The 121,896-nt window shown below is 34.4% G+C and overlaps 8 protein-coding genes and 1 pseudogene across 9 annotated transcripts; 3 read left to right on the top strand and 6 right to left on the bottom strand.

Annotated features, from left to right (window-relative positions):
• Window positions 1–8,690: 8,690 nt before the first annotated feature.
• Window positions 8,691–20,430, bottom strand: LOC144435607 (dual specificity protein phosphatase MPK-4-like). Its single transcript, XM_078124198.1, has 5 exons — window positions 20,303–20,430; window positions 19,521–19,773; window positions 14,970–15,083; window positions 13,709–13,824; window positions 8,691–10,928 (listed from the first exon to the last, which is right to left on the bottom strand). Exons 2-5 carry the CDS (start codon window positions 19,766–19,768, stop codon window positions 10,570–10,572), a joined length of 837 nt encoding a protein of 278 aa, XP_077980324.1. The 5' UTR covers window positions 19,769–19,773; window positions 20,303–20,430; the 3' UTR covers window positions 8,691–10,569.
• Window positions 20,431–21,096: 666 nt separating this feature from the next.
• Window positions 21,097–21,408, bottom strand: LOC144435942 (histone H4). Its single transcript, XM_078124583.1, has one exon. It carries the CDS (start codon window positions 21,406–21,408, stop codon window positions 21,097–21,099), a length of 312 nt encoding a protein of 103 aa, XP_077980709.1.
• Window positions 21,409–24,302: 2,894 nt separating this feature from the next.
• On the bottom strand, window positions 24,303–24,671 carry LOC144435241 (histone H2B, gonadal pseudogene; annotated as a pseudogene).
• A 2,135-nt stretch (window positions 24,672–26,806) lies between these two features.
• LOC144434783 (uncharacterized) lies at window positions 26,807–63,804 on the bottom strand. 2 transcript variants are annotated; one of them, XM_078123280.1, is made up of 10 exons: window positions 63,762–63,804; window positions 42,532–44,712; window positions 41,816–41,992; window positions 41,017–41,165; window positions 36,855–36,989; window positions 35,920–36,106; window positions 35,693–35,787; window positions 32,504–32,654; window positions 31,011–31,088; window positions 26,807–29,452 (listed from the first exon to the last, which is right to left on the bottom strand). In XM_078123280.1, the coding sequence occupies exons 2-10, from the start codon at window positions 44,572–44,574 to the stop codon at window positions 29,240–29,242; spliced, it is 3,228 nt and encodes a 1,075-aa protein (XP_077979406.1). In that variant the 5' UTR covers window positions 44,575–44,712; window positions 63,762–63,804; the 3' UTR covers window positions 26,807–29,239. The 2 variants fall into 2 exon arrangements, with proteins under 2 accessions (XP_077979406.1, XP_077979407.1); XM_078123281.1 differs by lacking the exon at window positions 63,762–63,804 and adding an exon at window positions 47,309–47,393.
• Window positions 63,805–63,949: 145 nt separating this feature from the next.
• Window positions 63,950–74,603, top strand: LOC144435587 (coiled-coil domain-containing protein 40-like). The gene is made up of 17 exons (XM_078124175.1): window positions 63,950–63,975; window positions 64,498–64,862; window positions 65,368–65,673; window positions 66,012–66,187; window positions 66,587–66,670; window positions 67,196–67,415; window positions 67,913–68,211; window positions 68,736–68,839; window positions 69,178–69,421; window positions 69,703–69,885; window positions 70,154–70,399; window positions 70,808–71,021; window positions 71,464–71,633; window positions 72,129–72,220; window positions 72,661–72,970; window positions 73,458–73,616; window positions 74,020–74,603. Exons 1-17 carry the CDS (start codon window positions 63,956–63,958, stop codon window positions 74,266–74,268), a joined length of 3,441 nt encoding a protein of 1,146 aa, XP_077980301.1. The 5' UTR covers window positions 63,950–63,955; the 3' UTR covers window positions 74,269–74,603.
• A 738-nt stretch (window positions 74,604–75,341) lies between these two features.
• LOC144434864 (tyrosine--tRNA ligase, mitochondrial-like) lies at window positions 75,342–81,659 on the bottom strand. Its single transcript, XM_078123379.1, has 13 exons — window positions 81,616–81,659; window positions 81,050–81,196; window positions 80,401–80,548; window positions 80,030–80,205; window positions 79,408–79,509; window positions 78,691–78,805; window positions 78,389–78,467; window positions 77,954–78,063; window positions 77,599–77,697; window positions 77,236–77,302; window positions 76,668–76,856; window positions 76,085–76,210; window positions 75,342–75,399 (listed from the first exon to the last, which is right to left on the bottom strand). Exons 1-13 carry the CDS (start codon window positions 81,657–81,659, stop codon window positions 75,362–75,364), a joined length of 1,440 nt encoding a protein of 479 aa, XP_077979505.1. The 3' UTR covers window positions 75,342–75,361.
• A 568-nt stretch (window positions 81,660–82,227) lies between these two features.
• On the top strand, window positions 82,228–85,385 carry LOC144435867 (uncharacterized). The gene is made up of 2 exons (XM_078124506.1): window positions 82,228–82,528; window positions 84,330–85,385. The coding sequence occupies exons 1-2, from the start codon at window positions 82,267–82,269 to the stop codon at window positions 84,590–84,592; spliced, it is 525 nt and encodes a 174-aa protein (XP_077980632.1). The 5' UTR covers window positions 82,228–82,266; the 3' UTR covers window positions 84,593–85,385.
• A 4,979-nt stretch (window positions 85,386–90,364) lies between these two features.
• LOC144434863 (cyclin-F-like) lies at window positions 90,365–101,372 on the bottom strand. Its single transcript, XM_078123378.1, has 17 exons — window positions 101,366–101,372; window positions 100,316–100,443; window positions 99,628–99,734; window positions 97,748–97,815; window positions 97,142–97,320; window positions 96,599–96,655; window positions 96,199–96,303; window positions 95,921–95,998; window positions 95,293–95,444; window positions 94,629–94,793; window positions 93,969–94,092; window positions 93,505–93,685; window positions 93,255–93,342; window positions 92,798–92,897; window positions 92,187–92,302; window positions 91,138–91,325; window positions 90,365–90,744 (listed from the first exon to the last, which is right to left on the bottom strand). The coding sequence occupies exons 1-17, from the start codon at window positions 101,370–101,372 to the stop codon at window positions 90,365–90,367; spliced, it is 2,223 nt and encodes a 740-aa protein (XP_077979504.1).
• A 4,735-nt stretch (window positions 101,373–106,107) lies between these two features.
• Window positions 106,108–118,777, top strand: LOC144435259 (tripartite motif-containing protein 2-like). Its single transcript, XM_078123847.1, has 2 exons — window positions 106,108–106,870; window positions 112,855–118,777. The coding sequence occupies exons 1-2, from the start codon at window positions 106,130–106,132 to the stop codon at window positions 114,334–114,336; spliced, it is 2,223 nt and encodes a 740-aa protein (XP_077979973.1). The 5' UTR covers window positions 106,108–106,129; the 3' UTR covers window positions 114,337–118,777.
• Window positions 118,778–121,896: the final 3,119 nt, after the last annotated feature.

Here is a 121,896-nt window from a genome sequence, read left to right as displayed (position 1 = left end):
ACAAACGACTTCTTAAATATATTTTTCTTTGCCCTAGGCACCAGCAACCGGCGACCTGAAGGCAGATACTGAAATCTGTCATATAATGGGTGGGATGGGTCTTTTAGAATTGACAGACCTTTCCTACGGAGAGCCTGTTTGTACAGATCTCCAAGCTCAGTGAACCTTACCCCGACAAGTCTGCTACACATATTCACAATTCTCGAAAGTCTTGTCTTATCTCTAACGGAAAGGTGACCAAACCAAGAGACAATATTAAATGTCAAAACACTCTCAATACAGCAGCGATAAACAGAAACTAGAATATGTGTGCTAACATCGAAGCTCTTGAGTTTCCTCAAAAGAAAAAGGCGTTGATGAGCCTTTTTGTATATACTATCGGTGTTTATCCTGAAATTGAGGTCCTGATCTAAATGAGAACCCAAATACTTGAACGATGACACTATTTCCACATTTTGACCGTCAATATTAATGGGTACGATTGTATCTGACTTTCTACGATTATCAAGAACTAATTCTTTTGTCTTTGCAATATTCAACGTAAGAAAATTATCTTTGAACCAAGAGCAAAGATGACTTATTTCAAGGAAGTAGTTTGACAAGGAATCTTCATCTTTCAGTCTCGCAACTAACGCCATGTCATCGGCAAATTTGATTAAAGTTAACAATGTATTCGAAATACTGACTTCGTTTGTGTAAATTGAAAACAGCATGGGTGACAGGACACATCCCTGTGGAGCACCCGTATTTAACGTTAGTTCACTAGACATATGCCCGTTTACAAGGACACGCTGTGGTCGATCGCTTAGAAACTGCCTAATCCAAAGCACGATTGTATGATTGACCTGTAAGTGTATTAGCCTTTTAATCAACAGATGGGGTTGGATTGTGTTAAAGGCAGAAGAAAAATCCATGAATAGAATTCGAGTGTAGTTTGAGGCGTCATCGAGATGACTGGCAATTAGATTTATAAGAGTCACACTAGCATCCTCTACCCCTCTTTTGGGCTTGTAAGCAAATTGTAAAGGGTCCAAGCGATCGGCCACAGACGTTTTTAGCTGATTACTAACTAGCCTTTCCATACATTTGGCAAGGATTGATGTCAGTGAAACTGAATAGACTAGTAGACCTGAAGTTCAAACAATATGTGTAAGGCTGGTAGCCAACACACTGATATCTGGACTGCCTCACTGCAGTACTCACAACAGACATGTGGGAACCAGGGCTGTGTCTGTGGATTGTCTCACTGCAGTACTAACAGCAGACATGTGGGACTGTGTCTATGGATAGCCTCACTGCAGTACTCACAACAGACATGTGGGAACCAGGGCTGTGTCTGTGGATTGCCTCACTGCAGTACTAACAGCAGACATGTGGAACTGTGTCTATGGACTGCCTCACTGCAGTACTCACAACAGACATGTAGGAACCAGGACTGTGTCTACAATTCCCTGCACACAATACATACCTCCATATACAGGACCCCTTGTCCCTCCATACATGTCTGTCAAATGTGTGAACTGTTCAAATGTGAACCATCATTGTGTAGAATATTTACCCAATTCACACCTCCATGCAGAACTTCAATCAATGTCTGTCACCTTAGTTAGGTGTTGCTGTGTGTAAAGTGTTATTTTCTGTTTCTATGGAACAAGTCCTCTTGGGAGAACATTCTAGTCTGACATGTGTTAACCACAAAGAGGCCATGTGTTTATATGACAACTCAAAGTCCTAATGTTGGATATAATGTATTTTACCCTCACAAAATATAACTTCAACCTGGGTAAAAAGATGGCTGTTTTGTCTCCATTTTATTTTCTCAAATTTACTGTATCAGAGATACTGTAAACCTGGAAATATTCGCGTGCGATTTATTTTTGCTAATTTCGCTACAAAACAAAAACGCGAAAATAAGTAGTAGCAAAAATATATATTTCTGCATAATGCAATGTACCAGTTTGGTTATTAGTGAAAATTAATCTTTGTGAACTACATGAAGACCGTAAAATCGTAAAATTTTCTAGTCGTGAAAATATGCAGGTTTACAGTACATAAAGATATGGTTATTGTGTATTTTGGAAATGTATGCTAATAAAAAGTCACCAACTTAATTTAAAAATATTCAACATGAACCTCTGGTGAAAAGATTATTAACAAGGCAATAATGTTTTTGGTTGTTAACAATTTCTTTAAATTTAAATTATGGGATGGTTTTGAATATTTTACAAATCTTAAACTTTATATCTAAATATTCACCTTGTAAAAATGGCTGCGATTCTGGTAAAAATCATCCTATTTCAATGTTTCATGTTAAATTTTTCTAGTCTTTTTTTTACAAAATGCTTTTCTTAAAATAAGGGAATGTGATAAACACATCATTGGAAGAGTTCAGGAGGTCTCTTAAAGGTCTCTTAATGATTGAGCAAAAATTCAAATTCATCAACATTTTCACAACAGTTATGGGGTATAAAATGCTGAATCATTCTCACAAGTATATTAAATGATTTTTCATTTTCACGATAACAACTCAGGTTTGTTATACTTTAAATGCCCAACAGTTTTACTATTGTGACATCAACTAGATAATGTTCACATCTCCTCAACTACAGTCCATCACAGATGTGTTAATTCACTGACACTGTGACAGCAGCACACTATTGAGTGAGAAACCGGACAATTCATATACAAAAGTACAGTGAATATAACTGGCACTTTTACTATCCCCCTGCTGGGCCTTACACCTAATACAATACACTAATAGAATTCTGCCTTTACAATCATTTCAATGACACAGAGAATTCACCTACAACATGCATGTTGATCAACGGTACATGTACATGTACATGTTCAATGTGGTTTTTTTCCAATTGTGTTTTCATCAGACATAGATTACTTGTGAAATAACCTTGGGGGTGATGTGGCCACATAACTGGCTTCATTGAGCATATTGTATTGCTAAACACAACAGGCCATCCCACTTTTACAAGAGAACACAGAACATTTCTATATGGGGTGGACTCAGTTGTCACATCATGGACCTGGTCTTTTCAGAAATAGCTGAAAGGTACATGTATATTAAATTGAATGCAGAATGTGGGTTGGTTTGTGTAACTAATGCAGTGGTCATTTCACTGCCCGAATAGTGACATGTTGATTAATAAAACTTCATACCAGACATATTGGTTATTTTGGACCCAAATTTAATGTATGTTTTTGATTCTACACTGTACTAAAAGTGCTCCACAATTGAAACAATGCTTTACATCTTGCCACGTCCACAATTACACAGCTACGTCAACTGAGGTACAAGCATGGTTAATATCTCCCCAAAGGACTTTAAACATTCAGATTCAACCTGACAGTTTCTAGATTCCAAGCCAGACACTCCTAACCAGTCAACCATCTTGACTCCAACTCTATTGATACTGAAAGGTTCACTGACACGACCACTTGATCACAAAATATGGATCACATACGATGGTTGATAGTGCATGAAATCAAAGCTTAGAGAAGGGAACTAGTATTATGCTATCCTTCTTCGAATCTTAAGATCTTTCTTTAATACCATGTTGGCATCGAGACTAAAGAGAATAGAATCAACCCCCTTTAAACAGTACCTCCAACAGTAGCATTACAAATTTTCACTCTAAGAAAAGTTATATAACGTGATTGGTTGGGGAATACATTTTAATCCCTTTTACTTTATGTACAGTGTGAGTGCATCCTAATCAACAAGGTCATAAACTTCTAGAAGACTGAGCTAACAAACCCAATAACTATAGCAGAACTTTCATGCATTGATAGGAACTCATTGCAGTACATGTTTGCTTTCTGTTTTGTATGGTGAGGAGGTATAGATTGAGAGTATTTTGTGAAATCTATGGTTTTGCTGTGGATTAGATCAGTACCGCAAACAAACAGTGGATAATTGGAGCCAAATAAAGACAGTTCAGCTGCACAATGACAGGTGCAATAAAGTACTGCACAAATAAATAGCCATTGTAATGATTCATGATGCAGATCGTTGCAATTGAAAGCCCAACAGAGGGATTGGGGACCAATTCAAAATGGAAATTGGAATGCCACTTTCAGAGATTGTCAAGAGTTCCACACCACTTTGTTGGATGGTGATGCTGACAGGTTATTGTTCACTGAAATGTAAGATGGTTGCCAACAATAGAAACACTCAAGAGAGAACGTGATATCAGACACGATTGAAGCCTACAACATTCATGAAGTCTTCCTATAGTTTCCTTGGAAGACCCACAAAAATGTAGCAAATTACCATTGAACTTTCACTCTGCTCCTTAGATGTCAGATTTGAAGGTTGCATTCCCATAGCAACCCTTTGATGCTGTCTCTCGGAAGCAAATGGTCAGCCCACACTGTTGCTATGACTGGGTCATATCACCATGCCAACTTTCTAGACCCTACAAAGGTTGTTACACTTTGACCATATGGTGGAAAAACATGTAAGTACAGCAAGCAGTGCAGACAACGCAAATGACACAGTAGCCATTGGTAAGAGTTAACTTCACACCTATTGTTTTCAAAGCAATATGAAATTTTTATTTAATCATTAAGTTTTCCAGAATCAAATTCTGACTAAAGGATATTTCTAACTATTTTATAGTTTGCCAATCAAAGGCATAATAATCTTCTAAAAAATCATAAATATTCAAAGAAATGTCATTTTATGTAAAAATGTAAAACATCATTGGAATAAACTTTTGTATCTAGATAGATCCGTTCAAGTTCTTTAGCTTAGGAGTAACTGTACTCCTGTTTATACACTCTTTCAGTTTGACATTAGTGACAGTAATAATGATAATTTTGAAGGGGTATTTTACATCTATGCAAATAAAAACATTAATATAACATCCTGACGGTAAACATAGATGAGTAACAAGAAGTGTGAATCACTTCAAAATTTCAATTTTCAGTTTTGGTAGTTGGTCAAATGGGAACACTGAACCAGTTCCAAGTAATATCACATCAACAATGGAAGCTGTTTCACACTATTTGAACTTCACTTCAAACTTTTGGGTTGCTACAGTTTTCAACTTGATTCATGGCTACAGACTTGATTCTGTGACACTTGAAACATGCAGGTCAAGGTCCCACATATTTAGGTGACTAGGAGTGTTAGACATGTGTCAGATATCTTGACACTTTGCTTTTCTATTCTGACATCTATTTGTTAAATACAACTTAGCAGTATACAGCTGTACATCTGCTACTTGCCACATCAACAATGATGTGTTAAATTTTACAAAATAATTATCAGAATTACTGTGAAATCAATAAACTTACTATCAATAACATATTTCATAATTACATGAATATTGTTATATTTGATTCACACAAGTTATTTGGTTATAAATATTATATTATGATAACATTGGATAGTGTCCTTTTGTATTTGTCCATGTTTTCATTCATTTACACAACTCCATTCAGAATGATTAATTGTTTATTTATTTATTTTACGGATTAACCTACAAACTACATGCTTATACTTTTTGTACAACCATTTGTTTAAACTCACCTTTCTTTCACTTTGAAAATCGTGATCAAGGGCATGTTACAGACTATCAATATTCAAAGTCAAACATCATCCCAGCTACGTTGCCAGGGTTACTTGACCCAGGTCTAGAACTTTACCCCACTATTAGTTCTTTGAGTGACACTGTTGAGTGTTTAACAGGAGTTCAACATCAAAGAGAGCACACACGACGTTTTAATATGTCATGTCCGAACTTCTATAATAGAATCAACTCATTTCCCTAACCAAACATTCTCATGGACATTGACAAGTATTCTTATACATTTCTTGTTGACTTTGGGATGCTAAAAGTTTACAAAAAGGACAGGGAAAATAGACTTTGGGTACATATAACTGTTTTGAACACTATAGCATTATAATCGATTCTCTGGATTTGATTTACAGCGCTATGACCACCGCGGGGAGCATTCCTATAACGGAAATCGTTTGTACGAGACATGCACGGTTTATTAACCTATCTGTCAAAAACATACGATTTTTTTCATCATGAAAATAATTACAACTCAAGCGAGGCGTTGAGACCTCATTTCAAAGGATCATGTTAACTAAAAATAAGCAAGCAGTTCTCCTTCTACAAAAGCAAAACCAACAGTCTAACGTAATACAACAGTTGCCTCCAACTTGTCTAACACCACGTATTGTTGCGACTATTTGCCTTTCGCATGGACGTTTGCGAACTGCACACAGATATTCGATTCTGTTGTTGTTGGAAATTTTGTAATGTATCGGGCCAAAACAATTATCAAAGAACGCGAAATTCATACTTACACATGTGTATCCAAGTCCATGAAATATTCCTTCCAACGGGATGTAAACACGCGTTTGTCTTTAGCAAATACACTAATTAAAATTTCATAACATACAAACGAAGACCGACACAAGAAGGGGAAACTCGAGGTCGAAATATGATCCAATAGTCAGTTACTCCACTTCTTCGCAACAACTTGTTGCTAAACTCGTGAACTTTGTACGGGTGGCTTTGACGCAATACGCACATTAAAGGTGGTATTCCCTGACACGGACCAGTGCTTCGCGATCACAAAAGTCGTTTACTCCTGTCTCGGTATCTTGTAGGCGGAGATGACGAGCATTTCACTCTATTACTGAAGCACAATGACAACTACCATTCACAAAGATATTCAAATCACCGCCAGAGTAAAAAGTACCCGGATGCAATTACGAGTAATTGAACTGTGGCTGCGCTCTTCTTAGTTGCCAAGAGCCGACGAAGAGAAGACAAATTTTAATCTGACAGTAGTGTCATGTTGGAGAGTTACGCAGTCACTCTAGTTTGAAATGTTTTCGTCATTCTGAGACAAAATATGAAAACAACAACATTTTACTTTTCAGCCTTACTTACTCTCTCAAATGTGTAAGAAAACTTCCACATTCAAACAATATAAGACTTTACATTTTTCCAAGAACATACTTTGGTTTGAAATGATAGATTTTTAACAAATAAATGTCACCGGAACATGGTTCTGATTTAAGGAGGAGATGCAAAAAAAGCAAGCGTTGACATATTTTAATAAAAATCACCATGCTTTGTGCATGTAGATGGTTTTCTCAATTATTCAATCGTAACTGCATATTTCTAGTGCGATATTAAACGTTGTTAGCTTCAGGCATGTTCTGAGTCATATCTCTCCCAAAAAAATGAAGAAAAAAAACGAAAAAAATAAAAAGCTCTGCCATGTGAAAGTTTGTAGAAATAATAAAGAAATTGTGGGGTTACAAGGTACATACTATGTCCAATAGTGTATTGAAGGAAGTTAATGTAGCTAGATAAATCTGAATGCTGATATTCAGTAGTCATGCTGATGGTCAGCAACTTGAATATTAGTCTATCTGCTAGACCTCGGATGTTCTTCCGATACAATACGACACACGACCGAACATCGCTATCGAGGATGGAACATCGGGCAAGCCCTCATTCATGTCATTGCGAACTTCGTTCGCTTATCGTATCAGAAGAAAGCCCGAAAGACTACTTGAATATCAGCCTGCTTAAAGTTGCTGCATAAAACTTGTATAGACTATATTTATTTCTCTTTATGATTTCCATTGGGAAAAAGGTTCAAGTCGACAGATTTATCCAGTTGTCATTTGTGGCACACTTTAGTCGGATTCTCTGCTCAATTCTTACTGTTGGCTGTGTTCTATTGTGAAAATAAAAAGCAAAGCCTGCATCAAGGGACTGTGATCAAACCCCGTTACAGTGAAGTTGAAGTGCACACGTACTTGTCTTGTCTCAATTTCAAAGAATGAAATGTGAGGGCGCTAAATAACTAATACGTTTAACATACCTCATGAACATACTAGTAGACTAGTACCTTGGCTCGTGTAGTTTACGTTTTGTGATCGTCTGCTTTGGCGTGTTCAAGATACTGTATACTGTATATATGTAGGACAAACTCAGCAACAAACAGCTGAACATACATAATTCTGAATGGGCAATTTGACAAAACAGAAATGCCTGTTGAACTTCGTATTAAATGACAAGGTTGTGATCATGAGACTCTCTTATGTCTATTCTATAATTTGTAAAAAATAGTAATATTTTTATGTACAAAAATGAAACAGAAAATAATCATTTACTGTTGTATTTGTTCAGATCAGACAGTAACTTAACTAACCCTTTTGTGAATATTTTTTAATTTTTGGAGAAAAATAATATTGCATCATGATGTCTGCGAAAAAAATAATTATCTGATGTACACACAAAGGGAAAGTAAAGTAGATGTCAAATACAGTTGATAAACATCAGGCGTTCTCGTTGATTAGATTTTGATCAGATTGTTTCTAGTACCCACGTTCACAAACATGCATATATTCTAGCCGTTGGTGGCGCTCTTTACCACATCCTTGAACGATGTGACCGTTGGTGGTGCTCTTACCACATGCTTGCATGATCTAGTTGAGTGTCAAATATTTGTGTGAAACATTCACTGATCACTTCAATGTTGCAGTGGAGATATCATTGGTAAAAGTCGACACATCAACCACTAAATGTTTCAAAAACGATTACCATTTAAAAAAATAAAGAGTCACTGAATAACGGGTGCAAACAGGGGTATTCTTTTATTCTATAAAAGTTCAGTCTTTGGTAGAGCATAGCTTACTAATACATTGATACAAATAAAAACATAGGTATCTGTGCTAATAACATCTATGATGAAAATTATAACGCCTAAAAAAATATATATATGTATGTATTTCATAAACTTATAAACAGAAAGACTAGCATGGGTTAAGATGGACGGACTAATTCTCTAGCTAAACTTACAATGTATTACTTATTTTGCTTTATGAAAGTACATTTCTATTACAATTTTTTTCCTCCAACAAATATTGGGACAGGGGTAACATTTAATTGGTTCAGATGAACAAAATTCATGCTTTTATTTCAGTGTAAGATAGAATTGTGGAAATAATATTTTAGAAATCTGGAGGAGAATTTAATGAAACGTAAAACAGAAAATAACCAAACTTTGAAAATAAGAAAACATTAATAAAATGTAAAATTACTTCAAAACAAGAACGCCTGTAATACTCTTTTGGTGCTTTCTTTCAAGTTGGACTTTAAGAAAATCACAAGTCAAAATTTACTGACACCAACTGTGTCGATTCCACTTGATCGTCACATCTGGTCTACAATTGGATGTCACAAATGGTGATCAAGCAGAAGTATGAAAAGTCAAATGGAAACATTGAGAATAATCAGAACACCGGATTTAGGGCATATGTCTGTGGGGGGCAAATGTTAGCAAGAGTTCTTGGACAACGATAATCTTTTTAATCCTAAAACTATACCCTATTGGGTAATCACAGGAATGGTTTCTGGCATCCAATGTATGACTTTTGTTGTTAACCCTTGCCAAAAAAAACAATGCACAATCAATGCTGAGGGAATTGTTTCAAGAGTTGTGAAGCTCCTTACTTCGATTATTTCCCATAATTCCTCACCAATTGTACAGCCTTTTCCTAAACCACATCTGTACTTTTTCATAACTGTATTTTTAGAGATGTCATGACATACTTTTCAGGGTCCCCTAAGAATAAAAAAAATACAGCGAAGATAATTGCGATCAGCCTCACTCTTGTTAATCTTTGAGAATGATAAGGCTGAAAAAATGACATTTAAGTTGAAATTCTACCATACTGTGCATCTGACAATGGCAATGACAAATGAAAACTGGATGGTCTCAACAAAACTCAACTTAAAGGGTTCCAAAGGTTCTGACTAGCTTTTAATATGCCATGTTAACAGGGCATCATTAGGTCAGTATGTGTATGTCACAATACATTCATGGAACACTCCCTTAGTAGGGTAGTGGAGAAGCATCCCGGAAACTCAAAACAACATCAAGTCCAGTTGGATAGATTATAATTACTACATCATTAACTTCATACCTAGATGATTGAGAACATTCATAGACATGGTGGTTGACGTGACATTACTCTAGTGAAATGCAAGATAAAGAGCATCCTCTAATGGCCAACTCATTTAGGTGAGCAAATCAAGTTTTGTTCATACATATAAACTTGAATCCCGTGTTGACACTCTTTACAGCAAAATAATGTGACTCATTATTGAGTTATGTAAATCATATTAAGGTTGCATCACCAGCATAGCATAGCAGGTATGGTTTACCTATAAACAGGGTAAGTATAATAGTACTGCAGTTCAAGTCCAGTTCAAGTAAGGATTCCATCACTTCTACATGTTATGTTTGGGTTTCTCATGGATATCTCATACTGTATATATGCTTGTCAATTTCAAAATGTCGTTATCAAAGGTTTACATGTTGACACTGTTTTGTGGGTGTATCATCTCAACACTTCAAAGTTTTCTAGTGGTGAAAAATTTCACGTACACAGCATTAAGACCAGATAGTGAGTAGTTGCAACGTTTATACTTTGGTTAAACTGGGTGGTGTCTATAGAGTAACAATCCATGCACTTCAGCTATGGCTAAATCATTCCATTTTTATCTCATCTGACTACCTTTTCCCCCACTGTCCCTCTATAAGAATCCATTCCTCTGTTCCTGTATTCAATTCCCTGTTTTCTCCGTCTTCCCACCGTAAGACTTTGCCACAACCATACGTAGATTTAGGACCATACTGTCGACTTGATGCCTTCTGGTATTCCACAGTTACAAATTTCCAAATGATTTTGCTATTCTGAGAGAATGCCAGTGTGATCTCCCAACATCCTGGCCCCCACTTGTTCTTCAACAGACGATGTTTCTTCCATCGTCCAATAAGACGATGATCGCCTGTCACAGCCATGGCTTCTTTGATTCCGTCAGTTGCGTGTATGTCGTAGTTCACTTTGAACGTTACATAGACCACTGGTTCTGTATGATAAGAAATATCCATCATAAATATTGTATTTCCTAATCTCCAAAACGCGGAAAAGTTTATTCAGGATTTTTTTCAAATTTATAAAAATTATCACCTTATCTCCATTTCTGTAAATCGATCATTAAAACTTTTAAATTGGAGTGGTTTTTTTCATTTCTAACTGACCCCTGCCACTCTCATATTTAAAACTTACAAAGTTGGGAATTATTTTCTTTTTCTAATCTAGATAACTTTTGTTCCCTGCCACCTTCATAATATTATATTTTTACATAGAATTTTTTTTTTCTTATTTCTCTCTTCTTAATATCTTTTGGGATGAGGTGTAACTTTGAAATTATTTTCATTTTTATATTTAATTTTTTATAATGGCAGTATGATAGAAGAGAAATCATGTTAATAAATGAATATTAATAAATGAATATAATATTGTTCCATTTCAAGTTGACAAAATGTCTTTCTCAGGATATTCACATTGAGTACAAAAATAAGGAGTGCTGATACCAATTATCAGCAAGAACACTCTGTCTAAAATAAACAAATGACTTGTATGTTGAAACAGTTCCCTATTAAAGAATGCATAATGGTTCTTAAACATTCCTATCAAATGATTCACAAGAAGTCGGTACTTGAGTCGGGTATAGAAATGTACAGACAGACAGACAGACAGACAGACAGACAGACAGACAGACAGACAGACAGACAGACAGACAGACAGACAGACAGACAGACAGACAGAAAGACAAACAGACAGACAGACAGACAGGCAGAAAGACAGACAGACAGACAGACAGACAGACAGACAGACAGACAGACATGCTGATTAAAGAGACACAGTCTCCAGTCACTTGTGAGCCAATTATAGTCAGTTCATGGATGTTCTCATGCAAAATAATAATTGCATAATTATCAACTAGTATTTCAGGACATTCATAAAATATCTACCCCTGTAATTACAATGGAAAGATATTCATTGCAGTTTACTAGAGACAATATTTTATCAATGTTGTAACATAGCTATTAAATTAGGGATGATTGCACAATACCACACAAGCTCAGTAAATGAACAAAGTTCATTAAGACCAAAAATCCCTTGTCCTCCCCCTAAATGAATGTTCACAAGTGAAAATTGTAATGGTCACTGTTACCATCAAACCACTAAAGATCGATACAATGTAAAGATGCAGTAAACACTTAAAATATTAATGGAAACCCAGCACTGTATATCACATTTAATAGCAGTAAATTTTAATAAACTTTAATATCAACTTCTCAATTGTACATACAGAACCTATTGTTGAAGGTGTGAAAGTATTTTAAATTTGTGTTGGTTAATAGAAGTGTGAAAATTAAGTTCAGCAATCACATTGATGTCAGACCCCCTCCCTCCCTATATGTTCATTTGTGTGACATCGTGTGATGTCCTTTACACAATCATTTTACTAGGACATCCATGACTTTTCCCCTACAAGAGCTGTGACAGAGTCCATCGATATTGCAACATAATACATGTATGTATTATTCTATTAATTGAACCCTATTTAAGTCAATGACATCATTTTTGGGTGTGCTCAGAAATAGTAGCCTAGCTAGGAATCTAAGAATATCAATTTCAATTTCCCAAGAGGGAAAGCACAGAAAACAATATGCTGAGATTTTAGGTTAAATATTCACTGACATTAATCATATGTATAAACATATAGTCAAATTCTGTGCCTATTTCAAAACAGAAATATAATACCACATGGGTTTTATGGAAGTATTTGTTTAGATGAAAAAAATGTTTTCTCAAGTTGGACCATGTATAGTAATATTAAATCTGGCAAATACTAATGGTATCATATAACTTTATTACGTGACTTTTATATTCCTCTTTCTTCTACATAGCACTATTTTAAGAAACAAATATTAGTGTAATGCTGCAATTCTTACTCAAGACATTTATTAACACTTGAGTGTTTCAAATAGCCTTATTAAAGCTGCACTAGCTGTAACAGTAATATTGGTTTTTGATCAGACAACCAACATTATATTCACAGGATAAAAATTACACATTGTCATTTTAAATTAAATTAACGGTCGATTTTATTGAAGCAGTACAGTAATAGGTGACTGCAGTGAGGTGCTGATTTTTGGGTGTGGACCCAAAACTCTGATTTGATTGATTGCACTATACTATGCAGGACAACCACACAAATACATTTACTCACAAGTAATTCAGTACTGTTCAGGATACATGTATAATGAGTAAGTCCCTTATTTTTAACAAAACAGTTTCTAAACATGTTCTAGTTGCAGCTAGTGTAGCTGTTAAGGAATTTGTTGATATCTGAAAGTGTTTTTTTGTCTCCAAAAATAAAATTTGAAATAAACTGATAGAAAGTCGAAACAAATGCAAATATTTCAGTATCCTAAGACACTTCTTTATTTAGAGGATACAGTTACTTTTTAATCTACCACTAGGATTCCAAGAAAAAGAAAAACTAGTCTTCACTCATAATTGTGTCACCAAATTTTTTTTGCATTTATATCAGATATGAATAGTGATTGATATGAAATGAATGTCCACTGAATTTCATCATTACTGGAATTACCTTTACCTCTGACCTTTATTGTGACTAATGACCTTAACTTCTGACCCGACCTAATTTGACCTCTAACCTGAAATGATTTTGTAATAAACTGCCCTTTACATATAATCTGATATGAATTGTAATTACGTGACTTATGTAACACTATGACCTCTGACCTCAAGTGACTCAGAAATGAAACTTACCTCTGACCTCTGACCTGAAGTCCAATTGATATTGTTTATAGAGTGGATTCTCAGGTTGAATTTGACCTCCCATGGCATCAAAAATCCTCAACTGATGCATAAATCCTTCATTGGGTCTGCAAAAGATAATAAGGAGTACTTTAGATAATGGTTCCTATGAAAGGACAGTTTGACAAATTGATAATTTTTGATTGGACATCACTCCTGATGACACCTTCATAATGTCTTTATCGCAGTAAAAATAATATTTTCATAACTGAGGACAATCCCCCCCTCTTTCTGTCACCAATCCTGTAGTATATGGAAGATCTCCTGCATATACAGAATACATGATATATATAGAGAGAGAGGTGCCATGCATCATGTAACTAAGTTATTGTGTGAAATCAATCACTTCCTCTCTAAGTGATTCCATACATGTTCCGATAATGCAGCAGACCAGCCTACTGAATTTAATATAAATATCAAACATTTAGCATTCCTCGTAGCTATGGCAAAAACTGTTGCAGAATATTAAACCTTAAAGTTCTTTATAAAATTTTGTTTGCATTGTGCTATCAATGGGAAATGTCACAGACTACCCTACAGCAGATATCTTGTATATTATGTAGTATTATCTCACAGCAAGGGTTAAATATTACAAGAATCTTAGAAATACACCAAGTTCTCTATACTCATATCAATATGCATTTTAATGTCAATGGGAAATGTCAGAGGTTGCCCCTACCAGCTTTGACCCATCATGCATCCAGTAGACATCTAGTAGTACTTCTCACAATAAGTCAGTCGAGGAGTGGAATATATGCCACAGCTGGCACAGGATGTCTTTGCAGATTGCTACTCTTATAATTAATGATGTGCTATATACTAGATGGGAAATATACAGAGGTTGTCCTGGTATGCTCTCTCCCACAAATGCACATACATTTTAGACTTAATACTGTGTCAGACATTTAGCTTATATTGGTTCCACTAAATTAACATACACACATGTAATAAATACATTTAGGAATAATTGATAAATATTGTTCTAGTTCATGATCACATTTTGGCCCTTCATTAGTTTGTACATGATACAGTACAAACCTTATGTTTGCTCTTACTGTTTGCACTTTGGCGATGGCATCATCCACAGTAATTCTGTCAGATAAAATTAAATATGCAAGAACCACTGACGCACTACGAGATGCACCAAACGCACTGCAAAGAGAAGAAGCAAATTTTTTGTGTAAAAGTTTTGTGTATTTTTTGCCTGGCATACCTGATCCAGGACCTCTTTTCCTTCACCTTTGACATAGCATCCTTCAGAGAGAGTTTTTCACTTTGCATTGTATAAGCAACAACCACCGAACCACTTCGTGATGCACCCATGGCACTGTGAAGGACAGATATGGGAAAAAGAAGGACGGAGGAGGAGAGTTTTGAAAAGAAGGATGCCAGAAAGGGGTACAAAAAACAAGAAAAAAAATAGAAAAATAGTTTAGAATATTATAAAATGAAAACCATTTTATCAGCGAAAAAGTCCCAATTTCATTTCACGGCCATATATATTAAAATATTGTGAATGCTTCGTGTCATAGACAGGGTCTTGTTTTAGGAAATCTTCACTGAAGTTGCAGGGTAGTGAAAACAACCACAAAATGCTGAAATAAAATGCTGAGATCAAAATAATCTCCAAGACTTTATACATACATGAATTAACATTTGCAAACATAATTTGCAGGGCTCATATTTCAACTATTGATCTGTCATTGCAACTAAAGAGATATCAGTGGAAAAGAATACAGAAAGTCATTGAAGAGTTTCCTTTTCTGAACACCTTTGCTCTAGAAATTAACACTTTTATCATATAAAGGCAATCATTTACTGTTTCATATTTTAGGATATATACTATGTCCAACTTTAATATGCTTGCAACTACATAATAATTCATGGCTTTGAGATTAGCCATCATAGCCATTTCCAAAATTACATTAACAATAACATTTGGGTGTTGTTGATGTTGTTGTTGTTGTTGTTGTTGTTGTTGTTTTTGTTTTTGTTTTTTGGGTTGTTTTTTTAACTGTACATCAATGTACAACAAAACTGAAATGTACAGCAAAATACAATTTTCTTCACTTCTACATTGCATATTTTTATGGTCCACAGATATGTTTTGCAGACATTGGTCATTGGCCCCTTGAGGGGACACTTCAATTGTAAGAATTGATGGTCTACAAAACCAGATTTCCACTGTGTAATCTGGAATCACACTCACACTCCCGTAAAATCCTGGAATTTCTAACCCCTACTTGAAAGCTTGGAAAACTTTAAGTAAAGTCTTAGAACTCCTTCAAAACTGAAATTCATGAAATAATCATGAACCATCAATTTCAAAATATTGAAAATTCACATATTGTCAATGTCAATGCATTTCCATCACTACAAGCTAAATCTAATCTACCAGTAGTTTCTGGATTGTTATACAATACTGTGGGGAAGTGACATAAGTTAGCCATGAAAGCTCTTTTGGCCTGGACTGTTTACATGTATACATCAATTTATCAACCAGTATATTCTTGTACTGTTGCTGTTATTGCTGAGGTCTCTGCTACATTCAAAATGGCTGTCTATGTCTTCTTAATCAAATCAAATTAAACCCAAAGTAAAAGAACTACCTATTTAGATTAAATAAAAATATTATCATGTCAGTATTATATATATTTTTTTCATGGCAGTGTGAAAGCTGAAACTTGCCTATGCACTGATCCACTATTATATTAGTGACTCTATTCACAAGTTTATAAGCACACAGTATTTCATAAAACAGATAATAATCCAATTGTCTTGATATTGTGGTTGTTTATTTAAATTATTTCAAGGTTTTACAGTTTATAATTTGATAGCCAAGTGCAATAGTTGAACATATTATACTCCTGTTATAAAACAGCTAGCAAACTATTCCATTGTTTGAAATGAGTATAACACAATTTAAATTTAAAGACTTTTATAACAATCCAATGAATAGTTAGTGTAGGAAAAATCAAAATCAAGAAAAATAATTCATTTAAAATCTGTTCACTTTTTGAAACCAGATTGCTACCCCCTTTTGTATATTAAACCTCCACATGTGTATATCAGTTATATCCCCTACATGGCAACAGATACAGTTAAATTCCATACTACTCCAAAGTGGCCAACAGTGTATTCCATTATTACTGTCTTTACAAATCCTGACATGAAGAAACTGCATTCCTGACTATTTTAATCAACTTTTTCACGAGAGCTGCTTCAAAAGATTTATATTTAGCAGCAAGCAATCCGTTACTTGAGTAAATCCAACCCTGATAGGAATGCGGCTATCTATAACATGGAATTCTGGAATGTGTCCCTTGAATGGAAATGAATCCATATACTACCATGTATTCCCGGCCACTGACACCAGGGTGAATTATCGGTCATTGTCTGATCACCAGACTGTGGTTTGTCAAAAATAGCAAAGACAGAGCTAACTCTCGTAAGCCTAGACACTAAATTGCATGTGACCAATTTGATTTCTATACCTTGAACCAACAGTTGATATTTGCAATGATCATGCAAGACTGAGTTGTTCCCATGGGTTTGGTATGTGATGTATTGTAACAGTAATGGAAAATTTCAAGTTCAATTCTACGAACATTATGTATCCACTGAGAATTACAAACTTTACAGTACACACTTTAATACATCTACGCAATGTCAGTCAAAGATTTACTTATGAACTATTATATGCAGAAATTTTCTATTTCATACAACAGCTAGGGCAGTGTTCAAGAAATATTTATTTACCAACTTTGAAATGCACAGACTTTGTCAACTTTTCATTTCATACTATTTTAGGCAATATTTCTAAATACTTTACTTTAAAGTAGCAGAAACTGAGTTTATAAGCTTTTTACGCGAGTAAAAATTACTAAATAAAACCACATTCCAGCATATTGTTAATGTCGAGTCATGTCTTCTTTGACATTGCAATTGTCTTTTGGCATTGTTAGAACAGTTGATTGCATAGTAGGGATTTTCATGAACATTTTGTGATATGTATGATAATTAAGTCATCGGATCATTTATCAGTTAGTTATATCTTTAATACCAGGTTTGAGTTCAGTCAATTGCATGTGTGTTTTAGTAAGTAGAATACTGCAAGAACCTTTTAAATATGCAGCAAAAACTGTGCCCAAATACACTTATGCCCCTTTATGAAATAAGCATACAGATACATTGTAATCTTTCAATGTTATAGGCAAGATTTCTCAACGTTTATTTTTACAAAGACACTAACTGTAATAAAATAAAAATGCATACAATAGATCAGAAGATTTACTCCCAAGCACCCTGCACCCCCCCCCCCCCCCCCACACACACACACATAATATGAAGGTATCCATGCAGTCCTACTCCTACCCCAAATACATAGTCTAGTTCCTATACAGTGATACCTTCACTCACACCACAGCCTGGTCATCCAGACTACCAAATACAATAACACAAATGATAAACACATTGACTTGTACAAATTAGAACCACCTTATTTGTTGTCAAAACACTACTTAGTGAATATTTCAAGATATACAACAGAGTACCAACTATAGCCAATAATCCATGAAGAGACTACTACCATAAATGCATATATTTCAAAATAACTGAAAACAGATACCCATTCCTTGATGCACATGCTTGACTGATTCATCTATATCAATTCCTTATTAAAATACTGGTGTTCGGGAATGTACCATTCAAAAGTAATAATAATGAAATTTAAAAATTGTACTCTCAAATAATTATTTCCTTCAAATCACATACACTAAGTTCATCTGCATGGATGAGATGAGATGATTAGCATGGATTTCATTAGTCCTGTTCTGCAAAGTTGCAAGGGCTTATGGGAAAGTCAGAAAAAATGTTATTTTCATCAAAATTTATCTTACAATATTCAGCTGTTGATACTTGGTTACTAGTACATGTACCGGTAGTAGTAACTCAGCTATGTATAAAATCCACAAAAGGAACGAAAATATTTCAACTTATTTGAAAATTTGACATTGAGGTCACTATGCAATTAAAGTGAATGAAACCAACAGGGGGTGACAAATTTATCTTATATCACATGACCTTGTCTGTTACTGGATCCTCTACTTGTCAAATTCCATCCTACAAGGGCATTCATTGATGTCAGATACAAGACCTAGTTCTAGCACATCATACCAACTACTTTCCATTTTAAGGAATTTCCTCTCCTTGATTTCATTTCAGATATTACTTGCATTACTCTTGAACTGTTGCGGATAGCTTTATTTACATTTTAAATTTCAAATACAAGTGACATTCTATTTTCGTCATAAAATTCATACTTTTTTTAAATATAATTTTAATTCACAAAGATATTTACCAACAAATTTAAATGTGTGTATCTAAACACAAGTACTTCAATTAATGGTAGTTACTAGTTATACAACTGCTGACATCAGAACAACATTGACAAATGGAACATGTTACAAAGAGGGAAAGTAAACAACTGAATTGGATTAATAACATTTGGCTCAGCATGTTGGAAGTAGAGACTTGTGTTACATTTCTTCATTTGATATGAAGTTTTATGGCCACTTTACATAAAAGTTCACATTCACAGACAAATTTCTAGTTCTCGTTGTTTACTGTCTGTTTGTAACTGGTTCCATTTGTCCATGGTCTGATGTCGGCAGTTGTAGTAATTTTGAAACCTCTGTTGTGCAAGTTTGCCCATGTTGATATCTTTCTTGCAACATTGTTGCCTCAAGTTAGAAGTTATACCTACCAGTGAACAAGAACAGCTCCTTTTTCCATTGCTTCCTTAATGAATTCAATACAAGCAGGAAATTTATTCAATATGTCATATTCTTCTTCATCCATGAGATGAATGTATTTGTGAACAAATTCAGAGGACACTTCAGGTTTGATTAATTCAATGGATAGTACATGGGTAATTCCGGCATTGCGAAGTGCTTCGCTGTTCCTGGCATCGGCACTACCACCAATGTAAAGACCATCACGGATGCAATCCATTTTGTCTGGAAATAATCACGTGTGAAGATATATACTTGTAAATGTTAGCCTACATTCTGAGGAATGTCACTACTACAGGGTCATCACGGAGTCATCACCCATTATGGTCTTGTGGTGACCTTTTTAATAGCATGTCACATTCATTTATGATTTAACTGATTATGGGACACCATGCATCTAGACAACTCAAACAATAAAGGCCCAGTTCGGAATAGGGTTAAACTTGTAGTTGTCAAGATCATTGTCTGGCACACCTATACCTATTACATGAACACATCATCACTTTCACTGACATTGAGGGAAAAGGCAAGGCATTTTCAAACTATATTTAATTTGACATTCTTCAAACTTCAATTGCTCCCAAAATTAAAAGCACACATTTTTATCATGAAACAAAGACCCACACAACGCTGGCTGGAGTAAACTCAGTTGTTTGAGTACTGATGTTTTCTCATAAGATACCTTTCAAATTTATAATATTATATGGCACTATGCATTATCAAAAATACATATATCTTAACAATGTATAAATACCTGACTTGCACAAGTTGTACTGTTAATGTCAATAAATCCTGCACGACTCTTGAAATCAAATGATGTTCCTAGATTTCAAACTCTACTGGTCGCCTTTCAGACATAGTGTAGTCAGACCGACAGCAACCCCACCAACTGATATGAACTTTCGTGATCACATATAACTTTATACGTCATAGCTCCGCCCTCATACGTATGTAATATTGACAGGTTGGGCGCGGGAGCATACAACCCAACTAAATTTATTCTTCCATTCTGTGTTTGTAATAGTATATTTAATGTCATCTTACAAATGTAAATGTAAAATCATTTGTTGTGCTTTCTTGAGTGTTGTGTACACCATCATTTAACTTGCATTATGTGCGAAGAGAACGGATACAAGCTTAAATGCTGTCTAGAGTTCCCAGAAAAGGAAAGTGTACGTACGGTACACTGTCGACTGTACCCGTCCCATATTCTAGAAGGCTAAGAAGCTAGTGTTTGTGAACCTGAAGATAATTACAAAAGTTATGTAATTCAAAACCCAATGGATTTGTCTGTTGACTGTGTATACCACAAGACAAGACAAGACTCATTGAAGCAGATTTGTCAAAATTACCTTCTCTGCAATGACTTGTTTTGTATAACAAAAGGTCAAAGACAATCCTCAGCTATGAGACACACACACACAACCAGACAAGAAAATAACAACACAACACAACACAAAGTTACTAAAAACAGCAGTTTAGGTAGTTCTCTTTTTGGAGGATGTGGTGGCCCTGAAAAGGGCCGTTTGTTTTAGATTTGTTGGCAATCTAACCACCAAAGCCGTACAGAGTACGTCCTTGGCGTTTCAGAGCATAGACAACATCCATGGCGGTGACTGTCTTTCTCTTGGCGTGCTCGGTGTAGGTGACGGCATCACGGATGACATTCTCCAAGAACACCTTTAGTACACCACGAGTTTCTTCATAGATGAGACCAGAGATACGCTTGACACCACCACGACGGGCCAAACGACGGATGGCGGGTTTGGTAATACCCTGGATGTTGTCACGAAGCACTTTTCGGTGACGTTTTGCGCCTCCTTTACCAAGTCCTTTACCACCTTTGCCACGTCCAGACATGCTTTGTTCTTCTAGTGATCCCAAGTTGAGACAAGAATAATGAGACTCAATGTATAAATACTTATTTATACCCGTTTGGCGGACGCAATAGGAAAAGTGTCTAGCAATAAAATTTGCATATTTATTGTGATTGGTCCAAATGGGTAAAAGGCTATATTTTGATTGGTACGTTTTGTTTCCCAATCAGCGACGAGTTTTCATATCAAAGTTAATTTGCATTCTGCTATGATCCGTGTCTCAGCTTCAGCTCAGTCAACTTTCACCCTTCTGCTACGAGTTATCTCTTGAAATATACACTCTGCCCCACAAACAGGCTATTTCACAGTATAATGCGAAAGGAAATAAATAAATATTGCCATAGGAAAATTACACTTCTCTTGATTTATTCTCATAGAGCTGCATTCAATGTGTTTATACACTTGGTGTGTAGTCATACGTCCTCTCCAGACGGAGTATGGGGAGGCTAGTTCCTGACCACAGGCACTTGTTTCCCCGAGCTATGTATGAAGTTTTGATCAGAAGACAATCAAATGTCAACAATACCGATAATATTGACGTGACGTGTAAAAATTAAAATAAAGCTTGTTTCTGTGATTATTATCGACATTTTATTGTATTCTGATAGAAACATTCTGATACACATCTCGGGAAACAGGTGTCTGTGGTATTGGAGTAAGCATATGATATATTTGTGAACTAAATACATACATGGAGTGATCATATTCTGAAACGTGTACTTGATGTAAATAATGATAAATTCACCTTGGGCAAATTTTGTTCATCAAAATATATAGTCACAAGTAAAGTGTTCAAACCATTTGGAGTTTTAAAAATTCTAAGTTAATAAAACAAGAAAAATAAGGCAGAAATTGTCAAAGGGATGTTTGATTGCTTGGAGAATCAATTTATTCACAAGGAAAGATGGAAGTTAGACCAAGTGATTATAATCTGGGTATAGAATTAGGAGAAAAATTAAACAAAGATTACCTTTGAATGAAAGATTTTGTCACAGATGCAATAATAATGATGAAATAGATGATAAGTTTCACTGGTTATTTTCATGTAAGGTGCACAGACCTGAAAATTATATTGTTCTAGTGAGTGTTATAATTTAAAATACTAATTGAAAGAATGTAATGAGAAAGATCAGCTGTTCACAAAAAATAACATTTTTGATTTTGACCAAATACACCCAATCATTTCTGTTTGAACTACACAAAATCCCAAAGAAATCTTTTTTCGTACTAATAAATTGTCCAGTTAAAGCACACTATTATGTACCAAGTACCAAAGCAATGTGCCCGACAGCTGCTTTAATACATACACACATTTATGTAACAGATACAATCCGACCAATATGCGTCGAGCGGTAGCGAGGCGCATATTGGCCGGATTGTATCTGTTTTGTACACCGGCTAATTTCCTTTGTTGTGTATTGAGTTCGAATTCCAATATACTCCGGAGATAACTCATACACTGCTATCATACCACCGCAGCAACAATAATAATAATAACAGTGTCTGCGCCATCGTGCATGTCTGCATATCTTCCGGGCTATTTATACACTCTAGCTAATACACATACACCCCCTAACAAAATTAGACACTCACTTCACACTACAGGTTCTCAAATATAGTGTCTGCTGTACTGTGCATTTTCTCAGAGGATATTTTTACATTGGAGTTAGAAGACATACATCAATGAAGTTGGATACTCTCTGTACTCTCCATGTTCTTAAATGTAAACTGAGCGAAACGTCGCTTTCGACAAGACATGCTTAGCTACTGAAAGGTTCACACGTACACACACTAACCAAGCTATTGACGTTTATTTGGTTGGGCTTTCGCCATCATCAATCATTCATTTTGACAGCTCTTTCTGGTTGATAACAAACTCGATACTTCGATACAAACATCTTCCTGTTGGAGTCAATGTCTGTCTAATATACTCCGGATGTTGACTTTTCATTACCATGTCTGTCTAATATACTCCGGGTATGGACTTTTCATTACCCGGATGGTATTTCTCATATTCTCAGCTCCCTGGATTTTGAAGCGGGAAGTTTGCGGACACCTGATTGGCTGATCGCCCGATTAATCACTGTCGCTTGACAAGTAACGCCCACGCCGGTGTACAAACATGTATTACACACATACATATCATGACCATGACCTTATTTTGAATGGGGTTATCATATACCGTATGGAGGCAAGAAGGACCCTCAATGCATATGCCTTTGCAATGAATAATGGTTATAACTTCACATTGCAAAGAAACTTCCAGCTAGCAAAAATTTTAGGCCAACTTTAAGGAGAGCATGCAGAGTATATTCATTTTTATTAATACTCTATAACTGATAGAGTAGTCCTACTGGACTGGCAAGTTATCCATCCCGTTAAATAGTGACACAGGTGGTTGGTGACACAATGACTTGATGTCTCCAATCCCACACCTTATACAAGTTATAACTCAACTGTTTTTCAAATGTAGTACATATAATATACTAGGTATCAGCATTCTAATATATCAAAACCGGATTAATGTTTCTGGTTATGAAAATTAAGATTGGATAAATGAATCATTCAGTGTTTGTGAAGCAATTTATGTACTGTATTGTTACGTAGGAGAGACAAACTGCGCCCCACGTTCTTATCGATATCGCCACCATGGCTTCAGAATACACGTTTAAATGGCCTCTGAAAATTAATATCATCGCGTAAAAAAGAAAACACAGTAAACCATGAAAAAACTTTTGTTTGCACTATACAAGTGACTATACTATAGTATAAATGTGTTTGTGTGTGCTGGTTCGGTTTCGGTAGTTCTCTTTTTGGAGGATGTGTTGGCCCTGAAAAGGACCGTTGGGCTAGTGTACTTTCAGAAAAGCACGACATTCACTTGGAACTGGTGTACTTGGTTACGGCTTTGGTACCTTCGCTCACGGCATGCTTAGCAAGCTCACCGGGCAGCAACAGACGTACTGCAGTCTGGATTTCTCTACTGGTGATGGTTGACCTCTTGTTGTAGTGGGCCAGGCGAGAGGCTTCGGCGGCGATACGCTCGAAGATATCGTTGACGAAGCTGTTCATGATAGACATGGCCTTGGAGGAGATACCAGTGTCTGGGTGAACCTGCTTCATGACTTTGTAGATGTAGATACCATAGCTTTCCTTCCTACGTCTCCTTCTCTTCTTGTCACCAGTGCGTGCAGCTTTGGATTTGCCAGCTTTTTTGGCAGCTTTTCCACTTCCTTTAGGAGGCATGTTTCTTCAAACAGTGTAACGTTCACAATGTACAAGGTATTAGCAATGGAAATTGTAACTGCGCAACGAAGGGACGCCTCTATATATACTGTGAAGTATGCTAATGAGGGATCCTGACGGCAACGCATTGAACACGAACGTACAAGCAGACATTTTATTTACATATATGCAAAATAGTTTTCAAGGTTATATGCAAATAAATTTCAATGACGTAGCTCTGATCGGATTTAACGATAAACATCATTCATTGCAACATGTAATCTCGTCGCGTGCGCGCAAGTATAGCCACTCGAATCGATTTGTATGATTTTTTTGAAAAAATGTATGGAAAAAAATCATACAAATTGCAAGGGTACCGGTATGAGGCAACAATTCGTATATCATTAGTGCAATAGTGGAATAAAAAGTTAAAAGACAACATGGAGACAATACAACAAGTAATTCCTAAAATGATAATACATGATAATTATCTGTAGAATGGCCAGGTACCGAGGAGACTTCTATTATCATGGCTTCTATTCGTGTACTTGTTTTGTGGAGTCTGTCATATTATTAACTTATTCTGCAATTATGTAAAATATTTTCAGTACTTTTTTTAAAGACCAGACCATGATGCCAGGTTTTTTTTTTTCACGTTGTATTTCGGGCTTTATACAATTATCCAGAATCCTGTATATGTGAAAGCATATAAAAAGCTAATATTGTAAAAAATAAATAAACTCTGGACAAATCCAATAATTACAACAACACAATGCATTTTTATAGCATTCTGCTTCTCCTGCTTGATACTTTGTGGTTTAAACGCACAGGTCAGTGAGTGTAGGGGTGATGTCAGGTCAGATAGTGAGGTCTCTGGACAAATCCAATAACTACAACTTGACACAGGTGCATTTTAGTAATTTTTTATTCCATATCCACAATAGCTTACTTTTGGCATTAAGTACATGATGCTACAATATACACTGGTACAACAGACAACAATCTTGGTGAACACTAACTAGATCCTAACTAAATTTATTTTCTAGCTAAGTCTATAGTGTCAGCTGAGAGCATGACCAGTTTTACAAGATTCACTCCATAAAAGTAAATCAGTGGTGTTCTTCATAACATGATTACCAACAACTTCCTAAAATGACACCATCTCCGCCAACTGTCAATCACCAAATGTTTGACACTATATTATATTTACCACATTTTAGAGTCTATTTTGGACATAGTCTATCAGAATTTTCCCATTCGTTCAGAATAGCTTCAGGCTATCTTTTTTTAACTTACAGAAGAAAGTTGGTAAATAAATAACTTTTTGTGAAAAACTATTTTGAACATCAGTTTCTAGAGGGCAAGTGTGAAAAATAACATTAACAACACTAATGAGAGAAAAACAATTATTTTATTTTGGCTTCTATTAGTCATCTACATAATCTTGAGATTCTGTTTTGTTAAGTTTACAAATGCTCCCAAAACATTCACAAATCTACAGAGAACTGTTGTGGTCATGCATTGAGAATAGAAATCACCTTACCCTATGAGAATATTTTTACTATTTTCATCTTTCAACTCGGCACAAAAACTTCATTCTCGCAAACCAGAGCTATAATTTTGAAGAAATAATAGTAGGGACCAGTAGGGACCGACTCTTTAAGAATGGTACCGTAAAACGGTCGTGGTTTGCGACGATGAAAAACTTGACTACAGACTGTAAATTTTATAACACCTAAATGTCAAAAATGGCATCAACCTAAATCTACTCTCTTGAATGAAATTCTACATTTAAACTGAATACTGCAAAATGTAAAATAAATGTATAAACTCACAGCACCAACTGATTTATATGATATACACAAACATGTAACAAATGATGACATACAAAATCTTTTTATGATATTGCACCTAGCAGCAACTTATGCAGTTGACAGAAATATTACTGAGGTAAAAACTAGCCGACAACCTGGTATTCAACTATTTGGAACATTCACTTTGTACTTTGCGGGATTGATTTATCCATCAGTGACAAAAAGGAATAGAACATGTAACTATATAGTTTACAACTTTGATTATGAGGGGTCAGAATATCTAATAAAATGAACAGTTTTTCCACTATTTTATGCATAATTCTATTCAAATGGCAAGGAAACTTTAGTATTAGCTTATTTATTCAACAAAAAACATTGAGCCTATACGATTGATATAGGAAACGATATCTTCAAAAAATAAAACTTAACTTTAATAAAATTCTATGTATGGATAATACCAACTCTGAGTCAATTATACCATAGCAAAATTGACAATAGCTGGCTGGCTATGTAGCTTTTAATTTCCATATTCCTTGTACAGTTCACCAATCCCAGCTTGAATCAAACTTAGCAATAAACAGCTGGCCAGGTAGGAATAGACAACTATAAAATTCATATTTCCATGTTTGTTTCATCACAGTCCCTAGGGAGTTCTGCCTTACCTTGACTCATTACCAGCTGCTAATAGGTAACTGTATTACTTTTTAAAAATGTGGATCAGTATGAAATGTATGATTTTTACAGAGACTTTGTCAAAATCACCAATCTGTTGGTTCCTGGCAGTCAACATAGCTTTCAACAGGTGTGGAAACTATGTATACAAAGAACTATTCAGAGTCATAAGTTTGAAATTTGAAATTGTGTAACACAAACATATACAAATCAAATCACAAGAAAATTAGAAATCCAAATAAAGTCACTATATTATTTGCAAGAAATATACATATAACCATAGAAACAAATCATTATATAATTCAAGAACCAATATATATACACAAAGATACTTTAGGTAGATATAATCATATCGGCAAAATATTGTAATGTGAAGTAATGTGAACACAGCATTTTATAGGATATGTCATTCATAAAATATTTGTTGAGCAGCTCAAGAGGGCACCATCTACACTTAGTAATCTATGATAAATCTTTCAAATCTGTCTATTTCTGCAGTTCACATTTCAGCCATAACAACCAAGGATAACACAGTCAAAATGCAAGAGGATTGGTAGAATAAAGTATTTGCTGTCCATTCCTTTACCAACATTGAAATATTTCTAATAATTATGTATGGTAAATACATGTATACATATAAACTCTATATTATTGTTAACAGTATGACAGATTTTGAACACATTCAAGTTTCAACTGACCATTGGGCTAAAGTTACAAAAACAAAAGAACTACACAATGCAGCTAAAGAGGGCGCAGTTCAAAACTGAAATCCATGTTTATATATATGCACTGCTTTGTTTTACAATAATCTGAATGTCATGATGCAAAGCACAAAGTGGGAAAAAATTTCACATCGCTCAAATCTTATTTCCTTGTACATATATTGCTGTACTCTAGTGTAAATTCTAGCATGTAGCTACCCTCTACTAAATATACAATCTTTCTTCAGAAATCTATCTACAGGTTGTCGATCAATTTCACCCCTACTCCTTGAGTGTATGGAACAATCCAACATACTTTATTATTCCTGGACTAATCCACATCAACAGGAACAAGGGGTGGAAATGATAAAATATTTTAAAACCATTTTTTATTTTATTACTATATTTCACAATATATAAATTTGTATTTCATTATGCTATACTTTGAATGCTTACATGCATTGGCAGACTCAGGATGAGATATTACCTTTTATGACAGAAATTACATAAATATACAGTGCAGAGGCCAATGTTAATGTCAAATATTTTTGCGATAATGAGCAACATATTTGGACATAGTTATTTGCTGGTCGAAATATTCAGATAAAGAAACTGATTGCTCTGAGTCTATCTGGAAATAACGATCTCCAATCCAGAACAAGGAAACCATATTTACTATTTTATCACATAGAGGAGTTTATTTACATGTCTAGTATTTTTTAAAGGTGTGATAGGTAAGGTCAAATCTAAATGCCTTCCCAAAATATTTTACAGGCCTATCAAAATTATGGTACAGGGTATGGAAATCCATGCAGGTTTTACCCTATGTTACTGCTTTACCCAAACCTTTACAGCAAAAAAACCCCACAGTTCTCAATATTGTCTACAGCAAGAACCACCATTCGCACATAATACAGTTGTATGTGGTATAGTGGCAATGTGTTGTTTATCTGCAGGGCACTAGCAAGAGGTTTATTTCGTAAGTTAGCATTGCAGACTTACAGATCTCGGACTCTTGTAATCACTAACACAATGATATCAGGTAGGAAGCTCATATATAAAACTCACAATTTGAAACTGAAAATATGAAAATTGTCAAAAACAAAAGTTCACCAAGTCTGTACGTTGGGGGGGGGGGGGAGGGGGGTTTGCCTGATGCAGTGCGCATACACACTATAAAGTTGCTGTTTTTTTTATGGACATGCATTCTTACATGCTGTGTACAGGTTGGAGGCTATATACAGAGAATATTTCAAGCAAAGTGGTGTTATGTAATTTCAATCTCAACTCTATGCTGTCAAATCTGTCTTCTATGTAAAATTTCACAACTACAACATACAGTTTCAATTTTTAAATTCATGATTCTCCCCTTCTTTCCCTCCCTCTTTTTTCTTGTAAATGTTTAAGGTGAGATCTTGATTGGCTGCAGTTTCTCTTTCAAGTTTTCATCACTGTAACTATGGCGACATTTAAAGCCTTCATCATGGTCACCAATACAAAATATTTCTGGAGTGTGTCCACTGTCCCACATGCCTGGGTCACACATTTCACAAAGGCCATCTAGTGTGCAGGGAATTCTGGGTAATATGCGGAATAGATGAAGCAGACCTCTGGCCTGTAAAGCAAAAAGCACAGAAAAATGTGTTAGTGTTTCACAAAAAATAATATTAAAGAAATAACCAATGTAAATCCGATACAAAGAAAGGTTGAATGTATGAATTTCATCAAATTATTTGTTTACAGATTACATCATATTTCATTTCTCAGGAAAATATTAATATATATAAGATACTTCTTTTATCAAATATGTAATATTCCAGTTACTAGTATAATTAATTGTACAGTTTTCGACCTCCAGAGAGTTTGACGTTTGATAAAAAATAAGGGCTGGAAACATTTACAAATATAACTATCTTAATTAAAATTATCCTTTCCTAGTACTTTAGGACATTTTAGGATTCTCATGCAGTCAATTTGTATAAATTCTGTTTTAATTTTGTTTTTGATGGTAACATTGTTAGTAACTTGATCACTTAGTTATTTTAAACTCATTTAATTGGTTGTTACTCCTACTAACTGACCTTCTTAACAAAAGTACCCTTCACTCTCCACATACTTAAAAGTGTGTACACGGACAATCTTTCAGTATAAATAGATAGTTACATTGTGAGAAATGATTTTCAAAATGTGATAAATCAAACACTAGTAGACAAAAGACTGCAACAGAATCTCATGATATTAAATTTTAAACCATCTTCTGTACATTACATACTAATGGAAAGTACAATATGTCTTACCTTCCTAAGAACTAAATCTCCACTCATATGCTTGGCTAAACTACTGAAATGTAACAACAACTTACCTTCCTAAGAACTAAATCTCCACTCATATGCATGGCTAAACTACTGAAATGTAACAACATCTTACCTTCCTAAGAACTAAATCTCCACTCATATGCATGGCTAAACTACTGAAATGTAACAACATCCATACCTTCCTAAGAACTAAATCTCCACTCATATGCATGGCTAAACTACTGAAATGTAACAACATCCATACCTTCCTAAGAACTAAATCTCCACTCATATGCATGGCTAAACTAGTGAAATGTAACAACATCTTACCTTCCTAAGAACTAAATCTCCACTCATATGCATGGCTAAACTACTGAAATGTAACAACATCTTACCTTCCTAAGAACTAAATCTCCACTCATATGCATGGCTAAACTACTGAAATGTAACAACATTACGTACTAATCAAAAGTACAATATGTCTTACCTTCCTAAGAACTAGATCTCCACTCATATGCATGGCTAAACTACTGAAATGTAACAACATCCATACCTTCCTAAGAACTAGATCTCCACTCATATGCATGGCTAAACTACTGAAATGTAACAACAACTTACCTTCCTTAGAACTAAATCTCCACTCATATGCATGGCTAAACTACTGAAATGTAACAACAACTTACCTTCCTTAGAACTAAATCTCCACTCATATGCATGGCTAAACTACTGAAATGTAACAACAACTTACCTTCCTAAGAACTAAATCTCCACTCATATGCATGGATAAACTACTGAAATGTAACAACATCCATACCTTCCTAAGAACTAGATCTCCACTCATATGCATGGCTAAACTACTGAAATGTAACAACAACTTACCTTCCTAAGAACTAGATCTCCACTCATATGCATGGCTAAACTACTGAAATGTAACAACATCTCATCTGAAGGCAGTTTCTGAAAATGCAAAAATGTATTTAATGTTAATAATTCCTACAAACTTGAAAGCTGACATTACTTTAGACAAACCATGAGAATGATATATATTCATATAAAGACATATTCACTGGGAGAGAATCTGGTGTTCAGGAAACCCATAACAATATATCCCTCAATCTAGCTAATGTTGAATTTCATCAGGTAAATAAATGGTGTGATGCTAACCGACTGACTATGAATGTAAATAAAACAGAACACATGGTAATTAGAAGTAAACAAAACAGTAAAGAAGTAATTGGGTCTATAACTCTTAATGACAGGGTGGTTAGAGAAGCTAACAGCACATCGTTCATTGGGATTCACCTAGACAGTAATTTAACTTGGAAAACTCACATTGTAGACGTAAAGAAAAAGATCTGTAAATTTACTGGAATATTTTACAGGCTTCGACAACTGGTCCCATGTTCAACTCTCCTAATGTTGTACAATACCTTTGTATTACCACACATTTCCTATGGCCTTGAAGTGTGGGGAAGTTCGTGTAAAACATATCTCAAAGAGATTTTACTTGCACAGAAAAGGATTGTTCGTGTCATTACGGGGAGTAAATGTAATGCACATACCGCACCTTTATTTAAAAAGCTCAGTATTCTTGATATATACAAACAGTTTGACTATCAGATTGGAATTTTTGTTCATGATGTACTACACGATAAACTTCCGCCACACTTCAAGGACTACTTTTCGAATATCGAACATTGTCATGATACTAGGCGGAAATTGAGAGGAGACCTCCATGTACCAAAATACAAGAGTAATTTTGGTCAGTCTTCTGTCAAGTTCACTGGTTCACAGATATGGAACAACATTCCATATACAATTCGCAGTCACCCAAGCAGACACAAATTCAAGAAAGATTACAAAGAGTTTCTTCTTGTAAATATGTAAAATTTTCGCGCATTTTCATTTTCATTTTTCATGTGCAGTATGTAGTTTGTGAGTTTTTGCAGCAGTCACCTGATCTTTTTTTTCATTGTAATATTTGTACTAGTGTATGAGTTTTGAGTGGCTAGACTAGATTAGTTATAGAAACTATTTTCTAGCCTCTCGCCCGCTCTGATACAATTATGCACACATTGTGTATTATATGCTTTCAATTGTTATGTATTATTTTATTTTTTTTGTGATGGGTAAATAAAAATTACAATTACAATTACAATTACAATTACAATTACAATTACAATTACAATTACAATGCTCTGATGGCAAATCAGCAGTGTTCACATACCACTTAAAACATAGCAACCCATCAAAATTTAGTATTTCCCATCCCTTACTGTGTAGTGGCTCACACGAAAACCCAGTATGTATCATTTGGAATCACAACAAAAACATGTTGTCTTTGATAAGGAGGCACACACACATTATCCTACCTGTTCTACAATATCAGCACCATATATGGCAATGATGGAAACACAGATAAACAAGTGAAAATAATCTGTCTGGAAATGTGACCAACAGGCTTCCCACATCCGTAATGCATCAGGTTCAGGAAATTCCCGCTTGAAACACAGGAGAATCCATCTAAAAGGAATTACAACAAGTAGATTAGTTTTTGTAAAAAGATTGGGTCTGACATGGTAAGTCACAAATACTCTGGTGAATACTACAATATATTGATGATAAAATAATCCATCTACACACTGTACTTTTTTCAGTTCACCAAAATGCAGTCACATAATGAAATATTCAATACGATGAAAACACTGCATCAAACTAATGCCATGCCCAGTAGGCATGATGGAAAAAAGATATACACTAGCTTAATATTGAATTTATACGCGACATTTAAAAATAAAATGTCTACTGTAAGAAAACTGAACACAAAGGTTAATATTATTGTGATGCAATGACAATACAGCACATGGACGTGAATGTGCACATATAAGATACTCTGCATGGCATGCACACTGCTATATAGATACACATGCATACAAATACATTGTACAAACATGCATGAACACATATACACACACACACACATCACAAGATTCGCAATGTAGACACATATACATGTCAATGGACACACACATACACACACATACACACACACACACATACATACATACACACATACATACATACATACATACATACATACATACATACATACATACACACACACACACACACACACACACACACACACACACACATACATACATACATACATACATACATACTTGTACTCCGGCTGGGCGTTAAATTTCGACTGACAGTTACAAATGAGGGCTATTGACCAATCAGGGAAAAGCGTGAAGACCGGTGTATCAGCAGAGTAGCAAATTTATCAAATGTCGGTGGCGGGAGTGTATTTGCTGTGTATGAGATCCAATTAATGGCATCCAGGGAAGAGTGATTAGACGCAGACAATCATAACAAAAACATGACCCCTGACTGTGACTGAACAGATAAGACTTCCGTTCACAAGTTGAACACTATTTTCGTAATAATAAACATTACCTCAGAGTGTATTTAGAAGGTGAATAAAATACACATACTACAACTTGTACTTGCAAGGTAGACGGTATAATGGCAGGGAGAAAGCGACGGTTTGCTGTTATGACATTTGAGGACATAGATCAGAAACTGAAGACAAGTGTACTGAAAAATACACAGAAAAAAATACTAGCTCATCATGCAACTTGCAAGTTTGGAATAGTTGGGCCGAGGAGAGGGATGAAGACGGAATGGACAAAAAAGTCACAATAATTGTGGACGATATTGCACTGTAGTTTGAATGGTGTATTTTACTACAACTTGCGAGAGGTAGACGGTACTACTATTGCTTCGTAATACACGACATTTCAAAAGTTTGAATGGTGTATTTCATTTGCATGTAATTGATATGCTGTTTCTTTACGCTAGACACAGATAAACAATTTCGCTGATGTGAGTAGCCATGTTTTGTTTTATCAGTGGCGATTAAATTTCATATCACTAGTTGCATACACATGATGGATGTGATTGTATTGAGTAGTTTGTAATATGAATGTCCTACATAATAATATCAAGCAAATACATAGTGGTATGAAATACACTGTACATTGGGATGTAATTGCTATTTTTGTCGTGCAACATAGCGATATAGTAACGTGTGTGACATTGAATGTTGACACAGGCGTGTATCCAGTTTGTTGACACGTGTCAGCTTCGATTGGAAGTCACGTTGGCGTCAGGGTGTCTCGTCGAAAATCAAAACATAAACATTGGGTGTATGAATTTTGTCCTGGAAAGAATATGACACCATTGAGTTATTAGCCGGGGTACAAGATAAATGCCATCCTGGCAATACACGCCTCCTACGTCGGCGTGTATTTACCCGGACGGCATTTATTACATACATACATACATACATTCATGCATGCATACATATACCTACTTATACATATCCATAGAAATAAAGCACAAACACAGACAATCATGCATGATAGATTATTTGTAAATGTGTAATTTCATATTTTATTGCAGGGTTCTGTAAGTGAAATCTCAAAGTAATTATCTAAATGGAAGGTCATGCTGTGTATATCAAATCTAATTATATATATTGCTTTGTCGGCAGTAAGACTGAACAGATAGAATCTTAGAAACAAGTATTCTTCCTGGCTATTGCTTTTAACTGATTTCAAATTGTAAACTAAACCCACTTTGGTATTTAAATGTCAATTACATGATTGATGATGGCTATACTCCTAAAGTCAAGCAATGAACATGTAACAATGATTGATAAATACAGTGTACTTTGTACAAATAGATAAATAAGTTTTAATGATGTTGAATTTTACATAAAAACAGCAAGGTTTGTTGATATTTCAAAATATCTAAACTTTCATTTCAGTTTGTTCAAGTGGCAAGAATGTGTGAAATAGTGGACTGACGCTACAAAAAATACACAATTGTATTCACATTATAGAGTTACGTGAGGTAATTAGGGACAGGAAGAAGGGTTTAATGCCAGAGTATACAACTACTTCTGGTTTGTATTGCCTCCAATGAATAGACAGCTGTTGTACAGAAGTGTTTTGTTAAAACTTGATTGATAATCAAATGAAAATTTATCTGAGTTGGTAGACCATATGTTCAAAGTTTATATTTGGAACTTTTGTTGAAAGTTTGTGTGTGAAAGTTTTACTCAAAGTTTGCGTTTAGAACTTTTACTCAAAATTTGCTTTCACAACATTTGTTCAAAGTTTGTACTTGGAGCTTTTGTTCAAAGTTTCTGTTTAGAACTTTTACTCAAAGTTTGTTTTGGTAACTTTTACTCAAAGTTTCTGTTTAGAACTTTTACTCAAAGTTTGTTTGGTAACTTTTACTCAAATTTTCTGTTTAGAACTTTTACTCAAAGTTTGTTTTGGTAACTTTACTCAAAGTTTGTTTTGGTAACTTTTACTCAAAGTTTCTGTTTAGAACTTTTACTCAAAGTTTGTTTTGGTAACTTTTACTCAAAGTTTGTTTTGGGAACTTTTACTCAAAGTTTGTGTTTAGAACTTTTACTCAAAGTTTGTGTTTGACACAAACGTTTATTTTGCTACAACTGATTGATATTAGGTATCCCAACTTACCTGTGACAAAATAGTAGATCCATAGCATCTCCTAAATCCACTAAATGTTCCCAGAAATCTGGTAGTAGGAGTTCTAGAAGAGCTCTAAGGTATGCCTGGAAGGAGAATGGATTTGATATCATTAAAGCTAATACCCTATGGTGTAATCAACCATAAATTTTAGTTTGTGTCTATCTAAGTTTCCTGATAGCATGTTTTCCATAGTGAAATGGTTTTTTCAGACTCACCAGTTGTTTCTCCATGTCATCATCGGTAGGAGAGCTGACAAAGATAGTGTTCTGCATGAGACCTACAAAACACCAGAAAGAATCAGATTCATCCTGGATTTCAGCCAGTACCGGAGCTAGTAGATCTGACATTCCTTGTGTGTATCCCATACTAGGATTAAAGATGGCATAATTTAGTAGAATATTCCTAGGGATAAACAAAAATAAAAGAAATTTGTTTTGTCAATTATTCACAGAAATTCGTATAGTGCTGACATGTCATCACATATTTTTAACAGCTTTTTTTTTCTATATTCCTACATAACAAGACTTTGCTGACACCATGATTTTCTGGGATGGAGCATCCCTCCACATGCATAAAGGCTATTTTCACAACACAAGGCCAAATACGGTGATTTGTTAGGTGGGCTTCCATTTTTGGGTCTGCATCCTAGAACTGGTTGCAAATCTGCAACCATTTATTGTGTATGTCAAGCTACAACTTCTCAAAATGAAGTAGAAAAGACCTGCATCTTTCAATCAAACAGGTGTCTAGTAGGAAAAGACACCTGTTTGATTGGCAAATAAGTTGTGGAATAATGAAGGCCATCTTTTTGGCATTATACATCTATGCTACATGGCTACATAAATGCACACTTGACAAATACAATGTACAGAGAATGTCAGCACCAAGAGGGCAGCTATGATGTCATCACAAGAGGTTTCCCATAAACCCTTGCAGGAAATCACCAAAATGGCCATACACAAGTCAAGTGCAGTAGAACCTCATTACAAGATTTCAAAGTTGAATAATCTACCAAGGTGATATTTTATCAACCAAGATTAATTATATGTAAGTTGACCAAGTAATCTATAAAAGTGCACTACAGGCAGAAATGAATTCAATGAATATATCAGGATATAAAAATACAAAAACTTGAAATCAATGCACATACCTCATAACATCAATATTTGGATTATTTTCACCTCTAAAATATGGATGACTTCTGTCAGTTCTAACTACATCTTTATCAACTGTACACTGGACATTTCTCCAAAACTCCTCATATTCATCTCCACACATTTCTTCCCTGCAATATGAAAATATTGAAAAAAATAATTACTATTATGAACATCTGAAAACCATATACTTTGATATACAATCTATTATCATACTAGAACTATGTTAGAAATATCTATGACAGACCCATAGAATTTTATACAAACAATTTGTTTCATCTTTTTGCAGTGTTTGATGCATCTACTGAAGTGTGTCAATTGTTCTTGCAGATGCCATTGCACAAGTAATCTAGTTCCTGACAACCATATTCCAATTTTACACTATGTTACCTTCATACTTTCATTCATACAATGTAGGGGAGCACAGAATTCTGTGCTTGAGTAACGAGATTGACTAGGCGTATGGTCGTCAGGATCTAGACTATTGCAGAAGTGTAACACTGTAATAGCACACAGCAGGTTTGTAATGTATCATGAAGAGCCACAGCATGCTCAGCTGGAAATGAAAATATTTACCCATAAAACTAATTGTTAATCTTTAAAAATATCTATGTCTTAGTTCCATGACAGATTGTACTCATTAATCTAGTTCTATTTACATATCTTTTTTAATACAACAAAGAAATGGGAGAAAAATAGCCTTTACCGCTAAGGCATAAAGTGAAAATATTGAGAAATGATATGTCTATGAATGTTGTCAATCATCCAGGTACGAAGTTAATAACAAAGTTGAAAAATAATGACCTTCGACATTTAGAAAAAATCTAAAACCATCAATATAAATGACAGACAAAATTAGTGGTAGGCAATTTTAATATATCATACTAGTGAGTTTAAATATTGGAAAATATATATTATTAGCTAGTTATCCATAAATTATATACATATATATTTTCCATGAAATTATCCACAATTTGATTTTCATTCAATATATTAATGTTCCCGACAAGATTGCAAAAAAGGAGAGACTTTGCACTTTGATCTGTTTTACTACATTCAATACAATATTAGATACATACACATTTGATAGACCTACATAGCTATCATTCCACAAAATATAAATACATTTAGTTTCTATAAAGTTATCCATAATTTTATTTTATTTTCATTTTAAATATTCTAAACAAGACTACAGAAATGGAGAAAATGTGCATTTTTGATCGATTTACCCTATTCAATACATTACAGACATATGCAGTTGATAGACCCACAGAATTATTAATTCATGAGATATTCATATTGAGTTTCCATGGAATTATCCATAATTTTATTTTCATTCTATATATTCCAGACAAGAATGCATAAATTGAGAAAATTTGCATTTTGATCCATTACTCAAGTCAATACAATGTTACAGACATATGTATATTCATAGCCCAGCAGTTATTACTCCTTAGATTATAGTTTCAGAAATTATCCACAATTTTATTTTCATTCCATATGTTCCAGATAAGATTGCATAAATTGAGAAAAATTGCACTTTGATCTGAATACAATACAAGGTTACAGACATACACATTTGAGGTACCAGCAGACATCAGCTGAATACAGTAAATCATTCAATGTCACGCTTTGTGATCTCTCAATCAGATTTCCAGAGGTCTTTTCATCAAATGCATTTACTGTTATAGTATGAATGTTTCATGAAGGTGGTTGCAATAATGTAGGCATAGAAAAATGTTGATAATCTATAGGCTTTATGGGTTGACAACTTCAATAGGATTAATAAACACAGATGTTGCCTTAAAATTACAATTACAATCTACACTCATTAGGCCAAATGAAATAAATCATATGGTGACCGATAACAGACCTTTCAATAATAAGTTGAGAAAGAATTGCAAAATACAATTATGTAAAGTTGGCAGTTATGCTTTTTATATTTAAAAAAATGACCATGTTTTTCTGACTTTTTCACTTTTTATCTTTATGAAACATATTCTGGGAGGGGGTCATAATATCTTTGCTTTTTGCATCATTTTAATAAAATTTCTGATTTCCATATTATTTTTGAGATCTCCATCCTCATATTAAAAAAGTTAGCAGGGGCAAACTAGGTAAGATTATAAGTGATCGAAACCATACAATTTTGTTCACGTATCTTCAGTATGGCTTCCCTGCAATGGAAACAATGGACACACAGTTATCAACAATCCAAAACCTTATTACCATGGTTACAGATTAGGTAATATTGAATTGTCTAGATAAAGTTAATGACAGCATTTTTCTTCTAAATAGTAGTAATGATGTAAAGTGAACTGCATCAATTCATTTAAATCAAAGGATATTACACATTATGAATTTTTTTTTTAGTTTGTATGGTCATTAGTCATCTGTAATGATTGAGTTTTTGTCTACACTCATATGTAAATAGTTGCTAATAATTTGTGAGATGAAAGACATTCAAATTGCTGCGTAAACTCCAGATTATTGAAAGGTTAGTGTATTTAAAGTAATCTCAATTTGACAAAGAATTCTCATCAATATTAAACATGGTGGAAATGCTTGTACAATATGTAATTGCCCGTCACTTTTTTCAATTTTGCATCATATTACGTCCTTTTATTGTAAAAACTATTTATGCCAGTCTTCTCAGACTCACTGATGAGATCTTGAAATTGACTTTTAGGTTACCCTGAAAAAGGATTTTCTTGGTCTGCAGAAGTTCCTTTTTTTTCTTATTTTGATCTGATGAAAAAAATGAATTACCCTCATTACTATGGTATGATTATGTTGACTAGACAACAGCAGAAGTTACACTGTCCACTAAGTTTTTCTCCCTGATGTAAATATTTTAGGTCTAATGATATTGTAATGATTTTGTCGATTAACTTCTGCCTGCTCAGTTTCTCTGTTTTGTACAAGTGAAAATAAAATTTTGTCTCATAGCTATCATGTCATGATGGGAATGTAATGATTTTGTTGCTAGGCAACAGTGGTAGAAGTCAATCAACTTCAGCTAATTAAGTTTTTTCTCTCTGATATAAAATACACCAATAAGGTAAGCTTTTTTGTACAAGAAAACTGTCTAATGAGATTGTAATGATTTTGTTGTTAGGCAACAGTGGTAGAAGTCAATCAACTTCAGCTTACCCAGGTTTTTCTCTCTGACTTCAATATTTTAACTTTAATACTATTGATTTTGTTGACTGTATGTGTGATTGCTTTCATACTAGTGATGTTATCATACCCTGAGTAATACCCATTGGGTGGCTAAATCAACCAATTCAATTGCAAATCTTAATCAAAATACAGACTTACTAGATTACTTTTGGCCCTCAAAATAAACCAATATTCTTACATTTCTTTAGAAATCTCACCCCTAATTTAACATAGAGTCATCTTGATGTTGTTTCAATGGATTTAATTTGAGCTGAAAACAGAATTCATCTATTTTTGTAATCCAATTTCTTACTATTTCCATAAGAGGTCAAAGTGACATGTTTTGTCATCCATTTCATGTGAAAACCATTGATATCAATTTTATGATATCTCTATGAATGATTTTGAAAACACTAAAAGCTTGTTGCCATGGTTACTGTATCATAACCCTGACTCTGGTCAATGACTACATATGACCACACACACTCCATCAGATAAATTACCATAGGACCATACATGTAGAGCAAAGTAGACGTGAATGTTGATTTTGATCCTCTTCTTTATACACATACAGGAGAATTAGTCGTTCGACATATTTTTAAAATGTGCAGTAAAAATACTATCCGAGCCAAAATTGATAGACTGAATGACCTGTCCTTAAATTTGCCCATAAACTCAGTACAACGTATAACATATACCGGTATGGTATAACAATTAGTTCTAATGTATCATGAAAAGAATTGTCATTGTATACAGTAAACAAACTCCTTCAGTCACCCATTCCTGCTTCTGCTTCTGTGTATATCGTACATGGGTTAGTGTGGTACTGGAGTAACATGACGAGTTTACAGTTTGTGATGAGCTGTGGTTTGGAGTTCTTGTAATTTTACTTTTAAAAGAGTTGATATCCATAGTAAGTGATGAAGGAGAGCACTAACAATGATGTAAGTCTTTCACTGTCAGTGTTCATAATTTACTAAGAATTTAAAAATGTACCTCTTATCTTGAATAGCATAGTACTCCTCTCTCTTCTTGCCTCGCATGCTATTTCTTTCCTCCACAGTTGATTCATACCTAAAATAACCCAGTAAGAATGGCCAGACATCTCTTCTCAAGTATTCATCTAAACCACCAAAGAAGATGGCCTGTCAAGTCAAGTAAATAAAACATATTTTAATAACAATAATAATAATCATAAGATTTGTTAGATGCCTAACCTCAACAGACAGAGCTCAGGGCATAGAAGAAGTGGATAAATGTACATTAAGTGGTATTAGGCAAAAAAAATATTTGTGTGTTTCCAATAAGATTGTAATAAAGGATTTTACATCTCGTTGCAGATATTGCGTGATATGCAAATATGCCTAGCAACAATGGATGTCAAGCATGTGATCATGGTCAAGCTTTTGCCATGGCCATGTGCAATGATGTTGAGAACAATAATGTTGCTAAGCGTTTGACACTTTCAGCCTGACCACCCTTACGTAGCTGCTGTGGACGAAATCCCTCAAGTGGGATCTCATGAAATCTGCCGCAAGATGAAAAATGGCTTATTGAACATTGGGAACACCATTCCAGGAAATAATATGCACAATTACCAAGAATAACTGACTTGAAAATTGTCCTTCACTCAATGTTCAAAGAACAATGAATGAGGAACAAGTTTCACACATTTTTTTCTCAGCAATTATGCATAATGTAAGTGATGTAAATGACTCTCTAAAGCCCCAAAGTTACAAAAATGCCTTTAGCTCCTGGAGTTGTTTTCCCTGTAAGACACATTTATCCAACTTACTTTCCGTAGTCCATCGTTGTCTTCAATCTGTCCTTGGTCATTGACGTAGGACCACCAAACTTCATCACCTACCATTTCATATAAACCTTCTTCTGGGTGACAATCTGCTACCAGTAGGTGTGGTCGACAAATTGAGAACTTTCTACATAACTGGTTGGCCTCCATCTCAGCATGCCCCTACAATGTAGAAAAGGGCAAAGGTCATGTCTAATTATACTTTTTATCCTTCTGTGGTTAGACACATCATATCATTTGATACACAAACATCCTGTCCACTGCAAGAACATTGGTGTCTTTTATAGTAGGCTTTGATAATTATATTTCAAATAGAGGAGAAATATAATATATGAGATCTTTTCTATGATCAAATTTGACTGAAATCAATCACCAATTGTTACAAAAAATGACCAAAAACTATGATATGCTATAAACAATCTTGGGAAACTCCACGTAAGGTGTTTCCTTGGTAACTATTCACTTGAAAGCACTGTGACTACACATGAATCTTCATAATACATGAAATCATTTTTTTTACCAAAAATGGTTCTCAAACTTAATCAAAATTCAAATGTTCTTAGATACCACGGTGAAAAACTTTTTACACATATAAACAGTTGATAGATATCTCATACACAAAATTGTTTGCAACTATTTGTATGATGTTTTGTACATCAAATACCAGTAAAAGTGCCAGCAAACTAACACTGTAAAGTTACCTTAGCTTTATGTTTTACACAGATTTTCCAGTCCTCAAATACTTCGGCAAGTTTGTCAAGTCCTCCATGATGGAAGTGTATGATTTTATACTGGCTCTCTCTGCTAGCAATCACTAACTGTCCTGAAGTGCATTCTTCATCAGAGAAGAACAACCGTAGAGACCTCATTTCACCTAAATCTACTGAAAACACACCCAATAACTGCTCTTTAGGACTAGTGTTCTTTTTACTTGGTGAGGCATATCTCACTGAATTTTCTGGGAATGTTAGGTTGTGAGTCATGGCAAAGGATTCCGGATTTTCTTCCAGCATTGATTTGTGTTTGTCTCCAGCAAACGCAGGAGATGAAGGATCACTGGGAGTTGGAGTTGGTGGACAGCTGCTATCAGTTGGTGTACTCGGTAAAGACATAGGGTCTCTGTTGGATGTAGTGGGTGTGGTAGAACTAGAGGCATCTGAATGAACAACAGCACTCAATGATGGATCAACGTGTAGTACAGTCTTTTCTGCATTTGATCCATAAATCAATGATTTATAGGGTGATGGATACGGACTTGGATTGGTAGAATCAGAACTAGGACTGTCCTCTTCAAAGTCACCAACTGCTGTGTGAATCACCTTCTTCATGTGAACTTTCAAATCAGTCGGCCTTTCAGGTTTTTCTTCTTTTGTTTCCATATCTTCAGTTGTATTTTCAAGTCCAGATTTTTGTAGCAAGTGATGTAGTTGGTTATTGGTTGTCATGACTTCACTGTCAGTGGAATCACTACCAACACTCTTTGCTGGTGAGCTAGTTGCCGGATTTCTTGTTTGTACTATAAAATGCCTCTTTCTCTTATCTTCAGCAACATTTTGAATATCTTGATCATGTGCTTCTATTTCTTGATTCTCATTGGTTAAAACTTCATACGGCTGGGTTCCATCAAGACCAACCTGCTCTTTGGTACTGGTATCCATAGCAACTCCATCCTCATGGTGGGCTTCATCACCATAATTTCTGACTATTGCTCCATCTGTCTCTCTTCTGTCATGGCTACTTTCTTCGACGTCACTTTTCCCTCCACAGTCATCACTGTCCGGTAATAAAGGCTCACGTTCTACAGCTAATCTGCCAACTTCCCTGACCATTCCATACCCTGGAGAAACATCACTATCTGAATGAGTTGGACTAAGTTCAACATTTACTGGTAGACTGTTTGGTACTTGGGGGTGTGTTGTTTCTGACATGTCAGTGTTGGTATTACCACCTTCTATCTCACTCAGTACCAAAGCTGGACTGTTCACATCACCGGCATTCTCTGTTTTTGTACTATTGTCTACCGTGTTACTACCTTCCAAGGCTGGTGTTTCAGAATCTCCATTCCCTGCTTTTGTACTTCCAATGTCCTTCCTATCATTCTCAAAACCTGGCCTGTTGGGTTCCCCATTTTCTGCTTTGTCAATATTGTTTTTCTCATTCAACATATTTACATGTTTGCCGATTCCAGGCAGTTTTTCTTTGGAAGGACGTTTAGAATTATTCAACACATCTTCTGAGGGTTCTTCACTTTCTTCAGGATTTTGACTCTCTGAAGCCTCTGCTTGAGCTTCTTCTTCTTTCTGTTTCCTTTCAAGTCTTTCTCTCAAGATTTCTGAAGTGATGACTCTCTCTGCCTCAGAGCTGGCTATGCTAATGCTATCCTGACTGACTGAACCCAATGAACTTAGACTTATCCCATCAGCTGACATGTACTTCCCTCGGCCAAACCTTGAATGAACTGGAGAACCTTGTGGTGAAAAATATCGCACTGCTTTCTTGCGATTCTTCTTTAAGGATGCATTTGGAATCCATGTTAAAATGAGAGTTGAGCCAACATCTTCTTCCTCTGCAGCTCGTATCGTGAGATAGCCAGGATGATGTTCTATTTGGCTACTTAGTTTAGTTGGTGGATGAACACACACATTGTTCTTGCAGTATATAATCTCACCATCCAGAGGAGGTGCTTTTACTGCATCATTAGTAATCCCTAAGATGTCTGACACTTTTTTCCATAGAGCTGCCATAATGAAACCACAATGAAAATGTACGTTGGAAATGAAAATAACAGCCTTGAGTGAGTGATTGAGCGTTCTATGTACTCGATTGTTCTTCTTTTTCTATCTTGTTAGCATTGTGTTTTATACTGAAATACCATGGTGCCCCTGAAGTAAAGAAAAAAAGGCCAATATTATTATCAGCATAAATAAATAATTCAACATACACATGAAAATTGTAATATGAGAGTGGAAATGGGAACCCATAGATGTTCCATCGGCAATAACAATTTTAAGTCATCTGGGATCTACATTTCATGACATTTAAAAACAAAACCATGGTATACATTTCTTTCTTCTTTTATCACGTTTTCATTAAAATGATAAAGTATTGTACTGATTAATTTCAAAAAATGAATGAAAAGTTTCATATTGTCTTAAGTAGATAATATCACACTGATAGACTTGACTATTTAACCAAATCAGTGTTACAGGGTAGCAACTTATCTTTTATGAAAATTTAATTTTTCAAAAAGATGCCCATTTGTTTCTATCTGATATCAGATAATACCTAGTCTAGTTCCTATACGGTATTGTTACGATTTACACCTCCACTCACAGTTTACTTAGAAACCACATTGGCATCAAGACAAGATAATACCCAACGCCTGTAGGGAGTTCAAAATCTGTCATGTTATTTTTTTTAAATCCCTGTAGATTGGGTAAAATATCTGATATCCAACTGTATCTATATCACTTTCATCTAATGTAAAGGCTAACTATAAGTTTCCCTTGTAACCCACTGGGATATCCAACTATATTATAGTATAAGGTAACACATTGGAAAGACTACGTGTATCCATGTTTTTATACCAGATTTAAAATTACATAATGACTGAGATTCTAAAACCATAGCAACAAAACTGCATGTTTCTTTTCAATAATATGGTAACTTGGTTAAATGTATAATATTATATGGCATGGGAAGCTGTGAAAGTTTTACCATCTTTACATCCCTTCTCTGTTACTGACTTCAACCATATCGCAACAAAACTGAAAGTCTTGTTGGGTTTCTGTTCACAACATCCATGAGTAATTGTATCCAGGAAAACTGTTAAAGTTCTCCAACCATAAAAGTTACAGGGATATTCTGAATCTGACTAAAATCTTATCTAGAAAAAAGACGTGATTCCGTTTGATATCATATTTCACATCTAATATTATTTACATCCTTTGTAATTTCTCGTTTGTATATGTCAGGTCTGGCATTTGCCTAAAGGCATTCTTCCTAAAAAAAACAAAATTTGACAGACTAGTTCAGATTTAGGACTGTAATTATACATGTGAAAATTATCTGATAGAACTATAGAAAAGTTGTCCTACAGTAATCCTTATGAGTGAACTGATGAGATGACACTAATGTATGTGAACTTGGAATTGACTCATGGGCCTATAATCCTTGAATCCCATTGGGATATGTAGCTTTGACAAGAAATGTGTGATTTTGAATTATAATACACAAACAGTTTACATGAAATGTATTGGAAATTTACAATTCGGGATAACTTGAACAACAAATTTTGTGTACGTAATTCATAATAATATTATTATACATTTTGTATAGTTTCTTACTTTTCTGTGTATATACATACAAAGTATATATACATGTATTACTACTCATATCTGTGAAAAGTCTTAAACAGCATACAACTAGTCAAGATTATTAATGTCATACATATCTCCGGGGCTATACTAGCTGCTGTCAAAAATATACCCTGGAGATTTGACAGTGTTTCTCAATATTCTAAATTTTTTACTTTCATGCATACATAGTAATATTACTTTACATCACTATATTCTGACCTAAAATGATCCTCCATGTAATATTAATATCCTGCAAATATTAAAACCTGATTCCAAAGAAATTCAACGGATATTACAATGTAAATACAGAAATATGATTCTGAAGAAATTCAAAGTACATACTGTATGAATAGGGAAATATGATTCCAAACAAAAGTGGTATGCCAACAGAGACAGTTTCAGCATCTGCTGACAGTTTTCAAAACTAAAAGTGACTAAATTATACCCCTGGATACTAGTTTACCCCTGCTGCTACACATACTTTAAAAAGAGAACCTTAATTTCCCCATTCAGCAACATACATATATTTACAACCGAAAGCCAAATCCTTAGATTTTTTTGATATTTCTATAATCAGCTGTGACATTAGCTCAAAGATATGATACTAGTGATTTTCCAAAATTTGCTAATGGACATGATAAATGTAAAGGTCAGTGATTCATAGATAAGCGTGAATACATTGTGTCAGGTGATGACCCCAGATGTGGCACAATTTTACTCATTATGTACATTTTATCAATAGGTAGACACAAATGACTGATACAGAGAAAGATAGGTTGCTTCCACCCTATTAGTCATACAAAATGAAAACAGTATACATGCACACAAATATCTATGAATTCATTTTCACAAAGAGGAAAAATATTGTGAACCCAAGTTCAGTTTTGCTATTTTGGTTATTTTTCCAATCCTCGCAAAGATATGTTGTGAACACACAGATCATATTTTCAGATGGAATTTCATTGACTTTTAACTTTGGTCTAGGCACTATTTAAAAAAAGGGTTTGACAATTGTGGTAACATTGACAATAGTGATCATTTTCAGACTTTCAAATACCAGAAAACTGATGATAAAACGGCGGTGAAATAAATGAGAATTTAACAGATTTTCGCTACTTACCACCCTTGGCAATTATACACATTGATGCATATAGATTTGCATATGGCAGGAAAACTTAGATAAGATATACCCAGATAAAAGAACAACATGGCTGGCCAGGTCGAGTAAACTCCAATACTATATTGTCACTTGGAATTAATACAGCTAATACCCAATTCTATCTTTAGCTGAGGCAGGATATGCTAGTGTCCCTGACGTAGTGTCACTTCCTGCCCAGACACTCATAGTACTTGACTATAAAGCTACATGCATTCTACCTTTTTTTGTTTATTTCATGTTTTACAACAACACATCATTTATTTCTATTATTATACACATTTCATGCATTCAGGTAGAGCTCTATTTCTATGTAATTTATTGACATTTTTGTTTACTTTCATGTTTATACAGGTACCTTTCACATTTCAGATCTTTTTATGTTAATTGTTATGTCATTCTTTACCTTTATTTCATAGTTAGATCAAATTTACATATAAAAACCAAAGTTATCATCATTATTACAAGTCTAGTTCAGTTTCTGACCACCAAGTTCTCATATTAGTGCACTGTAAAATTGCTCATTATAGAACTTTGTTCATTAATCACTATTACTACATGAGTACCATACATAACTTGCACCAGTGCATGTACATACACATTAAAAAGTTCAAAGGAAAATAAATTTATTCAAATTATGAAATTAAAACACCAATTAAACTCTCATAATACAAATAATTATGGGATTATTAAATTTAGATATTTCAGACATTTTAACCTTCGTATAAAATTGGTGACACAAATTAATCTTCCCAGAGAAATTCCACTTTCACATTAGTATAATTTATAAAGATAAACTATTACCAAGAGGATAATACATTGAGGTCCCTAGATTTTATATGAATTTATATCAGATGTTACTTTTGATGGGATTTTGTTTAGCAGAATGTAACACATTGCAACAGAGGTTAACAGTTACCATGGTAACCTAATCATGTGGCTTTGGATTGTGAAGCTTGAATGATGCAAAGAATGAACCTTTAAGCAGGTCATAATGTTACATGTATGTATAATCAGAGAGGGTTTGGTTTCTGAGTCAAGTTTAGGGTATTTTATAGAACATTCTCATTTTCGCATAAAGTGATTCAAATTTCTTATATAATATGAAGGCACTGCATCTAGTTGTAATGCACTCAAACTGTCATGAAATATCTTTCATATCCCTTAACATTATGGACCAAAATGCCATTTTTTTTATACTACCGGGCCGTTGATTATGATGGTTATATTTCATTCGGACTTCAAAAGTATTATAATTAGAATTTAGGGCAGACTATCTATACCAGAAATAAACTCAAGCATGAGTGACTGCTATGAATTTATAATCATAAACTGGTTGAATTTACAAGAAGTTTTATATTTCTGTATATCCAGGTAAAAGTTAAAACAGAAATTAGAGCGAACTAAATGCACTGGCCAACTTAAAATTATCTACGAATGGGTTAGCAAGGCTTCAAGGTGAAATAAAATACTTTACACTGTACAGAAAATGTTGTTGTTGGAGGACAGACAGACATTAAATACAAATTACATAACATTATGATAGTAAAGTGCCAAATTGATACTTTTATGTGATCAAACTAGGTATAATGTGAACATTTTGACAGTAAATTGATGATAAAGAAACCACCATCATTATCATCATCATCATCATTTCCAGCAACCACAGCGTCCTTCCTCATAACATCCCTTGGCAGGATTTATACAAATAAATCAATGCTAATGATAGCAGCTGTCATGTAATAATCATTAGTTTTATTTGAATATCTCATCAATCATGGTAACGTTGGATTCTGCAGTTTTCACCATTGTAATCATACATACAAGTTATACTGAGAAATATGCCAGTCCTCACTGTACATGTATCCTACTCTATAGTTCCAATACGATCTGTGTTACGATTTACATTACATTTATCGTGTAAATTGTAATACGGATTGTACTGGAACTAGACTATATCACATGAATCCTAGTCTAGTTAGTCTATAAAAGTCAGATTCAAATAATTTGTGTTCAATTGATGACTTCAATAAACTGTACATTAATTCCATTGAATTTGTCCCAACTTTCATCATTTTATGTTGCTTTACTGTTTATCTCTCCCACACTATCTAAACTCTCTAGATGTTTCATCTTTGGACAAACTTTGGAAAACTTATGAACCTCAACAATCTGTTACCTCAACAATGTTTTCATTCAATTCTGCTTTCAAGCATTTCAGTGTTTTACTATAAATCTTTCGAGTTTTGTGTTTTCCATCTTATATTTGGGGATGAGGGTTGGAATGAGTATTATAATTTTCAAGATGTTGAAAACACTTTTAATATGTAACTATTATGGAACTACATATTCACAGGGAAAATAAAATATGTTTCGGAGACACAAACCTTACAACTTTGTTGGTACTTATACGTTCTGGTAGATATTCACCATTTAGTCAATCTGAAACATCAAGCCAATAAATTACATACAACACTTCTACTTTTAAATATCTGAAAGATGTTCAAATTTCAAAGGAAAATTAAATCTGAGATTGAGTTTGACCGTACATTGTATTGCTTTTCACTTGACACAACACAGAATTTCATAGTAATAACTGATCTGAAGGATCACTCAAATAGATTGCGTACAACAGATTTTACCGCGAGGTACCTAAAAATCTGGAAGATATTCAAAATTTCACAGTAATATTCACTCTGAAGTAGCGCTCCCAGAGATTACATTTGACAGTACATTGTATTGCTTTTAGCTAGACACAACAGAGAATTTCAGCATCAATCTGAAAGATTGTTCCAGTAGATTATCTAGACACAAGAGAGAATTTCTAAGAGTCAATCAGACTAGTTTTAGTTAGCTAACCTCTATCTGACCTAACATGCAGACATACATATTCTCTCTTATCCACGTCTTCAAATGAATTGAGACTGCCATTTTACTTAGTATGTCAAAATTACAATTAATCAAACTGAACAAAGTGACATCTAGTTTGCATCAACATTTCTAAGAAATGGTTCAGAGAATGTCATTATTTATCAAAGTCTACGTAATAGAACTACATTTGCCTATTAATCTGTTTCTACCTCAAAATGAGCTTAAAGTAAAACTAAACTGAAAATATTTTTAAACATACATTTATGATTTAGGTCTTTTGGATATCCATGACTTTGAATGAGGATTGAAAGCTATGGATAGCATCTAGACTAATTTGGTATATGTACTGTCAAAAGATATTTATTTTACTTTGACCTTTACTTAGAAAACAAGGCTCTATTTATTAATCTATATAAATTCAGACACCATACTCTCATATGGATTTTATCATTACAGGAATGAAGAAGAAATTGAACACATCTCAAGATAGATAAGTTGAGTAGGTGGATAAACACCCACTACATATCTGTTAATTTCTTAAAGGATTGATTCCTTTTTTTCTCTAGGTGATTGATTTCACAGGGTTTCAAATACGCAAATTGCTTCAAAGTTGCCATCTTTTATTACAAATTACCTGATAATGTTTCCAAAGAATTGTACACTAAGGGTTATCATGGTAATGCTCTCAAGTTCCAACTACTTCTGTCACTGCATTGGCTTTATATTCACATTTCTCGGGTATTATCATTTGAAGAAAACGTTTTCCGTAAATCATGTAAACATCTGCTCAGTACGGTTTATATGTCTTGAGTGTTCTTTATAGTTACTGGCTATACTTTTCATAGCATAGGGCTCTGATGCACACATGTACATGTATGTATCAGACCACTGCTGTGAGCTTACGTATGTATATAGCTTCTATGGGTGAATGGATTTTTACCATTTGGTTTTGTATTGAATACTGGGTATAACAATACATAATTATTTTTTGAACATGTAAGTATTTTGTATACACTTTTAAGTGGAAAGAGGGAGTAATTATGGCTGATAACAACTTTAATCTGACAACAAAAGAGCCATTAATTGATGATAGCCAGGTAATTGAGGAATGTGAGTCATATGTTATCTATAACTACTTTCCAATTCAAGTCACAACCAATTAAAACAATCTCACAAATCTATGTGCATTGGGAATGAAATTTAGTACAGTTGTATTTACATTTTGAAAAGCTGGGACAAGTGTTTGCAAATCATCATTGATATTTCAACAAATAAAATAAAATATAATATAATGTATGGGGTTGGTTGGTTAGTTTTATAGTTAGTATTATTTTTGTTCACAGGGGATTTCACAAATTATTTTAATGCACAAGCTAAGTTGAACAAAAAACTATGGAATTTATACTTTGGTTGTTCTACCCCAAGACAACACGCATCTATGTCACTGGTTCTGCTGTGTTTGAAATATGAGTCAAAACATTCAAAACTGCCATTACTTTCCCTGATTTTTCTTTTTCTCACCCCTTATGTAGTAGTACTGGGGTTATATTGACACCCAGGTCAACATTTTCCTTTTCCAACAATTCAATCTCTGTGGGAGGGCATCACTGCCATTTACCCTTTCCAATATTTGATGCCTGTAGGACTAGGAGCTAGGGTACCCCTGCCATTTGCCCTTTCCAATAATTTGATGCCTATAGGAAGGCACCCCTGCCATTTGCCCTTTCCAATAATTTGATGCCTGTAGGACTAGAAAGGCACCCCTACCATTTGCTCTTTTCTAATACTTCAATATCTTCAGGTTTCTAATCCCTATGTCATCAGATACGTGGGTACATGATATTTGATACATGAAGTACGTATTATGTTAAATATTTAACATTTTATAATGAAAACTAAATACATACATGAAAGAAAAGTTGATCAGTTTCTTGAGGCACTATGGATGGAAATTGTTGTTTTCAATGTTTTACATTCACTTCAATCTTCTTTCTGTTAGACTCAGTATAATGTAGCAGAACAGTGGAGCTGGAATATTGACACTGATAGCAAAGTCACCGGGCTAGACAAGCCAGATAGCCAAGTCTTTGGGCCAGTCCAGCCAGATAGCCAAGTCTTTGGGCCAGTCCAGCCAGATAGCCAAGTCTTTGGGCCAGTCCAGCCAGATAGCCAAGTCTTTGGGCCAGTCCAGCCAGATAGCCAAGTTTTTGGGCCAGTCCAGCCAGATAGCTATGTCTCTGGGCCAGTCCAGTCAGATAGCTGTATTAAATGTAAAATGGTATGCTAGTTCTCTCCATAAATTGCCATAGCCAGTGAGCCCCTTGCAGTAAATCTGTATATTATCGATTTATTACGCAAATTATTTTTGTTGTTTTCAGAATATCTATAGGCTACTGGGTTTGGAAAGAACTCAAGTAATATCTGATAATTTATCAGCTGTCTGCTCCACTCACTATATAAACTCACATCAAAAGCAATTGTTTTCAAGAGTGGAGAGACTCTTAAACTTCCTAGAATCTCACTACATCAGTAAATAATATGTAATCTGCAAATTCATATGAAAGAACTGATTTTGAAAGTAGATGGACTACTTTCCTTAACAAACAGGTAATGCAATAAATAACTTTGTTTACAGGTTTCTATGACGATAAACCAATTGCATTCCAGTGAGTGTAATCTTCTGAGCTACTGAACATGACACTTTGTGAATATCAATGAAAGTTATGAAAAGTAATCATATGCATTCTAATTTCAAAATCAAAAGTGTTTGAAGATATTAATACTTTACTACAATATATCAGGTCAAATTTCTTGTCTACCTCACCGCTAAATATGCTTAAATGTTCGTTAAGCAAAATGGCAGACTAGACTGTTATATACTTCTCATTATAATCTTGTTCAAAACATTTAACAAGTAAGCTTTATGACTTCTGACAACCATTGGTATATGTGTTCATGAATAAAACATCTCTTTCACCAGACTATTTTTGTTAAAGTGTACTTAATAATTTGCCTTGCATTCCACAGAGAGAAAATATACAGCAGCAAATTAGTAATCTAAACATTCCCTCCAGAATATAATTTGGTGGGTTTTTCAAATCAGAAATTTCTCCAGGGAAATTCTAAATAAAATTTTTGTGGCTTGATGACGTACTTTGGAACAATATTAGTCTATGTACAAAGAGGAAATGACGTCAGATGAAGCTAAAGAAGGCAGAATAAATAATAAATGATTAATATAATCTATCAAAGTCAGGTATTCTCAATGTCCCTACAATATCACAGTCTGTTGCTTACAGTCTAAAAACTAGAGGTCAAAATGTGTGTGAGATATTATACTTATAGTCTCAAATTCTGATTTATGTTTTTTAATCCACAGAGTGACACCAGACATGAAATATGTATTGGTAAGTATAAACATACATTTATAGTAGGAAGGTTACAATGTTATTATATTTTAGAGTAAATCACTTTTGGTAAAGCAATTTATTCAATATTTCATTTTACTAAGTAGTTTTTAGTATCAAATTATTACACAATACTAAATTAAAACCACTTTGTTTTTTGTGCAAAGTACAAGTAAATTGTTGAATTTCTGCCATATGTACAAATGTCAAAAAATAAATGTGATGTACAGAACCCATAAAATGTTCATGTTTGTTGTTATCAAAGCAGTATAAGTTACAAGATGATTATTTTAAATGTATTCAATAATTTTGTAAAGTTTTGCACTGAAAATCTGATATAAAATATTACAGTCCCTAAAATTAGCAAAATCACTGATATTTTTAATGAGAATATACAGTCCTTAGAGAAACATGTGATGACTGAAACTAGTCAGACAAGTACAGCTGTTATTTTGTAATGAAAATTATGTATAAAATTGATAGAAAGTATATAAAAATAACTCAATTTTTCTATGAGTCAATATCTTGCATTATCTGGTGTATTTAATACTTATCTTTACTTCTTTATGATCTTTACATTGGCTTTAAAAATGGCAGTTGACATCTTCTATCCCTATTGGATTGTTATTTCAATGTGAGAATTGTTTTTCACTGCTTTTGTCTAATTATTTTAGATTCAAAACTTTGCATGCATGTACAGTTTAAAAGTCCTGTTCAAGGCCTGTGCCTTCAAATTTCAAGCTGTTGTATATGTGCTAATTAGCTCAGTTGTATGCCTGCAAGGTAGCATTACAGTGTCATATGTTCAATGGCTTCCCCAAGTCTGTGGTTTGGATAGGCTTGTAGATAGTTAGACCAAGACTATGGTTTACCATTTCTCTTTATATTCTTATTACAATTTGACAGACTTGCCTAATATTCAGGTTCGTGTTTATGTTAGTTTGGATGCCAATGTGGTCTCTAACCCCGTTATCGGACAGCATACTAAAAGTGGCCTGGAATGTTATCCTGGAATCCACGTGAATGGGAGTTTTGAATTCATTATTTTCCCATCACGGAAACCAAACTCAAAATCCTCTTTCACCGGGATTCTAGGCTACCTGTATGCTATCCTGTATTAATTATTATAATGTTAGTCTAGTGGGACATACACATGTATGTCATGCAGCACTATCTACCAGCAGAAGAGCACTGAACTTGCCATATCTTACATGATAATAAAGAACATGTACATGTATATGGTAATCTATAGAAAAACAAGGTTACATGTATTGAATGACAAAATATATTTGAAAGTGAAGTCTATTTATACATGTACAAGTATATTCAACTCTCAGAATCAGCACAATATTGCATTCCATACTTGAAATTACAAAGTCCATCAGTTCCACCCCTGCTCAGTATCAAATCTATACTAACAGTGAATTCATGTACTAACACTCAGTGACTCACTGTGTATAGGACATTCCGGGAGGACATTTCATCTTCTCACTGTGCACTCTGCTGTAGAGCAAGACAGCATAGAATGCAGGCTACCTCTTTATGTATATATGCACAGTCATGAAGGTATGAAATGTTATATAACTGTACATCATAAAATTGATTTCCATATATACACTCTGCATGGGAGTTCTGTCATGGTAAACATTACACCCTGTAGTGAGTATGGGCCTCAGGATATATATCAAAGCACCTCATCAGTGATGGTTGTCATAACATATTTATATTATTAGAGTATAAATCATATATACACTGTATTTAATATATCACTATCAAAATGTTTATTGCTAAATATTTTAGATTTATGAAACTTACATCTAATCTCTCATAATTTATAACAGCAATGGTAGATTTGTAACTCTCTATGTTATTCAGATGTTACTATCCTGTATCTAGTACCTGTATATGATGTGAGCCATGTTTATTTTTAGATGACCCCTCATTCAAATTGATGATGTAAAAAAAAGGTGATCAGTTTAGTAAATGATTATTTACACTTCCTTTGACAGCTTTTAATCAGTAACTTAGAATATTCGTCATTCCACTACGTTAACACTGTTTTACCAGTACAAAGAAAGATTTGTAAGAAAGTTACCTACAACTTTACCAGCTGAACAGACGTATATTCCTTTTTGATTGGAATACTTTCATTTCACATTGAATCATGTGACCAAACAGTCAGTCATGTGACCAAACAAACATTCCACCACCTACATGTATAGCATGCTGTTTTACCTTTATGAAGAAGCATTCAATGGTTGTATTAAAAAAACTTGCCTACATCTCTAGAAGGTGAACAGACATATAATAATTAATATTGCACTCTCTGGAATGTGGAGATCACAGAATGTGATTTGAATGATGTGTTAAACACACACTGGGTCATGTGATCAAATACTAAATCACATGACCAAACAATCATGTGATAATCCCTCCAACCAAACAAATGATAAAATGGCTGAGTTCATGACCACCTGTTGATTCAAGGGCATTTGCTTATTTCCTCTCAAACCACAAAATTAAATGTCCTTCTTCAAATGTTTTCCATCCAATGAAAAAATAATATTTTACAAAACAAATATCTGAAAGATTATTTTGAATAGTCTCTTGGGATTTCAATGACTTAACAAAAATAACACAGGGTGACTCTATCTGCAGAAACTTGAGTTAAAAATATTCTTAGGATCTGTGGAAATATAGCTCTGCGACTTGGCTTCTAGCTTCTGGCATAACATTGTCAAGCCAGATACAGATATGGAAAATTAGTCTCTGGGCTAGTTGAAACATTAAAATTGGAATCAGAATAAAAATGTCTTGGCTTTGCGATATAGATTTTCTCGCTAACAGTCAGAGAAGGAGATTATCAATTCAGTCCTGAAAAACACTTCAGTTACCTTGCTGCTACTTGCCTTTCACTTTTGGATGGAAACCAATTACAGAAGTCATTGAAGTTTTCATTTACTGTGAGACAAACAACCCATTCCATGCCCCACATGTTGTAAACACAGACTAGGAAGAGCTCCTTCAAATTCACAGGAAAACTCCAACACACAGCTTTTAACATCTTCAAATCCATTATGCATGCCCACATCTTTAAAAATGTGTGGGCGTAGCATTTGCTTCCCCCTAATGCTGCTGATCCTTGGTTGCTTTGCAACATCAGTGTCATCGAGAGTAGATACAATCAATACTTCATAGTGATATGCTGTCTCAGGATGCCACTTCTATCACTCAGAAAAGGCTTCCTACCATAAAAGTATCTGGATTAAATTCCAATATCAAAACTTCAAAGTTGTCTTACATATATGACGTCAAAGCTAACATTGGACAGATAATGCTCTATTCAAGTACACCATATTTTTACTTTGGTTTCTCAGGAAAACCATGGAAAACAACAGATGCAGTAAATGTGAGCTACATACAGTAATGTATACATTACCAAGGTCACATGAAGTCCGCAAGTGCATCCTGAAGCATATTATTTACTATACTATATAGCATTATTATACTGCATTAATTCATAAAACGTTTACCCACAAAATAGGGGATTTATCATGTTAAAAATAAATTTTCTTCAATGCTACCATTTTTTCCACACAATGTTCAGCAAAAGTATAGATCTACATTTATTCATCTATGTATTAAAAATTTGACTGCACAGGGAAATGCCGCTTTATTGTTACAAGTGTACCTCGTATTCATTTGTACAAAAAGAAAAATAATGAGCACACACCATGGATCAGTAAGAGTACTGTATATAGCTAGTAGGGAGACTAGAAGGGTCATTACACACGGATGGCAAATCTCACAATTCGCTTATCACTATATTCTCTCTACTGAACAACAAGATCACTCTATGGTGAGGATATGAATGAGAATAAAACACTTGGACAATATTCACAAAATTACTACAGTACTGAGATAATGTGACTAGGAAACTACACAGATTTTAGCACAATTATCTACAGCAATGTGACAAATGTACAAATGTACAATGTTTTTGCTAAGGGAGGTAAAATCTACCGGAGTTCCCATGTCATCATACCTGGATTCCATTTTTTCCATACATGTAGACTCTATGTTTTTGTAAGGGAGGTAAATAGGTAAAATCTACCAGAGTTCCCATGTCATCATACCTGGATTCCAAAACAAAATTACCATACATGTAGACTCTAAGGGGAAAGTCTAGGACATAAGAGAGAATTGATACACGCATTTGTAACAACTCAGTTAGATTATTGTAATAGTCTCTTGTATGGAATTAACAAAGATCAGCTTCACCGTTTGCAATCTCTTCAAAACGCTGCAGCACGTTTAGTTAGTCGTTCCCGTAAATTTGACCATATTACACCTGTATTAGTTGATTTACATTGGCTGCCAGTAGAAGCACGTATTAAGTTCAAGGTTATGTTAATTACTTTTAAAGTAATCAGAGGCTTTGCACCAGTGTATTTGACAGAGCTGATAGAGCAGTATGTTCCTTCTAGAGATCTCCGCTCTGCAGACAAGTTACGTCTGATTCCACCCCGCGGTACATTCAGTAAGACATACGGCCAGAGAGCCTTTTCAGTTTGCGCGCCATCACTGTGGAATAAGTTACCTGTAGAGATTCGTACTGCAAGGAATGTTGAGTCTTTTAAACGCGGTTTGAAAACCTATCTTTTTAATATGTATTATCAGTGATTCGTTTTTTGCTTTGCTGTACATTTATTTCACCGCAGGACTGTGTGTTCTTTACCCTACCACTTGCAATGTGTATTTTTAAATTTTGCATATTCTTTTTAGAGTTTCTGTACATCGCACTGTGACGTATGTGTAGTGCGTTTTCTAAGAAATTAAAATAATAATAATAATAATAATAATAATAATAACGTTAACAAACTATATTATATATATATTCAAAAAAATGTTTTGCCTTTCACCAAAATCTATTTGACAAATCTTGGGTATATTTCAGATTCAACTAAAGTCTATATTCAATACTTGTCTGGAATACTCCATGATGGATATTACCAATTATTCTAATTTGGGTTAATTTTTAACTCTTACATTTTCAGAAATCACTCATACTTCAACATCAATATTTATTGCTACGTCACCTGCATATAATTGAAATATCACAAGATTAATCAATATACCAATAAGACAGACTGAATTTTAATTATTTTTTTCCATCACTTTAAGCTGTTGCATATTAATCAAACAGTAAATTAAAACGCAAACAGTCAGTACATATTTCTATAAATACCTTCAACACCTCCATAACGCTATTTATAGTAAAACAGCTGCTTTGTAATAAGGCCAACAAAAGTGGTTTCTATATCTTATTACAAGATTTTGCTTGAAAATTGAACACTATAATGTACAACCATAGACCCTCCACCAACAGGGTCTATGGTATGGTACAATACTTGCAATAATTCGATCAATGTTTGCTATTAAAGTGGGGACCAATCACAAAGAGAATTTGCAAGACAAATCTATTTTCAAATTGTGTATGTGTAGGCAACCTGATAAAAGTTATCACACATCTTTTATCAAAGAAAGAAAAGTAAAATAGGAAAGTTGAAATCTTCTTCTTCTGCACCATAAGTAAGGAAGTAAATAATTTTTATCATAGTGACATGAAGTAATAAAATACCTCCCAGCCCATCAGGCTTATTAGTCACCTTGAACAAAAGAAAAGGATACATTGACAATATAGAGAGGTTATGGTGAAAAAAAAAGAAGTACCATAATTACTGTAATCTAGTGTTAGTATGAAATGAGTGTGTAAGAAGACTGGCATGGTTATTGAAAACCATTTCATATACATTTGTAATACATCCAGTTTATAAATAGTATATTGGATCTCATTTTTACACCGGGTAGCTTACATTACTCTGTGTAAAAAAATATCCTATTGACCTGAGAATGTACATGTATAAATAAACTTTAGGTGAACACAAACAGCTATATTAGGTGAACACAAAACAAACAGCAGGGTACATGTACTGGGTACAAAAGACTGAAAAGGAGCTGGTCCTGATAACAATATGACTGACGTGAGTGAGAAATTATAGCATACGTTCACAAAAGTAGCAGGCAGTAAGATCTCATGCATACTGGAAAGGCCTAAAAAATTGTGTGGTTCCAATTACGCTCAATTTTAGAATAGGTGAGGTAGGTAGATTTCTTTTCTTTTTCTTTTTTGATTTTTTTTAAATGTGTGAGTGTCTAGTTCAGGTAGTTATGTTTTGCATTGTTTTCCATATTGTCTCTGTGTTATTGTTTCTTCCCATCAGATGTACAACCATTACAGATTGGAAGAACAGTTTTATATTGTCTTTTTAAGTTGATGTCAGTTTCTGCATCCACTATTTCTCGCGAGACTTCAGAATTTTCGCAACTCTATTATTTATTTGCTTTCTCAAATACATAAAAAGAAAAGTTTAGGATCAGCAGTGAAAAAGAAGGTGGGGGTAGGGTAACCAAAACCAAACTATTTTTTTTAGGCCTAAATATACTTGGTCCTTCTGTCTGATGGAGAACAAAGCAAAATTTGGTGTTTTGTATGCATCCTGGAGAATAATTTTCACCTTGGCTTGATAATATTGTCAAGTATTTCTGCCTTAACCATCAACATAAAAGAAATTCTAATTCAGAGATCAAAAACAATTAATAGACGGCATTTGTTATTCACGAATTATTTTTGTTTTATTATCTGTTAGCTATGTTGTAATTTAATGGATTCTGAACGTGTCTACTGTCAACTCTAGATGAAATCCTTGATGGCCCCTAGAATACTGTGATCATGCACTTCTGTCCTAACTACACAGGATTGAAATGTTGATGACTGATTTAAGTGTAACATCCCACTGAATGATGTGGCCAGCATCATGTTAATCGAAAGATGTCACCATTCCAGTCACACCTGGCTACATTCTCACCAATAAATACATCAGTTAGTGTTTCACATGAGGCTGTGACTTCACATTGACAACATGACGAATAAATTAAGATAATTGATCTACCACCTCAGACATTATCGGAAGAAACCAGCTCATTACAATTAATTATTTCACTGAACATTTGAGTGATTGGGAGTCAGTGTAAACCAAAGATTAATTACTACAGAGAATCCTTCAGAAAAAGTACATGAGTATAAATACTGTTCATAATAGGTCACATCAATTTGGGTGAAAATGTAGGTCACTGCAGAAAAATGCCTTTTGATACATCTATGAAGGTAAATATTCTTGCAATAAACTGAAAGTTAGACTGAAATCAAAAAATTGTTGAACATATTATTATACAGCGTAGCTGAAATGATATTTCTGCTCAATGATGCATTTATTTCATTACGAATCAAAACCCCTTCAAAGCCCAGTGATTGGGAATAATTAATCATGTTTACATTGTATTTTAATAGTAGGATTATGTATTGGAAATCTTTTCTCATATTTCAAATCGAATATTTACACAGTATTGTGTAATAAATGACATTTGTCATGTAAGAATGAAAACAGCTGGATGGCTGAAAATAATGATATTCTCAAATTTGTTTAATTAACTCAGATGTACATTTTTATACAATCATCGTACCCTCACATCAGTCATATCTTTTTAAAATCTTTTAAATTCATCAAAAATGGAAAATAAGATTTTAGTATCAGTTACATGTTACTATTGTTAGCCGTAATATAGGAAAAGAAAACATACTTTAAAAAATCAAAAAACATTTTTGAAAGACTTCAAAAATTCCTGTTTCTTGAAAAAAAAATCAACACACTGCTCTTTGACCAATTCAAATTTGTTATTAAGACATCTCAGTTTAATATTTGCTTACAGTGGCCACCTGTGAACACTCTGCCGAATTAATTCTGAAAAAAATTACAGAAATTGAAAAGAATATTTACCTTTTGACTACTGATGTTTTTAATTTATATGCTGCCAATTCTGGTAGATTTAGTGTTATTGCCTACCTAGCACAGATTGTTTACACACCATATAAATGTTTTAACTCACACTTGTATGGCCCTGGAACAGATGCCAACATTTAAAGTGTGGACGTGGTATAGTTTTTTAGACATTTTATCTACACATTATCAACTCATCAGCTTCAGTCTAGTTAGATTTGATTGTTTGTTTGTTTATTTACTTCTCACATAAATGACACATACACATATTTGAAAGGTGTGCAACTAATAAATGTAAGGTCATGACCTTGAATCAGCTGTAACATCAGGGACAGATTTAAAGGATATTTAAAAGGAGAATTAGTCAGAATCACTGACAGTAAAGACATACTTCACACCTTGAGTCATCATAGGGTACAAATACTGTTAAGATTTCATGATCTGTTTTGAACCTGGTGAATCACAATTTACAGGTACACAAACTTTTTAAAAACAGCCATGCCAACTGATAATTACATCATCTATAAGAGACAAATTCAGATAATAATTCTCACATTTTGATATTCTGTAGATTTTTGTTTACTGAAGTATTAAAAACAACTGACTGTAAATTTGTTTTCTTTGGGTAACAATGTCAGGAAGTGGTGACTGCTATACAGACAGGATATTGACCCCTGAATGACACCAAGGTTAGGGTTACCTTTCTTCAATCAGTAGGTCACCACATGGAAATCATTAATGTTATTCCCACTTGGCAGTGATAAATTGACAGAAAACAAATTAGAAAGCTGTCAGAACGTCTAGCACATCATCGCAAACCACGATCATTTTACAGTACCATTCTTAACAAGCCGGTCTCTACTTTTATTTCAAAGAAATATAGCTCTGTTTTGCGAGAATGGTCTAGCAAACACATTGATGAAATATAAAATACAATTGCCACTCATTTTTCAACTCCAAAAAATAATGTGACATTCACAGCAAGTTTGAAAATCTTATATTTTGACTGTATTTCTGTCTGAGAAAAATTTCAATATGTGATAAAAATTATGAATATTACACTAAAAAAGTACATAAATAGTAATATTTACATAATGTTTTGTTGATTTTTTTCTCTCTTTTAAATAATTTAAATTTACTCAGACAAATAACACGTTGTTCACAAAAAATAAATTAAATTCATTTTGGTTTTATCATAATACTTTCGGAATTGTTTTAATTTTTTTTTATCAAAATAATTTTGGAATTATTTTGACATCTAGAATGCAACCACATGACAAACAAATTAAGATTCAAAATAATTGCCTAATATTATGAATAGTAATGTAGAGTGAATACTTGTTTCTAATTGATTTGTGGGTTAAAATTGGATTAAAGCATAACTATGTCTATTACCATCTGGTTACATTATGTCATTGTTTCAATATCTCGATCACAGAATAGAAAACCTTGGAGTACAAAAATAGCTACAACACCAGCAGATCCATATTGATTCAATGTTACTTATTTTTCACTAAAAATGTCTGTGGTTTATAATGTTGAGATGATTTCTAATTTTAGATTGTGTACGTTTAAAATTTGGAACAACATGTTTGACTAAAAGCTTGCAATACCAAGGAAGTGGGAATACTCGTAAAGAACATGTTTTCTTTTATTTGTTTTTATATACATTCACATTCTTAATTTCTTTTTGAATAATCTGTCATGAAAATGAAAAGATCCCCGGATACCCTACATTTGGTACGTATGAAAAACCTGAGCCCCCTCCCCAATTGTATTCACAAAGCACGATAAAGGAGAAAACAATATATGAAAAGTGTTTTAAAACTAAAAGGCCAAACTTCCTGAATAGAACTAGGACGACAAAAAAAATGGCAAGTTTACAAGAAATGTTTCTAATATTAAAGGAATATTAAAAGAGTGCGCAAAAACTTATAAATACAGACGTCTTTTCTGTACAATTGGGTAACTTGACTGCTACCGTTCAGCCAGCTCCCCGTCGACATTTGACATGTCGAAGTACGGAAGGAAACACACTCTGTGTGTGTGCACGGTGAATCGTTCGGCTTGTTTTATTTACAGCGCTCCTCTCGTTCGTGTATAAAGGTGGACAATTTTAATCGCTCTGTCGACTTTTGCTAGATTTTGAGTTCAGATATCACCAACTAAATCGTTCTTTTCACTTTAAAAAGTAAAGAAAATAGCGTAATTGGGCATATAACAAAGAAAATATACGTTTACCTGTTCGGCCCTTCATCTGTGCTCCTCATCAAACGCCATCTTTGGACCAAAATAAATTAGTATTAGCATAAATATTATAATGAGGTGAGACTCATTCACTACCTGGACAAATCATGTGACTTTCAGTGATTATCATGTGACTTAATGTTTATTCCCGTCATGCTTTGCGTAGTTTACCTCGGCATAGCAACAAGATGGCGGACAACGAAGACAGGTCTGTATGAAACCCATCTAGATTTCTCGTATTTTACTTATATTGATCAACAATTACACGATTAAATTATGTTAGTTACCTTTTACACAGCATTGGTTATTTGCTCATTATATTTAGATCACTTCTTCGTCAACAGAACAACGACTTTTGTGCAAGATGATTAAAACCCTGATTCTGTAGTTGACATAATTGACAATAATATTATACTTTGCCATGTTTCGTGATATCAGAAATGTTGAAAATGAAAATTCAACTGTAGGCTTTTTGTTTACGACTTGAAAGACGCCAAGCAAGGTAAAGAAATATGTTTAATTTCATAAAGTACGTTCACTATGTACAGAAATAATGTTCTACTACTACATAGGTTATCGCTAAATACACTGCCCAGAAAAAATATTATACATTTTTTCTACAAAAAAAATGTGGAGTGTTATTCATACATTCATATTCATACATCTTGTGCAAAATATTTTTCCTTATTGCAAGAGACAATTTAATTAGTGTTAAATAATTATTTTCCAGGCCAGCAAGTGCTAAAGATGCAGAGGAAGCCCCTCAAGAGGAGGAAGCAGCAGAACAACCAGCTGAAGAAGCTACAGAACAACCAGCTACTGAGGAACAGGCTGGGGAGGCACCAGCTGAAGGAGAAGAACAACCAGCTGCAGATGGAGGTGATGAACAACCAACTGATATAGATGGGAAACAATCGAAGGGTGATGGCGAGCAACCAGCTGAGGAGGATGGCGAGCAACCAGCTGGTGAGGATGGTGAACAACCAGCTGATGGAGAGAATGCGGGAGAAGGAAATGCAGAGGGTGAAGGTGAAGCACCAGCTGAGGGAGCAGAAGAACAACCAACTGAGGGAGAGCCGGCTGAACCACCTGCAGGTAAGGATGTGAAATGAGAACAGTAAAATCATGGAGATAATAAGATAAACGAATGATATTGAATTTGGGTCTATATATAAAAGTAGCAGTAGCAAAAGCTGGTGCAGATGTTAACTTGATCCCTCTTTTCATCCTACACAAATAGCCTGAATTCATACTAAGCAGTTTTATCTAGACTTGAAATTTGTTCAAAGTCAGTGCAAAGATAACCCAGCACATTCCATTTTGCACTTATAAAATTATTAATATACATGTAACTTAGTAACTCATCATAAGTTGTCACTTTCTAGTCAAGTGATATATTTTTTTTCAAAATCAAAGTGAAAAACAATATAGCCAAAATTACAGATCAGTGATATTAAATAACAAATCATGTGATTTACATTATTATCAAACATATAAAAAGATGAAAACCAACTTGAATCAAATAAGCTATAGTGGATCACCTATTTATTGAAAGTCGTGCTACTGATACTAATAAATTTGATGGTTTCCTTGACTTCAGAAGGTGAAGCACCTCCTGCTGAAGAAGCTGCAGTAGAAACAAAACCACCATCTGGTCCACCTAGCAGAGCATCATCTGCCAAATCAGGTCGGTCTGCAAGATCTGCCAGGTCAGGTGGGTCACAGAGGTCAGGTCGTGGAAGTCGTGCTGCAAGTCAGGCAGGTGATCCTACACAACCACAACAGTCACCACCACCACCGACACCACCACCAGCAACTGAAATGGAAGAACCAGCTGGTGAACCTTCACCGCCACCACCAGCAGAAGATGATAGACCAGCAAGTATGGAATCAGCAGCTGCTGCAGGTAAATAATTGTAAAACATGTCAGCACAGTTTGTAGTTAGTACATAGTAGTATGTGTGTTGACCCCAATAGAAGGAACTGCTATATGTATTAGTTATAATAATGTGCATTCTCTTGATTAAACATTATGAAAATCAAATCATAATTTACCCAACTATGACAACATATATGATTAGTTATCTGGAATCTATTATTAAGAGCAACTTTGTTTTATTCAATAAATACAAAAAGTGCGTACTATCAAACAATTTCTTTTCTGTGGCTGTTTGCGATTTCAATCTAAAAGTTTTATAACTAATCATGCCATAAAATGTGTCATTCATCTTGTCATTTGAATAGAACCACCACCACCTCTACATACTGATCTAATGCTGCATGATGATATCGGAGCTTTAGATGCTGACAGTGATGGCGATGATATCCCAGAAGATGATGATGGCGACGATGGTGATGATGGCCTTGACTCTGATGTCAGTGAAGAAGAAAGTGAGATGGTTGTCCTCGACCCTGACCATGTAAGTTTTAATACTTTATGTTACACCCTGACCTTGTAACTTCCAAAGTTTTGTTTTGTGTTCTGATGATATAAGTTTAACTGCTAAGTTCTGTACCCAGACCTTGTTATGTAAGTTTCAGGTTTAGTAATGTCTGCCCTGACAATATAAGTGTCAGTACTTTATCTTGCATCCAGATCATGTAACTCGTAAATTCCAAACTTTTTTCTGCATGCCAAACACATGGATTGTTTTATAATTCACACTTTTGAAAATCACAGACATTGCATCATGTATTCATTATAGGCAAGTATCAGTTTAGAAATACTTTTTTTAATGTCAAATTGAAACTCCATATTTCATTCAGATATATAACAACATGATTTTAACAAATATTCTGTTTTTTTAATTATTTTACAGCCATTGATGAAAAGATTCCAAATCGCCTTGAAGTCTCACCTGAAGAAACAAAACGAGAAAGTGACCCTAGAATTTCAAGAATTGGTGAGTATTAGTGATAATTGAATCCTACACTTACAATACACATTTTGTATATATTTGATTAATTTTAAATAGTCAGTAACCTTTCAAAGATTATAATTAATACTAAAATCCCCTCCTTTGGAGTGAAACCTGAATGAAACTACTCAAAATATCAGTTTCATTTAAAATACCCCCAAAAGTTAATAGTATGAAAAATCAAAATTTGTAATTGATGTCTCATATATTTCAACTATATCTCAGACACTGTCATGGAAGACCTGCTTAGACAAAGCCTTTACCTGCATTTTGGAATCATGAAATGTACATTCTTTCTTTATTAAATTTCTATGAGGTGAAACCAACTAAGTGAAATTCATTAGTTTTATTTGCGTACTTTCTTGTAGAATCCATTTTTTATTTGTGATTTGTTTCTTGAATGTAAGACCTGTCAGACTCTTGAAAGCATTAGAGGAACCAGAAAGTAGCATTTGATACACCACGGCAAGTATTGTGATAAAGATAGAAAATGTTCAACTTTGATTTTAGTCTGGAGCATTGAAAAACAAGAAGAAGGAAAGAGAAGACATAGGTGTCAATCTGTACGGACTACAACAAGAACTTGCAAGACAGCAAATGTTATTAGAACAATTACATGATGAATTTGGTCAAACTAATCAAGTCAGACACCAGTGTGAAGAAGAATTGGAAGAAGTTAGAAACTTTTACAAATACTCCCAATCAAACGTGACTAAACAACATAAAACAGGTCAGTCAAAACAAACTCTTTTTTAAAAAATTTCTTTTTCAGACTAAACAAACTGAGTATGGACAATGTAGAATATCAACCATTTTGAATAATTCAGAAAAGTCACTGAATTCTTTAGGACCATAAATATTCTATTTATTACCTTTCTGCTCTAATTCTAGTACCAGCAGTGTTTACATATATTTATGTCAGTTTCCACTTTATGTCACCAACCTGTGTAGATCCCTAGACGTCCACTGTCTATGGTAGATCACAGTATCACTTAATTCTTAGAGGGCGCTATTTGTTTTTAAGAACAGTCACTCAGTTATCAAGACTTGTTAGATACCTAAATACATTTTGTGTTTTGATTTTCTGACAGCTTCCTATCAAAATCAGTTCTTACTGAGGGTGTAGTGACACTATCTCATGTAATACAATAACCTAAGGCAAGCTGTAGGGCATCATGTATATAAAATAAAACATTAGTAACTTTTATTTTCATTGTTGTCTTTCAGCTTCTGAGCTTCAAACTGAAGTAGAGAACCTGGCCACTAGATTGTTCTACATGATGAATGCCAAGGAAGATATCAGATCTGACATTGCAGTGATGAGGAGAGCTGCTGAGAAAGCAGACACTGAAGTCACTAAATCTGAAACAGATAAACAAAGACAAGATCTGTATGTAGACAGGCTAACAGAAATAGTGGATAGACTCAAAGAACAGATTGCCTTGTATGAAGCACAGTTACATGCTCAGTCTGATGAAACCAAAGCTGCAAAAGAAGCACTCAGTGAAGCCAGAATGGAAATAGAAGTAAGTATGATGATTACTTAATTGATTAGGTAGTCCTGAGTCTTAGATCTAATAGCGCTGACAAAGGGAGTTCTGTATGTTGATATGTAGTTCCAAGTGCTGATAAGGTAGTTCTGTGTGTTGATAATGTAGTTTTAAGTGCTGATACGGTAGTTCTGTGTGTTGATAATGTAGTTTTAAGTGCTGATACGGTAGTTCTGTGTGTTGATAATGTAGTTTTAAGTGCTGATACGGTAGTTCTGTGTGTTGATAATGTAGTTTTAAGTGCTGATACGGTAGTTCTGTGTGTTGATAATGTAGTTTTAAGTGCTGATACGGTAGTTCTGTGTGTTGATAATGTAGTTTTAAGTGCTGATAAGGTAGTTCTGTGTGTTGATAATGTAGTTTTAAGTGCTGATAAGGTAGTTCTGTGTGTTGATAATGTAGTTCCAAGTTCTGATAAGGTAGTTCTGGGTGTGTTGATAATGTAGTTCTGTTTGTTGATAATGTAGTTCTTATAATTTCTCTACCACTTTATTTTTCAGAGTATCAACCTAGAAAAGAAGCATTTGTTACAGCAATGGCATAGTAGTTTGATTGGTATGAGGAGACGAGATGAAGCACATGCTGCAATGAATGAAGCGCTGAAGTATGACATTCTATTTTCTATTGTACAATGAAATGTAGGAAAGAGTTAGAGTGACTAAGTTTTTATGTTGAAATTGAAATAATACTATCCAAGGAGATTATTAAGATGGTAAAAATCAAATTTAGTATATCTTTGTTTTTTATCAATATGAATTAGTTGGAAATCAAACATCATTTTAGTCAAAGTTTGCAATGGAAGTTTTGTAAACATGGTCATAATTATAGGAAGGTTAGAGGAGTTTACAAAGGTAATTCAAGGATAACCAGTGCTACACGGTGTACAGTACTTATCAATGTGTAGTAACAATGTACTGACATTGTAATTTTGTATATTTTCAGCCAACAAAAACAGAGCATTTTATCATTTGACACTGAGATTGATGGTTACAAGAAATCCATCCAGAAGGAACAAGAAAACAATGAAATGTTGACACTTCTTCAAAACAAGAATGATGCTGATATCGCTACAACCAAGAAACTTATCCAGCAATGTCAAGACAGACAGGAGAAATTAAAACAAGAATACAGTACCTTTACTAGAATGTTACATGAAACTGAGCAGTCACTCAATAGATCAACCACAGTAAGTATTTTCTATCTTAGGAGACAAAAAATATTTTGCTGTTCTTCAGACACAGTTGTTGGCAAAAGTTACATTCCATTGACTTGTGTCATACCGTTTTTTTGAAACAAGATGTAGTGATGCTACTGATAATGATCGTGGTGGTGGTGGTGGTGGTGGTGGTGGTGTGGTGGCGGTGGTGGCGGCGATGATGACGACACAGATTTAGTTGTGATTGTTTGACATTTTATATATTTTGAAATTTTACCAATTTTACCATGTGTCAATTTCTATTTTCACAGGATCGTACACTCAGATTGAATGAATTGAATGCTCTGCGTAAGCAAATTGAGAGAGAATATCAAGAAAAGGTCAGACTAGAAGATGAAATCTTGGCCAAGCTGAGGGAAGAACTAACAATGGACAAAGCAGCTAAATACACCAAGAAAATGACAGATAAACTCAGAGCTAGAACAAGAGAACAGGTAGGTGGTGGTAAAATTGATCTAAATGAACAAATCAAATCTAAATGAACAAATCAAATATATATTTATAAGTTTATTTTGGTGTTCTAATATATTATTTCTTATTGTTATATAAAAACATTTAAGATTGCATGACTAAGAAACTATTGAGAATCTAAAAAAAACTTTCTCTAAGAAAAAAACTAAGAAAGAAAGAAGACCTGCATATTATGTAGTAGACGAATACATTGATGTGTTTTCTAAACTTGATGTGTTTTGCTTAATACAGGAATCCTCCATGGCTCAAGTGGAAAATGAAATTGCAAGAGATACATTGGAGTTGTCTCACACTCTGACTAGGTGTGAGAGACTGAAGAAGGTTGTCACTGAACTAGATGATGAAATCCGATCCAAAAATGACATCATTTCAAAGAGTGAAAGTGAGATTGTGAAAAGAAATGCAGTGATCGAACGCAAACAGGGCCAGATTGACCAGTATAACAAGAAAATAGATGCTATTGCCAGTGCACAAGGGGTGAGTGTTTTTCAAAAACAAGGGAAAATATACTTGTCGGTGATTTTTATGCCTGTTTGGAATGAGAAGGAAGCATGGACATTTACAGAGTACTATATTCTTCATGTGGTTTTATGCAAATATATGTAAATACATATTCAATTATTATGCTAATTTTTTGTCTTTAGAGAAATTTGACATTTGAATATTATTGTTGTAATGAATTATGATATTTGTTCTATAAAAATTACCTAAATTCAAAGTCTTCAACTGAGATCAGCAAACTTGATTTGCCTACGTTACCAAGACTAAGTTGTCTGTTCGTGAGTAAACAGTGCACAGTATCACCAATTCTCAAAGAAATTTCTTTCATTTTGTGTTCTCAAGTTATGACTAAACTTGCTAACATTTGTTATCTTTCTCAACCAGGGTGAAGAGCTTGGTCCTTTGGAACAGGAGATCAATGCATTGACTAAATCCATAGACCAGAGATCTCAAGAAATAGCTGATCTACAACAATTCTGGCTTAGACAACAAAATGAACTTGTCAAGTTAACCAAAGAGAAGGATGGTCAAGAAGTAGAAGTTGGTACAATGAAGAAAGCTCTCACTATCTTACAACAGAAGAAGTTGAGAATTGAAGGTGAGTGAAGACTTTATTAAGTGTGGTATTTGTGGTGTTATTGCAGTCAAGATAAGGAATACTTGTTGTCTGAATTGACTGGCAGCCTTCATTGTTAATTGTGAAGAGTTTAGAGATGACTTTCACTTAGTAATGCATATTACAGACAGAGATATGGATAGACCTGCATATGGGCAGGCACACACACACACACACACACACACACACACACACACACACACACACAGATAGACAGACAGACAAATGGACAGACAGATAGACAGACGGACGGAGGGACAGACACAGGCAGACAGATAGATATACATGAAATAGATAATTAGACATATGAAATGTGCCATATGGATTGGATAGACATGCTTACAACTCAGTGTAGTCATTCAGGAAGGCTTTACTACTAGTAGTACTACTCAGGTAGATAATTACAATGTTATTATCATTTCAGGTGAAATAAGCATACATACCAATGAAGAAGATGACATTCAGAGAAACATACGCAACATGCAGAATGATATGATCAAATTAAATACATTGCTGACCAAAGAAGGCAAAATCAAGCAAGATTTGGAGCAAGGAAATGTTCTTGTTGAGAATGAATTTATGCAAAGTCTAAGGGTAAGTCAAATGACTTTGTTGCAAAATTAATATGTAATTCAAAGTATCAAATATATTCTATTCTACACATCTATGTAGTAACTATGATTCCTTTAGTTTCTGGGAAGAGTTGTTACTATGAAACAAAAATGATCAAAAAGTGATAACATGTGAAAAATAAGATGCCAGTAAGAAAATAGGATATAATGCTTCATTAGTTTGTGAAGAGAATGTGTTACAAATAAAATGTCTACCCACACAGCGAAAATATCTGGAAAGCAAATCCTAATGTTTGGTTAACATCTCAACAGCATCATCAAGAATGTATTACTATGTTTCTTGCTAGACTGTAAGTTGTATTCTGTCGCATGCCATTGTCTGCCTTTTCATGAGAGGGGTTAGTCAATGCATGAAAGCAACTTAATACAGACTAGTTTCTCACTTGATTTGTTATCATTGATAAGCATGAAAGTACACAGTGCTAACAAGATAATAAATCATTTTGTGCATCCACAGGAAGCAGAACATGAATCCATCCACATGCAGACTACAGTAGAAGAATTGACAGAAGAAAAAGAAAGACTGTTGAACAGCTTAGTGGAGGCTGAGTAAGTCTATTGTACTCCTTTCTACTGTACTGTGTATTGAGCTGATTTGGTCATGTAAACATACTTATAAGTAAGATCATAAATAAAGATCATGAGTAAAGATATATTGACAGACATTATCTGGCATCTTTATTAAAAAAGCAAGTATCAGAAATATGAACAATCAAAAATAAATGGGACTTACTAATATCAAGTGACTGAGGAAGGGACCACATCAAGGTTTAAAATGTACAGTATAAGGGTCACAAAGCAACTAACAGACCTTTTGATGTCTCGTCATAGCAAATTTCCCACAAAATCATCACCCATCATAATTAAAAATAAAATCAATGTATACACTAACAGAAGTGCCACACTCATAAAAAATAATTCATGTAGGCAGTGGCCTTCCCCCCATGTATATTCGGTCATCTAACAATTTTATTTATTTTTTTATCCAGACGACAAATCATGTTGTGGGAGAAGAAAACACAGCTTGCACGTGAGGCCAAAGCTGCCGTTGATTCAGAAGTCGGTCAAGGTGAGATCCGTGCAATGAAAGCTGAAATCCATCGTATGCAAGTACGGTACACACAGCTCATGAAACAACAAGAGAAGATGATACAAGACATGGAAAAGGCTGTATCTAGGCGTGACACCATAGTTACAAGGGGTGATGCTCAATCTAAGATGAATAAAAAGATAGAAACCAAGGGAACATTCCAGAAGAAATTATCAGAAATGAAGAAGAAAATCAAACAAACTCAACAGGTAAGGAAACATACATACTCAAACAAAATCAGTGAATTATAAATTATGTTTTTTTTAGCATCATATTGTTTTCAGAATATATGATAATGTCATAATTCATAGTATATGATTTGTATAATTGTCAGGAAACTAATTGGTTAATGTTTTCACAGATGCAAACATAGGTTGTCGGTGGCCAAGAGGCTAAATCAGTTACCTCTCACCAGTGAGGTCAGGGTTCAAGCTGGGTTTGATTAAATTTGTCAAGCTGTAAACATGAAGCATGTCATTCAGTTTGACCCTACCTAACAACGCAGGTTTTCCCCGGGTACTTCGGTTTCCTTCTGCATTAACACTGAACCCAGGAGGGTCAACCCTCACTGGACTACTTTAGGAGACAAGTTTATGAAAACTGTAAGAACTATCCGGTATAAATAAAGATTATTATTATGTATTTACCTTATTATGTATTTACAAATAGAATTGTACTGATTGATCTAATCTGTAGGATGCTCATTCATGTGATGGGGACATCGGTGAATTAAGAGTCCATCAACAACAATTAAGTCAACAACTGGAAGAAAAACAAACTACTTACCAACATCTACAGGGCCAAGCAGATACATTTGATGGCGATATTGATCAGCTGATGGAAATCAAACAGAGGGTAAGTTTACTGCTTTGATCTTTGATCTTTGACCCTTGACCTCTACATATAGTGCATGAATTGATGCCATGGAATCTATTCCATAGATAAAAAGTTTAGCACTAAAAGTACAATACTTGTTCATGTATTTCACTAGTCATACTAACTGGCTTACTATTGTGTACTAGCAATCATACTTGTTATCAACCATCACCAATCTCATTTCACAAAACCATACTTTATCCACGAGCCTAAAGATATGTACAAAATAGTACCTCTTTTTTGAAATGTCTGCTTCTCAGAAATCTTAAAACAAAACTTTAAACGATTCATTCAAGAGTTTGTATATCTTTATGGATTCACTGTGACTCTGTGCACCAACCAACTCACCTTTGACCCGATTCATATTCTTTGTCCATTTCAGAATATGGCAGACTTGATTGCAAAGCAACAGAAAGTCAAACACTACCAATCCTTGAAAGATGGTAAATACACGCTACTTTGTAAAACAGAACAAGCTTTAGATGCTGAGACACAAAAACAAGGTGATCGTATACATACAATTACAACTATTGTTGACAGGATAAATCAGGAATATCCTCATATCCAGCCTGCATTGAGGAAAGTAACCCTGTCTCTTGGTTCAAGAGGATTACCAGCTGACGATTACTGAGCTACTCACCCCTTGTATCTATATCGAACATGCCATTCCTTTTGTATAAAATGGGCCAAATCCATTCTGATAGGGGGTATTGTTACTACATACATTACCTTCCTAAGTCAAGAATGGTTGCTCCCAAGTTCATTCCAACATGTATATATACCTAATAAATCAGCCATTATTGTATTGATTCAAAATATTATGTGATATACATGTACTTAATAACTTTGTATATACTACACTTGAAATTGACTCTAAATTTGTGAAATGATACGACATGTGAATAGTACATTGAAATGAATGGTTACACTGTAATTTTATAAACTGTGTGTATTTTATTTGCAATAAAAAAGTTTAACAAAATACTGTACTTTTCGTTTATGTGTCAAAGATGTATATTTTTCACCAGTGAGGGCATGCTTCTCATTTCTGATGTTTTCAAGGAAGGTCTATAAAAGTATGAGTGCCGACAAAGACAAGAGTCAGCACATTATAGCCTGTTGTGTCTTTGCATTAACACTTTATCATAACACTCCATATTACAACCAATACAGAACTTTAATCCAACACATGCATCTATATATCTAGCTAGGTAACAATTTACAGTGCAGTGACAGGTATTTGAAAATGTCTTTGACATAGTCAACAAGTTTATTCCAGCACAACAATCAGTTTGATAATAAATACATTGTAGCAAATGTACCAAGTGTGATACAATGTATAACTCAAAACTGAATCAAAACAAGAAACCAAGAACCGTCTATGAGACCTGAACTCTGAACATACCCATGCACAATGCATACACCAACTCACTCTCTCCTTATTTATCCATAGACCATCCACTATGGTTTATCTAACCATGAAAATGCTCTGGGGGGGTTTTCACCTCATGTCAACATGATCTGTAGTCTTACAAAAAACTACCATGGGGTAAAAAGAAAGAAATATCAACTTTTCAAACTAATGTTCGAAGGACTTGGATATATATAAGTATGAAAACACAAATATCTACATAATACTTATTCTAACAAGATTTACATCACTTTAAAGAGTAAACTAAATTATGTTTAAAAGTAAAATCGTTATGACTGTAGATTTCACATGGCTAGTACACCCACTGAACAATATGGTAGTTTTTCTTCCCTGCAAAGAATCACAAATGAACATTCTGTTGGGTAAAATATGAATTTTAATAACACAGAATGATAATCTAACAATGAAATTATTCCTGCATCAGAACTGTTGACAGTTTCATTTACCTACTACTACCTGAGAGAATCTAGTTTACCGATTTACATTAAAAAGATGGTCAGTGAGAACAGCGCCCTCACATGACCATATTTGACCAGGTACAATCTGTCATAAGTACAAGTTTGAAATTTTTCACACCCTCTTTCACCAAATTCATTCATTTATCAAGAATAAAGATTACTTCAGCAGAAGTGCCTTTCTTTTTTAATGGTCAAAGCACGAAAAATGCAATACACAGACTGGTCTATGCCCCTGGGTCTGTGTATTACCAACAGTTGTGTATGCAGTATGTGTTTGTTCCACTATCTCATTCATGTGTGTGGTGAAGCTAAGCACCAAGGACCAATGAGCTAACCAACTAGATCTCCTTAACTTTTAGCACATTTCTAATATTTTTTGATTGAAAACGTAGAATCATCAATAAATTGATATCAATACCTTTAAAAGTAATAATGAATTCCATCTTGCTGAGTTTAACGGTTACTTACATATGAATTATGAGAAACTTTTCACAACTTGTCATAACTTGTTAACAGTACAGAACAGTGTCTTATTCTTTCTACACCATTCTACTTACCAACTCTGAGTAAAGTCAGGTCATTTTTCAGTATATGTTCTCCCTGTAGAAGTACTTGTTTTGGGTTGGTGACTTTTCTATAGTTGATGTAAAAGCCGCCATCTTCTATGATTTGTTCTGCTCTGTCTGTATCAGGAAAGATAAAATATTTTATTGCATTTATCGGATTGTAATTTATGAGAAAAATCCATAAACACAGAGTGTCTGCAGTCAGTTCTCGCAATAGGCAGTGTGTATTCCATAATTCAGTAAACCTTTCAGTCACAAGTGATGTGGATGGCTTCTAATCTGGTCAGGGTCAGTTAGATCCTTACCACTAGCTGTCATTTGTTTCTGAAGTGCTGGAATTGAACTACCATCATTCCCAGTCAACCCAGCTGTATAATGGGGATTTGATTGGATAGAGACTACTATATGAAGGATTTAATACTGTGCACTTGGTGCAGCGAAGATATGTACAGTACTTTCCCCAGTGCCTCCCCCCCCCCCCAACACACACACACACCATTATATAATACTTAGGGTCCTGAGGTATTGAATTGAGATATGTGGCTTTGATCAACCTTCCCTCTCCAATCCTTACCTCCTGAGGGCAGACAATTGACCCTTCGTCCCAGGTCCAGTACTGTGATGCCAGGTTCAAGTGTAAGCAACGTTGAGGGTGCTTCATGGAATAGTTCTTTCAGTTCAGTCTCAGTCAACTGTTCCAGTGTTTCTGGACTGCCACTGTACAATGCATTTGTAAATCTTATTGCTTTACTAAGACCACTCTCTGTTCAACCAAATGAGTAAAGTGTCAGTTATGCATGTTTTAATGACTCTCAGGCAAACAGTGGTTCAAAACATATTCAAACACAATGTATAGACACACATATTAGGCTTGAACTTGACTTTTTATATTTTTTTTTTTAATATGTTGAAATATCAAAAGCATGAATTAGCCATAATTAGATCATAACCTCAACAACAACAACAACAACAACAAAAAAATGCCACCACCACACCACCACAAATTAGCCGAGAGAAATCATGATGCATTCACATAGTGGCTATGAAATACAAATTCAAAGTTTCGAATTAAGTATTTATGTAGCTCTAATAATTTATAAAAAATATTTTGAAATATATTGTTTCTGCTGCATATCACTCACCCCCATGTACTAGCATTATAACTTGTTCTGCCAGTTTTCTCTGAGCTGTTCTGTTCTCTGGTTTGTTCTGGCGGGAAAGTATGAATAACACAACTTGATTACATTAACATTCATTTCTTCATCTACTTCAAAGAGGAATATTAGAAAGACAGTAAAAATGGTCCTAGAATACTTTATCACTGTAATTTTCAAAAGATATTTCCAAATGTCTAAAATTTCTGTATTGATTTTCAAATTCACAATTCCAATCAATTTTTAAACCAAACAATGTTTTGATTTAGTTGACAGCTTTATATATTTGAAAACATCATTTTCAGTTCAAATATATGTTGAAAAACTAAATTTGTATAATTTTCAACTCACCTTGTGTTTTCTCATAATGTCCTCAATTTCCTTCATTGGAAGAAATGTAAATAATTTCAGATATTGCTGCATGTGTGAATCTGGAAGCCTGATGAAATACTGCAATAACAACAACAAAATTGTAAGCGGCCAAGTATGATAGCGAAAACATCAAAAACTCCTCTAGTACTGGCCATATTTTTTTCAATGTTTGAATGTTACTGAATATTCCTAAAGGACTGCACTTTATCAAGTACTGGGGGAGTTATTCATCCCTTTGTATCATTCCACAAGAAGTGCCATGTTTACTACCCTCACTCATTTTGTATCCTTCCACTCATTAAGTCATGAAATAGTACCATTCCATTTTACTCACCTGGAATAGTTGGAATGGTGATGTTTTATCACTGTCTATCCAGACAGCATTTCCAGCAGTTTTTCCTAATTTATCACCTGTTGTTGATGTTACTATGGGAACAGTCAAACCTGGGGATAAGAAGATGTCAAAAATAACTTATAGCTCTTTTTCCCTTTTTTTATTTCACTACGATGTTTACAGGTAAAGAACAAATTTTATTGTTCGGATTTTCCATTTGATCATCTTTAATCTTACATAAGTCAACATAGATTCTCTCCCATCTCAAAAGACAGAACAAAACAAATCAAAAACTTATTGAAGTATAAAAGCCGGACTACTTTCAGTTATTCTGACATTCACACAACATTTCATCCACCACAAATCAAAGAAAACATATACTATTGGATTTGAAAACTCAACAACATGTCTAGAAAAGTTGAGATTATTTCATACCATAAACTTGTTTACCAGTGGCTCTACTGATGAGTTCATGACCAGCCATAATATTACCAAGTTGGTCTGTTCCACCAATCTGAAAGGTGCGAAAATGTAATAACTCACTAACTATTCATTCATTACATTTTATAAATCATTCACACTTTTGATCATAAGTCAGTAAACATTTCCCTTTTCGTAACAGTTTTTGAATTTTTCATTTTTTATAAAAATTAATTTCAAGAATCATTCTAATGTCATTAATCACCATATCTGTGTCACAGCTCTCAATACACAAATATAAATCTATGATATTTTACCTGAATTAAACAGTTGTGGTTTTTATGTAAATGATAAAAGTCATAAGCCTGGAACACTTGGTATAAAAACTCTGCTAAATTCATCCCTTCTGGTGTTTTCAGTCTTGTTTGTACACTGCAAAGAAAAGAAATACTCAGTCATTTATACTTATAATTCAACTGTCAGGACATCTCAGCCTAAACTTGTCATCTATAGGACTGTACAATTTGCTATGTTTGGAGAAGAGTTCTCACATTAAGCTAATTAAAAAAGGTCCTTTTTTTAAATACAGGTTCTGAAACAAACACCGACAGACACAAACAAGCAGATACACACAATGCATTGATACAAATTCACATGTAACCCCACCACCATTGTCAAAACACATGCATGTGCATGCACACACACACACACACACACACACACACACACACACACACACACACACACACACACACACACACACACACACACACACACACACACACACACACACACACACACACACACACACACAACCAACCAACCAATATAATCTTTGAAGACATCACTGCAACCAATTTTATATCTTTCACTTTACTTTTATACGAGATTGTTTTGTTGGGAATGAGTAATAAAGGACTAGCTAGCCTTCCTATATCATTACATATTCCCCTTTCTCCCTTTTCATCCCTTTATCTCTCTTCTACACACATTCTATTCTATTCTTCACATTAAACCTTATAGATAATACATACCTATGTCTTGACAACATTGTTCCCATTCTGAAATATCTACCAACCGTTGATAGAAAATCTATCAAATTCTTCTCTTTATACCACTCCATATTACTCATTATCCTGTTGAAAACAAAACAAAAACTTTTCTATCTGTACATTTCATTCTTGTCATCAACCTTTCATCTTAAATACTAACGAATGTCTGGTACATACAGTGAATCATCAAGTTATCAAATCAATTATGCAAAACAAAGATTTTGACATATAATAAATTATATGTATGGTACATTTACTGGTTGATGACTTTGAATCCTGACATTGTTGACCTCCTCCATGACCAACAAAATAATTTAAGTATGTTTTTACAATATTATTGTATCATTTCTTGGTTAGTAATGAGTGGTGTCAGGCTTTTTGCGTGCTATAGGATAGGAATTTATCATAATAATTTTTTACTCATATCATCCAAATAAATTTGGAAATTTGTTCACTGGTTGCCATTAAGCATTGATCTAGTGCCCTAATGTTGACAAGCAGGAGGAAACTGAAGTACCCAGTGAAACCTGTATTGCTTGGTGGGGTTAAACTAAAGAAAAGACAACTAAATGTTAGAACAGACATTGTAGACTATTAGATTTACCTGATAGGTGATAACTTTTTATCTCTATTCCATATACACCTTTCATGATTACTAAAAACTCTTTCTAAGTTTTCCTGAATGGACTTTATATTACTTTCAACTATTTCTTTGGAAAGCTGTTCTCGTTCGTTACTTTTCCCACTGGGGTCTCCAATCAAAGCCGTCGCACCCCCTATCTGTAAGAAGAATAAGCAAGTAATGAAAATCAGTGAATTCACACACAAAATCAATTAGTGAACTTGAAATCAATGCTGTAGTTCACCTTGTGATTAATAACAGAAAGCAGAAATAATCATAAACAAACAATAAACAGTAAAACAATTGATTGGCTACTTCTGAGCCCCTATGGTTTAATTCTTACATATACCTACCAATGCAATACATTTATGTCCTGCTCTCTGACAGTGGAGGAGAGAAATCAAAGCCAACAAATTTCCAATATGTAAACTATCAGCTGTGGGATCAAAACCACAATATATACACTGGGGTTCAGATGTCAGCAACTTGGGTAACTGATCACTGAAATGAGAAAAAAACAAACAAATTAAGAACCATTACATAATAATACAAGTTGCATTACCTTCAACATCTCTGTACATGTAATAGCCCTTCACTTAATGCTAGAGGGTCAAAATAGAACAAGAAGGTTGATCTATTCTCAGTACCTGTAATAGCATTTTACCTCATGCTCAGAGGGTCAAAATAGAACAAGAACGTTTATTCATTCTCTGTACCTGTAATAACGTTTCACCTCATGTTATTGGGTCAATATAGAACAAGAATGCAAGTCCTTTTATGTAACTCAATAAATTGCAAAATGTTTTGTTGTTGTACGTACAATAACAAACTTTTTACACATTCTGTAGCTCTTTGCAGTATATTGAGTTACAAACACAGACTTTGTTAGTGCTGTTTCACATTGTTTTTTTAAGTAGGAAGCCATGATAAAATTCTTTTGTAAATTAAAAATCCAAAATAAATACCCAATCCTCATCTATATGACCACTTTATAAGACTTACCTCTCAGATGGAAAGATGTTATTAAACAAACCTCTATCATGAAGAGTGAGTATATTACTGTTTGCATAACATCTATTTGTCATAAAATTATGACTAGATATCTTCTCTTTCCTAGCAAGTACGTGCCATGATTTGGATTTACTATACCTACAGTGAATAGTGGAAATTATAAAGGTAAACAAGTAAACAAACGGATAAATAAATATACTTTCACACTATATGATCTATGACATACAACACTGTGCATGAAAAGAGGTCATAACGCCATCAACAGAAACGGAATACAATTTTTTTTCAATTATGCTAATATACTTTTCATATTTTGAAGTTTTCGAAATTAAATAACTGGGTTTTGCTTCAATTGGTTCGTCTACTGTCCAGTAGTAGTAGTGGTGAAGTTGTATTTTTATTTTTAATCTGACAATGAAAGTTTTCATTAATAGATTACATCCCTCCATCTCAAATCTGTGGGAAAATTTACAGCTAAAAATAACTTTACCAATAATTTGCGTTTTGTGTAAGAAACGTGTCATGAACCGAAGGAATATGGTGTGAAAGGAGCTTACCTCCAAATACTAGAAAGCACGTTCACTCTACTGGGTGCTGCCATTTTTCACCGATGGTGCATTCTGGGTAACTGACTTTTCACCCCAAATCAGGTGTCAGTCACGTGATCGTAGAACTGCGAGTTGAGATACGGGTAGGTACGTACTGTAAATTTTATTGCGTCTACAATTTCGGTTTTGCTATTTATAAAGATGCACCAATGTTTTTCTGGCTAGTAATACTCATTTTTCGTAGAGAAATGTAATACTTTTGTATCTTTTACACGTGTAAATTGCCATTCAAATGATTCAGAATTCATTATTTGACGGCTGAGCTATACAAGTCTACGGTCGTATTGTGTATGAATAGCTTACATTTAATATCACTTGACATGGCGGAATTTGTCAAAAACTGCCAGAACACATTTCTGCACTGTTTTAGTCCTGCTTGTAGACGGAGCAAGTCGTTCAGGACTTTCTTTGTCATAGTGTATCTCTCCGTCGTTTTAAAACTGCAACTAAAGTTCAAAACGCAGGTAATTATCTGCTAAGAAAAACGTTGGAGTATATTTGTCAGTGGAAATATATTTCACGGTTTTCTAGTTTTTGATTGTTATCATTTTTGTTTACAGAAGTTGAGAAGAGACAGCAGCACATTATTACCATACAACCATGTCATCAGTATCAGAAGAAAATCCACACATTAGTCCAGAAGTGCTAATGACAAGATTTAGTACTCTGAAGACAAGAGTTGAAGACAGGCTACATCTCAAGGAAGTACAAGAAAAGGCAACGAAGTATGCCCAGGAACACCCTCTCATCACACTGTTCAGTGTGGTTGCCATAGCAATGAGCAGTGTCCCAATCATTGGTTTCATCTGTTTTGCTGTAGCAACAATTTGTGCCAGTTTTGTTGGATTTGTATTTGTTGAAGGTAATAACAGATATCAATACTTGGTCTGAGACTCATTTAGAACAGTCCGCCCTTTGAAGGTGACACAAACCTGGTTTATGCTAGGAATCTAACCCTATATAAATATGTATGAGGGATATAGATAATGACTAGGATGCCAATCCCAAACACTAACCCTAAACATAAGTAGGTTTGAAGATAAGATGCAAAGTAATCACTGGTAGAGATATGTATACAATAGACATCAGTGGAAAGATAAACAACAAGGCGGAGCTACGTTGTTTATCTTTCTATTGTACTTATGCCGGACAAGTTCACAGGATAGCAGAATTAGGCCACCTCACCCTGGCTAGACTAGATTAAGATTACACACTGTCTCACCCCTAGTCTTGCTGCTAGACGTTCAGGCTTTCTTTCGTTACTATAAGCGAACGAAGTTCACAGTGAGGGCTTGTCCAAACAGTCTAGCAAATGTCATTTTCAGACCGGACATTCCATTGAGATTACATTAAGCGGTGGGTTGGGCCATGTATGCATATATATACTTTAATATATTCAATCTCTGCATGCAGGTGTTGACAAACACACTTATGTCATTACTATGTCTTATTGGTTTATGGTAATTGTGAGTTTGATGAGTGTGTAGACGTTGTCATTCACACATTCCAGTTAACGCATTGGTGGTTATTTTTACAACCCCCTCCTTAAGATGAATATGCATGGAAAATTAGCTATTGTCTTCTGTTTGTGCTTGTCGCTAATGCGGTTCTCTGATTGGCAGTTATTTATATCCTGATGACATTTGCTAGAACTTGGATGTTCCATCCTCGATAGTGATGTTCGGTCGTGTGTCATATTGTATCAGAAGAACATCCAAGGTCTAGCAGATAGACTATCTAACCCCTTGCCAGGCTAGGTGATGATAATACTGAGATAAAAGTGTACACATTCGGGTGAGGACACACACAGCACTGCAGCATGCAGTGTTCACGGCAAAAGAAATAAGCCATACAACATTCACAAGCCCTGATATGGCTGAACAACGAGACATGTCTAATATTATAGTGTAGCTCATATGAAGATCTGTGTAAAATTCGTTTTTTAAATGTTTACTGTTTCTTTTGAATGGTAACAGTTGTGCCCTTCATCCTTAAACCCTTACTGTGCAGTCACTACTCCATTCATGGTACAGTAGTATGACTTATTTTTAATACTACTCGCCACAACTATTTTTCTCCGTAATTAAGTTCTCCTTGTAATTTTGGCAAACTATTTTGGTCCGGGCCATACTCTTGCATTTCATTCTTGAGACCATGGACGCTTCCCCTACACCTTCTAAGTCCCCCTTTGTCTTACACTATCCAATACTGATAAGACTTCAGCAGCAATTCTCACAAGGAGTTCGTTATAACCCACTACACAAACTTTAATATTAGCTCCAGTAGAGGACTGCTAATCCTGTACATGTCAAACAATGTGTCAACATTATGACAGATAAAGGGCATAAATTCATTTCTCTGTATGCCATGATGTCACATCATTGTTTTACCAACACCAATCACCTGTCATAGCAATTGACATGTTATTTTTACATCATACATGCATCAAATTTAGAACAATGGTCTGGCTAATGATTCACATTCATATTCAAGCTAAGTGATTACGATCACAGTAAGATAAACTGTATCATTTATGTGTATGAACACCATTGGTTCCTGTATTTTGTTTATGTAATCTGCAACAAAAAACCTTGTGTTAGATGTAAAAAACATTGTGTCAAACTCTATAACTGGTAGTAACATACACAAATTTCTTTTTCCAGGTACATTGTTGACAATAGCTGGTGTGCTGTTATCTGGTGTATTAGTATTTGTTGGTTTGCTGGCCCTTGGATTCAGTGCCCTGCTTGGTGTCGCTTGGTTTACCTTTAACCTAGCCATGGAAATCATGCAGTCAACCAGCAAGAAGATTCAACAGAAGATGGCAAACCAAGGGAATGATGGGAGTGGGGGTGTTTCACAGAGTGGGGTGCAAGATGTCAAGAGAAAGGAATATATTGTTGATGCTGATGAAAAGGATATTTGAATTAGATTTCAGAATGTTTTCTCTGCCTAGCCTACATATTTTCTAAGTTCTAGAATTCAGTCAATTTGAATTATAAGTTTCTACTTCCACCTGGTGTCGTAATCTCTCATATGTAAATGAAGTCAGCATGATGTGTACAATCTTGTCCCAAATTGTCTATACTTCTATAAATGTGTCGTCAAATTTAATATCAGTATTATTGAACAAAGTCAACACAAATAGATGAATGTACTTGGTATTTATTCCCAAATTTAAGTGGATTAGTATGTTAAAAACAATAAAAAGTGTTTTCAATTGAAATCTTGAAATGACCCTGCCTCACAGGTCACTGACTTGTATCCCAGAATATTGTTGCAAGTCAGTACAACTATGTCTTGCAATTTGATATAGTTATATATTGTTTTCAATGCAAAATGTTTTCACAGGAGAGTGTAAGTTACATCGATTCTTTATTTTGTTAGAAGTATATACTAATATTACAATGGAGAACTTGAATCCCTTGAAGTATTTTATTGTGTTTGGTATTTTCTACTTTATGGCAGCTCTCTTGTGAAAACTTGAGTAATTGACCTGCATGATTATGCTCCAAAAATATTCTGATGTAGTACTGGTCACAAAATGTAACAACAGAAGTACTTACGGATTGACACACTCACATGCACACATACACACCACATGCACACATACACGCACACACATCCATTCTCACCACCTAATAGATACAAAAATCACTTGTTGTTCAAGGTGTTGAATAAAAACTGAAAAAAACCTGAGAATGTAATCAAAATAAATGGGGGGGGGGGGGGGTGCAAAGTTGACAGATGTCAGTACTCTCATAGAATTATCCCTTGATTCATGTGATTGGGGAGAGAGAAGAGAATAAAGTACATTTATGCTTATTTTATTTTATTTTATTTTATTTTCTCAAAGAAAATTCTAGGTACATTATTCTTGTACCATTTTGAAAACAAAGAGTTTTAGTTTATGAAATGTTAGATTGTGTAGCAGTTAGGATTTTGATCTAAGATGAAATATGAGGCGGATATTGAGAAAATACCACTTACCAATCTCTTAGTAAATGTCAAAAGTACATGGTGAAATCACCCCAATTTTTTTCTTTCAAAAAAGAGGAAACAGAATATGTCGTCATTTTTTTAAAATGTCCGCAGTGTTCTTTCTTTTTTTTAATTGCACATGACTTAAATCAAGCTTGCTGAGTCTGACAGCAAGTATCAAATTAATTGAAATCTTTTTTATTATTTCAAAGAAAATTAGTCCATTCCAATAATGTGGTCACTCAAAATATCAGACTCTGTTAGAAGTAAAAAATATATATCATTCAATCAATATATGGGAAATGGGCATAATTTTCCATAAATTCTCTTTTTCTCTTGAGGTCATTTTTCAGTCTCATTTTTTGTAATCATTCCAAACATGTTAATTTTAGTATCAAGGTATGATCTTTGCTAACAGCATGTCAGTACTTTCTGTATGTACACTTATCATTTCTAAATTATTAATTGTAATTTATCAGTTATTTTATCTTACTAAAAGTAAACTTCTTCAATTTTTACTTTCTATGTAATAAATGCAGCGATATTTCAATGCAATTTCTGTATTACTCTCTTTGAATTCTATAAAAACATGAACAGAAAGCCTCACACAACTTTTGGCAACTCAGATAATGTGAAGAAGTCAGTTTTCTGTTTAAACTGAAAGTTATTGTTATACACAAGTTTTTTTCTTGTTTTAATGCTGACTTGTGAAGAGACCATGTATTTACAACAGCTATTTACTTTTATGTGTACACACATTTTTGTATTTTCCATTATACAAAAAGAAATCTTTAATGTTATTTTTCTCAGAATAAAATCATTTTGTCAAATATATGGATGTGTTTCTGGTATATGGCTTTGAATTTGGGAGATGTACCTTGCTAGCTTTATGTCCATGCACTCCTGGATAAGACCCAGAACCAGAAATTGTATGCATTTTGCTCAATAACTTTGTTAGAATTTTCAGTACTTATTTTTTATTTTGTTGATTCAACCAACAAACTGAAACACCATACATACATACATACATACATACACACACACATACATACATACATACGTACATACATACACACATGTACATACACATACACACACACACCCACACACACATACATCTTTCAAAATAGTTTAATATATTTAAAAGCCCATATGGCATCCGAAGAAGTAATAATTTTGAGTAAAACATAAAGAGCAAACCAACTCAATATTCCATTCTGAGGGTTCTGATTTGGTTAATAAACTGTAAGTGTAATAAGAAGGACATCGCTTTTCACAAACGGACCTCTTCTAGAATGTACAGTGAAGAAAGTATAGGTGAAAGTTGTGTGACTCAGTAAAGGAAGGATATTATGCACTGATTAGTAGAATGGTACATTGTACTTGTAAAGGGCCTACACCTGATAGATACATGGATCCAAATCCCGACTCACCCACAGACAAATTACCATTTGTTTGTAACATCTACATATCGTGTCAATCCAATGTACACGGTACCAGAAGACATGTAATGAAGCCAGGAGTAACATTCTAGAAGTGTACTTTTACAATTCTGAGATTCACACAGCCTATGCACACATGTACTGGGCACATACACAGACAGGTACTCACTGACAGGGTAAGGTACACACACACACACACACACGCACACATACAGGAGATGGACAACGACTCGCGTTATATTTGTTACAAAAGGGGGAATGTATTTCTGAATATTGTCATTTACATAGTACTTCAATACTGAATAATTTCTATAGAAAAACAATTGACTACTACCATAAATTTTGGAGAAAGACTTTCTCTCTCTCCAATGTCTATGCTACTACCAAACAAACTCGATGTACAATTTCAAAGTCAACTGGAAAATGGAGAAATTGATAGGAAACAGGTAAAAAATTACAACCTGTACATGGAATGGTTTAGTCTATTTTACACTGGCCTTGTGATGAACTATGATACATGAAGAGACACTGTACTGTTATAAAGGGATGTTTTATATACAATAACATCAGCGGAAGGCTGAGTGATTTATCCGAAATATGAGTTTGAAACTACATGTGTATTTCCAAATATCATTGCAGAGCAAGGAAACTATGTTTTGGGTTGTATTCAGAAGTGAGTTCTATGGGAAAGGTACATCAGACAACCTCTTTCCAGGTTGTAATGCTCCTTTACATTGTACAGGTTCAATATTTGAATGTAACATCGATGGTAAACACAAAGTGACATGACAGTCAACCAGGTACATTGTGAAACTTTGGGGTTCTCAAAAGCTGTGACAAAATATCACAATAACATAAAACTGACATTGTTAGTACAACTACTACTATTTCAAAGAGTCAAATGAAAATTAAGTACATAAAATTGGTAGGGGATGAATTATATTACAGAAGTGATCGTTTAATTATCACTAAATTATGGAATGCATCATTTGCATAACTGTGGGTGTTAACAACACAAACATATCACTGTGTTCACCACAATGAAAAACACAAAACAAGTAATTCAATTTTAACTAATACTAGTATGTAGGATGTTCTGCATTGTGTACTTTGGAAAGTAACACACTCGCATTATTACCCCCCCACCCCCCCCCCAGTGAACATCAACACTAACCCCACCCCACCATATAAAATCCACCCTTATTCTAACTGACATCAAACTTGTTATTATCAAAAATTCAAAATATTTCAGTTGTATACATGGCTATCTGTTTTGATTCAATACAGACAAGTTGCATTACGACTTCACATGGAAGATTTGATAAAGATACAACACAATAAATAATTACATGAGGATTATCTACAAAGTGAAACCAAAACATGTCTCTACAGTTGTATTAAAACCAGCTACAAAAACACATTTTCAGCTCCCGTGTCCTGTGTAATTGGACCTATGGGGTGCTATACCAAAGTTTATCTTTAACCTCCAGTGTACAACATTCAATGTATTCCAAAAATTGAATGGAAAAACATCAAATACAGAAATTTCATTTTAAAATGACAATACTCGATGAAGTGTATGTACAGGCATGTATGGTGCAACAAATTCCTGGAAAGCAAACCCAGACTTCGTAATAGCACCCCCTCCAGTCCAACTATGAATATGAGAAAAATTGTTTAAACTGACTCTTAAAATATAAATGGATGGTATTATTATTATTATATAATATATCAAGAATCGTGAATATAAAAAATGTTTATCTGTAATAAACAAATTAGTATAATAGCAAGACTTTTCTATGTAATTAGGTGACCAAGCTAAGCAAATATTGCAAGTGCTATTGCAGCAATTTGTAGAAAAGGAAGAACAAAAAATTCTTTCCTTTTCTGGCAGTGAGTAGCTTGTGCACAATTCTAACAGATGACCAAAAGTTTCAGGTCGTTTGTTATGACTTTTTACAAGATTTTAATTTCTGAATTGTCAATTTTTACATCTTGTTATTTGTCATGACTTGTCTGGTATTTGAAACTCCAAATTGTTATCTGCTGCAACTTTTAGTTTTTTGAAATTTCAAATTGTTTATTGAGTTTCTTTACACTTCATAATGGGCAATAAAATGAATTTTTGAATTCATTAGCATGGTTTCAATGATTACCTAACAACCAAACAAAATACATGAAATAACATGTATCAAATGATGTCTTCCTACAATGTAATATCAAAAAATTCAACAATCACAATTTTGTTGATAAAAGTGCAAGAATTTTAGGACAAAAAATGTTGGAATTTCAAATACAGCATTTCTTCATGTTTGCGGTCATCAGCATTTTCCCTTTATACTACCTTATTGCACCCCAGTAATGCAAGCAAACCTAGGCACCATACTTTCAATTTGATTAAGAATTTCTCAAAAGTAAACATACAATAATTGGAAATCAAAATTTAATACTTATATTTCCTAGCCTGTAAGATATGCCGTGTCGTTCCACCCTCATTTCGTCTCCTCTCTCCTGACTGTGCGGAGAGAGGTAGACTAATGTGTGAGGGCACCCCGTCACAGGGTACCTTACAGGCTATGTATTTCCCTGATAGATAAATCATTTTAATGTATAGATGTATTAATAATTACTGGTTCTACATTTTGATACAATCTGTCTATAAACTATATGATTACTACAATTTCAAAATAAAACTTTGTCATTCAAAAAAATATAAATTATTTCTTCTATCATACAACTGTGGTTTAGATTGTTCTGAAGGACTGGTGAGAAATCTTTATGAGCAAAAATACGACATCATGTATTTTGAAAACTTTCACCCTGCAAACCCTGTACAATAGACTCAATATATAATAAACATAACATGTTGAAAACACTGGATCAAGTTTAATGATAGTTTCAATCTTAATTTAGAAAGTTAATCAAGATCCTCATATGCTTGAATTGTAGCGTCCTGATTTGTATTATAATTTTCAACAAAATATAAAAAATTCTATTTTTCTAGAAAATATTTGCTCCGAACTTCAACATAGTGATTGAAATGCATTCTGATTACTAGTTGTGAAATAGGAAACATTTCCAACACATGAATACATGTCCCAATTTCATTAAAATATTTCTTTATGATAGTCTGAATAGTATAATACACTATGGAATACATGTCGTCAATTTTTCCATATTACGAAAATATTGACAAATAAATGCATGGATTGTTTTTATTTTGGAGTAGAATGGATTGCATTGTGGAAGAATACATTTTAATTATTGTGATCTGGTCATGCTATATTGCCGAGGTCAAGGTCAAAACTATTCTCATGATCAAGTCCTTGTCTCTGTGCTTTCTGTCTTCTGGTGACGTGTCTATACTGTATGCCTTTGCTTGGTTTTCGTAGCCTACCAGCATAGATATTCTGGACTGGTCTGAGCACAGAATTCTTACAAGGTGAAAGTTTACCACCAGCATTGATTCTAAACGACCTTGCTGAACTTTGACCTTGATTGTCATGGAAACAAGATGATGAGGACATGTCACTGTTACTCGTGTCTTCATGTTTGAGTGTATCGACGGCTAATATTGCACTGAGAGCATTCTGTGACAGTTTGGCTGATATGTCCTTGGGTTCATCCAGGTGATCACATACATCCATATTCCATTCTGTGAATAATAAACAAGACAACAAACATTAGAAACCTGTGATTCAATCTCACATCCTGGCATTACTTGTTCCCCCGACAGACTTTTTCTAAAGTTCTGCCAAAAAACTACCGGTATTATTTTCACTCAAATTGTAATCCTAACCCAACATGGGCCTTTAAGAAATAAAAATACCAATAATCTTTGGACTATTTTTTTCTTCAAACAAATGTATCCTTCACATCAAAATATATACTAGGTTCATCATTATGCCACAACTGTGAGAAGTTTTAAATATACCAGTCCGGGAAATAAAGACATTTTCATAAACTCTGGGTTCGAGCATTCACTCATAACAGCTGTTCTGTCCTGGTATAATATTAGACGTCAACAACAATTGTGTATTATACTCACCATCACAATCAATATCCATTTCTCCCTCACTCTCTCTATCGCCTTCATAACCCGTACCAATGGAATCAAAGCTTGCATTGCCAAGTTCATTAGCTAGAAGGCTGTTATCACAACAACTCTCTGATAATTCAACGATGGGTGTAACAACCATAGTGTCACGGTCCTTGCTCAACTCTGACTGGTCCATTCTGTAGAGAAATACATTGACTTTGTTTGTACAAGTGCAAGGTCATTGTAAAAGGTGTTTGTGCTGTGTGCTTGAATCATTTATGGTCAGCCCATGTACTTGAATCATTTACGGCCAGTCCATGTACTTCAGTCATTTATGGTCAGGCCATGTACTTCAGTCGTTTATTGTCAGCCTATGCCCTTCAGTCGTTTATGGTCAGACCATGTACTTCAGTCGTTTATGGTCAAGTCAATTTTTGTTTTACCACTTATGTTTTAGTTCTAAACACATAACTACACATTGATTATATATTATATTCATACACTTACTGTACTACAATAAAATTTGTCTTGACTGACTAACTGTCATTCTTCTGATTTTTAATTTGATATTTTGAGGGTATTTTAAACCTGTCTGATGCTTTTAGTTCTAATCTAAAGCATGGAATATTTATAATTTTACAATATCTGAATGGAATTTCAACCTCCTTTGCTTATTTTAAATTTTATGATTTGGTTCAACTTGTATTAGTATCCATTCTGACTAGTCAATCATCCATTGTTTTGTATGATTGCTGTGTATTCACCACTATTGTCATACTGACTTTATCCAATTTATGGTGATTCAGAACAAAGTTGCTGTTCGAAGTCAAATAAAAACTGTTCATCCTCACAAGATTGTTGCCATGGTGATAAATTTTTCAAGTGATTTCCAACTCATCCAATATGGAGTTTCCAAGTTTGCATCAATTTAACTTTCTCTGACATAAAAGTTGTAAAAACTTATATCCTAATTTACAAAAAACATAGGCCTCTAAAATGTTTTAAATTCAGATTCCCAAAAATCACAATGAATTTACGATCTAATCGCAAGTGTTTACCTTTCTTTGTTGGGTGATAGGAAGTCCATCTGACATGGTTCTTGTTCTGTACATGATGTGTTGTCTGGCTTTGGATGAACACCAAGTAAATTACACAACTCTGTGTAGTTCATCACCTGTCATAAACAAATATCAAATAAAAAATTGTCACTGTGAAAAAATATGGATGAATTTACTGCCTTGGATTGAAGAGAACATCAAAATAGGTTGTAAGAAATAAAGAATCTCATTAACAGAATGTAACATCCAATCAAAATCATGAAATTTGAAATGAAATGTCACCTGGCTTGATAAAATCTTACTCGCCCAAACTCTTAACTCCAATATAAATGTGTTTCTATTGTAGTCAGCCCACTCCTCTATATCATTTCTAAGCTTATTCCTATCCTTAACCTAACTCTAGCATGAATAGAAATGTTTTGTTGTACAGTCGATCTACTGTTCTACATTCTTGCCATTAGATCTGATACTTTTCATCTGATAACTGTCCAACATAAATGGACAACATTGTTATGAATACAGTTGCAGCATTTTTACACTGAAAACTTTCTTAAATATTGCAAAATAGTTTATGATAACTGTCATCAACAAATTCAACTTTGATGTCTCACCTCTAGTTTGGCCACTTCTAAATTGCATGGTTCCGAGTATCTTTGTTTAACTGCCATCAGTGTTACATCTCTATGGTCAGTCAATGACGACTCTACAAAACTGTGGCAAGAAAAAAATCAAATGTTAAACATAAAACAGTACTTTCTTTAACTCATTAAGTGCTAAACTACCATTAGTGTTACATCTGTGAGGCTGCAGTCTCCAAGACCTACAAACCATACCTCACGTCCAGGTCAACAGGATGATCGCTTGACAAACATAGAGGAAAGCTTGACAAACAAACACACCTGAATATCACAATTGCTAGTATCAAGATCCTGATAATTTAATATTTTATAAATATATACACCAACTTACAAAATGGAGTGTCAGTTAGATTGTATTGAAAACAGTGTGGCTACCATGGTTACAGTACACTAAAACACTAAAGCAAGGACAAAAATTCAAAATATTTACCATTTCTGAAACAGTTGTAAAACACATGGTGTAATATCATCTACAGTATAACCAGTAAATTCTGTCATGTGACTTGGCCAGGGAAAGTCTGTAAATTAAACAAAAAACAGAAATAAAATGAGAAATTATCTCTTTTTTCATAACAATTCCTCAAAATAGAAAACAGACATCAATACAAAACTGGAAACACAACCACTTTGACAGTTTTTACTCTCTCTTGATTTGATCCACAGAAAGGGACATGACTCACCTACAAGTAACAGAATCCTTGCTAGGAAGACAACACTGGCGGCAACGGTTGCTACGGGATAACTACCAAACTCTACATACAGTAGAGTCATTTCAGCTAGAAAGATGGCAAGGTACTTAGTTTGTAGATCAACGCTTGCTAAATCACAAAATAACATCAGATAATCTAGTACTGTCGGCACCTGTAATGACATAAATTTGACAAATACAAATGATGAAATGAAAATATACATGGAGGAAAACAAAACTACATTTTCTATTATGACCCTAAAAATAGTTTTGACTGTAATCAGCAACTGGTTACTACAGATAGAAATGCTCAACACTTGTAAACAGAACTTTTATGAATTTCAAACAAATATTTGAGTGGTGACCAGGAAAATTGAAGTTGACATACTTCAGATTATATTTGTACTGGAGTTTCTATTCCTAAATTGTTCTAATTTACCCATCATTCATTCTTACCCTAATCTGTCCATGTAAAACAGCTACAATTTCACCAATCATTCTTACGACTTCTTCATATGAGTATGTACCATCAGTCAGCCATGCTGCTTCTCTGATTGTTATGATGTCCTTTTCTAGTAGTCTACAGAAAAAGTATAAACATTGTATTACTAACAATATATATGACTATGAGAAAGAATGATCTCGATAATTTCTACTCTCATATTCCAAACATTTTTTGGCTCTGTGAGTAGAAATTATCATTTGTAATGACTAATACACATTTTATTAATCCAAATACCAACTCATAAATTAGATATGTAAAGAAAGAACTTGACACAAGTCCTACAGTTTACATGCAGAGAACACTTTCCTTTGGTTGCTTGGCATCGAAATGTTTGAATATCAAGAGTCAATGGCCATGAATATTACTATTATTTTCATTGGGGAGACCCTTGTCTGTAAGGTATGCCGTGATGGGACATCTTCACACATTGGTCAACCCGTTTCCTAGAGCAGGCTGGTGAAGATGGAGCGACATGGCCTATCTAGCAGTTTAGGGAGATCCTTGCAAAATGCAACATGTATTGAGATCATGTACCACTAACTGAAACTTGAAGATCTGGGTGGTTTTTTTTAGCAATCTCGGTTATCAACATGTTATGTTAGTTATCCTACCTGGAGCATATGACCATTGCAGCTATACCCAATAGTTGTAGATTAGACCTGGTTGTTGGTTGTAGCATTAGATACCTATCGATGCATCGAACTGCTGTGTGTAATGTGAGATTTGAAAAGTCCTTCATACCAGTCACTTCAACTAACCAATCTATAAGTATATACCTGGGGGGAAAAGGAAAACACAATTTGTAATGTTTGCAAAGAATTCTCCCAGATTGTGGCAGAGGTTTATGAAATAAACATTTTGTACATACTAATTCCCATATTTTAGTGATACAACAGGTTCAAGATTCCCCTTGACAGACACACATAGAAGAGCTAGTCCCCAAAATCAAAAAAGGTCGTTTCCAGAAACTTCACTTCATACTGTTGTTTAGTCTGAGTTGCTGACTTGTCTCAACATATTATCAGTTCTAGTGGTCCCAAGTATCCTGAGTATCCTCTGCCACTAGAGGGCACTACACATTGGAAAGTTCTACAGCCACAAAACTGTGACACCAAAGTGATTCACCTCATCCACTTATCAAAGTCCTGGCTGTTGCATAAACATGTCAACAGTTCTAGTAGCCCTGACCGCCTCTGAGATACTGTGCCACCAGAGGGCGCAATTCATGGGAAAGGTCAACTGAACCGAAAAACACAACACAACAAAGGGACTCACCTCATACTGTTATTAAGACCTGGTTGCTGTATAAACATATTGTGAGTTCCTGTAGGCCTTGATATCCTGACTAGTTGTGATATACTTTCTGCTGCCTGATACTGAGTTAGTCCTCCTAGTTGACCCTTTGCATAACACTGAAAAAGTGCAAGCTAAAAGAGAAAATGAAATTTTTATTATTATTTTTTTTTTTTACAAATACTGATAATTGAGGGCAAAGTACAATACTACAATACCATATCAAGAGGAGCTCTATTTGAGATATCTTAAAATGTTGTCAGTTTTTACCTGTCTGTAAGATGCAACGTGTAATGCAACCCTATCAGATTCCGCAGGCTGAATAGTACTGAACACACCTTACAGTCTATCTTTTTATGTTTTTTCATGGCGTCACACAAAATGACAATGTCAGTTTTGTATATAAAATACTGGATTGCAATAATCATGTTTCTGATGACATTAGATCAATGTTTTCAAGATGCCATGACTTTCACAGAATGTCTGGCAAATGAATTTTAAGTAACTATGCCATTCATGTTTATCTTTCAAGTACTGTGGACCAAATAAACTACAATGGATGCTATATAGAAAGACTTGATACAACAACTCCAGGAATTGAAATGTTTACCTTGACATCAATACAGCCATTATTTGCACATTCCCTGAGTTGTCTGATGCTGTTTAGACTGCTACCTGGGTCCAAACACTGCAGGAATAAAAAAAATAGCAATTTGTAGGATTATCAGTTGAAAAATAAAAACATTTTGGAATTCAAACAAAGTATTGACACCAAAATTTTCATGTCAATGTTGTTTTATTTTGGACCAAAAATGTTCCAGCAAAGATGATTTTTTTTAAATTCATAGGAAACTTTCAAAATTTTAGTAAATGTTAATCAAAACTTACATTTTGACTCTGTGAATTTCTCCAGTTGACTAGTGTGGCATGTACTGATCCCTGATTGGCTGCTGCTTGGTACCATTCAACAGCTTCTTTGTGCTTGGCTTCATCCTGAAAGATGATGTGTCAGAGGTCAAAGGTCAGAGATGATCTAATTTCTACTCATCAACTTGTTCTATTTACAAATATACAGTCAACTTAGAAGGGGGGGAAAAAGACATTTGCATGCATTGATCATTTTCTGTGAAAAATTATTGCTTAATCTAAGAAAACCTGAATAAATCTGCAATTGAACAAATTTAGTCTGCTGAGGTTTTCATCAATAATGTACTACCACAATATTCATTTACGTACAGTGAGATAAATACTGATGATATTAGCTAGAAAATACAAATACAATACTTACATCAAACAAACTTAAAATTTTGGCTATACAATACATTGTTGATGAGCTTGATGCTTGCTGTAAAAGAAAAACAGAAAGTTGATGAGTTAATAGAATCATAATATGTAAATCACTCCACTTTTTTTAAATCAAATTTTATCAAAAAATATTCACTTATCCAGTGATCTACTCTATCAAGACTTAGAGATGCCTAAATATTCATAAACAACTCCTCCACCGTTAACCAACCACCATTCACACACACACACACACAATAACCTCCCACATACATACACGTTCAGGAACAGAAAAGACAACTTCTGATTCATCTCAGTAAAACCTCCTTAGGAGCCATTATTTTTTAGTCCCACTATAGGCCAAACATTGAGTCTTCACACAAAAAATGAGGAGAAAAATTAAGTTATTCTTTGTTCTTGTTTTTTTGTTGGGAGGGAGTGAATATCACAAGGAGGAAAAGACAGTGGGCCCAGAGGAAGTTCATCCAAAAGACTACAAGTAAGGAATACTGGGAGTAGGGGGAGTAGGGGAACTATTACCACATACCTGAGATTTACAATGATTTTTCATGTTGTTGAAGACTAAGGCTTTACAACATGTTCCACTGGGTGACCAGGGAGGACGGACAAACAACCATGTAAACGGTGACGAACAAAGTGATTCAGCTTTACAAAAATATTTAGATGTCTTGGTACTGTTATCATCAGTTTTACCATTTTCTGTAACTGTAATCACACAAAAAAGAAGTTATAAAAGTGATTCTTTCCTTTTGTCATAAATAATGCCATATGCTGGAAATTGTCGTTGCCGTTATTTTTTTGGTATTATTGTATGGGACAAAACTACACCACACAAGACAAATCGAGCAATGGATTGAGCAATTTTTTTCTCCTGCATCCATATCAACTACATGCAATGTTACCAGATGTTTCTGAGTTCAAACAGGATTCACCCTGTAGTTTGTGATACTGAGACCATGACCTTGTTGTTGATAAGTCTCTGTACCATAATTTCATACAAAACTAGCAATAGTCAGGTAATCTTTATGCAAATTTCCAACAACTCTATCAGTATTCTCTGCGTCTGTTGTTGCCAAAAGTCATGTCAAATTAGATTCTTACATTGAAGTAAATACATGGGTTGATAACTTACTTCCTTCATTATAGAGGTATGCCACACCTAATTTTACAATTGCTTCAATATTATTGTACTCTGCAGCTCTGTAAAAAATACACAAAGATTATCACATTTTACTATGGAATCAAAAGTGAGTGACATTCTATCAAACTTGAGACAAGTCATCAAATAAGCAAAGGCTTTTTTCAAAATTCTTATCTTAACAGTGTAAAACAAGATATCTAGACTTTTGTCATTCTTCCAGGCAACGTTTAAGTATTGTAGTGGATACAATGTTTAATTTCAAGAATATAAAGTGTCAAATTGACATATCAACAGAAAAATCTGATTTGCATATGACCTCTGACCCTAGCATTCTTTCAATGAGAATACAATTCTGAGTTAATACAGACAGCAACTCTTTCATTGCTGATAACCTCTTGTGCTAAATTATAGTGAACTATTGCTCCTGGGAACTTTATCACAATTTACACAATAAGGTACTGTTTTGAGTCAGCTAATCAATAAATTAGAACTTTGTACAAGTAAGTTATGCCATTAGGTTGAGAATTGTGAGTGTACTGATAAAGGGGAGGGGGGGCTAGCAACTACAATGGCTACTATAAATAATGTACTACAGAGAAATGATTAACTGTGGTTTTTGACTATGTGTGAAATAACAGCTTACTAATATATTAATAAATTGAGCACATCATATGTTTTGTAGAGTCAAATAAATCATATCATTCTCAAGTACATGTGGACATAACTTTGTTAAAAACTACACATTTTTTTAAGAAATATTATACAAAATGATAACTTCAACACCATTTTCCAACTAGGGTATACATGTATTTTGAAAACTCGATTTTTTTCCTATTTGCAATATTTGCTATCTACCACTTTAAAAAATGGAGAAAAATAAAAACACTGAAAAAATCAATATCTATAGATTTGAACGCAATATGAAATTATGGATCAATGACAAGAAAATCCAAGCCTGAAAAAGTTATCAGCAAATTTTTTTTTTAGAAATATTACACAAAATGGTAACTTCAAAACTATTTTCAAACTAGGGTATACATGTACATGTATTTTGAAAACTCCATTTTTTCTTATTTGCAAAGTTATCAGCAAAAATACCACTGGATTAGAAAAATCAACAAAGAAATGCTAATTGTCTTTAAGTAGAGTATAGTATAGTTTGGTCTTATGAGAACCTGTACAGATGTGAAGGTCACATCATAAACAGGTGACAGTAACCAAGCTGATTACGGTCTGCTGAATCTTTGCCAACTATGCCTATCTTTCAAATATGTCTAGTATCTCACTGGAAAACGGTTACAGTTATTCGTTGCAATATCCAATCCAGTAATTTAAAATGTTTGAATTAAGGTAACAGTTGTCATTTTTCCCACAATTTGTAAAAAATTTGGGGGGAAATTAATATCAATAACTGTCAACTCCTAATACTGTATGTTAACAACAAGTTTAGGCCAGGATTACATCACTTTCCTATTCTTTTCTTTTTATTTACAATTTTTTTTCAAAATCTTTGACTTGAAAGTTGGAGTCTGAACTTTGGCAGTTTATGCACCATTACAATTTCATGCTACATTTAATATTGATACACAACCATGACTTTTCCGATTTTAATGTATTTTTTATTCTCATGTTAATTTTCAAGAAGTTTCAACTTTCTACTTGATAGGAAAGGAAAAAAAGAAAACTGGCAAAATACATGAAAAGACAGCACTGTGGGATGGTTGCGACATGAAACATAAAAGCTATAGAGAACGGTTAGCCAAAATACAGTTAACAATAGGAATGTGATACTAATGCCAATAGCTGGAGGGATTAACTCACTATTTTGCTTTGTATACACTGCCTACAAAGAAAAGCCCAAAGTAACTGACCTTTCAAAATGTCTTTGGTTTCCAGGCGAGGGCCACTCTCCCCTAAAATGAACAGTTGACCAGATGCAGGGATTGTTATCTATAAGAGTTCTGAATTTGGAATGTACCTGATTTCCAGAAGAAAAACATCACTGTTAGTAACATGATACATAACTTCATATTCTACACACAATGCACTAAGTACCAGTGAACTGTAGAGTAGTGCAATTTTGCAAGTGTATGGCCAAGGCCATGTCAACATCCCTTTTATAAAGATAAAATCAAATATAACTTGATTTTGATACAAAAAAATAAATAAATTGTAAATTGTTCAGTTGTGGTCATTCAGTCTAAAAAGCACCCATAAAAAATATTTATTTAACATTTATTCATTGCAATAAAACCAAACTTTTCTTAAAATGTAGAACCAAACAAAAACTCAACATCTCTACATATTGCACTACACTGGCAATATGATATTAGAAGCACTATCACTTCAAGATTTTTAATTTTCTATTTTAATTTGTGTACTGTCAAATATGATCAACATTTAAATATTTCAAAAATTGTACAATTATGAAAGTTCAGTTTTTTCAACAAACACCATCCAAATTCAGTGACATTCTCTACTTTTTATAAAATTAAGTGTCAAATTCGTAAAATGATATTACAAAATTACAATAAGAAAATATGAAGAAAGGTCACTCACTGCACGCATAGATAATAAGTCTCGGGCCGGTAAATTTCTCACCAGCAGGAGAAGTACTTCTTCAGGTAGACACCAAACATCGAGGTCATTTTTACGTGTTCTACGATGAGCTCGAGTTCTCCTGTATTCTGTAAACATGTGACAAAATATGTGTGGGTTACTATCTCATTTTTCCCTTAGGTTTTGTTGTTTACCTGCACAATACATTTATTAGGAAGGCAAAACAAAAACATTTGCCGTTGAATTGTAAACAGACACACTGGACGTTAACCGTCACTACTCGTAGTAGCGTTATTAGTGTTACCAATAAGGTAACTCGTTTCTGAACATCCGATCATGGCTGATCCGATCAAATAGTACATACATATGTCGAGAGACACAAATGTAGATCAGTAAAAGTCTGGACTGCATATGCTCGTCTTACAAAAGTGTGAACAACGTCTGACTATGAATTCGTCAAACATCCGTCGGCATCTTTCAATTTTCAAATGACCCGCTAGGCGGTCAACTAGTTAATGAGATGCAAGGACCGTTCCTAAGAAATGCCCTTCGTGTTTCTCTACAAGTACCTAAATCTAGTTCTGAACGACACAAAATTCTTGCCAAATTAATAATATAACATTATGTACCCATGGATTTCATTTGTACATTGATCCTTGTATGTCTGTGGAGTACAGCATTCGGAGCCCGCCAGCGCCAAGACGTTGTCTCATTAGCATTCACTAAGTTTACCGGAAGTTTGAAAAGTTACCACAAAAAGTCGTAGGAAGGACTCTCGAAGGTTTTTAAGATTCAGCCAATAACTGAGAAAATGTATGGATGACTACATAACTGTATTCATCTACTATTATATCTCTTTCAAATTTGCAACGATTTTCTCATGGCCATATGAAGCGGGGAAACCGTCACCGTCAGCTGACCGTTGAACCCAAACATACCATTGTGGCCATTTAACTGACTGGCGCGGGATATTCAAACCGGTTTTTACTCTTTTCTCATCCGCCACTACCTAACAACCTACATAACAGAATTCGTAGTATATACACTTACCTTTCATTGCAGTTCCCTGAGAAAATATGAAGCGGATAGGAAAAGATAGGAGAAAATGTACAGAGCGGGCACACGGGAGCTGTGAACGGCTACTCTAACTGCTGGTATACATGTGTTGTCCGTTACGGTGGAACGCGTTCTGTGATTGGTCAAGAATGCGTTCTCGCATAATTAGGTAAACAACCGTTGTAAACAAAAGAACATCGAACAACGCCGCTCACGGTTTTACGTGCATGTGCACTCGGTACTATTACATGTAATAGTAACATTATTGGGTACTATTACATGTAATAGTAACACAGTAATACGTCCGAGTCCATGACAGAAAATAGTGGGGATATTATTGGGCACGTACCCAGCACTAAATATGATCATACATGATACATTATATACATAGATTGTATAATAAAGTAGTCACTGCAGGAGAGATTTCATAAAATAAACGTTACAACAGCATTGGAATACTTTTATTGGAAAATTCTTCTGAAGGGGAGGGGCAATTTACAATTCTTTTCTGACTTCTCAGTGATCAAATAACATGTAAACAGCTGAAGTACTCAAATCTTCACTCAAGGGACTTCATAAAAGCTTTAATGATCTCCAATAACGGGTACTTATCTTGGTACGTTACCTGATAATACATCTGTTAGATTCTTGTTTGAACAAGTCTGGTGCTGTGAACAGCTAAAGTAGCTACAGGTGCGAACGCTTCGATTCCTGGTCTATTCACACAACGTAAATAAACGTTAAAACAGTGTCTCTGTCGATAATGAATATCAAAAAGATGTGTATATGGCATCGTTTCCGGTGTAAAACAGTACAATGTCTTGTCTATCACGGCCACTGGACGTTAGAGAATTGTCTGAAAGTTTTCCGTTGTCACTTTGAGAATAGACAAAAGAGATCATACGTAGTAAGATGTATTCGTTTGCACCTCAGACCACTAACACTGCTCGTGTAGGGTCTATGTCCAAATCTTCACTCTATGTGGATGTGTGTGTGTGTGTGTGTGTGTGTGTGTGTGTGTGTGTGTGTGTGTGTGTGTGTGTGTGTGTGTGTGTGTGTGAAGTTTCCGTTGATACTACGGCTATCATGACTACCTTGGGAAGTATCAACGTGGGTAATACTTCCATGATACTACGTACATGCATTTCTAATTACAGGTATTGATGGATGAATTGTACCGTCAAGATATGTATTTCGTTAATTTTAATTATTTTTATATAGCTCAAACTACTGTCGTGTTTTTCATCATTGTGTGAATGTAAATGATGTATACTATATATGCTATATAGGCTATGGCAACCAATATCATATCTGCTCATTTCCATGCACATAGTCGCAGCATCACGGTTTGTTTTATATTCGTTTCATTGTGTTTTTCCCATTCAAATCGTATCAAAAAGTATATCTCATCATCATTTTCAGAAATTGCACATAGAGGAGAATTCGTGTATTATGTATTCTAGTATTATTTTGCTTCTTTTTAGCATGGATGTCGAAACACACGTCCTTCATACCGCCATTGTTTTAGCATACACGTTTGTCATGGAAAACGCCCACGTCTATGGTTTTAGGTATACTATACTGAAGAACAATTTGCTTTGCAAACCTTGACAGATGAAAGGAAAAGAAAAAAAAATATTATTTTGGAAAAATAGAAGCTATCATTTGCAGCTAATGATGTACATTTTTTGTACTACAGTAGTATATGTGTATACTAAAACAGTGTTGTTTAATATTATAGAAAAGTTTATAGGTAAGGTGATCTTAGACCAACGTGTTATCAAAAACTCAGACCGCCAAACGGTGTCCTCTAGTCAAAAACCATAAACAAATCGTATTTGTCAAACGTGTTACCTTTTGATAAGCATACTAGCTTATAAATTATACTTCAAAAGCTCGCATGGTAGGGTATTATGACATGCAACTTATCAAACAAAGATGACATTTCAATCCCTTCTACACAGCACTACATAATATCACACTAGTAAGGATACCAGGATAGGCGATAGTATAGGAAGTCATTTTTCTCTCTCTCTACTGTACACCTCAGACCACTATAGTTCCTATAAAAGTGTACACGTATGTCTATGATGTTCCGATATAGACATTGTCTATGTTTTTAGGATGTTTGAGCTTTATATAAGCAGTTCGTGGATTTATAACAGGCTATCTGTTGGTGTTGAATTTGAAATCTCGCCATGATTCATATTCAAAACAAACGGACAGCCTCTGTACTAGGGATTTATTAACAATATTCTAAGAAAGAAAAATAAATGTTACGTGATCGTGGCATAACATCCGTTTGACAACTTTCCCCTTTTATAAGCTATTTTGGAAGCTTGACAACTAGCTATATCTGGCCTTGGCGCGAGATCTCTGCCCAACGTCTATGGTTATAGCGGCAATAATTGTTTGTTTTGCGATGGAACGAAAAAAGCACACACAAAAATCAAAATCAAAACAAACCCTACAACATACAACTATATGTAGTTTTCAGTGAAAACAACACAGTGTACTGTACTGTCTTGTCTATCTATCATAGCTACAGGACGGTAGAGAGTATTGTCTAACAGTTTTCCGTTGTCACCTCGCAGTAACCATGGACAAAAGAGACGATAGACGTATTCGTTGGTGATTGTTGGTGTGTATGTGTCGTTTCCGCCGACATTACACGATAATTACAGGTGTTAAAACATTGGACGAACGGTATCGTCAAAGTGGAGACATGTCATTCATTTTTATAAATTATATCTTTCATTCGTCTGATATATTATATCTACTAACATAGACTAACAATCACCTGTGAACTGAAGATCGGCTTGGCAGTTTTGATAAGCTTGTGAATTATATTTCCGAAATTTTACATAATATTACACGTAAAGCTTTTACGTAACTCTGTAGCTGTATAGTGTGGAGAGAAGTGAAATGTTGCATCAATAGAGGGTAAATATACAATAGGATATTCATACAAGGGTAAATATACAATAGGATATTCATACGGGTACCTCACAAACAACACAAGTGTTTCTTTTGACGTTCGTGTTATCCTATGGTATATGTCTATAAAACCTCAGACCACTATAGAGAATATCCCATCTGATATGACGATCATACTATAGATCTCATACAGAAACGACCCCCAGTTCACGTACGAACAACTTTCCCTTTTCCGTCAATACAACTAAACATTGTATAAATATGGTTTTATTCGTTATTTTTAGCCTTTTCCAATGAATTTAGAAAATTTGCTCGTTGACTGCACCTGCATTTGGTAGAAGTATTTATAAAGCGTTATCATGACTGATAATAGTTTATAACTCAAATCGTACCACAGGGTGCTCAGGCTCAGTTAGTTTTGTTTACAAATGCATACATACATACATACATACATGTACATACATACATACATACATACATACATACGTACGTACATACATACATACATACATACATACATACATACATACATACATACATACATACATACATACATACATACCGTGCATACATACATACATACATACATACATACATACATACATACATACATACATACATACATACATACATACATACATACATACATACCGTGCATACATACATACATACATACATACATACATACATACATACATACCGTGCATACATACATACATACATACATACATACATACATACATACATACATACATACATACCGTGCATACATACATACATACATACATACATACATACATACATACATACATACATACATACATACATACATACATACATACATACATACATACAAACAAACAAGTAAGTAAACAAAAAAAAATTTAAAAAAAAAACAAATAAATAAATAAACAAACAAACACAAACAAACACACAAACAAACAAACAAACAAACAAACTACCCGACACATGAGTAGATACATACATGAATAAACGACAATAAACCAACGAACAAACACTCCCTTCCGAAATGGTCACAAATGCAAATAATTGGGTTGTGTATTGATGACTTTAACTTGCGTAGTAGTGAACAATGAAAGTTTCACCCACGATATATAACATGCTAACAGATACATGAAGTCTCAAACCTCTGTATGGACATTACCTACTGAACAAATGGTTGGTCCTTCAACAAAACGTAAGATACAAACTCCATTGAGCCAAAGATAACATGCAAATCGTAGATTATTAGGTCATATAAGGACATTGGATGGAATGTCCTATTTCTTTTGTAATTTAATTAGTTTTGTTGATGAAATATCATTAAAACATGGTAGTTTTTAGAATTCGATGTATGTACTCTATTGTTTGCATAATATACGCGTTCGACGGAGAACACAAACGTGTGTATCTTCATACATTCACAGTACCCTTTGAAATTCTCCATAAATTATTGCCTGTTTCACGTCTGATACGTATACCAACACACATAAACCATTGGCAAACTGCACATGCTACAATTTTAATACCCCCAAAATGATCCCATGACAACCTGTTCATTGTAACAGTCTTTGCCCTTCCAGGAAATTCACACTTGCGTCAGCGAGATTTGGTCATATAAGGACATCGGATCATTGCACTAGTGGTAGACTGACCTGATAAGGACATACCAAATCGAACTACCTAGCCTCAGGTAAATAGACACAAAAGTCGGACATTTATGTAAACACTACAGGTATCCTAGATGAACATAATACAAGGAAATAATTGAATTAAAGGTTTACTAGAGGACCCTCCTATAGGGAGTGAGTGTAGACCACCATGGCGAGTGGAGGTGTACCTGTAGAGACGGCAATTCTCGATAAAATCGGGGAAGATTTCCTGTGCTGTACCGTTTGTTTTGAACAATTTACGACTCCTAAGATTTTACCGTGTCTGCACAACTTCTGTGAGAAATGCTTAGTGTCAATAGTGAAAAGGAAAGGTTCTCTCGTGTGCCCGACATGTTCTACACCTTGTCGACTGACCGATCTTGGCGTTGCAGGGCTGACAACGAATTTTTTCATGAACAATCTGATAGAAATATTCGAGCAGAGAAAGGCGATGTCTGGAAGTGGCTCCATCAAGTGCGAGGTGTGTAAGGAGAACACAGCAACTCAACGATGTGAAGACTGCCCTCAGTTCAGCTGTGATAAATGTGTTGAAATTCACCAAAGTTTTCCACCACTTCGTTCACATCGAATTATGTCCATTGACGAATTTAAATCGGGAGCAAAGTCCGCCACGCCCACTCCCATCCAACCTGTTGAACGTTGCAGCGTTCACCATGACAACCAGATCAAATTCTACTGTGACACTTGTCACGTAGCAGTGTGTATGGAATGTACTATAGTTGATCACCGAGTACCTGATCATAAACATCGATACATACAACAAGTAGCAGACGAGTATAAAACTGAGCTAGCCCAGCTGATTGAAGAGATGAAGAAGAAAGAACGAGATGTTGACAGACAGAAAGTTACAGCTGTACAGAGACGTACAGAATTGAGAAACCAACTCAAGGTATGTAACATATTGTTACAATTTTGTAGAAAAACTATTGTGAAGTATATGGTAGGACAAATCACCTACAATAGGCTACATGCTTGAGTGTTAGCTGCAATAATTGTAGCTATAGTTTTTGTTTTGATTTATTATTTTTCTTTTTGAGCTCTTTATCTTTCTGGTTAGCACTCAAAACTTTAACTCTGGAACATGGTAAAGCTCAAAAATAAAACAAACAAAAAAAACCCCGAAAAGTAATGCTATTATTATTGCAGCTACATGAGCATAGGACTAGGAGAGACACTCTAAATTTCAGACAAACTTGTAATGACTGACAACTACAGTCTCAGTGCACATATTTCAACACGGGGAATAATATCTGGCTCGTTACATGTGAGGGGTAACTATTTGTTTTATAATTTGAGGGTATGATTCCAAGAAGTATTTTGAGGGGTGTCTATGATGGGTATATTTTGGAGTAGTAGAATTACAGACATGATATATCAGAATTGACAATGATTTAGGAATTGAAACATAAAGATTGTATGATTCTTTTCTAACAAAATAATGTGTATCTTGTCAATTACAAATTGTGGTCTCAAGTTATATATATATTATTTATTTGCCAGAGGTCGAAATTTTTTACATATCAAGTGAGGAAAATGAAATAATCAAGTAATCACATCGCCAATGAGAAAAAAAGTATATATAACAGAATAACTTGAACTTCTGGGTGGACCACAAAAATAGTTTGTTCAAACTAGTCGAGTTCGAGGCCCAAGGAAAACATATACAGTAATATCATATAAAAATAACTAAAAAAAAAACAACTTGAAATAACAGACCAAAACGAAAGCAAAACACACACACACACACACACACACACACACACACACACAAGCAAGCAGGGAAACACACACACACACACACACACACACACACACTCACACACACAAAGAAAACATATGCATGAAGAGCAATGTCTTAATACCAAAAAGAAATACACATGTCAAAAATATATACAAGGGGCAAACGAGAGTTATAACGATGTTTTCAGAGTAAATTGACTTAGACTAGTAAATACTGTTTTAATTCGGATTTAAAGGTAGATGTTGTTCCTATCTTTTTCAGTTGGTCAGGTAACGAATTCCAGTGTTTTGTGGCTGTGTACTTAAAACTGTGTTGTTACAATTTCATCTGTGTTTTCATTTTGATTGACTGGTATACCATGTATTTCCAGGTTGTTTCTGCGTGTATATTGTTGCATGTCCTCAATTTCGTTTTCTGACTGTTTGAGTTTGTTTTCCGCCATGTCCAACTTCTTACGTAATGCTTTATTTTCGGATAGGAGGTCTTGTACGTCTTTCTTATAGTCTTCAAAGAATGTATTCATGTAGTTCACAGATTGTTGAAGTTGTTGTAAGGTAGAAACCATGTCTGTGAATTTGTCTACCTTCTCACAGAGAGCATCGAGTCTACTTTCGATAGTTGTACTTTTTAACGGGGTTCCACTCTCACTTTCCACCATTTTGTCTATAGTAAGATCAGGTTTTCCATTGTTTCTGGGAAATCGATTAGATTCACATATTCTGCAAAGATGTAAGTCCCCTTGGCACAAACGTACATTCCTGTTGGTGCCACAGTCATTACACTTCATTATGCTTAGCTATATAAGGTTTAGACGAGTTTTACCTCTCCTTCAGAGGGATTTTTCACGGAGCGACTTTCATAAGGTGCAACCTCGTTGTGCGCCATTGTTGAAGTTAGTCTGACAGCCCCCTCCCCCGACAGGTCCAGTCTTCAGTTCACTTTATGTAACCACTCCACTACCCATGTTGTTGAGCATATTGCACAAGCAGAAACAATGACTGGTTATGTTTTTAGGGTGGGTGTCAGGGTACATTTCCATTCTGTGATAATTATCATGAGAAATATATTTAAATAATTTGTTTCCCAAATATTACAAATTAGCATCGTTATTATATTCATACCAACATTGATGTACATGTATGTGGTAAAACCTACTCTGAGAGTAAATTAAAAAAAATATTGATTTGCATTATTAATAACAAAATTATGAATATATGGTATTATTAAATGTGTAAGTTATTAAAATGTTGGTGGGAGAATTACATATTAATAATTACTTGACAGACAACAAAAATGATGAATCATCTATGATAGATTTGACTCATTTTTGTAAAACCATAAATTGTTGAATTATATATTTTTGTAAAACCATAAATTGTTGAATTATATATTTTTGTAAAACCATAAATTGTTGAATTATATATTTTTGTAAAACCATAAATTGTTGAATTATATATTTTTGTAAAACCATAAATTGTTGAATTATATATTTTTGTAAAACCATAAATTGTTGAATTATATATTTTTGTAAAACCATAAATTGTTGAATTATATATTTTTCAATCACTTTTATTTCCATATCAAGTGAAAATAGTGCAATTAGTATTTAATTATTTTCAATTACTATTACCATTTTTTCAAATCTGATTAAGATCTGATGTAGTAAGTAAAGGCTGATTTCTTTATTTACCTATATGTCCTTCATTTTTTGTTGTTTGTTTTTCGATTTTATTTGTTGTTATTGTCTGCATCTCCTTCCCACATCTGACCGAATACCATAGGAGTTCACATTCAAATCCCATGTGTTAAGTAACCCACTAAACCAATGAAAATGCGTCTTACATCTTATGTTGAAAACTTAAGGTACAGTACCTCAGAACACTCTGTTTGAACAGAAATCAAAACAAACAACAATAATCAAAGGAATAAAGATTTTAATCAGATTGAATCATTCCTTGACTATACTAAGTTGTTCAAAGTCTGTGAGAAATTTGTCAAATGTTCATAATTGATATTATGTGGTTTATATAGCAGACAGAAATGAAACATTTTACTTTTTATTTCAGAATAGGGATAATGTAATGTTATCTGTTTTCTTTCAATTGTAAAATTTTCCATCAAGTTTATTTGCAATCTGAGAGAAGATTTTTCCAAAATACCCTGATTGGTACTATGTACTTCATATTAGTTAGTTTTCAGTTAACACATTTCACGGCTTGGCAGCCTTGCCAAAATGTTTGGTGTAATACCAGTGTTGACCTTTGACATTCTATAATCACTTTGACATATTTCCCATTGTAGGTATTATATATATTTATTTTGCAATCAACATTTCACATTCTGTTTTCTTCGTCTACAATTGATCATATTTATACAAATATAAATACTTGTCATGTAAATACTGGTACACTTGTTACAGATATATCTGACCACTTTCCAATTTTTGCAATGTTTGAAAACTTTAATATTAATTTACCAATTTCACAATCAGTCACAAAGAGGGATTTCAAGAATTATGATCGAGATAGCTTTATTTCGGACCTACAATATGTTGACTGGAGTTCCGTTATCAATAACAACAGCAATGTGGATGAAGCATTTGATGCATTTAGTAGTTTATTTACCGATGTTTGTGACCACCATGCACCGCTGAAAGTAAAAGTTGTCAAAGTTAAAAGGAAAAAGAATCCATGGATTACAAAAGCAATCAAGAAATCAGTAAAAACAAAACATAAGCTGTTGTCAAAGGTAATCTCTAGTCAGCATAACCAAGATGTAGTGTTACGTTATAAAACCTACAGGAACATTCTTACAAGTACAATAAGAAAAGCGAAACAGACTTATTATGCTGATTTATTCACTGTTAGTAAGGGTGCCAGGTTGTGGAATGTAATTAATGACGTGTTAGGCAAGAAAAACTGTTCAGATAAAGTACCACCTACTCTAAAGGTGGATGCAAATAGTTCTACGCGTATTGTATCAGAACCAGCTGATGTTGTTGAGGAGTTCAACAAATATTTTGTTAGTGTAGGTCAAAGGTTGGCAAATAATATTCCGCCGACCAATTGTGATTTTTGGCAAAATATGGGCTTACCTCAGTTACAATCATTTTTTCTTCAACCTGTTACGCCTCTTGATATCAAAGCGCTTTTAATTAATTTAGATAGAAAAAAGGCTAGTGGGTGGGATAATTTAACTCCCCGACTCCTCATTGATGCTGCTGAAGTAATAGCGCCGCCTTTGGCTCACGTCATAAATTGTTCATTTTTAATTGGTACATTCCCATCAGCGTTGAAGGTCGCCAAAGTGAAACCCATTTTCAAGAAAGGGGAGAATGACACTGTTGGAAACTATAGACCTATATCTATTTTGCCCCTATTCAGTAAAATCATTGAAAAAGTCATAAATAAACAAATCATCTCTTATCTGGACAAATTTAATATTTTGTATAGACATCAATATGGTTTCAGAGAGAATCACAGTACCAAACTTACCTTGATTAATTTAGTAAATCACATTCTTAAAGAGATTGATAAAGGGAATTTCACTCTAGGGGTATTTATTGATTTCAGTAAAGCGTTCGATACAATCGATCATTCGATCTTATTAGCCAAGCTTGAACATTACGGGTTCCGGGGCACTTGTCATAACTGGTTCAAAAGCTACCTGTCAGGTCGCTCTCAGTTTGTCCAGCTAAACGGTCATATATCGGAAAAACGTTTTATTCACTTTGGAGTACCCCAAGGCTCTGTACTAGGCCCGACTTTGTTTTTAATGTATATAAATGATCTTCCAAACTCGTCCTCTTTCTTTGATTTCCGTTTGTTCGCAGACGATACCAATCTCTTTCATACCTATTCACAGGTTGGGGAAATTAATTTGGATCATGTTTCGGGTCAATTACACGAGGTTCAACGTTGGTGCAATACAAACAAATTGACAATAAATAGTGAAAAATCAAATTTTATAGTATTTAGAGGGCGCAACAAGAAAGTAAATTTGATTGGTGATATCACATTACAAGGCAAAAGCATCAAGGAGGAGTATGTTGTCACCTTTGTGGGAATTACTTTAGACAAACATCTCTCTTGGTCCGACCACATCGAAAAGGTAAACAAGCTAATCAGAATAAAGTGTGGGATTTTGTATAGACTTAGACATATATTACCATTACACATTTTACTACTCTTGTACAACACATTCATACTCCCCCATATCAACTATGGCCTTGAGGTTTGGGGTAACACTTATTCATCACATCTAAATCGTATATTAATGTCACAGAAAATGATTGTTCGAACAGTTTTGTTTAAATCTCCAACGGATCACTCATCTCCTTTGTTTGCTCAGTTGAATATTCTAGATGTTTTTAAACTGCATAGATATTTGATAGGTTCCTTTATTTATGGCTTGATCCATCAACTATCACCACACACTTTGTATGATTATTTTGAACCTTCACACCATAACTACAATACAAGACTCTGTTCATATCAAAATATTTACCCATATTATGCCAGAACAAACTCAGGTCAGTTTTCTTTCTCCTTCTCAGGGGCAAAAATCTGGAATAGCATCCCTGTCAACATAAGATGTATCAATACGCTAAACGAATTTAAGCGATCTTATAAACAATTTCTTCTAGAAGAGTAAATTAAACCACTGTACAATTTATTGTTACCGTATGTTCTTCATAAGTACTATGAACTCCGAGGTACTATGTATTTCCTTTTGCTATATCACTTTGCTGTCAAACATTGTATATAACTATGGTAGGGGACAGGCTTGAATAGCTGTAAGCTAAATCCCGATTCCCCTATTTACCCACGAAATAGTATTTTTGTATGTGTATCTGTAATGTTCATTTGTGCTTTTGGGTAAATAAACACTATATATATAAACACTATATATAAATACAGCTGGGTGAAGTGAACAAATTTGCATAATAGTGTGAGATGATATCCCATCATTCCATGCAAGTTGCTCTATTACTAATTTGTTGATCAATCAAAATTGTCTTATTCAGATAATTGATAAAAATTATCAATTTCAATTATATTCATAATCATATATCATTGTCAGCTGATTTCATTTTTTTTTCACTTTTCCTGTAAAATTTGATTAAATTTTAGGCAGAAGAACAGAAGGTAAAGATGAAAGCTGAGATATTCATCAACAAGATAAGGAAAGAAGAAAAGAGATTGATAGATGAGTTGAACAGACAATATACATCAAAAATGAAATCTGCAGATGTAGATGTTGATGAGTTGGAGTTGAATCATGGGAATATAAAGAGTACATGCAGTTATATAGAAACACTGATGCATCATGGGAGTCATGTTCAGCTTCTAACTACCAAGAAAGAAGCTTTACATCGCATCAAAGAACTGGTTGCCATGGAAACCAAGTCAGAGCTGGAGTATGAGAGAGTGGAATTCCAACCCAGTGATGGTTTGCAGGAACATGGAATGCTGGGATTATTGAGATCTGATGTCTGTATATCTCAGTGTACAGTTGAAAACATTCCCAAACAACTGGTGAAGGGTGACCATGCTGACCTGTCTATTACAACCAGAGATTCCACAGAAAAACAAGTCATCCCACGTCAAGAGGTCAAGGTCAAGGTGAGAAAACCTGATGGATCACAACATGATGTCATGGTAACAGATAACAAAGATGGAACACACAAAGTTACGGTGAAGGGGGACATGTCAGGTAGACATCAGGTTACCATGACAACAGGAGATCAACCAATACCAGGATCACCATGTGAAATTCCTGTCATTCAAGGTTTGGTGAAAACCATTGGAAAGGAAGGTAGTGGGGATTTAGAATTCCATTATCCCTACAGTGTTACAGTTGATAAAGATGGAAACTTTGTCACAGTTGATAGTAATAATAATAGGATTCAGATAACAAGTAAAACTGGTAGATTTAAGAAAGTCTTGAAATTTACACAATTTAAAGAGGAATTTTATCCATGTGACGTAGCAATATCAAGTGATAATGAATACTTCAGTATAGATTATAACAACAAACAAGTCATCATTAGTGATGTCAATGGTTGTGTTGTCAGATGTTTTGGGAAGACTGAGTTAAAGGGTCCAATTGGCATAACTATCAGTACTGACCCTCAGAATAGGATTGTGTATGTAGTAGACCATGCTGCTGACTGTATTAGAATGTACAGGTATGATAGCACATGTCAGTATATTGGATCCTTTGGTTCTAGAGGGAGTGGACCAGGTCAGTTTAATTGTCCCTGTTACCTTGTGATTAGTCAGGGAATGTTATTTGTTACAGATTGTTTCAACCACCGTGTCCAGGTTTTCACAACATCTGGTCAATTCCTGTATTCCTTTGGTCATCCAGGTACAAAGGATGGTCAGCTGAATTACCCTATAGGAATAGCAGTGGACAAGGATAGATATTTGTATGTAAGTGATAGCAGTCGCATACAGAAGTTTGATAGTAGTGGTCAGTTTGTATGTCGTATTGATAGTGATAAGGATGGGTTGAATAAACCCCATGGTATTGCATTGACTGATGATGAACCATGCAGGATTGTTGTTACTGACTATAACAACCACTGTATCAAAGTGTTTGTACAGTAATGGGAGATTTCAACAACATCTCTAACTGTACAGACAACATACCCCATTATACCAACAACCACTGTATCAAAGTGTTTGTACAGTAATGGGAGATTTCAACAACATCTCTAACTGTACAGTAATGTGAGATTTCAACATCTCTACCTGTACAGACAACATACCCCATTATACCAACAATCACTGTATCAAAGTGTTTGTACAGTAATGGGAGATTTCAATATCTCTACCTGTACAGACAACATACCCCATTATAACTGATACCAACAACCACTGTATCAAAGTGTTTGTACAGTAATGGGAGATTTCAACATCTCTACCTGTACAGACAACATACCCAATTATGCCAACAACCACTGTATCAAAGTGTTTGTACAGTAATGGGAGATTTCAACATCTCTAACTGTACAGACAACATACTCCATTATAACTGATACCAATTAACAACCACTGTATCAAAGTGTTTGTACAGTAATGGGAGATTTCAACATCTATACCTGTACAGACAACATACCCCATTATACTAGTAACCACTGTATCAAAGTGTGTGTACAGTAATGGGAGATTTCAACATCTCTACCTGTACAGACAACATACCCCATTATAACTGATACCAACAACCACTGTATCAAAGTGTTTGTACAGTAAATGACAGATTTCAACATCTCTAACTGTACAGACAACAATTACCTCATTAGGCCAACTAAAAGAAACTATTTGGTTCTCATTACCTGATCTCAGTTTTTTTCCACTCACACTTAAGACTTCTTTTGACATATTTTGGAGGATGTCATGAACAAATATAAAATTAAAAACAAATAAATAAATAGTCATTATTGTATTAAAAAAAAGAGTAAAAAAGAACAAATTTCAATATATATAGAACTGATACCTAAAATGCCAAAAAAAGATAATTCTCTTCAACAAATATAAAATTAAAAACAAATAAATAAATAGTCATTATTGTATTAAAAAAAAGAGTAAAAAAGAACAAATTTCAATATATATAGAACTGATACCTAAAATGCCAAAAAAAGATAATTCTCTTCAGACCCTACCTATTTTGAGAAGGTATGGCTTGAGAACCAAAACATCTTTTTTACTTGGCCTTAGTTGATAGCAAGAACCACTGTATGTAAAGTGTTTGTACAGTAAAATTAGTTATCAGTATAAGACACCATTAGAAACCATTGAATTGATGTCAGTATCAGATACCATTAGAAACCATTATATTGATGTCTGTATTGTCAGGTATAACTACATAAATATAGAACAGACTTGTATATAACATTCTGGAAGAAAGGAATAAAATATTTTCTATTCAGAATTAGTGAGTCCATTAGATTGTTAAGAAATCATGCATTCAGAGTTTTTCATTGGAGTAACTGTATGAATGCCAGTACTGTGATTAGTATTGTATGGTAACAGGTAGTCTATCAGCTAGCCCTCGGATGTTCTTCCGATAAAATACGACACACAGCCAAACAACGCTATCGAGGATGGAACATCCGAGGTCTAGCAAATGTTAGCAGGATATAAATAACTGCCAATCAGAGAACCGTATTAGCGACAAGCACAAACAGAGGACAATAGCTAAATTTTCATGCATATTCATCTTAAGGAGGGGCTTGTAAAAATAACCACCAATGCGTTAACTAAAATGTGTGAATGACAACGTCTACACACTCATCAAACACAATTACCATAAACTGATAAGACATAGTAATGACATAAATGTGTTTGTCAACACCTGCATGCAGAGATTGAATATATTAAAGTATATATATGCATATATGGCCCAACCCACCGTTTATCGTAATCTCAATGGAATGTCCGGTCTGAAAATGACATTCGCTAGACTGTTCAGGCAAGCCCTCACATGCGAACTTCGTTCGCTTATAGTATAGCATCAAAAGAAAGCCCGAACGTCTAGCAGCAAGACTATGTAACAGGTTACAACACACATGTAGATATTGCTGAAAAGTTTGACAAGTGTACCATCCTTGTAACAGTGAGGATCCATTTGTCCTCAGAACTAATGAGTCATTTAATAGTAATACATTGCAATGAATCATGACAGAGTCAGTATGCATGTAGTCATTGTCACTTGATATTGCTCAATTGTGTCATTCTGTCAGTAAAATGTGTAAAAACTTGAAGTAACTATACACTGACTAGTACTGTCAATATTGTAATGCTAACTTTGTATTGTTCTATTCCTGAACAATTTACTATAATTGTAAAGACCGTGTTATGGATTGCACAAGAGTATGGCGCCCTCAGGGCTCACAATGCTGTTGCTTTTGTTGTTGTTACTGAACCTCTGAGTAGTCACTCGGAGAACAGCTGGAGAATGAATGCATTGTTTTCACTGAGTAAAACTGTCATTATGGAAATGTAAAAATAAAACTAGGTCTATTCATTAGGGATTTCTTCAAGTACAATAATATACTTATGTGATCTGGCTTTTGAGAATAAGACAGTAACTGTGTGAGTGATATTTTTAGAGTAGTAACTTGACAGAAACTAACTTGATATTTTTAGAGAAGTAACTAATTTTGAGAAGTAATGAAACACATAAAGTAACAGTGTACTGATCATCTTTAGAGAATCCAACACAAAATCAATTGTGTTTTTTCATAATAAACTTCACTCACAGTAGATCAAAGTTTACAAGGGAATTATCTATGTATTGATCTTTTTGAAAGATGAGCTGAAAATAATTGTGATTGTACACCGGCGTGGGCGTTACTTGTCAAGCGACAGTGATTAATCGGGCGATCAGCTAATCAGGTGTCCGCAAACTTCCCGCTTCAAAATCCAGGGAGCTGAGAATATGAGAAATACCATCCGGGTAATGAAAAGTCCATACCCGGAGTATATTAGACAGACATGGTAATGAAAGTCAACATCCGGAGTATATTAGACAGACATTGACTCCAACAGGAAGATGTTTGTATCGAAGTATCGAGTTTACGTTTGTTATCAACCAGAAAGAGCTGTCAAAATGAATGACTGGTGATGGCGAAAGCCCAACCAAATAAACATCAATAGCTTGGTTAGTGTGTGTGAACCTTTCAGTAGCTAAGCATGTCTTGTCGAAAGCGACGTTTCGCTCAGTTTACATTTAAGAACATGGAGAGTACAGAGAGTATCCAACTTCATTGATGTATGTCTTCTAACTCCAATGTAAAAATATCCTCTGAGAAAATGCACAGTACAGCAGACACTGTATTTGAAAACTTGTAGTGTGAAGTGAGTGTCTAATTTTGTTAGGGGGTGTATGTGTATTAGCTAGAGTGTATACATAGCCCGGAAGATATGCAGACATGCACGATGGCGCAGACACTGTTATTATTATTATTGTTGTTGCGGTGGTATGATAGCAGTGTATGAGTTATCTCCGGAGTATATTGGAATTCGAACTCAATACACAACAAAGGAAATTAGCCGGTGTACAAAACAGATACAATCCGGCCAATATGCGCCTCGCTACCGCTCGACGCATATTGGTCGGATTGTATCTGTTACTTATTCACACATTAACAGGTGACACACAATAATACCCATCATTCAACCAAGAAGTACTACTATGCCTAGATGTATTTCTCTGAACTAATCTGACAGTGGAAAATTTGTGTTTTTGTAAAGTCAGAAGTTTGAAGAATTTATTTGTTAAAAACCAAACCTTTTTTCACATTATTAAATTTGAAGTTTTCTGTTTGACCTGTTTTACTTGTAGTTGTGTAGGTGTTTTTTTTTTTCTTTGTGTATTTATAATAATAATCATAATCTTATAATTCTTATACAGAAAATTACATTAAAAATAATTTCAATGTGTTGTACAACTGATTGGAGAAAACAAAAACAGACATAAAAGACAACAAAAATACACTATTTGAAAATAAAAATGTTAAAACTGTTTAAAATGTCCGAATGTTAGAAACTTACTAGTAAAAAGGTTCACATGCAAAAAGTTAAAATATATCAAATGACTAATTATAAAACGACTTAAAAAGGTAAGTTTTCAAACTGCTTTTAAAACTGTGGAATGTTAGCTTTTCTTACATAATTTACACATAAAATTTAGTTGTGTAATTATTTGAAGGGTGTCATTCAGCACCAGTACCCAATGCCCTGTAGTTTATCATCACAGGACGTCCTTTTAAGTGTCACGATGTACCATACATGATAAAATACACTTATATGTGATTGAAATTAATGAAAACATACAGTATTATGAGAGATGTCAATGTAGACAAATATGGGTAAAAGTAAAAACAATTTCAACAGTATTATGGTAACTAGAAACCTGCTAATTTTTAATAAATAAATAAATAAATGTACTGATAATAATATTTAGTTGTATTTGTAGATTTATTGTGTGTGCAGTAGATGCTGTGAATAAACCACAAAAAGACGAATATTTCTATATCTGTTGTTATGGAGATGAAATTTGAAATTTAATGTTTAAAGCTCAATGCATGATAAATTCTTTTTAGTTAGATGTATGAAATGACAAAAATAAAAGTGGTATTTATGATAAAATACACAAAAAGCAAATAGTAATGAGTCAAATATCTGTACAAAACATTTTGGTGTTGAGCACCAGAAAGAACAGTTATAATGGAGTGGAAGTGGTTCATAAATAATGAAGAGAACAAACATCTTGTTGGCACAGCAACCCCCCCCCTCCTCCCCTTTTGATTATAGTATTATGGCAGTGCTGCCTGCCACCCCCTCCCCGATTACCCTTGTGATTCAAGTATCATGGAAGTGCCCCCTCCACTTACCTTGCAGTTCAAGTATCATGACACGAGTTTTCTATTTAACACACACAAAATAGCTGCCCATAATAATGGTTCAATCCATTACTCAGTGTAGGGATGCAATCTTGCCTATAATAATGGGTCAATCCATTACTCAGTGTAAGGATGCAATACTTGTACAATAAAAACTAACTTTGTAGTACACCCATTATCATGCTATTTATAGATCATGTACTTGAAAATTCTGATCGATATCCCTTTCTGTACATCAAAAACAGAGATTTCAATACTGTATATAAATTACTTATAAAACTTTGATCACTAATTTCACATACTAAGCTGCCATATTTCATGACTGAAGGTGGTAATGTGTTAACAATGTTACTCTGGGCTATCTGCTCTAAAAGTTCTGATGCGATGTGTGCACGTGTAAATAACAGTTTCACTTGTGGAGTCTTTTCTAGTACTTGTATTAATATTTGATGGACAATGTGTTTTCTATCTGTCGCAATGTATCTTGTAAAGGGGACTTTATCTGCAACTGCTAGGGCTCCACACACCATTTGAGGAACTGCTTCAGGGACGTCACAACATTTGTCCAAGGATTTCACTCCAGTCTTGTTCTAAGAACATAAATGGAATATTTGATCATTTAGGGTATTAGATAATTCATTGAAGCCCATGGCCATTGTGCAAGATACAAGTATATTATATAATTATTTCATTGAACTTTCTGTAATACTAAGTTCAATATGTGATGAAATTCACATAATTATTTGGGTTGCTATAGGGACAAGGACAAAGCAGACTACTATGAGTGGTGCTCTGATAGATTCAGTTCTGAGTGCAGCAGACCCCTTAATAGTGCTACCCACAAGTCTATAGTCTGCAAGGTACACTGTGATAGGGCGCCCTCACACATCAGTCAAATCCTTTCATAGAGCAGGCCAGTGATGATGGAGGGACACAGCATATCTTACAGTCTAACAAGTCTATAGTCTGCAAGGTACACTGTGACAGGGCACCCTCACACATCAGTCAACACCTTTCATAGAGCAGGCCAGTGATGATGGAGGGACACAGCATATCTTACAGTCTAACAAGTCTATAGTCTGCAAGGTACACACTGTGACAGGCGCCCTCACACATCAGTCAACCTCTTTCATAGAGCAGGCCAGTGATGATGGAGGGACACAGCATATCTTACAGTCTAACAAGTCTATAGTCTGCAAGGTACACCGTGACAGGGCGCCCTCACACATCGGTCAACCTCTTTCATACAGCTGGCCAGTGAGGGCAGCATGACACAGCACAGTCTAACAAGTTTAAAGACCAAGTAGTGTCAGAGACAGCTAAGTGTCTATATGGATGAGAACTGAGTATTTATTTTGAATTTTTAATGACACAATTCTACTTTATTTTTCACTTGAAAAAACAATGTGAAACACAATATACAACTCAAGTCTGTCTTTGTAGCTCAATAAACTGAAAAAAGTTACAGAATGTGTAAACAGTTTGTTATTGTACGTATAGTAGCAAATATTTCACACATTTTGTCATATATAATTGTTTGTTGAGCTACAAAGTCGGACTTTGTATTTTGTGTTTCACACTGTTTTTCAAGGTAGAGTTGTTTTTTATTAAAAAAATCCAAAATAAATACCCAATCTGAATGCTCATCCATATAGCCACTTTAACAGCAATCATGGAAACACAACTATCAACTCATTGTAGTGTATTTAAATTATATAATAAAGATTGTCATCCATTGTATAATTAAAACAGATGAATCTCAGAAACGTAGTGCCTGTTTTAACCCTATGAAGGCACATGATGTATATATATAAAATACATTTTGATTTATGTGTAAGTTTCTAAAACCTAAGTCTTTTTAAATTCTGTCTGTGACATAAAACATGAACTTGAATTGAATTATTCCACAAGAACTTTCTAAATCGAAATGAAATGTTAGCATAAAAAATCTGTGTAAAGGCAGATTCAAACTACTTTCCCACAATAAAAATCTACCCTTGATTCATGTACAAATACGATATCTTACCCCTGTTACCATGACAACTGTCACTGGATTAGTATTGGGATCTAAACATCTAACTTCAATGTTGTTCACTACTTCTACATCATCACTGTATATCTTGACTTGTCTCCGTGTTGACTTGTGAACTCTGATAAACAAGTATACAGAATTACTGTATTTTAGGAAAGAAGACAAATATGCAAACACTGTATAGACTACTATGACATCACACAAGTCTGTTGCCTCAACAATGTTTTACTAAGAATAGTTCTACAAGAGGGCACAGAGAAACTGAAAGATCTGTTGTATTTTTGTTGTAGGTGGTTCACTGTGGTGCATTTTTACTTAAATATTCAAATATTGCACAGCATTCCGAGTATTTAATTCACCAAGTCCTCAGTATCTGTCATGTGTATGGATAGTCTTGCTGCTAGACGTTCGGGCTTTCTTTCGATACTAAAACTATAACTTATAAGCGAACGAAGTTCGCATGCGAGGGCCTGCCCGAACAGTCTAGCGAATGTCATTTTCAGACCGGACATTCCATTGAGATTACATTGAACGGTGGGTTGGGCCATCTATGCATATATATACTTTAATATATTCAATAACCTATGACCTCGGGGAATCTCTCCATGCAAGTGTTGACAAACACATTTACGTCATTACTATGGCTTATCGGTTTATGGTAATTGTGAGTTTGATGAGTGTGTAGACGTTGTCATTCACACATTTCGGTTAATGCATTGGTGGTTATTT

The sequence above is a fragment of the Glandiceps talaboti genome, chromosome 5, assembly GCF_964340395.1.
Source record: "Glandiceps talaboti chromosome 5, keGlaTala1.1, whole genome shotgun sequence".
Lineage (NCBI taxonomy): Eukaryota > Metazoa > Hemichordata > Enteropneusta > Spengelidae > Glandiceps > Glandiceps talaboti.
The sequence above is the reverse complement of the archived record's forward strand: the minus strand, read 5'-3'. Positions and strand labels throughout refer to the sequence as shown.

Excerpts from the sequence above, each read along its gene's own strand:
- LOC144434863 (XM_078123378.1), bottom strand. Across the intron at positions 95,445-95,920 it reads ATGGCTGTATTGATGTCAAG|CTTGCACTTTTTCAGTGTTA; the intron begins GTAAACATTTCA and ends TTTCTCTTTTAG. Across the intron at positions 93,686-93,968 it reads TTTTACATGGACAGATTAGG|GTGCCGACAGTACTAGATTA; the intron begins GTAAGAATGAAT and ends ATGTCATTACAG.
- LOC144434864 (XM_078123379.1), bottom strand. The coding sequence starts at position 81,659 with ATGGCAGCACCCAGTAGAGTGAACGTGCTTTCTAGTATTTGGAG. Across the intron at positions 80,549-81,049 it reads AACATCTTTCCATCTGAGAG|TGATCAGTTACCCAAGTTGC; the intron begins GTAAGTCTTATA and ends TTCTCATTTCAG. Across the intron at positions 80,206-80,400 it reads GACATAAATGTATTGCATTG|ATAGGGGGTGCGACGGCTTT; the intron begins GTAGGTATATGT and ends TTCTTCTTACAG.
- LOC144435607 (XM_078124198.1), bottom strand. The coding sequence starts at position 19,768 with ATGGATTGCATCCGTGATGGTCTTTACATTGGTGGTAGTGCCGATGCC. Across the intron at positions 15,084-19,520 it reads GGAGCTGTTCTTGTTCACTG|TGCCATGGGTGCATCACGAA; the intron begins GTAGGTATAACT and ends TGTCCTTCACAG. Across the intron at positions 13,825-14,969 it reads GAAAAGAGGTCCTGGATCAG|ACCCAATGAAGGATTTATGC; the intron begins GTATGCCAGGCA and ends TATCTTTTGCAG.
- LOC144434783 (XM_078123280.1), bottom strand. The coding sequence starts at position 44,574 with ATGGCAGCTCTATGGAAAAAAGTGTCAGACATCTTAGGGATTACTAAT. Across the intron at positions 41,993-42,531 it reads GTGTAAAACATAAAGCTAAG|GGGCATGCTGAGATGGAGGC; the intron begins GTAACTTTACAG and ends TCTACATTGTAG. Across the intron at positions 35,788-35,919 it reads ATGACATGGAGAAACAACTG|GCATACCTTAGAGCTCTTCT; the intron begins GTGAGTCTGAAA and ends TTCTCCTTCCAG.
- LOC144435587 (XM_078124175.1), top strand. The coding sequence starts at position 63,956 with ATGGCGGACAACGAAGACAG. Across the intron at positions 66,188-66,586 it reads TTGTCCTCGACCCTGACCAT|CCATTGATGAAAAGATTCCA; the intron begins GTAAGTTTTAAT and ends ATTATTTTACAG. Across the intron at positions 72,221-72,660 it reads AACAGCTTAGTGGAGGCTGA|ACGACAAATCATGTTGTGGG; the intron begins GTAAGTCTATTG and ends TTTTTTATCCAG.
- LOC144435259 (XM_078123847.1), top strand. The coding sequence starts at position 106,130 with ATGGCGAGTGGAGGTGTACCTGTAGAGACGGCAATTCTCGATAAAATC. Across the intron at positions 106,871-112,854 it reads AATTGAGAAACCAACTCAAG|GCAGAAGAACAGAAGGTAAA; the intron begins GTATGTAACATA and ends ATTAAATTTTAG.
- LOC144435867 (XM_078124506.1), top strand. The coding sequence starts at position 82,267 with ATGTCATCAGTATCAGAAGAAAATCCACACATTAGTCCAGAAGTGCTA. Across the intron at positions 82,529-84,329 it reads TGGATTTGTATTTGTTGAAG|GTACATTGTTGACAATAGCT; the intron begins GTAATAACAGAT and ends TTCTTTTTCCAG.
- LOC144435942 (XM_078124583.1), bottom strand. The coding sequence starts at position 21,408 with ATGTCTGGACGTGGCAAAGGTGGTAAAGGACTTGGTAAAGGAGGCGCA.